Source organism: Rattus norvegicus, chromosome 14 (genome assembly GCF_036323735.1).
Source record: "Rattus norvegicus strain BN/NHsdMcwi chromosome 14, GRCr8, whole genome shotgun sequence".
Lineage (NCBI taxonomy): Eukaryota > Metazoa > Chordata > Mammalia > Rodentia > Muridae > Rattus > Rattus norvegicus.
Genome location: NC_086032.1, coordinates 5936847 through 6079140, shown reverse-complemented (window position 1 = coordinate 6079140; position 142294 = coordinate 5936847). Strand labels below are relative to the sequence as shown.

Sequence of the window (142294 nt, the reverse complement as noted above, 5' to 3'; positions counted from 1 at the left end):
AGTTCTTTTAATTTGTAGACCTCCATGGTAATAATTATTAATAGATTGAAGTGACCCTCGGCCGGCCACCTTTCTTTTCTATTTTACATGTTTCCAAGTTCCAAATTTAGTTTGACTTTTTGTAAAAAAAAAAAAATGGCTGTTCTTATGTAAATATCCTGAATAAACAAACAGCTTGGTGGGCACCTGGGCGAGATTGTTGGCATCTGTATTAGACAGGTAGCTAGGTTCCAACCCAGGGAACTCTGGTGTTTTCCAGATATTTTCTGTAGGATTTTAAAGTGTCAGGCTTTCCTCAATGAAAATGGAAGCAGCCTAGGATATTAGCTGTGAAACAACCTTCCTTCTCAGCTGGTCTATGCCACAGTCAACCTATATATCTCTTGACTTATATATTTCTTGACCTACATATCTCTTGGCCTACATATCTCTTGACCTATATATCCATTGACCTATATATCCCTTGACCAGTGTTTCCTCTTTTCTATACATAGTAAGACTACCACAGAGCAGGGACAAAAAAAAAATTTAGAATTTTTCTACTTAAGTTTAGTCAAATTGTAATAATCTGTTGGTCTTCATTTTTGTTTTAACCTGTTTTCTGTCTCTCAGAGGCAGAAGCACAAGGATTACTGTAAGTCTGAGGACAGTCTCAGTTCTATGGTGGGTTCCAGGCCAACCAGGGCTACAACAAAACAAATAAACAAATTAGAGTATATAGCGAGAAAGGAACCTGAGGACTTGGTCGCAGATGCCCACTTGAGCTGCTCTGGGGGAAGGAGGATGAAGCTCTTTTATATTTTACTCCTCATATTTAAACTTTCATTGCATCAAGACAGAGATTTTAAAAACTACAGGCAGAAGTGTTATTCAAAAGATTACAATTCTATATGGAAAAATTAGCAGTTTTTATTGTTTCATTTTTTTTTTTTTAGTTCAAAACTGGGTCTGGTGGCGCACCCTCACAATCCCAGTTACCTGTGGAGGCTGAGGTAGGAGAAGGCAAACTCAGAGATCACCCTGGGCTACAGGCTGAGTTGAGAACAGTCTGGGTAACTTACAGAGACTCTCATCACAAAGTGCATAGAAATGAGCCCCAGCTGGACTGTAGGATTTCTGGAGGTTGGACAAAAGCCAGCATTTCTTGGGGGAACTGGTCAAATAGATTTTTCCATCCCTAAAGGGCCTCCACTCCTCCGCCCCTGGTACTCATCCCCCTTATAATCTGTATAATGTCCATCCCAAGTTCTCTTGCTTCTCTCTGCTGTAGACACTTCTAGAAGCTTTTAGATCTTTTCTCTCTCTTACCCACAATAAAACCCTTCCCCCTAATGGAGCAGTCATGTTGGCCATTTATTTACCGAGCACCCTTGAATACAGGGAAGAGGATATCCTTGAAGAGGATAGCTCAATGGTAGAGCCCAAACCTTTTTTTATGTCTGGAAAACTTTCAGAGTTTAGAAAACATGGGAAACATGGGAAAATAGTACAAGCACATTCTTCAATGGTTTTCTTTAAATGGCAACTGTTGCAGTAAAAGTAAAAAAGGTGCAGGTCTCAACCGGTTCCTGAGCATACTGTACTTTCTCTCCCAGTCTCCTGGGTGGCCTGAGAGCCATTCACTGTTTCCTCGGCGAATTGTTACCATGCAGGGCATACATATCCCAATTCTGTGGCCTGCCCTGTGTGTCCCACCACCACACACTCTCTTGAACTCAATTAAGTTGTCACATGAGTGAACACACCACACAATAACCTCTGACCCAATTGATAAGGTATAATTTGCCCATCTAAACAGCACACAATCCTGTACGCACCCATCCTTTAAAACTAGTCATAACAACCTGTTCCATGAGCAAGGAAGATTCTTAACACATGCCGCCACGTTCTCCCAGCTCCTCCTCCTCGCTCTGGCCCCTCTCTTTCTAAAACTTTTCTCCTGGCCATCCTTCCTTCTCTTCCAAAGACATCAACCTTCAGGCAACATGTTCAAAAACACCTACATTATTAGTGCTTAAAACCAGTACCTCAACACTGTGAATTCAGTGAACAGCTTAAAGATCTTCGTAAAGTTTTCCATTTCTCCACTTACTTAAAATCTGGTTTTACAGTCATGTGTTATTTGTAATATAGTTTTTAATTTAAAGAGATTTCGTCCCATGTCTACGAGTCCTCAGAATGGCGGGCCATGTCAAAGCAAACACAGATGCTGTTGAGAAGCCATAATTGCAACAGGCAGGACATATCTCCAAGATCATCCAGTGTTAGTCCCTGAATGGAGAAATCTTTCCATTTAGCCAATAAAAGATAAATTGGCTTTTTTAAAAATTGATTTAGTGTTGCTATTCTATCTAAATTCATGTACTGAGATCTTATCTCCCAGTGGGACGCCACCCGGAGGTGGAATATATGGGAGGTAATTGGGTTGTGAGGGTGCAGCCCACAGGATGGGGTTAAAGTCCATTTTTCTCTGGCGAGAAAGCATAGTTCCCTCCTGGATCTGCAGGCCATTGGCAAGCGGGGCTTTGGCACGATGGGGCTTTGGCACGATGTGAGGGAGATGCTAAGAGATAACAGGGGTAGAGCTTACCACCCTGAGCTGCCTCTTGTCTCTTCCCTTCAAACACTGAAGAATGTGTTGCCGTTGAGAGTTGAGATCGGGCCATGCCTGTCTCTCTGTGCTCAAAACACTGGTTTTCCCGGGCCTTGTCTTGCCCCGAGGGACTCTGTTTTACAAACATTTTGATACCGTATTGAGTGCCCAGAGGCAGGATGACTCTGTTCTTTGGTGGGCACATGGTTCAGTCTGTTTGGCTCCGCTCGTAAGGCAGAGGGGAGGGGGGGGATGACTTGTTCCTAAAAGTAAAAAAAAAAAAAAAAAAAAAAAGACCAAAAATCAAAACATAATATTCCATTCTAGAAACATCACACCAAACTGCTATTTTGTAAGCATGTGGGTTTATTAAAATCCTGTCATGAAAACCAGGCCTAAGATCTTCTCAGACACAACAGCCCCAAGAAAGGGTGCAACATACCCAGAAACCAGAACCCCTGGCATCACGATGACAAGGGCCCGGATATCCGTCATCTGATTACCCTGTGTGTATGTCAACATCGTGACCACAAGCAGAGGACACCAGCTCTCTCAGGGGCTTCAGCTCTGCTTGTCCCCAGAGCAGATATAGCCCACTGCCCTCACTTGTCCATCTGGGCTTGCTATCCATCTGCTCACGAATCTATCTGAGCCCAGGCCTGTCCCTTTCCTGTACAGTTCCCATGCTTCTCCAACTGGCTTCTGCAGTGCAAATCAACCCTGAGGCTCAGTACAACTCTGCCGTGCCCCGGGCTCCAGTACATCCAGTAGATCTCATCTCCCACAGAGAGCCCTTGGCAACCCTACCAGCTTCCTCCTCTGCCTCTCAGCCCTCTTTAAGAGTCCACTGGACTCTGCTGAGCACCCTTTAGCCTTTTGTAGCCATTAGGTAACCTGTGTCCCCTCCCTCTCTCCCTCCCTCCCCTTCCACTTCTCTCTCTCTCTCTCTCTCTCTCTCTCTCTCTCTCTCTCTCTCTCCCCCCTCACCCTCCCAGAGACTTGCGTTGTGTGATCTGAGTTTTTTTCCCCCCGCATTGAAGAGCTTGACTGGCTATCAGGGGGAAAAAATGGGACTCCTTGGCAAATTGTTGTCAATGAAGGTGGTTTGTGAATTTATAGACGTTCAACGAATTCTAACCTCGTGGGAAAACACAGATGTGTCGTCTGTTTCTGACAGTTGCCCACAATGGGCACAGTTTACCTTGACTCCCAGCCAGCAAAACTGTGCGGTGCTCCATCAGCCTCGCCCAAGGGAGGGCCCTGCTTCCTTCAGAATGGATTAAGTTTTTCAGAACAGATAAAATATGTGCTTACGAGGCAGAGTTCATAAACTTGGGGAAAAGGCTTTGGGGTGTGTCTGGTATGACAAGTGACTGTCCGCGGTCACACTCTAATGCCAAGCAGTGCTGAACCATCTACTTCAATGTGGCCTGAGGTCTAGTGACTGGCTTTCCTAGATCCTCATACCTCAGCAGAGAGACTGGGTGTGCCACTGGCTTCCCTCCACACGCCTGCTCTTCCTGCCCAGCCAAGTAGAAACCAAAATGAAATACATCCTCTAAGTCATTGGGAAACTTGCCTTTTAGATTTCAGCCTTTTGGGGAATCGATCAACATGTAGTGATATATCAATCAGCCTGTGGTAATATTTCAATCAGCATGTAGTAATATTTTCTTATGGAGAAAAACATCTATGGGTATGAATAGTCTTCCTAAACTACACAAATATTTATAAAATATTTATAAGTATTTCTTTTCAGTTGGGTACTATGGCACACGCCTGTAATCAGCACTTGGGAGCTGAGACAGGAGGATTCGATCTCAAGATTCGTTTGGATTCCATATGGAGGTAGTGGCCAGTATAGGGCAATAGTTAAGATTCTGACTCAAGGAAAGCAAAACAAAACATTTTCTTAAAACTTCTCGCTCTCTCTCACACACACAATTTTAATTTTTCAAAACCTATTTTTAATGATGGTTCTTAAATGCTTCAACCTTTTAGCCCATCACCCACCAGGGGTTTGAAAAGAAAGGATACAGGGGAAGTGGACCTGAGTAGAAAGGTTGTCTGGAGCAACCCCCATCTGCGTTGACTGGAAATCTGCAGTTCCGTTCACAGGTCAGCAATGGCAGCTCGATCCACTCGCAAACACTTCACGGATACACCAGCAGTCCAGTTCAGCAGAGTCAGGTTAGCAACAGGGTGGCTTGACGTAGCAGAGGCAGTCAGGCCTCAGCCTTGGCACGAGTCAGCAGGAGGGACCAGGGAGGAACGCCAGGAGAAGTTCTGATCTGCCTCTCTCAGTTGAAACGAGGACCAGTGAAGACGAGAGACCAGTAAATGAGCTCTGTGAGCAAGGCAAGCTCAGCCCTCATCATCACGTTCCAAGCATCCCGTGCCTTCCATGGGTCTTGTCTCACCATGTCTTGCCTCAGAGTTGTGAGCTTTTGGGGGCACTTCTAGGAATTTGGCATTTGTCACTGGGCCCGGACAAGGAAGTAGGCTCGGATAAGAATATCAGAAACAGTGACCATGGGGCTGTGTTTGCGGATTTGCTGAGTTTCTACCTCACGTGATCTCTTTGCTTTCTACTTTACTTAATTACTATCTCGTGTGACCTCCTTGATTACCACTTTGCTTTACTTTGCCTTTGATCTAAGAACTGACCATGTGTTTTGGATGAACCTAGAATGATATAAAAGCAGGCTGGGAAAGACTAAAGCTGCTTCAGCCTTAGTGAGAGCTGGAGTCATTTTATAGTTTTGTCTAATTCTTCTTTTCTTCCTTTTTCAATCCTCACTCCCTCCCTTGAGACCCGGTTGACTGACTGAGCTGGCTTGGTCACCTTAGCATGTGCATCTGTTTCAGCTGACATCACTCTGCCAATCAGCCAGAGCCCACAGAAGAGGCCACAAACTGCAGCACGCCACCAGTGCATTTCTCTCTATGGAGTCCTGACAAATGGAGCTCAATTACGTAATTTAAGGCGGACCAATACAGGCGCACTGTCAGCGAAGGATCCTTTATTTTCTGTCCTTCTATGTGTTTGCTTTAGCCGAACATGCTTTCTCCTGTGTCTGCTTCAGTGAAATCTTCCTTCACGAGTCTGCCTTAGCCTTTCACCCGTGTCCATTTCAAGAGAACATTCCTTCACGTGTTTGCCCCAGCAAAACACTACCCAACACAACTGACTTTCCAAAGAGAGTCACACACACACACACACACACACACACACACACACACACACACACACACACACACACGTATAGATGCTCATACACCAGGCATGGGTACAATGATTAGAGGACACTTTCCCTGAATCCCATCTCTCTTTTTATAATGTGGATTCTGTAGGTTGACTTCAGGTCCTTAGGCTTGGCAGGAAGTGTTTGCCCACTGAGCCAACTCACAGGCCAGAGAAAACATTTTTATCTGAGAGGATACAATTGCCTCATATATTTTATGCTTTTAAAAAAATAGGCTTTTATTTCTTAAGTACTGTAAATGCTTTGGGAAAAGGAGGTGAAGTGAAATCCGCTTGGGTTTATTCAGTCAGTGGTGCAGCTAGCGTGATGATGTCACACACCAATATTTTATTGCTGTTAAGAAAATCACATACTTTATTGTCTTAAAACATTGGTATTAGCTCATTTATAATATGCACTTTTTCTCTTTTAAGTGTCTGAGTGTTTGCCTGAATGATGTATGGGTACCCCATGGATGCCTGGTGTTGGAGAAGGTCAGAAGAGTGTCAAATCCCCTGGACCTGGAGCAGCGGACTGTTGTAAATCACCATGTGGGCGTTTTGAACTGAATCCAGCTCCTCTGGAAGACTGAGGAGTTCTCTTAGCAACTGAGCTCTCTCCTCAACCCGCAGCTCATAGCCTTCTGGAATAAAGTACACTCTTGTTCAGCAGTGTATGGAGGAAAATAAAGTGTCAGCAGGTTGGGGAGCGATGTTGTTGTGACCTCTGGTCCTCTGCTGGCCCTGGACTATTGAAGATGCGCTCTTCACTCCATCCATGCATCCAGTTCCATTGGCTATGTCTGAACGTGGTGCCGTTTTTAGTCTATAACGTCCAAGAGTTGCACAGTGATGTCAGATGCTCATGGGCTCCTTACTACTGGCAGTCAGTGTGGCCATGAGATTGGTTGAGAATGGTTCATTTGAGAATAAAGAAGATAACGGTTCAGGACCAAACAAGAGGAGATACTGTCTGCTTACCAAAAAGGGTGTTTCCATGAACCGGGTGGACGATAAACAAATACTTACACCATTCCGAAATACTCATCAATAAATCAAGACATCATGCTCGCAGGGACCTAAGAATTCTATGACGGGTCTCTAACTAGAAGGAGTCTTACTTGGGGAATCTGTCCTTCCCGGGGGTAGCCTAAGGAGCTGTGATGTTGGCAGAAGTGAGAATTGTGAACGTGAAGATTATCATAGAAAAATATTTAGAAATGAACCTGGTACTTGTGAGGAAGATATCTACACTCAGAATCTGCAGAAGTGGATAAAAGAGATCATTGCTGCATGCCCAGGCATTCCTCTGGGCTTCCTTTAAAAATCACTAAAGCGACACGTGGAAATAACTCTGCAGGTTTATCGACAGGAGGGCAATGCAGACTGTCTGTTTAACCTGTGCTAGTCCGTGGGATCGGTCAATACAGAAGCCAAATGAAAACCCAGGAAGGTTTCCTGCTTCCTGATGGGATCTGTGTGGGAGGTCATGTTGCTGTTCATATGTATACGGTTGCATATTTTCAGTTATTGCCTCATAGAGCAAAAAAGAAAAACAAATGTGTTCAAGGTCTTTCCAAAGCAAAGAACAAGGTGTTTGAGATTTCACAGTTGCAAATCTGTGTCAATATTTGCTTCACCGAGTTGGGTAAATAAAACGGCCTCATTACCCATTCACGCGATGTGAAGAAAACTGCACACTGAGAAAAAAAAATGTGGAACAAAAATATTCCTTCCTAATTCATACGTCAAGGAGACAAGGCAGCGTTTTCATCCTGTCTACAAAGAGCAACCTTAAAACACCGACTTCTCCATCAAAACAGAAATCACTACAGCGTGCCAGCATTTGTCCAAGATTTTATTGTCTTACCCTTTCTCCCACATTTCTGTTTAGTAAAAACACACCAAATGACTTTTCACTCGGCTGTGCGACAGGCATTGTCTTACTACAGCTCCATTTCCAGAACCCAATACCAGGGGCTGAGAGTTTAAGTATAAGAAACCAGAAGGACAGTTGACCACTCTCGTTTGCTCGATGGCTACTAGGGCCAAACCTACATTTTAAACACAAGGAACACTTCTAAAACGGGCGAAAGAAAGCCTCGCGTCCGCTCTAAACTTGGCTTCGCGTCATTGGCGTCCACACGTCTCTGCACGCAAGATGTTACTTCCTCTTGGTTCTGTGGCCCACAATCGCTTCAAACTGAATATTCTGTATACGGTTTATAGCTTTTAAGACACGTTCAGGAAAAAACCTGCATTAAAAGAGAGAGAGAGAGAGAGAACTTTTTAACTTGAAGTTTCGCTGCCAGTGTTTTTTTTCTGTTGTCAATTTAAAAGGCTCCCTGACACTCGCTTACCTGGCCCGCGTCCAGGTTCCCTCTACTCTCTGCTTCTTCCTTAGTCTCCCCTCCCTCGCCCCCATCTGCGGTGATCTATATATAACACAGCACCACTCTCGAAATAACAAAATCGGATGAGATCTTCTACCAATGATAGCCTAGAACTGACACCAAGCTCACTTCTGAAAATGGCAGCGTGTTCTGGAGGGGCAGAGAACTCAGAGTCCACCGCACACCGCCTTCCCCCTCTGCCTGTGTCCGGACCGATTACTTTAGGGAAAGAAAAACTAAAGAGCCTATTCAAAAGCTACTGCCTCTTGGCATATTGCGCTGCCCGTCAGTTAAACACGGCCAACTGGAAATGAATACAGAAAACCATCAGCTGTCTATAATAAGACGCGGAAGGGTTTACACGGGCTGAAAACCTTGACATGTCAGAGGGCTAAGTCCGAGAGGACAGAATAAGGAAGGGCATGCGTGGAGTGGAGGGCAGGACGAGCGCTTTCTGCACAGTATTTCCTATCATGTTGGTGTTGTTTACTAATGCAACATCTCCTCCTTTGTGAGCCCCTGGGTAGAGGGCAGATGGGAGAAGAGACGGAGGTGGGGGGTGATCCAGCTGTGGAGGGTAAGAAGGGAGCTGATGCAGGCCCTTGAACAACAAGCCCAAAGACTAGTGTCTGCTTCTGATCACAGAACCAAGTCTCTCTCTAAGAGGAGTCAAATGCAAAGGGAGCAAAAGCCCTGTTACCAGGGTAACACATCGCCCTAAGCTGCTGTGCAGGAGGCAAGGGCTTAGAGACAGGTAACTGTTCTCACCCTAGGCACAGAAGCCAATCATTTTTGCATCTTGGTCACATACATGAGACCTGTTTTGAGCTACGCAGAGGACATTAGTTTCAGGGCGTTTTGCCGTCTTTGAGGCTCACAAGCCTGGGGGCAGGGGAAAAAAAAAGAAACGATTCCACTGTAAGACTCTCGGATTGTAAATGAAGTGATATAAAATCGTACGGAGTGGATTGTAAGACGTTTGAGATGTGCACTGTCACCAAGTGAGCACCCGAGGGTTTAGAGAGAGTCACACAAGCATGGGGGACCGGAGTCCAATCCTCAGAACACACACACATAAACTCCTGGGCATAGTGGTTCTGGATTTGTAACCCTAGTGTTGGGGGCTATAGGCCCTGGCATATTCCCGGTGCTGAACATCTATCCTAACCAAACTGCTGAGTCCAGGTCTCAGTGAGAGACTGTATCGAAAGAAACAGGGGTGGGGGGAGGGAGGGAAGTAAGGAGGGAGGTAAGTAGGGCAGTAACAAGAAAAAGTAATTTTCACTGGGGAGGTGGGGAGTTTCCATAGCAACATTTCTATTTGTGCTCCAGTGTCTCAGGGTTCTGTGCTGTACTTACATTTCCACTATTAGAGAGATATTGATATAGGACGGAACGAAGATCATTTTCTTGTTGGTAAGTATCCCATCGATCAGACTCCTTGCAACTTCATCCGGCTCTAACACAGGCCATAACCTGATGGAAAGGGGTTGGGGGGGGAGGGAGAGCTTATGTCCATTTATATCTTACTTCTTCCCTTGGATGCTGGAATTGAACCCAGAACTTCACAAATATTAAGCATGTATTCCATCGTTGAGGTAAAACCAAGCCTCTCGATTTATATTGTTTTTAATTAATTAATTTAGTTAATTAATGAATGAAGGAAATTATCTTGTCTCCTCACCAAATTCAGAATTAGGATTTAAAGTGTCCCAGGCTTCCCCGCATGAACGTCACCCCTCCCCCTTCCACCTCCCACACTGACATCTTGTTAGCACATCCTTATGCTCATGGGTCCAGTAGGTCTGACTGTTACCTCACCAGGTCAAAATAATTAAATCACAACAAGGTACAAGATGGGAGGGGTGGGGCAGCCAGGGAACAAAATGGAGGGCATAGCATCACTCAGGGCCAGGAAGGAAACACTGGATTTCCAATGCCTGCTGGACGTAAACAGAGTATTCTATGTCTGAGTACACTTCCTGTTGTGTGTGGGTATCCACAGAGCTGAATTGTTTTGAGGTGTTTAGTCCTTGAGATTTGCTTCTCCTGTAGTTTTCTGGGGATTTAAGATCTGCGTAAGGAGCGTTCTGTTAGAGCTGCCGGCGTGGCATTTCTTGATTCAAAGGTTACACACGTGTATCAGCGAGAAGTGCTTATAACCTATATCCAGTGTTGGAGTCGTCCATTAATGAAGACGAGAGAAAAACCAAAGCATAAAAATGGATTTTAGAGTTGGGGATTTAGCTCAGTGGTAGAGCGCTTGCCTAGCAAGCACAAGGCCCTGGGTTTGGTCCCCAGCTCTGAAAAAAAAAAAAGAAAAAGAAAAAAAATGGATTTTAGGTGTTACCCCAAGGTTAGCATGCCTAGGCATGGCTGTTGTGGGTGCTGGAACTGAATCCCATGAGACAGTCTGTGGTTTCCGCAGACTCACGTGTGATTGAGATGTCTGTGGTGAGGACCGGCAAACCCTCACACAGCAGCGCAAGTCAATACTTTTTACATTATCCTGGCTCTGTGTCTCCCCTTCCTAGTTTTGCAATGGAGTTTTCAGTCCAGCCTCAGAACCACATCTGACATGAGCACCTCAATGTCAGCCTCAGCGGGGAGGGGAGATCCAGGGTCCAGAGCCTGAGTGGGAACACTCCTGGGCCCTGGGCACTGCTGTGTCTGCAGCTAAGGTTGCTCCAGGCTCATGGCCAACCTAAACGTGTTCTTGGTTTCCTCCTTCATTGCATCTTCCCCTGGAGAGGTAGGATACTCCTGACCAAACGCATCGGATTCCACACTGAGCACCTGCCAGGATTTTAATGGCCCCCACTGTCCCACATAAGAAAGCAACTATGGGTTGAGATCGTGCCACAGGATTAACTAAAACGTGCGTGTGACATACTTGTTAAGTACCTATGGCCTTCTCAAGAGTCCAGCGTCTGGGAGGGCTCCAGCTTAAAGGTCTGCGTAACTCATTCCCCTCTCACCTGGTACTTGGGTTTTTGGTGAAGCCAGTATTCACGAACACAGGGCAGAGACAGGAGGTTTTGATACCGGTTTTCCCCAAGGTGTCCAGTTCTGCAGTCAGTGCTCTGTGGAAGCCCACAGCAGCGAACTTGCTGGAGCTGTGAGAAAAGCAGCCATTGGCAAAGGTGGCAGGGCGGGGGTGGGGGGGAGCGGGCACTCTCGGCTACCATTGAGAAGATAGCATCATTGGTCCCAACCTGCTACTCTAGTTTTTCTGAGAGGGCAAATGATCATTTGGTTTTCTTTTCTTAGGCATTACACAGAATTCTGAACAAGCACAATACCTGTTTTTTTCCCTTGGGGTGATGGGGATCGAACTCAAGGATCGATACATGGCAAGCATGTATTCATTCGACCATTGCTAACCCCCAGGCCTCTGTTTCTAATTTCTAAGTAGCAGTGTTAGCAAAAGGGTCACTTTGCAGATGGGTTTAATGTTTTTCACTGTACATGTGACCTTTTCTATGGTCCAGTCAATGCTTCTTACTCAGGTTTTATTAGTTTTTAACCTTTTAAAATGTAAGTCAGAAAAGGGTACTTAAAACATTGTGAAGTTAACATTGACAAACTTTTGCGGGCGGAGCTCATTTCTCCTCCCTTGATTAGTGAGCTGATGTTTTCTCTCTTGTTGCTGGTAGCCTCATTGGTCTCCTAATTGTGTGCATTTGGAGTAAAGGGGCTCTTGATGGTGTTGGTAGGGTTGTGTTTGTATGTGCAACCTTTAGCCTTTTGTTCTTTCTGATTATAAAATGTAGGTAGCAAAACTCAACAGATCAGCATATGCATAGTGACTTATTATCTACAAGGCTCTATGTAAGTTTTAACTATAGTTTTTGTCCATGTGAAAAAAAATCAGTGTTAGAAGTTATCTCTGTCTCCCTCTACTCTCTCTCTCTCTTTGTCTCTCTCTGTCTCTGTCTGTCTCTCTGTCTGTCTCTGTCTGTCTCTGTCTCCCTCTATTCTCTCTCTGTCTGTCTCTGTCTGTCTCTGTCTCCCTCTATTCTCTCTCTCTGTCTCTGTCTGTCTCTCTCTCTGTCATGTCTCTGTCTGTCTCTCTCTGTCTCTGTCTGTCTCTCTCTCTGTCATGTCTCTGTCTGTCTCTGTCTGTCTCTGTCTGTCTCTCTCTGTCTCTGTCTGTCTCTGTCTGTCTCTGTCTGTCTCTGTCTCTCTCTGTCTCTCTCTCTGTCTCTGTCTCCCTCTACTCTCTCTGTCTCTGTCTCTGTCTGTCTCTGTCTGTCTCTGTCTGTCTGTCTCTGTCTCTGTCTCCCTCTACTCTCTCTCTCTGTCTCTCTGTCTCTCTCTCTGTCTCTGTCTCTCTCTCTGTCTGTCTCTCTCTCTGTCTCTCTCTATCTGTCTCTGTCTCTGTCTCTGTGTGTGTGTGTGTGTGTGTGTGTGTAATGGAAACCTGAACTACATTGAAATTTAACTCATCTGTGGCCATGTTTAGTGTGTGAGGGATTGTTTAGTCCATGATCAAGTTTAGCTTTGAATATGCCTCTAAAGAAATAACACATGCATCTGCTACATCCACATATCCTGGTAAAATTGTTCCTGAGACCATCGTATAGCAGTAGGGAAACAAGATGCCAATAGCAGAGGTCGCAGGGATGTGCTGCAGATGGCGAGTGTGTCTGTGTCCCCGGGACATGGTGTGCACTGTCTGCATCTCCTGGGAAAGTGAGTGCTCCATTTCCTTCCCTCACACACGCATGCACATAGGCCACGCTCTACCTCTGTGCTCCTGTTAGCTTCTGGGTGCTTTGCTTCCTACTCTGCTGTGTTTCTTCTCTCAACAGCTCCTCATTCTAGGACATAATGGAAACATACTCCATGGGGCAGTTTTCAGAACCCTAAGATAATTTAAATAATATTAAATCAAGTTTCCTTGCTTTAGAAGTCATTTGAAAATTTACCCAATATACTAGGTAAATTCCCTATGTCCAAATTACCAAGCTGTGAGCACTGAGGAAACTATGTTAATTAACCCCTGTAATAATTCCCTATAAATAATCCCTAAGCTAATAAGCACAAGTGCACAGCGCTGTTAGCATTCTATACCTACCAATATGGGATGAGATAAGGAATCACTCTGTGGCCACACACTGAAGCCACTGTGACAATGTGGCCAGAGTTTCTTCTCAGCATCGATGGAAGGAGTGCTTTTATGATCTTAAGGTCCACATGAAAAGGAAAGAAACCGCACGGGGATTAGAGAGATTCCAGGCCAGGTGGTTTCATTTCCAGTGCCTGCACTGAAGCGGAGGAGGGGGCATTGGAAATCACACACTTGCAAGACTCTGAGGTTAGGGCAGTACTCAGAATGCCCTCTAGATCATGCCCAGGACCTGTGGAGCGAGCATGCCCCCTCTTCCCTTGAGGAGTTGAGTAGTTCCCTCCGTATTTGCTACATAAGCAACACTGTTATTTTTCTCAGTGCTAGGGATTAACCCAAGGGTTTTGTGCATGCTAGGCTGAGCTCTGCGCCACATTGTCAAGGGGGACATCCACAGATGCAGGAACTGAAGGCTGATTTACCGTTTTACAAGTTCTTGGCTCCAGTTTGAGGAAAGGGAACCTGTACTCACATCAAAGCAGCTGAAGTTCTATCCTGGCCCATAGCCACCATGCATAGGGAGGAGACGCAAATCTCTTTCTTGTAACAGTATTATTATAGGATACATTCTTGGGAAACAAAAGATTTTTTGTTTCCAAAACAAAAAAAACAAAAACAAAAACAAACAAACAAAACAAAAACGCCTCACTGTACAGTGGGAAACATCAGGACATTTTATGAGAATTTTACAGACCCACTCTTCAAATTCTATGGAAATTCCTAGAGCCCAGATTGCCAGGCCAAACCCCTACCAGCCCTGCCTGCAGATCTATATGGAGGCGATGAGAGCTCCTGTCTTTCTAAACCTCTACCTTTTGATATACCTTGTGACATAGCTATAATTTCCTATTAATTATTTGATAACTAATCTGCAAGCTCTCTCTGCCATGTGACTGGGATGTTAGTGGAGTCATGAGGGGCTGATGAAGGATGCTTTTCAAATCCAGGTTTGCTCCAGTTGCCATAGTAATATCGGGGCCCCACAACATTAATTCCTATAAACGCTCCCTCCAAAGGGTTGAGAAGCATACTTCAGCTTCTCACAAACCACCAATAGTAAGAAATCTTCTGACTCATCTCTCTACGCTCCAGAATTCCACAGATCTACCAGGCTTATTCATCTCACAGCCCGTAGGCTGCTTATGACCGAGATGTGAATACAGACCACTGCAAACTTGTTAACTGACATAAAACATTTTGAGATTTTTTTTTCCCTTTTGGTAGCCGATGGTGAAGTTCTCAGGCAGGAAGTTTGTAGATGATAATGCTAGGTCAAAATGTCTACTTGTCTCAGAACCTAACTCAAAGTGTCCCCAACTCCTGCACGCATCTGAATAGTTGTTTTCTGTCTTTTCAGCTCTAAACACCTATGAAAGGAAGACACAGAAAGATGTAGGCAGCACGCATCTCCTCTAAAATATTGGAAAGATATATATATATATATATATAACCTTGCTGACACACGCCAAGCCATATGTTAGATTTTGTTTGACAAAATAAACCAAATGGCTCTCTCTTTTGGGTGTGCTGTGTTCACTTGAACTCTAAACTCTGCTGCCAGAAACCTGTGACCCTTCTACTCAAACACACTATAAGATTCCTGACTTACAAAACAAAAAAATGGGGCTAGGGAGATTGCTCAGTGGTTAAGAGCACTGGCTGCTCTTCCAGAGGTCCTGAGTTCAATTCCCAGCAACCACATGGTGGCTCACAACCATCTGTAATGGTGTCTGATGCCCCTCTTCTGGTGTGTCTGAAGACAGCTACAGTGTGCTCATATACATAAAAGAAATAATTAAAATTTAAAAAGACAAAGCAAAACAAAAAAACCTAACCCCCCCAATATTGTGAACTCAATGACTTCCTTGTACTGAAGAGATGTCAGATACACACACTCATAAGTCTTTCTGACTTACTCACCCAAAAATGTCCTAGGATGTTGACCTCGAAGGTCTTGGTGATCTCCTCATCCTTGGTGCTAAGAAGGTCGGCTGGATAAATTGCCCCAGCGTTGTTTACCACAATCTCTATGTCACCAACTTCTTTCTTTACCTTTTAAAGTGCAGAGAATGCACACACAGGGTAAGTCATTCTCACAGAGCCCATACTGATAGGGAGACAGACAGAGGCATTTTTATATTCTATATTATAAGGATATACATTTCCCCATGTCAAACAGAACCAGAACATACACACTATTTATAGCTCAGCAGTTACACACTGGGTGTTCTGAGTTAACCACTCCACACCCTACCCCTAGCCATCCAAGGAGTCCAAGGTTGATACCAGCAGAAACTAGGCCAACTCAACATCCACTGCCCCTATAATCAGACAGCCTTTGTCCACACCCACTGCCATCCGCTGGCTGGATGACATGGAAGACAGATATCTAAGATATCAATCCGTCTCCCAAGAATAAAGAACAGCTTTAAGATGTCATTTCTGTCTGTGCTCACTGGCTTGGTGACAGCTAGCCTGGTCACATGGCCATCTAGGCTTTTGTTATTCCAGTGCATGAGGTCTCAGAGTTCAGACGTGAAAGAACCAGGTCAGCAACACGAAGGGAACCCATCGTGAGGTAGGGCTGAACTGTTTTGGTTACAACCTTAAATTGTGTGTCCAATATATAATAGGTAGTGTGAAAGCTTATGAACTTAAATAATCAAGAATTGATGTTTGTGAGCTGGAGAGATGGCTCAGTGGTTAAGAGCACTGACTGCTCTTCCAGAGGTCCTGAGTTCAAATCCCAGAAACCACATGGTGGCTCACAGCCATCTGTAATGGGATCTGATGTCCTCTTCTGGTGTGTCTGAAGACAGCTACACATACCTCACATACATTAAATAAGTAAATAAATCACACACACACACACACACACACACACACACACACATATATATATATATAGAATTGTTGTTTGTGCTGGTAAATGATACTTAAGTGTTACGTATTTACACTTAAGGTATTAAGTAATTAATCTTTTTTTTTTTTTTTTGGTTCTTTTTTTTTTTTTCGGAGCTGGGGACCGAACCCAGGGCCTTGCGCTTCCTAGGCAAGCGCTCTACCACTGAGCTAAATCCCCAACCCCCTAAGTAATTAATCTTGGTTCTACTTCACACTGGCCACAGGATCTTTTTCTGGGCCATACCATCTAAGCTTTTATTTGCCTATCTATAGTGAGGCTAATGGGATTTAAAAATTAAATCAGATTAGAAAAGGCAGTAGCTTATTGGAGAGTTTGGTTTATCATAAGCACTCGATGTTTGCTTTTTAAAAGAGTAGGTATGGATGGAGAGATGGCTCAGTGGGTAAAAGCATTTATTTTTGTTTTTCTTTTCCAGACCTGATAACCCCAAGATCCACATCATGGATGGAGAGACCTACTTTCAAAAGTTGTCATCTGAATCCCACATACACACTGTGGGGTATGTGTGCAGCGCTCCATACACACACACACACACACACACACACACACACACAGAGCAAATAAATAAATAAAATGCTTAAAAAGCCATTAACTGTGTTTTCCATAAAAGACTAGATTATACACAAACCAATAAAATCTCAGAGAGGAAATAAGTTAAAGAAAAAGTAAAACAAAATCTAATTTTAAAAAAGTTAGAAAAGATAACAAATTTTCTGCTGATAAATCATCTTTCGTTTCCTCTGGGCCAAATTTTTGGTCACAGCAGATTAGATTCAAACTATGAAACAATGAGAGCTGAGTGGCTATTAATACCAAGAAAGTTCTATATTTGTCCTCCTTCGGTCACAGCAACTTGACCGAGCAGCTGACGTCTACCGGAAGCCAAGCAGCCCTAGACAAAGACAACCTTTTCATTTCCCCGCTCAGTATCAGCTGATGCGGAGGGTTATATGTAGACACATGCATCCCGGTTCTCACCTGATCCACAGACTTGTAAATCTCTGCCCGGTTGCTGCAGTCCACCACAAACACGTGCACGACAGCCCCCAGTTTCCTGCATTTGGCTGCGGTTTCCTCAACACCGTGCTGGGGCCCGCAGTGGGGGTGGAGTAAGGGGGGGGGGAGAGACAAATTTGAGAAAAGATCAGGCTCTTTAAAATACTTTAAAATCCTTGTCCAATTAATCTGCTTATGTGAACTCATTATTTAATTACATTGACTAATTAACTGCCAAAGTAGCAGCGGAGCCTGGAGCCAAAGAAAAACAAACCCTTCCCGTTAAGGCTTTTGCAGCTTTTCATCTTGGCCTGGGCTGCCTGTCTAGAGTGATGATGTCATAGCATGAGGGGCATCCCATAAGTGCTTGAAGACGCTGCGCCTCACAGTGTAGGGAAGATGTCTGAGCATGGAGGACAGAAGACTGGTCCACTCGATCAGCACACGGTTGTGGAGCAGCACCCACTGCTGACAGTAAAGTGCTGAGCCACCATCTAGCGGCCACTCTAGATGGCTTCTACTGACAACTTGGATTCATCCCCCTGGTGCCAGGAGAGAGTCTTATCCAATAAAAGCTTCCATGGGGAAACTGTTACTACACGTGCCAATCTTAACTGGGTATTTATTCTTCTGGAGCTTTGGAGGGGAAAAGGCCAAGAGCCAATGGTTGAATTCTCACTAGGGTGAGAATTGCACACAAGTCCTCTAAGACACGGAGACAGCTTATTTTTAGCCTAGATTCAGAAGCCTTTTACCTGAGATTGTCCTACCATAGTGTGTGTGTGTGTGTGTGTGTGTGTGTGTGTGTGTGTGCGCGCGCACGTGCGCGCACGTGTGTGTGCATGTTTTCTCTCTTGTTGTTTTAGACCAGCTGTCACTCTCAATCCCTTGCTTACTATGTGCACCCCAAGTGGGGTTTCCAACTCAGGCCAATCCTCCTGCCTCAATCTTCTGAATATTGCAATTACAGGTATGAATCATCACCCTTGGCTTTTTGTTTTGTTTTTTCAACTTACATTTCAGGAAAATTTGAATTCATTTTAAGTTTTGACACCTATTGATTTCATAGTGAACAGTATGGGGTTCAAATTCTTTTTTAAAACCACACTTTTCGGGGTTGGGGATTTAGCTCAGTGGTAGAGCACTTGCCTAGCAAGCGCAAGGCCCTGGGTTCGGTCCCCAGCTCCGAAAAAAAGAGAAAAAAACCCCCACACTTTTCCCTCTAATGTTTGTCCCCATTTCTCTGTGATGGAGAGTGAAGATGCCCAGGAAGCTCTCTCTTGTGCATGCTGGGATGGCAATAGTGTAGCCATCATGTGGGCTGTCACTGAGTGGATGGTGGTTTTGGCTATGCTGGTTGCCTCCCTCTGGCCCCTTTGTATTTCCCCATCTTGGCTAAACCACAAAGCAACAATAAGAGTCTCAAAGAACAAACTTTAAGGAGGATTAGGATGTTGCTACAAAACCAACTGTACCTTCACATAGACTTGGGATAGGCTGCCACATAGGGCATAGGTCTGCATGGGGCTGTGGAATAGAGCTGTGGTCTGGGTAGGAACCTTTTCCACTAATGCTGGCTTCATTTCCACTAATGACGGCTGCCTACTGCTACATGGCCCAGCTGTTCTCACTAGTCTCATACAGCTGCAAGGAGAGGCAGTAACCAGAGGGTCAAGCAAAGATTTGACTGAAGAAGAAACAATGTATTAGTGTTACTTTCTTCAGTAGCACAAGCAAAGATTAGACTGAAGAAGAAACAATGTATCAGTGTTACTTTCTTCCGTAGCTCCAGCGATTTGATTGAAGAAGAAACAATGTATCAGTGTTACTTTCTTTAGTAGCATAAGCAAAGATTAGACTGAAGAAGAAACTATGTATCAGTGTTACTTTAATAGCTAAGCAAATGATTGAACTGAAGGAGAAACAATGTATCAGTGTTACTTTCTTCAGTAGCTCAAGCAAAGATTAGACTGAAAAAGAAACAATGTATTGGTGTTACTTCAATAGCTAAGCAAATGATTGAACTGAAGCAGAAACAATGTATCAGTGTTACTTTCTTCAGTAGCACAGCCTTCAGCAAGCTGTCCCTACTTCTGTAATAAGCCCTCATGCAAGCTCAAGTTAGCAATCCTAACTAAATTCATTAGCTCATGCACATATGGAAGACATGAAAGACCAAGGAGACGGTTAGAGAGGGGATCAGCAAGAGTGTGAGGGGACCAGAGATAATGATGGGCTGAACAGTGAATATGATCAGAATACACATGTCTAGAAAGCTTAAGGTGAAGCCCGGTATCCTGTATGAGCAATAGTTGCTAATAACTTGCAAATTATCCAGCCTTATAACTAATCTGGAGCATGGCAGAATGCAGCTCTTTGTCACTTTTGCACAGGAAACATCTGGGGTGTCAATGCTAATCCCCACGTCCTTTTTAATAGTGTACAAATTAGTGTGATCCATGCTGGCATTCCCACACACAAGGCATGACAGCCCATGCTTATTGTCTTCTCCTACACTCTTTTGTCTCTTGCTATAGCTCCACCTGTAACCAGGGCTGGGTTCTAACTTGCAGCAACCCTCTTGCCTTGGATCCTCCAGTGCTAGGGCCAGAGCAGAGTGACCATGAGCACCCTGCCTCCCATCCCTTGTTTTGTGAGCCTGGCTCCTTTTTCACCTAATGTTTTAGTGACCTCCAGTTTCATCCAATGTCCTTCAGAGTGATCTCATTCTTCCAAAAGACTGAACTATGTTCTATGTGTGAAAAGCACATCTATGGATGGGCACCTAGGCTGGTCCTACGATTTTACTATTGAGTCCTTTTGTGCTTCTTAGATTTGCCCTTCATTCCTTGAATACATAAATGCTTTCATCCCCGGTTATCTTCCTGCAGCCCCTCCCCCCTGCTGGCCTCCCTTGTTTCAAGTCTCTGTGTCACTGTTTTTTAAAGTCGGGGGCTTCTCTGTGGCCTTGCATCTCACCGTTTATGGGAAAGGAGCCAGCATCAATGGAAGGCTGGCCCCTCAGTGAACAGGGGAGCCAGAGTTACGCTTGCAGCTTTGTGGCCAAATCATTTGATGTCTTAAATGTTTAATCATGACATTCAAGAATTCAAAGAGAGTTTACAAGGTAGTCAGTTTTCAGGAACAGAAAAAAACTGGAAGTCCTCTTTGATGTGACCTCTTGCTAGTTTTACTCTTTCTGTGTCTGAAAAATTTCAAATTAAAGGAAATGTACTAAGTTAAGTATTGATGTCTTCCCAGCAGGCACACTTGGGAGGTGATCTGAAAGATTCATGAAGCTTCTTCATGACATATTCTTGTTTATATATATATTTTTTTACAAGGGTCTAAGATCAGGTTTTTCAACTCCAAGAAGACTGCCTGGGATCTCTGCAGGATTTGCTAATCTCAGAATCATCTCCATGTACCCCGTTAGCCCATCTTGCCCACAGATGCCTGTGTCTGCTAAACAAAGATGCACAGTGCATCTCGGGATTCTTCACTGCTCAAAATGAACCAAAGAGCATTCGAAGGCTGGGGAAAGTGTGTGCTAACTGCAGATGGCAAAGAACATAAAAACAGGGTTGCCTGAAGCCAAGCAAAATCTCAAGGAAACCTTTGGAAACTGTTTCTCAACAAACAAACAAACAAACACCCCGAGTTTCTCCAGTCTGAGCCATTGTATTTCGTATGTGTCAGCCCAGACGTTTGGTTTTGATTTCCTTGTAGTGCTGGGGCTCAAACCCAGACACAGGTGGATCTACTATCTAGCTTGTATATGCTAGATAACTGCTGTGTCCCTAGTCCAGTTCTTCAAAGATTACAGTCCCAGAGACAGTTTCTTGTGGCGCATGTTTTTATGGCTGTGTGGGAGAATGTGCATGTTTAGGAGAAAGTGACACAAGATGTCAAACACCTTCAGACTTAAGGGTAGTTAAGAGCATTTATAAATAAACAAGAGGTTAACAACTTCTCAGAGATGTCCAAACGAAAGCCTGGTGGCAATGTAGACATTACCATATGTGGTGCTGCGCACGCGCCAGGCCACCTTAAGTACTTAAAGTGTTACTCTCTTCATGGACTCTTCTTGCTCAGGACCTGGCAATTCCTTTTTTCCCTGCTAAAGGTCAGATGTAAGTGTTTTAGGGTTGCTTGTGTGTGAGTGGAGGCACCATGGGTTTCTGCTGTAAGTCCTTTGTGTACTTTTTGTTTTGAGAACCCCTCAAATGTGTAAAAACCTTGAGTGGCAGCTGTGACTCAATGGTGAGTGCTCTCCTGGCACGTAATAAGTCCCGGCCTCGGCCTATCACAGAAAGGAACAAATGAATAACCGAATAAATGAAAATTTAAAAATACAGAAGTTATTCCTAGCTTCAATAAACTGCCTATTGGCCAGTTTGGTTGTTGACAATAATCACGTGTGGGTTTTGTTTCCCTCCGAGGTTTTATTCCAATTGTAGAGATTTTTTTAAAAAATTAAAGTTGAGGTAAGTTATGTGGCTTGCCTAAGTTCAGCAGCTGGGAGGCTTCCTGACCCCTTCGTCTCGTTATCATATTGTACACCATGATAGAAACAAACAAACAAACAAAACGCCCCAGGCTTAGTTCTCCAGTGCATTGGTTCCACCTAGCTCTTACGGCCCAGGGATCTAGAAAGGCTCCAGTGATTTATTAAAACTTTGAAAACGGAAAGCACAAAGAAAAGCCGACACTAAGTCAAGTGAGCAGAGAAACCTACGCCTTATTATTTTTGTGACTTTAAAAGGCTGGCAGAAACATGCTTCCTTACCTTACTAATATCCCACAGGACCAATCTGCTTTTCTGCTTTGCAAATTCATAAGCCGTCAGCCTGCCTATTCCGTGTCCAGCTCCTGTGATGAGAACAGTCTGTCCGGCCACAGACTTTCTTCTCTGGGGAATGAAGAACTTTACCAGTGACTCCAGGTAGGAGTAGATGATGATGCCCACCAGCAAGAGAAGCTCCAGGATGAGGTTCATGGCTCTGAGCTGCTCTCTCCCTTGGACTCTGTTCTCCTAGCAGATGCCCCCGCACGGAGCTCCACAGAGAGCCCTGTCAGGTATTGTGGACTGCCAGAGAAGAGACAGACTTTGACTGTGTCCCCTGACGAATCAGATACACCATTGGTTTTTGAAATAATGCCAGTCTCTAACATAAGCACAGCATAGGTCAGGGAGCCCAGTGGGTTGTGCCCTTTGGACCCGCTTATCTGAAAAGCAGTTGTGTTCCATGTTTCAACACAAAACTTCACTCCTCAAAGTTATTCTGGAAGGATTGCATCAGCTAATGGTCTGTTATCGTGTGTGTGTGTGTGTGTGTGTGTGTGTGTGTGTGTGTGTGTGTGCATATTAATGAAACTTTAAGGGATTAGTGAGAGGACTTAGCAGTCAAAAGTGCTTGTCATGTAAGCCTCACCTGAGTCTGATCCCCAAATCCAAAGTGGAGGGAGACAACCAACTCTACACACACACAGCGAGACAGAGAGAGAGAGAGAGAGAGAGAGAGAGAGAGACATACACATACATACACACACATATACACCCACACACATCCACAGACACACAAACACATACACAGACACATACACACAGACATGCACACATACATACACACACACACACACTCACACACACATACACATACACACACATACACATACACACACATACACATACACACACATACACAGACACACACACATACACAGACATACACACATACACAGACACACACACATACACACACATACACAGACACACACATACATAGACACACACACATACACAGACACACACATACATAGACACACACACATACACAGACACACACATACACAGACACACACACATACACAGACACACACATACACAGACACACACACATACACAGACACACACACATACACAGACACACACAAACACACACAGAGAGACAGAGACAGAAAGATATACACATACACATACATACACACACATATACACAGACACACACATACACAAATACACACACATACACACACAAATACACACACATACACACACACAGAGACACACACACATATACACACAGAGAGAAAGAGATACACACATATACATACATACACGCATACACACAGGGAGAGATACATATAGACACATACATACTCACATACACACATATACACACATACATACACCTAAAACACACGTACATAGACACATATACATACTCACATACACACACAGACATACACACATGCAGACACATAGGCACACATACATACTCACACATACACATACATACACAGACACATACATACTCACATACCCACACAAACACACAGACATAGACACTCACATACAAACACATTCAGACACACACACATACACATATACACATAACACAAATGCACATAGACCCACACAGTCACACACCTACACAGACACATATATAATAAAAAAGAGGAAGCTAAAATATGAGTCAAGGAAGCTTAACTAGTCAAGTCATGTATTCACAGAAGTTCAGCATTAAAGTCATGACCTTCCTCTGAAACCCCTGAGGTTGAGGAGAATTTAGGTTATAGGAAACAGTTCTCTCCACAACACTGGGAAAATCACAAGAGCAGATGTCATAAACCTCAACTTAAAAGTGCTGGCACTGTCTTAGCCTCGGCAGTGGTAACAAATACCATGGGCGAGATGTCTTACTGTACACAGTCCTAGTGTTTGTGTAGCCCAAGCTGTAAGTACTTGGGTTGTTTCCTTGGTTTGTAGACAGCTGTCTTTCACAGTCACTGCACTCTGCAGAATGATGAGGGGATTCTCTGTGGTCAACCATAGATGGCCAGCATGGCATAATCACCTCCCAAAATTCCATCATCCGGATTTGATCATAATAGAAGCTAGATTCTAGCGTAAGAAATTAAGGGGACACATTCTGGCTAGAGTCATTTCTAAAAATCAAAAAGTAGAAATAACTCCTATCAATCAATAGATAGGTAAAGTATCAGCCATAGATAGATACAATGGAATAGTATTCTTCCTGTTAAGGAAAAAACTCAGGGGGCTGGAGAGATGGCTCAACAGTTAAGAGCACTGACTGCTCTTATAGGGGTTCTGAGTTCAATTCCCAGCAACCACATGATGACTCACAATCATCTGTAATGGGATCTGATGCTCTCTTCTGGTGTGTCTGAAGACAGTGGCAATGTATTCAAAAATGTAAAAATAAATAAATTTCGAAAAAGGAAGAGATTCAGATACGTGCTACAATATGGTGGTCCTCAGTTATGATATGCAAAATGAAATAAGCCAGACACCATAAGGTCTGAATTCATTTATATGAGGAAAAGAAAACAAAAAGAAAGTCTGAGACTTTATCTACAACAGACCAGAGTTGCACCCATGTACCAGGAAGGACCCCACAGCTTGTCCTTGGCTGGAGTTAGCAACTTCTTAGCAACAGTTTAAAGATTAGTCTGATTGTTTGAGATGTCCTTTCAGAGTGTTTGTGGTTGTATAGGGTCTTGCTTCAGAGCACCCACCTGTTGATGGCTTACCATAGTTGTTCAGTTAGATGGTTGCCAGGTTACCCCCCCCCCCATTTACTTTCTATCAATCTTTGTTCAGCTGAGAGTTCGAGGCTGCTCTGCCTTCCCTTCCTGTCCTGCTGTGTTGGGGTTGGGTTAGGGGAGAGCCCAAGCCTGAGCTTGTAATAAAGAGACCCTGTAGTTGATGTCATTATGCAGGTGAAGGCAGGTACAGGATAGAACGAGGTCTGTTATTGGACAAGAAGGAAGAATGGGCAGGAGAAAAATTTTAGAGAGGCTGAGGAAGCCAGAGCGAGGGGGAGGGAGCTGAGAGAATATGGCAGTGGATGTTAAGATTCCTCTCAGCACATATTATAGGTTGTTAAGACTATTCTTAAGGGATGGGTGTGTGCAGGATTTGGTATTGTCTAGATGGGCAAATTATATCTTATCAATTGGGTCAGAGATTATTGTGTGATGTGTTCTTTCATGTGGCGACTTAATTGAGTTCAAGATAGTGTACGGTGGGAGCTGGGGATTTAGCTCAGTGGTAGAGCGCTTACCTAGGAAGCACAAGGCCCTGGGTTCGGTCCCCAGCTCCGAAAAAAAAGAACAAAAAAAAAAAAAAAGATAGTGTACGGTGGCTGGAGGCACAGGGCCAGCCACGGAATTGGGCTGTGTATGCCTAGCATGGTGGCAACCAGCCAAGAGAGCTGTAAGGGTTGGGCAGCTTGACAGCGTGCCGCGATGGAATGGCTCTCGGATAGCAGGTCAGAAAGTAGAAGGGGGCAGCGTGAAGCTGCTGAGATAAATTAGAGTTAGTTCCAATGGCCCTCCAGAGCCAGGACTAGCAAGAGAGTGCAACTGCCAGGGTAGCATGGGAACTGGTTCTGCAGTTTTTTATTTTTTTTACCAAAACAAGACCCTCAAGCTATCACATTGGAACTGGTTCCAAACTGTGTTCTTTTGGGGTTGATGAACGCTTCCTAGCATAATAGTAGCCAGATAAACCACACGTGTTCTGACTTCCTTTATATGAGGTACCTAAGGTAGTCAGATATATAGAGACAGCCACCACCCCCACAACCACAGCTCTGTCTGCTGTATGAAGCTGGTTGCCTTGGCACTCGCCTGTAATTGCAGCCTTCAGGATGTGCAACAGGCCTGGTTGCACAATGAGATTCTGTACCTTGGCACACAAACTTGCCAGCAAAGTCAGTTATAAACGAAGCAAAAAGGAACGAAATGAAAAAGCGCGCGCGCGCGCGCACACACACACACACACATGCATGTAGACACAAGAAAATTTGCAAGTAGTCAAAGGTTATAGAAATCAAATAGTGATGGTTTGAATTTATTAAGCACATGGTGAGCTGATTTAAGGGGATTTTTACACATACATTTATTTACTCCTCACAATGTGTTTGGTGAGATACTATTAAAATCTGTACTGGGGTCTGGGGAGATGGATCAGGGGTCAAGAGTGTATACGGTTCTTGAAGAGGAACTGAGTTCAGTTGCCAGCACCCATGTCTGGCAGCTCATAGCTACCTCTGACTCAAGCGCCAGGGTGAGCCGATGTCTCTGTCCTCCTTAGGCGCCTGTCCGTACTCATAAGTGAACACAAGTTTACACAACTTAAAGACTGTTAAAAAAATCTTTAAATTTTTCAGGAATAGGCAGGTGTGGTGGTATACATCTCTAATCCCAGCACTAGAGATGCGGAAAGAGCAGATTGTGAGTTCAAGGACAGCCTGGTTTACCTACTGAGTGCCAGGCTACCTGGAATAACACAGAGAGATCCTGTTTCAAATAAAGCACCACCACTGCCTTCTACTATATACTTCGGGGCTGGAGGGCTGGCTCGGATACTGAGTACCTGCTGCTCTTCCAGTGGACCTGAGTTCAGTCCTCCAGTAGACCTGAGTTTCTAGCACCCACCTTTGACAACTTACAACTCCAGCTGGAACTGGAACTCCAGCTCCAGGGCATCTGACACCTTCTCTTGTCCCTGCTACGAGCACATGAACACACATGGCATAAACACACACAAACACATAAGCAAAAAGAATAAGTCTTTTTAAAAAAATCTGCAGTCGCTACACAGATGGCCCAGGGGCTAAGTGTTTATTGCCCTTGCAAATGACCTGGATTCAGCTTCCAGCACCCATATCGGGCAGCTCAAAAACTTCTTTAATTACCGCTCCAGGGAATTCGGTGTCCTTCTCCAGCCTCCTTAGACACCTGCACACACAAGTTGCTCACAAACTCACACAGCACACACATAAGTAATCCTCGTTTGGAAACAATGAAACTGAAGTTGGCTTGGGAGGCAGCTGGCTGGAAGCAAGCTCCTAAGCCAAGAGAGTTTGAATGCAGGAGCTGGTTCCAAGGCTCCAATTTTACCTTAACCTGTGCCTCTGGATTAGAGTTACTTTTGTTCCTCAGGGAATGCTTTGAGATATTTTTGGTTGCCACAGAGCAGGTATGCTACCAACATGAAATCAGCCTTTTGACACTGGAAAATGGCACTGGCCATCTACAGATCACACCCTTGAGAACCACTTGAGCAAGCTATTAAGCAGATCACAAAGATCTCACCATGTGTGAAGTTTAGGGTTTTGTGTTGGTCAGACGAGGTCTAAAGGTGGAGGGTGAGCTAGGCTGGGCATGTGCCTGAACACCCAGCAGTGCACAGCACCGGAATGAAGCTAAGACCTATATGCAGGTCAGCATGGAGGTTTACAGAGTTCACAGAACGCTCAAACATTAACGCAGTTTAGGGCAGACCCTGGACTGAGCTTCTGTGCTCAGTCTGCCTCGGGCTTCGTGTGTAACAGATACCGTCCAAGTTCACACATTCTCACCGGCTACAGAAAGGCAGCCTTAGGTCTACAGCAGGACCCGTATGTGACTTCTAGAGGACACTCGATACCCAAGAATCGAGAAACACCAAGAAGAGTGCAAAGCAGTAGTGTTTTTCTCAAATAGCTGGGATGTTAGTCAGTTTGTGAGAGAAATCAGAGACATCGGCAGGTCAACTTTTTTCTCTGGACCAGAACATTCATGTTCTTCAGGCACAGGATTTCTACCCGATAGAAACAGACCTATCTCCTGATTAAAAAAACTATCCTTTTGTGTGTGTGTGTGTGTGTGTGTGTGTGTGTGTGTGTGTATGTGTGTGTGTGTGTGTGTGTGTGATGTGTGTTTTGTGTGTGTTTGTGTGTTTTGTGTGTGTGTACGTATTTTGTGTGTTTTGTGTGTGTTTGTGCGTGTGTGTTCTGTGTGTGTTTGTGTGTGTTTTGTGTGTGTATATGTGTTTTGTGTGTGTGTTTTGTGTGTATATGTTTTGTGTGTGTTTTGTGTGTATGTGTTTTGTGTGTATGTGTTTTGTGTGTTTTGTGTGTATGTGTTTTGTGTGTGTTGTGTGTATGTGTTTTGTGTGTGTGTATGTGTGTATGTGTTTTGTGTGTGTGTATGTGTGTGTGTATGTGTGTGTGTTTTGTGTATGTGTGTTTTGTGTATGTGTGTATGTGTTTTGTGTGTGTGTGTGTGTGTTTTGTGTGTGTATGTGTGTTTTGTGTGTATGTTGTGTGTGTTTTGTGCATGTGTATGTGTTTTGTGTGTGTGTTTTGTGTGTGTGTATGTGTGTTTTGTGTGTGTTGTGTGTGTTTTGTGCGTGTGTGTTTTGTGCGTGTGTGTGTGTATATGTGTGTGTGTTTTGTGTGTGTGTGTGTGTATGTGTGTTTTGTTTGTTTGGAGATAGAATCTAGCTCTGTAGCTCATTCCGGCCCCAAACTCATGATTTTTCTGCTCCAGTCTTCCTGGGATTGAGGGCACACACCTTTGTTACTGTATCAGTAACAAATGTTCATTGCAAGTTTAGTCTGTCCGTGACTTAGATCAATTGTTTGCTTCTGACATGAGTTTGGAAACTTACACGCCAATTTTTTCATAGCACATCTCAGGGCAAGTTATCCTCTGTAAAATTTCCAAACTAAGCTAGAACCATTTCCATAGTTGGAATCTTATTCAATGGAAATACTCGCTAGTATCCGGACTTGTCTTGGGCACTTGTTCAAAGTCTCATTCTGGTAGGAAACACCACGGAGGCCGAGAAAGTGCTACCTCTCACTTGCTTTCTCCCTGGTTGACTAGGAAGACTAAGTCAGTACTTTATAGGTAGACACTGAAGCTCATGCCCATCCAGTTTGTGCTGGGCTGTGCACTGTTCTCAGAAATGCTGGCCCCTAACACTGTACAGGAGGAGACCTCTAAGTGAACGGCTCACCTCCCTAACTCTGCAAGGGTGGCAGAGTAAAACAAGCCAAAACCAACTCCCTCACTGAGCGGCTGTGGTAGCTGTAAGGAAAATAAGCATTCTTATCTATTCTGAGGAAGAATTTGTCATCCGAGAGGATGAAGAGCGCTCCCTTGCTAGCCTGTGCTTCTTTTCGTTTCGGGATATCTCAAGTCACGGCAAAGAGATCAGGCAGTACTCTTCAGGTGGGGGAGCTCAGCGCCTTTCGCCTGAAGGCATTCTAGGGAAGGCAATTTTCTTCCCATCCTCAACTTCTAGTTGCTGAGATTTCAAATATCTTTTTGAATTCCTAAGAATCTTTGAATCGCAGTGGAGATAGAGGACGTTTAAGGCAATAAGCTGGTTCTTGGTTCACTGAGGTTATGTGGTTGAAGATCGGCAAACTTGAGATCAAATCCTGAGAATTTGGGCTTTTAGGTAAGCTGTTCCCTGGGCTATACCGTTGGCTCATCTATAATGGAGACGAGGGTATCTACTACACTGCTTTGCTCATTGTCACCTCCCCCGGGAAAGCAAGGGCTCTACTGAGTCATCCCCCCAAGAAGAGGCTGTTTATAACTCTTGTCATGATTGTTGCACATGTGCACACACAGAGACACACACAGGCACAGACAGACACACAGGCACAGACAGACACACCGACAGACACAAAGACAGACACACAGACACACACACACTCGTCGTCGTCGTCGTCGTCGTCGTCGTCATCATCATCATCATCATCATCATCATCTTTAGCCATTAGCTAAATCAGTGCTTAGGGTCCATTTTAAAGCTTTTCCTTGGCCTGCCTTCCCAGTCTTTTTAATCCAAGACCAGCTCATCTACTGTTTCTGACCCGTGGTGAGATTAAACACGAAGGCAGAGGGCTGGTTGGTAGAGCTGTTCTCCTTGTGATGGTCACGAAACAGGACACCTTGGCCCTTCAGTACCCCTTTCTGCCCCATCTTAGGCTATCAGGGTGGGCATTCCTTTCACAGTTACTGCCTGGAAGGAACGACCTCACTGGCACACCCAGTACTGTGCATTGCTAACTCTCCAGGCGTTCCTTAGTCCATGTAGACTGACAGTCGGGTTATTCAGCACACATCAAAGGTTGCCCAGTGCAGAGCCACAAGCTCCCAAGACAGTTGTCTCTCAGCCTTTCTCAGTTCTTGGATAGGGGGTAATCCTTAGAGGTGGATGTTCCCATCCAACCAGTGAGAGGTAGCTAGCTTTCAGGTGAGGATTAACTTCAAACAGCATTCAATAAGCGGCAGGCTGAAACCCACTGTTCCTGAGTTAGAGCAAGCCTTTTTAAAAACGCAGAGGGAAACCATCGGAAGCCCCGCCCATCCTGGATACATTTATCATCCCTGCAGAGTGGGGCTCTAGGCTCAGAACTGCTCTTCTGGGTTCTTGGGGCTGCTGCTGTATCCTCAGATAGTCCTGTCAGTTCTACTGCACAGGCGTGCTGCGAGATTAGCAGTGATTCTCTCTCTCTCTCTCTCTCTCTCTCTCTCTCTCTCTCTGTGTGTGTGTGTGTGTGTGTCTGTGTGTCTAAACATTCAGTAAACAAGATGAGTTCCCATTTTCCTGGTTTCATATGCAAACAAACAGTGCTCATTTTGTATACTGGTCACTGCTAAAACTCACCCTTGTGTTAATTTCCGATGAGTGTTTTGGAAGCCGAAAGCATGCTGAGTGGGAACAGGGAAATGTTGTTTGTATACTGAGTGACCTAGGGAGTTCTCTTACCAAAGTTTCTGGAGGCTTTCACCAGACCTGCTACACTGGCAACCGAGGTTAGCAGGCTGGTACGCGTATGCGTAAGCCAAATGCACAAAGCTGCCGGAAGGCGACAGAAGCTATGTACCAGGCTCTTCACCTCCAAGCATCATTTCCTTTTAAAAACAGGGTCCCAGGTATCCTGGGCTCCAACCACTACATAGCTGAGTGTGACCTTGAACTGTCCCCTGTCCCCAGCTCCATCCAGATTGAGGAGTAGCTTGAGCTTCTCAGGTTAGCACGCTACCAACTGAGCTCTATGCCTACGTCGTCTTCTGAGGTAGTCTCACTTTCAACATGAAGTCCCGCCTCACTGAACCTCACATCCAAGAAATTTCTGGAAGGAGGTAGAGATAGAGAGAGGGAGGAAGGGAGGGAAGGAGGAAGGGGAGAGAGAGAGAGAGAGAGAGAGAGAGAGAGAGAGACTTTATCAAGTTAATGATTTTCCTTTTATTTAGAGGTCAAGCCATGGTCTCTTTGCAGCAGATAGAGACACTGAGCATGAGTTTTGGTCCATTTATTATTTCCACCTGTCCACCTGTCCATCTGTCCCCAGCCCGAAATCTCACAGACACTTTTACTTCAAGCTACCTTGGGCCGGCGTCTCAGGAAACAGCGCTGATACATGGGACGGAATGTTTCAGAGCACATGACACCGCTGTGAAATGACACTAGACTCAGTCCTTCATTCTACCCGGGGAGGTTAAGGTTTCTAACGTTATACGGGACGGAGCGGAGAGTGTGAATCGAACAAACTAAAGTACAGTTACAGATACCATAAGTAAAAAGTGACAGTTCAAGTTCTGATAACCCGGTGGTGAGCTACAGTATCTGGGGAAATCGCTATCACGAGGCCAATCGTCCCTGCCCCTTCTTCATAGGAGCAACTTCCTTAGGGCTGTTTGGGTCCATGACAGGAAACTGGCTTTCATGGAAATGGTCACAGCTTCAAGGGGAGGCAATGAAGAGACAAGATAAAGAGAAAACATTAAAAACATCAGAATTTGGATTAATATTTGGTGAGATCAACTTGAATCCAGTGATTCAGCTTTCAGGAAAACCAGGCGGTCTGCGTCATTTATCTTTGTAGCCAACAACAGCATCGAACTTAACGTTGATCCTGCGCTTTAGAACGTCCAGGAATCTCTCAGGAAACACCCTAGAGGAGACAGGTAAGCAGACCAGGGAAAGGGACACTAAGTACATCTGCAAAGCACGTTCATTTACGATGCTTAATATTTAATCTCTGATGTGTCAGATTCATTACGGACATGAGTATGAATCTTAACTTGCACTTAATTTTTTCCATTTAAATTTACTTCTTTGTAAATGAGGAACGGGGGGGGGGGTTTAACCTTCTCTAGGGTAGGACCAGTATCTTTTAAATATACAAATATCTTTCTTTAGGTCCCAAGTACCTTTTAAATATACACACATGTGCATTTATTTATTTTTGTGAAATAAAAATACTTCATTCTTTTTTCCCAAAAGATCTCAGAGTGGAGTTATACAAAACTGAATAGTCGAGACACTAAAGGATTAAAAAAAAACCTGGGAAGAAAGTAAAATTCAGAGCTAATGTGTTGCTTTCTCTTTCCAGAGAAGGGGAACCATTAATTAAAATGCAGGCAGTGTCCTCTGGTGTTTGATCATAATGTTGAACCAATTAATTGACCTTTGCATTCAAATTTCTCGCATATATATGAAAAGGTTTATGCCCAGCCACTCTTGCGAACAATCTCCAAGTTAGTATAAAAAGTTTCTGAACAGTGACAGGCATGAAGCCACCTCATTTTTCTTTCCCTGTGGACTAACGTTCAAAAGCCTTTCACAGTCCAGGGAGAGAGAGAGAGAGAGAGAGAGAGAGAGAGAGAGAGAGAGAGAGAGAGAGAGAGAGAGAGAGAGATAGATACAGATAGAACATGGAATACTAGGTTAGTGTGACAACACACAGCGATCTACTAGGCCGTATTCAGGGTGGGTTTGGAAACTCCTCACCCATCAACGTAAGAGCAGTTACAACGGCAATGGTGGCTTACAACGGCTCAAGGCTCCCAGGGAGCCTAGGGAGCACTTTAGATTTTTTAATAAAAGATTTCTTTATTTTTCTTTTATGATGAGTGTTTTATACGTGTTTAAGTGCACTGCGTGTGCGCATGGTGTCGTCTGAGGCCAGAAGAAGATGCCAGACCCCCCTGGAACTGGAGCTATAGACATTAGTGAGCCTCCATGTTGGGGACTGAGCTGTAAGAGCAGTCAGTACTCTTAACCACTGAGCCATTTCTCTAGCCCTTCCCTTGAGCTTTTTTTACCTAAACCCTAGGGCTTTTGAGCAGAAGGTGATAAAATGCTTGTTATAACTTAAATCTCTCAAGTTTTATTTTTTAATTAATTTTTAGTTCCATGATTCTTAAAATACGATTGTTTTGGAACAGATGTTGGTAGTAGTTACCTGTTAAAATACAAATTTCTGAGTCAGGATTCAAATGTCCTGTATTAAAATCTACGACGATAACCTTGGTCTCCTCCCAAATCTTACCATGATTCTACTATCAAAATACTTTAAAGACATTCTTGTTCACGGATAAGGCACATAAATTTCTTTGGAAACAAAACCAACAAACCTTAAAAACTCGTGGGTATGTTCCAGTGGCTATTCTAATGGTCCTTAATGATCGGTACCTTCAGTTTTAAAATCTGATAGACTCTCGGCCTATTATTTTTCGCTGGCTTGCTCCATACAACCACACGTTATGAACTGAGGTCAAGTCTAATACGAGCATGTTGACTCCCGGTGCAGACGAACCCACCGTTACCTTTCCAATACTGTCAAAAGCGCTATAGAGCCCGGGACGAAGATCATCTTCTGGTTAGTGAGGATCCCGTGCATGAGATGCTCTACCACCTCCTCAGGTTCCAGGGTGGGCCCTAAACTGAAACAGACACAGGCTTTAGACGCCAGGTATCTCGCTGAAGCGGGACCTCCGTGTTGAACACACAGGATTACTGTGCGGCTTGAGCCTTAACTCATCAAGGCAGCTGACCCCAACCCAGGCTCTCAGTAAGGCACACGGTCCCACTAACACCAGCCACCCTATTTAATGCATGTTATGCACCACACGCACATTAAGCCCTCCACAAAGGTGCTCTCGCTGAAGCTTTACAAGGACCTAATGCCAGAGAGAACAGAATCCTGAAGCTGACGGTTAGGAGATGGCTAGTTAAAACAGAGCTGACAAGTTCACTTTTAAAACTTCAGGCGTCTTGGGGATTAGTAGAATTTTGACATGCGATCGTATATTAAGTAGCTTTACTGGACGATGTCTAGCGTGTCAGGGGGATGGGCATGTGGCCTGTGTGCCTGGCTCCAGGTCCTCAATGTCCATACAGAAGCTCTGTTTCTCAATGGCTCTTGATTTCCCTTCCAGCCGCCTTCTCTGATCTGTGCCCATCTTCCCTGTGAGGCAACACGACAAGCAAGGGGCCTCTCAACGCGGCTTTTAACAATGTAGGCACGGTAGTGAGTCCACCTAGGAGAGGCTGTGTGAGAGCTGGTCTTCGGTTTTATAAAGGGCTGTATAACCACAGACTCACTAAGTATGCTCATACCCCCAACGAGTGAAGATGGAATTGACATGGGATCGGTGCAAAGAAATGAGAATAATGGAAGGAGTTACGAATAGTTCATTCGGAAAGAACAATTATTTCACTGTGAAATAAAACTGAGAAGAATGTAGCATTCTACTTAAAAGTGAGCACAATAATAGGACACAGAAAGGAGATTTTAGTCTAGCCATACACTACGTAATTCTTCATTCTTAGCATATATAAGCATGTGTTAGAACACTGTGAACACCGTGGGACTCTGAAACAATTACATACGACACCATAGCTTGGTAGAGCACACTGTGACCCGGCACCCACCCCAGGAAGTGCACACACTAGGCTGCTACCCGCCACCAGGGGGTGCTGTAGTGACTGACTGAGCACTCCTTGATGTCCCTAAGATCAGACAACTCTGAATGAAGTGCAGTGATTCTCGAGCCTTGTGGTTTGAAAGGCTGAAAGAAAGGACTTTCAGAAAAAGTTCAGCCTCCCAAAATCCTCACGTCGATAGGAAATGCAGTCGAATTTTTAAAATGCTCACAATGGTTTTTGTACAAAGTATACATCAGTACTATGAGCCAATCATTCGGGGTCAGGAAGGAGGGTATTATGGACAAAGAGGACGACTGAGAAGGATTCCCAGGCCAAAGGATTGGGTTTGATTGGCTTATCACTCAAGCAGCTCGATCAATGGCTGGGAGCACAAATTCAACTGTTATGACCAAAACTTGAGTTTTCACTTTTGCTGTTTCTTAGCCTATGGGCACAAGGCAGCGTGTAGTGGCTCTCCCAAGGACAGACTTTCCAGTTTTGCAGAACTTTATGGTTTCCATGGTGCTAATGCTCCCTCCCATGGCAGGTTTCAGTGACCCACGGGGCATCATTTGGTGAGTACGGATGAGCACCGATACTCCTGGAATGTGACCATGGTGAAATGGGCACTCGCTCTTAGCACTTTGTACAGCTCTGCTGCAAAATCCTTGGAGCATAGCATCCATCTACCTATGCACCAGGTGAGGTAAAATAGTATGACACACACACACACACACACACACACACACGCACGCACGCACATGCACGCATGCACATGCACGTGGGCAACACATGCACTCGCACACACGCACACATGCACATGTGTGCACACACACGCACACATGCATGCACGCGTGCACACGCACACATGCACGCGCACACACGCACACAACTTCCAAGTATCAAAAGTAAAATTAAAGCTATATTTGCGTAAAAGCGAAATGTTTCAAGAGTTGGCTATGGAAAACCTAAGCGTTATCAATTACACCGAGTCTAAAAATTTAGACTAGGCTGCATTGTTTATAACACTAATGGGGCAAAGGGAGATAAATCGTTTCCAGAAGACTTTTAATGAAAACAGCTTGTTCTTGAAACACCAGGGTCTCTATGGGGGTCCCTGTGACCACCAGGACCGGCAGAATATTGATCAGCGTAAGGCAAAGAGGGAAATTCGGTTCAATACCACTTAGTTAGCCAGTGTTGGTTCAAACTCGCAGTCTGACCCCAAGTAGTTTATTGCAAGCAAATTTAAGCTCAGTGCAATTTGGAGGACTTTCCTGGTGTAATACTCTCTCTGTCCACAAGGAGGCACAATTACATCAAAGATCAATTTAGGTCCATGTCACTTCTTCCAAGATGGGCTTTAGGGGTAGACTACGGTATATTAGCGTAAGGTCCTAGGGAAGAATTGGATGTGGTCCCAGTCATAAAGATAGTATACCCATCTTTTTCCTTGAAGTCTCTGTGCTGGGCTCACAGCCATGTGTCTCTATGCCTGGTTTTATGTGGTGCCGGGGGTCAGGGTTCATGCATGTTAGGAAAGTCCTCCTCACACTCAGTCAGGTCCCTGGCCCCTGAGTACTGGCAGGGTACTTTCCTCTTTTGTCTCCAGGTTGAGAAAAAGTAAGCCTTTTGCTATGTAATAAACAGTTGGAAAAAAATCTGTGTTTTAAGTAGTAATAATTTGGCTTTTCTATTTCCCTAGTAGCAGATTTAGGGGGAAAAACGTTGTTAAGATATGAATTAGGGGCTGGGGATTTAGCTCAGTGGTAGAGCGCTTATCTAGGAAGCGCAAGGCCCTGGGTTCGGTCCCCAGCTCCGAAAAAAAGAACCAAAAAAAAAAAAAGATATGAATTAAATATAATCGCACAGAGTTTTTAAAGCTAAAAAAAATCAATAAAAGAGAGGAAGAAGAAACAAACGGCTTCAGGGTGTGTTCTGTGTACCAGGGACACCCCGGGACTGTGTCTGTAATAACTGACTCTTGGCAGCATGGGTGACATCACCGCTTTATGTTGGCTAAGATTCGGACAGACTGGGCTTGGTTTAGTTGGAGGAAATTCAGCATTCTGTAGAACGTGGCGGTCTTTTTTATTTTTGAAATGTTTTGATTTTTTTTTTTTTTGAGACAGGGTTTCTCTCTGTAGCCCTGGCTGTCCTGGAGCTAGTTCTGTAAACCAGGTTGGCCCCAAACTCAGAGATTCTTCTGCCTCTGTCTCCCAGGTGTTGAGATTACAGGCATGTACCTCCTTTTTTCTTTTCTTTTCTTTTTTAAAAAAGGATTTATTTATTTATTATATGTGAGTACATTGTAGCTGTCTTCAGACACACCAGAAGAGGGCATCAGATCCCATTACAGATGGTTGTGAACCACCATGTGGTTGCTGGGATTTGAACTCAGGACCTCTGGGAGAGCAGTCAGAGCTCTAACCACTGAGCCGTCCCTCCAGCCCTTGCGCCTCCCTTTTGTGTGGGGAGTGCGTGGCTGTGATCCCAGCACCTGAAGGAGATCCAGGAGGATCAAAGGTTAAGGTCACTGTGGGGTCCATAGAGGGTTGGAGGCTAGCCTGGGCTACACGGAACCTCTCTCAGAACAACAACGAAAAGCAGTCAGCGGGCTTCTGACCGTCTTCTGATGATGGCTGCTGCACCGAGTTTCTGTTCTCAAGTTCTAGGGAAGTGCAGAGGCTTTTCTCTTGCACTGTGTTTCTCCTGAGAGGACATGTCTTCCTCCTTGGTCTCCTAGAGCAGGGCTGGCCGACCCTGAGCCGTGGTTCAAGTCTAAAAGCTGCCTGTCTTTATGTAATTTAAGAATAGGTTTTGTATTTTAAATGGCTTAACAGTTCAGGTGGGATTATAGTACATTCTAATTTCAGTGTACGTAAGTAAAGTTTTATTCACACACATGCACACACACACACACGCGCGCACACACATGCAAACACACAGGCGCACAGACACACACGCACACACGCACACGCACACACACACACACACACACACACACACACACACACGCGTACACACACATACACGGGAACTTGAGATATAGCACTCCTGGTTTTCCTAGTGGTGTCTGTAAGTGCTGGGACTTTTTTTTTTTCTTTCTCCTAATAGGTCTCAAACTATATGAAGCTAAAACAGTCAGACTGAGAGGAGAATACACAGTTTTGACAACATGGTTGGAGAGTTTATTCCCCACTTTCAACAGTGTGTGAAACCACAAGACAGAAGACTTCACAAGTACCTGAAGTCAGCTAGACTGGCCCAGTATGGACAACGCACTCCCCTAACAGTAGCAGACAAGCTTTGCTTTCCAAGAGCATATAGAAAAATCTTCTTTACGGTGGGCCATGTTAAGGCACAAGACAAATCTTGGTAAGAACAAAAAGACTGAAATGGGAACCTAATATGTTCTGTATATGATGATATGTATAACGGAGGAAACCTAGAATGGGGCGCAGTTAGAAATCAGTAACAACGGGAAGTGGAAAGTTCACAGTCACAGGGAAGTGAGCACCATACACAGGTCACCCCTGCAATAGAGAAGAAGCCACTGGAAACCAGAAAGGCTTTGAGATGAAAAGAAGCTACACCCTAGAAAAATGTGTGACACACGGTGCTCAGAGGGGAACCCAAGGCTGGGAACATCTGCACTCAAAAGAAGAAAAATACCAGATCAAGTGATGTGAAAATCCACGTCAAGAAGCCCCAATAGTCCTCTCTTGCCATAAGGCCTACAAGCTACAACGACAGGCAGCGGGACAAGATAGCCTAAGGTGCAGTGCTGTACACTCACTTGGAGTAACCACCCACTCTCTACTCGGACTTAGGCTCGTTCAACAGGAGGGGAGTTGGGCTGGTACTGGAAACCTGGCCATCTACTGAGGGCTGGTAAAGTCATGTATCTCAGAGAACTTATAACTGCCACTTTACTAACCCATCATAGTTTGTAACTATATTCTAAATAGCTACCCTTATACCCACAGGTAAGTGTGGTCTTCACCCCTCATCAAGGAAACGTCTGTTTGTAACAGTTGCTGACCATTACAGAGATTTCAATCCATCAAGATGCAGTTAGCAAGTGAATGTTCAGAAATAACTCTATTTCTACCCAAGTTTATTTGATAAGAATAATCCTTAGATCTCAAGAACTTAATTAGGATGAATGATGATACTTATTCCCCATATACTCAGACTACAGTGACCTCTGACTTTATGGAAAGCCTGTATCCTTGCAGTGTGTTACATGTATAAACACAAGTGATAAATGATACACGAGTGACCTCAGGAGTGGATTTAAACACCAACACTAGTCTGGGACACATCATTTCAAATTCGGCCATTTAGAAGCCGTTCCAGTTTCTTCGGTGAGAAATCTGGCTCTATGTAACTGGGTCTGAGGTACCGTTCTGCTGCTCATGGGGATTAACTCTAAGCCTTAAGACGACTCATCTACGTGATTGCTAGACAGCATCTGCCCCAGCACTCTGGGTGTAAGAAAAAGACTGTACCTCAGGCTGGCCTCGAACTCATGATCCTCCTGCCTCTGCCTCCTTCAGCAAATCCTACCCCAGTGTGCTTCCCATGCTCATGGATTGGCAGGATTAATGTAGTAAAAATGGCCATTTTTGCCAAAAGCAAGCTACAGATTCAATGCAATCCCCATCAAAATTCCAACTCAATTCTTCATAGAGTTAGAAAGAGCAATTTGCAAATGCATTTGGAAGAACAAAACACCCAGGATGGCTAAAACTATCCTCAACAATAAAAGGACTTCTGGTGGAATCACTATCCCTGAACTCAAGCAGTATTACAGAGCAATAGTGATAAAAACTGCATGGTATTGGTACAAAGACAGGCAGGTAGATTAGTGGAATAGAGGACCCAGAAATGAATCCACACACCTATGGGCACTTGATCTTTGATAAAGTAGTTAAAACCATCCAGTGGAAAAAAGATAGCATTTTCAGCAAATGGTGCTAGTTCAACTGGAGGTCAGCATGTGGAAGAATGCAGATTGATCCATCCTTATCACCCTGTACAAAGCTTAACTCCAAATGGATCAATGACCTCCACATAAAACCAGATACACTCAAACTAATAGAAGAAAAAGTAGGAAAGAATCTCGAACACATGGGCACTGGGGAAAATTTCCTGAACAAAACACCAATGGCTTATGCTCAAGAATCAACAAATGGGGCCTCATAAAACTGCAAAGCTTCTGTAAGGCAAAGGACACTGTCATTAGGACAACAAACAGATTGGTAAAAGATCTTTACCAATACTACATCTGGTAGAGGGCTAATATCCAATATATACAAAGAACTCAAGAAGTCAGACCCAGAGAGCCAAATAATCCTATTAGAAATGGGGTACAGAGCTAAACAAAGAATTCACAGCTGAGGAATATCAAATGACTGAGAAGCACCTAAAGAAATGTTCAGCATCCTTAGTCATCAGGGAAATGCAAATCAAAACAACCCTGAGATTTTACCTCACACTAGTCAGAATGGCTAGGATAAAAAACTCAGGTGACAGCAGATGCTGGCAAGGATGTGGTGAATGATGAACCCTCCCCATTGTTGGTGGGATTGCAAGCTGGTACAACCACTCTGAAAATCAGCCTGGAGGTTCCTCAGAAAATTGGACATTGTACTACTTGAGGACCCAGCTATACCACTCCTGGGCATATACCCAAATGATGCTCTAACATACAACAAAGACACAAGCTCCACTATGTTCATAACAGCCTTATTTATAATAGCCAGAAGCTAGAAAGAACCCAGATGCCCTTCAACAGAGGAATGGATACAGAAAATGTGGTACATCTACACAATGGAATATTACTCAGCTATCAAAAACAATGACTTTATGAAATTCATAGGCAAATGGATGGAACTAGAAAATATCATCCTGAGTGAGGTAACCCAGGCACAAAAAAACACACTTGGTATGCACTCACTGATAAGTGGATATTAGCCCAAAAGCTCAGAATACCCAAGATACAATCCACAAACCACATGAAGCTCAAGAAGAAGGATGACCAAAGTGTGAATGCTTTAGTCCTTCTTAAAAGGGGGAACAAAAATATTCATAGGAGGGGATATGGAGACAAAGTTTGGAGCAGAGACTGAAGGAATGGCCATTCAGAGCCTGCCCCACCTGGGGATTCAGCATATATATATATCTCCACCAAACCTAGACAATATTGATGAAGCCAAGAAGTGCATGCTGACAGGAGCCTAATATAGCTGTCTCCTGAGAGGCTCAGCCAGAGCTTAACAAATACAGAGGTGGATGCTCGTAGCCAACCATTGAACTGAGAATGGGGTCCCCATTGGAGGAGTTAGAAAAAGGATTGAAAGAGCTGAAGGGGCTTACAATCCCATAAGGACAACAATACCAACCACTACCCAAAGAGTACACATGGACAGACCCATGGCTCCAGCTGCCTATGTAGTAGAGGATGGCCTTGTTGGGCACCAATGGGAGGAGAAGCCCTTAGTCCTGCCAAGGCTGGACCCCCAGTGTAGGGGAATGTCAGGGCGGGGAGGCAGGAAGGGGCGGTGGTTGGGAAGGGGGAACACTCTTATAGAAGAAGGGGGAGGGGAGGGGATAGAGGGCTTATGGAAGGGAAACCAGGAAAGGTAATAACATTTGAAATATAAATAAAAAAATCCAAATTTTAAAAAAGAAAAGAGAAGAAAAGAAAAAGACTGTACTGTGCTCAAAACAAGCAGCTCATCTCTATTTCTCCTGTGGACAATACATTTGTTCCAGCAGAGGGCGCTATTTCCCTGTTCAGCCATGTCCTGGGGCAGGGTTAAAACAGCAATCGCTTTAAAATGTGATACCTGGTTTCAAAAACTGAAAGATAACCTGTTTTTTTATTTTATTTTTTTAAAAATGACAATATGTCATTTCAGCATCTCGATCCTGAGATGGAGAGGAAGCACTAAGGAATATTTTGGCATGCCTGCTCTTGGGTTTAATGAACAAGGCTGTTCCCCAGCCCCAGACTGACCTGTCCTTTCTTCGGGGTCAAGTTAGGGCTTTCCAGCTGACACAGAAGGAGTTAAGAACTAGCTTTCTGACCAGAGAGAGTCTTGCTTTTGGGCTTCTTGTATGCTTCTGTTTCTATAGTTGATGGAGACCTGACTCTGTTGCCTGTACTGTTGTGAAACTTAGCTGAAGACCCAGGTTTTGTCTTTTATTTTCTAACAAAATTGTAGCTTAACATAGATAATTTTGGGGCGAGGTCTCTCAACACTAAAAAGTTTTGCACAGAAAAGTTAACAACCAAGTAAAGACAGATCTGTGGCTGCAGAATGGGGCAGAAGCCTAGCTTTGCTGTCCATCCATCCAAAAGATTAATATCTAGGGTGTAAAAAGAACTAAAAAGATTAAATTTCAAGATACCAAACCCACGCAATAAATGGGTTAAAGAAGAGATATTTCTCAAAAGACAGAAGTCAAATGGTCAATAAACGTGAAAAAGGTGCTCCATTTCAGCAGCCACCGGAGAGATGAACATACACCACACTGTTATTAGTATAAACTGTGTAAGTATACACATTTTTGTAGTATGTTACAAGCTCACTGTCACTTGCATATTGCTCTGTAAAAACAGTGCTTTCAAAATGATTAATTAAAGAAACAAAACAGAAGTTTCTAGGATTAAAAAATTTAAAGAAAAACCGAAAGAGAGAACTCTTACACTACAGACGGACTTAAGACGGTTCGTGGTTTAAGCCATGGTCTTGAATCTTTACAATGGCTCTACATTCTGCACACACCGTATTTCAAATGTTGTGTGGTCTTTTCCTGGCTGATATGGGTAGATTCAGTGTGGCACGAGAGAGACCTTTCTAATACCTCACGGAACCTAAAGGCCATGGGGGAGCACTTGGGAAAACTGTATGCAGCCAATATGGAGCTCAGGGACAGGAAGGGCTATTAGATATTCGCTTTAAAATTCTGAAGCTCCCTAGAAAAGTGAGCAGATACCACGAGACAGACAAGCGCCCAAAGCAGTTGTGTGAGCTGTTAATATTATATCCAAAGACTCTGCACCCACGGAGTTGGCAGTGATTAACAGGTAAGCAGCAAGGAACTGATGAAGATGCCCCCTGCCCTGTGGTAAACCGTAAGCTGGTGCCTGGTCCGGCATTTGTCCCAAGCACTGCGGGAGACAAAGATGTGTGTACAGAGTTTGAAACCTGCTGGTCCAGGGTTGAAAAAACAAAGGAAAGATTAACCAGTCCCCTGCGACATTCAGGTCTGCATTTACAGCCATGACCCCCCTCCCCCCTCCCACCCCCTTCCCCCTCTTACCCCCTTCCCAGTCTTTCTTTCTTTGTTTCCCCACCTGTTTTCCCACAAGCATCACAAACTGAAAGCAAGGTGAACAGCATCAGGTATCAGGAGTTTCAGGGATTAATCCGTTTAGGAAGTCCACAGAGCCAGATCCACAGCAAGCACCTGCGCTGCGGTGGCGGGTGGCGTGGCGCGCTCCCAGCTCCCAGCTCCCAGCTCCCAGCTCCCAGCTCCCAGCTCCCAGCTCCCAGCTTACTCTGACCTCGCCCTGTCCCAGCTTACTTGGTGCTCGGGTTCTTGATGAAGCCGGTATTTATGAAGTTAGGGCAGAGGCAGGATGTTCGGACTCCAGTGCATCCCAAGGCAGCCAGTTCATCAGTCAAGGCTCTGTGGAAGCCAACAGCAGCAAACTTGCTAGAACTGAAAGGAAGCAGCTCACAGTGACTTCAAAAATAGTGGGGTGCGGCAGTTAGGTGAGCTCCTCCGACCAGCAGCAGGGGCGCCCCTAATCACATGCCCGGTGTAGATTTAGTGGGTCAGAGCTTAATTCCTAAGCACACGAAAGCCTCCGGCACGTGACTACGTGTTGTGTCCCTAGCCGGGTGGATTTCAGTGCACTGAAGTGAAGAACCCTGTGGAGTGTCTGCTTTGACTGTTGCTGTTGCCATAACGTCGCAGTAATCTGTTTACTATTTATTCTAAAATGGTCATGGAACTCAGGGGGAAGTTCTTTTGTAAACGTCCATTCTTCTTTAAGTCATAGCTTAATTCCTCAGAGCCCTTTCTTACCCCCACCTTCATTATATAAGGCTCTTAAGTTTTCTCGGATAGAATATTTCAGATTTGTAATGCATGCCGTGTGCCTGTGGGTGTGTGTGTGTGCACGCGCGTGTGCGTGCATGGTGGGGGTATAGTATGTGTGTATTTGGGTAAAGGCAAGACCTTAAGATTGGTGTTTTCCGTTAATGGACTTCACTTTAATTTTGGAGGCAGGGTCTCTCACTGAGCCTGTAGCTTGCCCACTGGCTACACTGCCGGGCCAGCAAGCCCCAGGGCTGCTCTTCTCTGCCACTAGAGTGCTGGGTTATAGGCATGCATTGCTGTGTTTGGGGGATCTGACCTCAGTCCCTATGTTTGTGTGGTCAGCCCAGCACTTTACTGACTGACTCATCCTGAGGTCTTTGCTTACATTTTTACTGTAGCTGGCATGACTATCCTGGTCACAAATGAGTATCCAGGGCCTTGCCTATCTCTTGCCACTTGATAGGCACCCAGTAAATACTTGTCATAAATGAATCACAGTGCAAAGCAATTCTTACAAAAACTCAGAAGTATTCTGAAACTAACTCAAATGAACTTTATTTTTCTGGGTAGCTAAATTAAAAAAGAGCTTTCCTGAAACATTAGGTCATATAGGACTCAATTCAACTACGGAAGGTATATAGTTCAGTCATTTGTTGGTATCTTATATTACTAATTTTAAAAATGTCATAAGCTACGTGTAACATAAAATTTGTCACTCCCGTGTACAGTCAAATGACATTAATTACCAGGTACTTTTATGCTTCTAAAGCTTTATGAATTAGAAATCAGATAAAGTATCTATACATTTTTGCCAATTAAGTTGTACTCTGAAAACCAGAAAGTTGCAGAAGGTTTTCTTTTGTTTTTAATATATAGATATGTTTGTTTGAGGCAGGGTTTCTCTGTGTAGCTCTGGCTGTCTGGAGCTCACTCTGCAGACCAGAGACCTTCCTGCTTCTGACTCATGGGTGCCGGGATTAAAGATGGGAGCCACGCCCTGCCCTTTTTCATTTTTTAAGCTTAGAAATATATTGAAGCTGTAAATGAAATATTGTTGGTGCAGTAGTAAGGTAGAGAGCTTCCGTCCATGAAAAACATCAGGACTGAGAGCGACGGCATCTGACGTAGGACAGAACCTGCTCACGGTTGGTCAGAGGCTTTATTTTTATTTAAGTCTCACGACTCCACCATGGAGGTATTTTTAATGAGTGTTGTTTACCGAACAGGAATCAAGGTTCGAGACATGAATTAAAGTTTGGTAGACTAAAGGAAACTAGAAGAAACCCTACAAGATAAACTGCCAACAGAGACAGACATACAGACATACTCATTTGTTAACACACAGGGTAGCATTTTCCTCCAGTATGTAATGGTCAAGTAATGTGAACATTCGTATTTTTTTCAGTTTGCCTTTCAACACACAGGCAGATTTCATCATATATAACTAAGGCTAGCAACCTTTTAAAGTCTGGATCTGAGCTTCTTTTTAAAAGTGAGATAAAATAAAACAAAATAACTACGGCTTTCTGGTTTCCAAAGCATGGTTATGCCGGCCTTTTCTGGAAGGCAGTTTGACAAGAGCACGAAGTTGAGTCAAATTCACCATGACCTACTCTTTGACTCGGTGTCATGTACAAGTGTTTACACTGAGAAATCATCAGCTGAGCTTCCAAAGATTAATGCTGGGGAAAGCTCATGAAAGTAAATAGTTGACAGCATTTAAAATGGCTGTGACGGGCAGCATTCAGATCCCCCTGCTTTGGTCACATCACGGTCATCAAGCTGCCAAATCTATACGATGATCCAAGTTGGTCTAGATCCCAGAGTCTAGAACTTGCTTGTGTGAAGGCACTTTGGGGAAATGATAGTCTTGTGACCTTGAGGTTTAAAGAGGTCAGTTGACCTGCTGGTGGCTAATCCTTACCAAGAGAGGAAAGAAGGCAGCCTGAGATTCACTCTGCACCCTTCCTGGATCTGGAGGTTTGCCCTCCCATTAACTGAGATTGTGCAAAAGTCTGAATAATTGCGTAGTGACGTGCACAGTATCGTGTCACAGGAACTGAAAGGGATGCTGGCATAAATTATTAATATGTATCGCTTAATAGCTTTAGATTCAAAAGACAGGATCATAATGCAGTTGGTCTTTCTAGGTTTTCTGTTTTAAGACAAAGTCTCACTATATCCTGAATGGTCTTGAACTTGTGACACAGCCCAGGCTGGTCTTGAACTGGCGATTTTCCTGCCTCAGTGTCCTCTCTGTAAACTTAGGACCTTGTACAGACTAGGCAAGTGCTCTGTCACTCTAGCCCTTGCTTTTGAAAGCCATCTCTCTGTACAGCTCAGACTGGCCCTGGGCTCACACAGCCTGAAACTCTCACTTGTAGCTCCCAAGTCCTGAGGTTGCAGGTGTGTACCACCAACAGTAACGACTCACGGTGGATTATTTCTCACATGTTTGTCTCTGTTTAAAGTGTCCAAAAGTTGTACCAAGTGCCTAACATGGTAATCTCTGCTTGGGGAGATTATCAATATATATATATATATATATATATATATATATATATATATATATATATTTTTTACTAAATTCTATTTTCTGATTTTTTTAAAGATTTATTTATTTATTATATATAAGTACACTGTAGCTGTCTTCAGATACTCCAGAAGAGGGCATCAGATCTCTTTACAGATGGTTGTGAGCCACCATGTGATTGCTGGGAATTGAACTCAGGACCTCTGGAAGAGTAGTCGGGCGCTCTTAACCGCTGAGCCATCTCTCCAGCCCTCTGATTTTTTTTCTTAAGTGAATCAAAAAATGCAGAAACAGCCCAGAGTTTACAGTCTCAAGTGTCTGAGGGAGGAAGGGCATGATTACATGCATCAGGGATTAGCTGAGTCACGGATAATGCCTTGGTGTGGCCTTAAGGACGCTGCTTCCCCTTGGAGTCGGTCAGGACTGAGCTCAGGTTTGGATTTTCTACTTCATGTTCCTTCTGTCTTCCAAATCCTCCATCTGTTGAAAGAGTCTGTGCCTGCCTGAACACTGAGAACTGTCCTTGTTTCTGTCTTCTGACTGTGTGTGTGTGTGTGTGTGTGTGTGTGTGTGTGTGTCTAACAAAGGACTTTGTTCTGTATTTATTGAACCACACAGAAAGCACCCCATGGGGAAGGGAATAGAGACGTTACAGAAATCTTTAAGAGTTTTACAAGGGATCAGGTCACTGGCTCCAACTGACCCAGATAACAAACATCACCGTTAATCAACCAGTGTCCGTAAGTGGATGCTTTCAACCTTTATGGTAGGTTTTAGGACGTTGGCAGCTTTCAAGAAATGCATTAGTCTGGGTCAAGGCACGGAAGAGTGAGTTAAGACCGCAGCTGTGCATTAGCTTTGGCTGCCTGAGTTGATTCCACGGGAGAGCCAAGGCAAGTAAGGCTGGTTGTTACACTGTTCTGCTAAAGGCGGGTTCAACACCTTGAGTGCACAGTAGGATAGCAGTCTTAAGTGACTGAAAGGGGTGTTATTAACTCTGGCTGTGAGGTCCAGCAAAAGGTCCAGTCTCTTAGGATGTAAGAGATTTTCAGAAGAGTTCATGGCTGTAGAGTAGGGTTGAGCTTCAGGGCCAACCTACATGTTAATGTAGGAAACCTAGGCGAGCAGACCCCCCTTTGCAATTTCACCTCAGTTCTTCATGACAGTCAGAATCGCTGTTTCTTTTGAAGTCTTCTTAAAGCAGCGTTCCGTTGTAAGCTGATGTCAATGTGCACTTTCTCTAAGTTTTCCTACACTATTTGTGACAAGATGAAATTTCTAGCTCATTGTTTTCTTTTCGAATCAACTTTGAAGTTGGGGGCGGGTGAGGAGGGTGGTAGATGTGGGAGGAGTGAGGGGGAGAAATGGGAGACTGTTCTATAATCAAAATATGTGAAATTCTCAAAAACTTAATAAAATATTACATTAAAAAAACAATGATACCTTAAAAAAAACTGAGCAAACATCCCAACTGGTCTTAAGAATTAATTTAAAAAAGTGCCACTCTTCCCCACTATGAATTCGGCTTGTCACTGTGTACTCTTCCTGTTAGTCACTGAAACTGTTCAGCTGTAACTCCGAAAGCATGATTGCTTTTTCCTGAGACAGATGATCAGTTACAGGCGATTCCACTGCTCTGACAGCTCAGGACAGTGATAGGTGGGGACTTGGTCTTCCCTTCCCTCCATCCCACAAAAAGCAACAAGAGAACATGGAGTCAGTTTCCAAGCATACTCTGGAAGCTGAGAGGTGAGGCCCTCGTGCTCTGTGTGTGTAGGGCACTGAGGGAAACTGCAGCGGTGCCCTTCTGCTACTAAACGTTCACAGGATCCGAGAATCAGTGCTGCATTCATTCATTATGATTAAGTTAGTTACTGCTATTAAACTGCTTATGTGTGAGGGAAATTAAACACACAATGCTGAGTACTTAGCCTAAGGGCTCGAGAGTCTAGCTAACGTAGTAAATGACTAGGTCAATATTTGTGCATTGTCTGGAAACATTCCTGACGTTCATAAAAAGCAGAGCGGGCACACAGGTTGTTGTAGAGTCACATGCTACAAGAGTTATGTGTGACCAAACAATATCTGCAAATGGCATTATGGGTAGATCTGGCAAATACAGAGAGATTCCATGTGTATAAAGATCAAAAGTAGGCATATTTAACCTGTGCTGTTACAAGCCAGTGTGTGGTTACCTCTGAGTGGTAACTAAGGAAATCATTAAGAGGGTTCCTGAGGTAATGTCTTTTTTTTTTTAATGGATGCATCTACTTTGAAGTAATTAATTTTCATTGTTATAAATGTGTGTTATGCTTCTAAAAACTTTACAATTAAAGGAAAGTGTCAGGGCCAGGATGTGGCTCAGGGTAGCACACTCACCTAGCATGGCCAAGGCCATAGTTGTAATTTGCAGTGCTGTGTAGACTAGGCACATTGGTACACACTTGCAGAGACTTGGGAGGTAAAAACAAAGGGTCAGGAGTTCAAGATCATCCCTGACTTGGCTATAGGAGACCCTGTCTCAAAAATAAAAAAAAAAAATGGGGAGGAATGGAGGAAGGGAGGGAGGGAGAAAAAGAGGGAGAGGGGGGCACGAAGAAAGAAGAAAAAGAAAGTAGTGTTTGCCTAGAAGCATCTAGGCTCAGGAGCTCGCTTGTCAACAATACCTGAAGGGCAGGCTTTCTGCTGGGAGACACCATAGTGTTTCTGGGAGAACTCTAGCACTGAGTAGACGCTGAGCAAAATCGGAACCAATGAAGACGCTGTGATAGGTGAGGCTCACAAATGCAGCTGGCAGCTGAGAACCAATGGGTGCCCTGCACAGCTCGGAAGTCACAGGGCTGGAGCTCAGATGGGGGTGTACCCACTGCTCTGTGCTCAGAGCTGCCTCAGATGACAGCCTCTGTCAATTTTAAAAGCCCATTCCTCTTTATAAGACACGTCACTGCCATCTTCATTGTGCACAAACATTGCTGTTGTGCTTCCTTATGGCTAGAAGGTATGGGAGACGTTTTAAGTGATTGTCTTACAAGTGATTGTTCTAGAGGGAGACTTCTAGAACAGCCCTTGACGTGAACTGAAGAGGGCTTAAGAGTTGATGATACTGCTAATCCCAGAATTTTGTGGAGGCTCTTCCTACTTGGCAACTTCAAGTATATGATCATGATGAAGAGAGTCCTCACTAGATAGGGTAAGAAAAATTAAGCACCCAAACTCAAATTATGTACATATCTGCACAGGTAACTAGAGATGTGTGTAAATATGCAGACATGTATATAGGTAGAAAGTAATTTATTTTTATGTAAGATATGTGTGCATATGATATAAAAGTTTACAAGGATATAAATTAAACTAATGAGAGATAAAGGCATACAAGTGTCAGAGTCAATGAAGGAAAAGTACTCACGTACCAGTAAGCCAGCAGGAAGGGAACGACGGTGTGCCCTGCTGCCGACGCCACGGTGACAACATGACCATGATTATTCTTCATCATGGCTGGGAGAAATGCCTTGGTGGTCTAGAAATAATTTTTATTATGAGAAATCGTGTGTTACTTCTGGTTTATAGCTCGTGAAGAATACTTTAAAAGCAAGACATACTTTCCAGACATTGTTCCTGATACAAATGAAAACCTCTGATTGCCAAGGCTGGCTTAAGACAAGGGGACAGCAAGTCACATCGGATTAACTGCAACAGACACTGGAAGTGGTGAGAACTCATCTCATTTGAATGGCTAACTACTTATATCCCTAGCCAGCTACCTCTTGCCATTGATATCTCAACCATTTTATAAATGGAACAGAAATGATACATGCGAGCACAAGAAGAAGTAACACTTAACATTAAATGACTACACAATAATCTGGTCATGATTGCAAAATACCATGAGGAGCAGTCTTCTAATGGCTACTAATCATTTCATACATTAAACATTTATTGAGTACCCACTGTGTACTGGGGATATACAGAAACAAAAAAGATAACACACTGGATGGTACCAAACACAAACGTAGGAAGATAGGTATCCATGGCTTGGGAAAGGCAGGGTAAAAGCAGGCTGCATTTTCAGCAGCTCCAATCACCCCCAAGCTCCCACCTAAGAAAATACCAAGCGGTGGTTTATAAACTAGCTCTCTGGGAAATACTTGGCATCTTCAGAAACATACAACTAATGTCTTTGAATGGTGAGTTCCATTACAAAGTCTGAAGCGTTTGAGGCCAGGATATAATCTGGGTCTGAGTCTCATGAGAATTTGAAAGCACGTCCCACTCAGCTTGTTACATTATCATAGACAATGACTGGGTGGTCTCTGTCTCCTTTCTGTGTTCTCTGTATTATCAAAGAGAACTGTGCAAATCTAGTTTAGAATCAAAACCCACAAGGAAGGCATGGTGATGCATGCTTGCAAACCCAGAACTTTGAACGCAGAGGCAGGAGTTCAAAGCCAGCCTCAGCTATATATTGAGTTTAAGGCCAGTCTGCAATAACTGAGGCCTTGATGCCAGAAGCCAGAAGAATGGGAGCACTCACCACACCTGAAACTTACAGTGATTTACCTCATTATTAATTTTGAAAGTGCAATTGTTGGTAAAACACAGTCATAACGCTAGAAATAAACTCAATCTTTGAGTCTTCAAAAAGGAATATTTTGTGAAAGAAATCACACTCACCCAAAAGTGTGCAAGCACATTGACTTCGAAAGTCTTTTCAATCTGAGGGTCCTGCGTAGCAAATAGATCTGCAGTGTAGACAACGCCGGCATTATTTACCAGAATGCTAACATCTCCAACTTCTTCCTTTACCTTAAACATCAAAGAAGAAAACCATATCCGTTAAGTGGTTTGGCTGTAGGTTTGCATATTCTGACTATTAAAAAAGCACATATTTCTTTTTTGAAGATTTATTTATTTATTTATTTATTTATTTATTTATTTATTTTATGTTTGTGAGCATACTATAGCTGTCTTCAGACACACCAAAAGAGGGCATTGGAGGCCATGTAGTTGTTAGAAATCGAACTCTGGAAGAGCAGCCAGTGCTCTCAATGGCTGAAACATCTCTCCCGCCCCCAAGAGGATAGATACATTTTTATCTAGTAGGCATGGGGAGAAAAAGCAATTTTGTTACCAATATCCCAACATAATATAAGAGACACTATCTATCTTAATGCTTATGCTCAAAGTGGCTCTGTTTTGTAATTTAGTCTCTTGACCCTACTCTATTGATTATGGCTAAATAGCATTGACTTTAAAACGTTTCTTCAGAAGCAGGAATTAACTAAATCTACTAGCAGATTCTAGGACAGTTGTGAGAAATTACGTGAAACTGACTACGTTATTAAGAGGGTCACCTCTTATGCTCCTCTAGTTTCGAGATCGCTTTCCTCAGTTGCTCACCAGCCACTCTCCATCAGGTGGCAAAGGCTTAGGAGTGTCAGGTAGGGGCTCTTTGGTCAGCCTTGAGTAGAGTTTTGACTTTGCTCTCTTTGAACTATCTGGTACAAATGAGCTATTGGTGGAAATGTCCTATTAATATTATGTCATTGATACACATCCACTTATACCTAAGTCCAAGGGATACGTTTGTAGATTCTTTTGGGAGGGGGCCTTATGGGGCAGCTGAGAAGGTCTTTATATGGAAATAGATATGAGATAAATAATATAAATGTCATACATAGCTGGGAAAGGTGGTATACATCTTTAATTTCAGAACTCTGAAGGCAGAGACAGGCAGATCTCTGTGAGTTTGCGGTCAATCCGATTTACAGAGTTAGTTCTAGGTCAGCCAAGAGCTACATAGTCTCAAAACAAAAGAAAAGCACAAACAAAAAAAAAATCACATGTCTGGTTCCTACCAGGTAAGTGTTTCTTCTTGATAATTAACTACTCCCTTTGTATTAGTTCAGAAGGAAGAACATTTGAGAAACCAAAGGGATTGTAGTGGAGTGTCATATAAGCCACTGCAGTTCTCAAAGGTTGCAGCTCTGGGTAAAATGATTTTAGTTGAGGAAATATAAGCAAGATAACAGGGCTGCCTGCCAAGGGCTGTACAAGGCATCCTTGAGCAGTGAAGCCTATTCACATTCAGGAAGGAAGAACTTAGGGTGATGCATTTTCCCCAAGTTACTGCTGCATCTTCTGGATTCTACTGTAATCGCTAACAGCACCTGTAAATAAGAAAGTTCCCAGACTCCCAAAGCCTAAAGTCCTTTTCAGAAGACCAGAGCTGCATAGCTCCCAGGAGTACACAGGAGAGTCAGACAGGAGAGTCAGACAGTACTCTGCTATCTATTGGGCTCTAAATAAAAGCTAAGCTTCTCTTAAGACAGTTGCCGTTGTTTAGAGCTCAGGCTTTGGTGTGCTGGGAATTGAAGGGAAAGTGACAAAGACCCCGGGGATCATTTGCTTCCTTGCATGTTTTGTAGATGGCTTCATCTTTTTTGTATTTAATGTTCACCACAATACTTAAGGCGATGCTCTTGTTTGCCCAGTTGAGAAACAGGGACCCATAGAATGGTTTAGGCTTTTAAAAGTGGAACCTGAACTGTTCCAGATCTCCACAAAGGACCTCACACAGAACGGCTGCCAGGGAACAAAGGTTCAGTAGAGCCTGGGGAAGCTTCGTTTGACATGCCGAGGTCTCATTAACCAGGGCTGAATCACATCGGGGTGTAATTAAGGTGGTGAGGGCCGCTGTGCAGTATTTATCCTTCATCCATGGTCAACTCTCACGTCTTTAGCACAGAATGAAAATTGTTAATAATGTCCTCAGACTGCTGTCTCTTGTTACTAAAGAATGTCCCCAATACCATCAACTTTTTCTCCCTTAAAAATAGTTATTTATTTAGAGGATGTGTGCTTAGTATATTTATCTAGGAAAGCATTACAGCTTTGTGCCTGTACAAAAGGTTTTTAACGTTTAATAACCCAATTCGTTATTTAGGGACATATGGGTTTTAATCTATAATCTTACATTCATATAATTTATTTACAGATGCTTTAAAACAAAACAAACCCTTTTTCTTTTTCATTATCTATTCTCTCTTCAGGTGGGAATGCTGCTAATTTTGCATGTTCCTTAGCAGAGAAAGCATGCTGACCATTGAATTGTCAGGTAGTTCATGTAGCTAACGAATTTGATTATCACCAACAGCCCCGTGGCATAGGTCTACAGCCCAGTACACTCGGTAGACACAGAGAGGTTATACTATAATCTGACAAAGGAAACTTCAAACTGAAACTCGTCAGAAGAGATAAAGAGGGACGCACCAGTCTAATCAAGGGGACAGTTAGCCGAGAAGACGTTGCTATCCTAAACATTTATGTGCCAAACTCTGGGACACCTAATTTCATTAAAAACAAACAAACAAACAAACAAACAAACAAACCAACAACAGCTGCTGCTGGATTTAAAGACACAGTTTAGTAGCCGTCCAGCATTACTAGGAGATTTCAATACCCATAGGCTCATACTCTCCATGAGCCTTTGAACCAGAGAAACACCAGAATTAACTACATCATTCATCAAATGGACTTAATGGACACAGAACATTCCAATCGAGCACCAAAGAACGTACAATCCACTCAGTAGCACATGGAAGCCTTTCTAAGTTGGACCACATCTGTGGACACAAAACAAATCTTTAAAAATTCAAAAGGATTGAAATCACTTCTGGTTTCTTATCTGACCACAAAGCAATGAACCTTAAAACTGACAGCAAAAGAATCTTTAGCAAACACACAAACTCATGGAGATTAAAAGGCACATTACTGAATGATGAATTGGGCCTTAGGAAAAAAATTCAAAAACAAACTAAAAATGTCCTAGAACTGAATGAGAATGAACACACAACATAGCCAAGCCTCGGGTACAATGTGAACGCAGCGACTCATGAGATAAACGCACAGCTCTAAGTTGGTGCATTAAAAATCAAAAAGAGCATAAATAAATGACTTAAAGATACAACCAAGAAATGTAGAACAAGTACAAACCAAATGCAGACCCAATTAATGGGAAGAAAAAAAGAAATCAGAGTAGACACCAAGGAAATGGGAGCAACGATAACAGATAACCCAAAGATCCAGTGTTTTGAGACAATAAACAGGACAGACAGCTCTTGGCCCAAGTAGCCAAAACAGGGCAAGAAAGACCCAAATGAACAAAATGAGAAACAAACACGGAAATCTTACAACAGAGACCAAAGAAGCTCAGAGTAACATAAGGGAATATTTTTAGAAGCCTGTAAACCATTAAGCTATTTTCGAAAACATAAACAAAAAAATGATGAATTCTTATATTCAGCCAAACCACCAAAATTAAATCAGAAGAACTCAACAATCTAAGCTGACCCACAGTGAAGAAGGAGACCCAATAATAATGAAAAGCCTTTCAGCTAAAGTAAGTAAATAAATAAAAATAATGCAACACACACACACACACACACACACACACACCCCTAAAACAAAAATCGCTAGGGCCAGATGAATTCACAGCAGAGTTCTCCCAAACTTTCAAAGATCAACAGCCAACTCTTCATAATCTTTCTTAATCTACTCAAGCAAGCGGAGACATTACAGAGTGTCCCCAAACTCAATCTAGGAAGCCAGTATCACTGAAACACCACTACCAGGAAACACTGCAAAAGAAAACTACATGCTAGCATACTTGAAGAACACAGACCCAAAAATGCTCAGTAAAATACTGCCATGCAGAGTACAGACAGACACCAAACCAAGCTGGCTTTATTCCCGAAACATTTATAAGTCAATAAGTGTAACCAATCACATAAATAGACTTACCAACAAGAACTATAGGATCATCTCAACAGATGCAAACACAAGCCTTTCACAAGATCCAATATACCTTCATAATAAAAGTCCTGGAGAATGCAGGGCTGGAGGGATCATACCTCAACATAGTAAGAGCTTTACATGAGAGGCCCACAGACAACACTATCATACATGGAGAAAAGGTTGAAGCAATCCCACTGAAGTCAGGAATGAGACAGGGATGTCTACTCTCCCCACTCCTTTTCAATACTGTGCTTGAAGTACTAGCCACAGCAATAAGGCAAGAGAGGGAAACTAAAGGGATACAAGTAGGGGGAAATGGAACCATTCTTACTGCAGATGGCATGGTACTGTATATTACAGATCCCCAAAACTCTGCCAGAAAACTAGAAATGATAAATGAACTCAGCAACACAGCAGGACACAGAATCAAGTTGTACAAATTAATAGCTTTCCTATACACCAAGAACAAACATACATAAGAGATTATGGACATGTGAATTCCCATTCACAATAGCCTCAAAGAAAGTAAAATATCCAGGAGTAAACTCAACTGAGGAGGTGAAGGACCACAAAAACGAAAACTTCAAGCCTCTGAAGAGAGAGCTTGAAAAAGACAGTAGAAAATGGACAGACAGCCCACGCTCAGGGATTGGGAGAATTAACAATGGAAAATGATTGTTTTAGCAAAGGCTAGTTACAGATTCAGTGCAATCCCAATCAAAGCCCCCATCTCTTTCTTCAGAGAAAGAAAAAAAAAATCCTAAACTCATATGGAACCACGAAAGACCCCTGTTAGCAAAAACAATTCCGAACCATGCTAGAAAGAATTATCATTCCAGATCGTATGATACATTGCAGAGCTATATACAATACGCAGACAAGAAGAAATGGGACAAAATCAAAGACCCAAACATGAATACATGTCCCCGCAGGCACTTTATGTTTGGCAAAGAGGCAAAAAGCATATACTGGAAAGAAGAAAGCATCTTGAACATGCTGGGAAAACTGGGTGTCAACATGCAGAAGAATGACGCGTATCTATTTTAGCTGCATGAAACTAACTCCACATGGATCGAAAACCTAAACCTGAAACCCTGAAACCAGTAGACAAAATCCACAGGCGGCACCCAGACTTTCTGAATCGGATTCCATTTGCCCAAGAACTAAGGCCAACGCTTGGCAAATGGGGCTTCAGAAAACTAAAAAACTTCTGCACAGTTAAAGAAATAATCAGTGAAGAAGCCCCCAGAATGGGAGAACCTTTGCCAGGTACAAGTCTGACAGAGGATTCATGGGCAAAATATATAAAGAACTCAAAAAAAAAAAAAAAAAAAAGCAAAGAATCAAGAAGACGACTCGTTTTAGTCATGGTTCTACTGTGAAGAGACCTAATAGGTAAGCCCTCATTGCTGAAGATACCATGCATTTCAGACACAGGCCCTAGACACACCTGAACAGGAACTGACCTGAGTGTCCTGTCCTGAAGCCTAGCTTCTATGCTACCAGATGGCACCAAGCAAGCTTCCAAAGGAGGGAGGCGACCTACAGTCCTACCCGGCTGTGATGCTCGTGACCCATAACAATGACCAGTAAGGCATGGGAACTATAAGGTATAGCGGAGGTACACATCCTTGGTGGTAACCATGCCAGCTAGTTTTATGTCAACCTGACACAAGCCAGAGCCTCAACTGAGAAAATGCCTCTATAAGATCCAGCTGAAAGGCATTTTATTAATTTGTGATCACTGGGGAGGCCCAGCCTACTGTGGTTCTGGGCTCTGTAAGAAGCAGGCTGAGCCAGCCATGGGGTGTAAGCCAGTGAGCAGCACCCTCCATGGCCTCTGCATCAGCTCCTGCCTCCAGGTTCCTGCCCCTTGTGAGTTCCTGTCCTCACTGCTTTTGATGAGGAACTGTTATGTGGAACTGGGAGTGAAATAAACCCTTTCCTCCCCAAGTTGTTTTTGGTCATGGTGTTTCTTCACAGCAGTCGTAACTCTAACTGTGACAGTAACCAACACCTCTCTAATTGGACTAAAGACTTGTTCAACAAGAGGAATCATGTTTCCTACTGGAAACCTAGCTAAATACCCAGGGGTGGTAAAGCCATGGATCTTGGAGGGGAACCCACACACTTTACTACACTAGCATAATCCCTAGGGAAGCTCTAAATATTTGTCCTTATCCCACAGATAGCTGTGGGCCTTACCCCTCATTAAGGAAACTTTGCAACAGACCAGACCTCTGTAGAAAACCACAACCAATCAGAATGCAGAATTGCAAAGCCAAGACCCAACAGACACATTGTATAAACTGTCTGGACTCTAAGACTCAGGGAACGCTGCAGACAGACTGTGAGAGCCAGAGGGTCTGCGAGTTTGCTGTGAGCCTGTGCCTCCTAATCTTAGAAGCCACGTCCATAGAGTCTCAACAACCAACTGCCTAAACGTGAACTGAAAGAGACCAAGGAGGAGTGTATGGGAGGTTTCTGGAGGGAGAAAAGAGAAGGGAGAAATGATGCAATCGTATTACAATGTCAAAAAATTTTAAATTAAAAAAAATCCAAAATAACCAAACTATTTAAAAATAGGAGGAAAAAGTTGAATCATATCTGGGTCTGAACAGAGCGGCTCTCAGTTGGGTTGAATCAGGGTCTTTGTGTGCACTTGGCTGAAGGAGAGGTCTGGAAAGCAGACTTTAAGGAAATGTGCCTGTTACTCTGATGGCCCTCCTCCACTGGCTCAAATGAGAGCACATTTCGTACAGACAGCATTTCAAGTGTAGGTAGAGGACAGCCATGCCTTGTGGGACTAGATCAACCTTCGAGTCAAACAAGACCCGAACACTGTAAGTTTCACACCCATATCCTTGACTGGGCTTCAGAAGACACTGTCAGTGCTGGGAAGTGGCTGGAGACAGTCAAGGGCGTACAACAGTATCAGACCACGGCAGAGGGAGGGAGTCGCACAGGGAGTGCTAACAGTTTAGACTCTGTTATGATTCCTGGACTCTGCTCTACTCCTGCTGAAAGAAAACCGCTGGAGGGGAGGCTGACGCGTGTGCATATTCTACACAGGCACGCCCTGGTGGTTTTTTTCTCCAGTTTGATGCCCAGGTCTCGTACTTGCTAAAGTTTGCTACATAGTGTTCCCCCAAATGTGTGTGTGTATGTTGTGTATAGCATGTGTGGTGTGTGTGTGTTGTATATAGTGTATGTGATGTATATGTTGTATACAGTATATGTGATGTGTGTGTTGTGTATAGTGTATATGATATATGTGTAGTATATGTGTATATGTGATGTGTGCGTTGTATATAGGTGTGTGTTGTGTGTGTTGTATACAGTATATGTGATGTGTGCATTGTGTATAGTGTATGTGATGTGTGTGTAGTATACATGTAGGTGCATGTGCCTATATACACACACATAGAGGCTAGAGGAGGATGAAGGGGTCCTGTTCTCCTGTCCTTTACCTTATTCCCTTGATAGTCTATCCCTGAGCTCCAAGCCAGGCTGGCAGCCAGCACCCACAGGCTCATGTATGTGGCTGTCTTACACACATTGTCATGCTTGTGCAGCAGGCATGCTTAACCATTGAGCCTCTATCTTACCTACAGAGCCAGTTCTCCATCCCATTCAGTCCGTAAGCTCCCTGGGAGGCTGCAGAGCACACTGGAGTCTGAGGCTCTTACTTCCAGGTCTGTCACTTACCAGACACAAAGCCTTGAGAAACACGAGCCACAGTGTTTTTCAGTGACCGTGTAATGGACAAATACGACCATCTCCACCACACTTCCTAGCTCCCCTCCTGACACACTCCTAAGTACACGTGGAATCTTACCTTTCTCACAGCGCTGTAAATCTCTTCCCGCTGGCTGCAGTCCACCACAAAGGGATGGACCTGGGCACCTAGCTTCCTGCACTTCGCCGCTGTTTCCTCGATGCCATTCTAGAAAAGACCACGAGGAGACCAGAAGGAGAATGTAAATGATGGGGGTGCATACCGAAAGCTGGGGACCAAGTAGGAAGACATACTATTAAAACGCAAGGTGGATTATTTAAACCAAGCTAACCAGGCGTCCACACTCCCTTGCATGACCATGGCTGTCAGTGTCTTAACCGTTTTCCTTTCCCTCTCCTTCCATGTTTCCTCTCCAGTCCCCTCTACTTGGTGGCCAGAGGATCCCTCCTCAGTAGAAATCGGCTCCCAATACTTCTCCAGGAGTCAAAACCAAAGTACCCTGAACAGGGGCTCCTGGCCTTGGGTCTCCAAAAGGGTAATGAGGGTCACATTCCTCTTTTTAATTTTCCTTGTAGCATATTACAAAAATAAAGTTTAACCTGGCAGAATATTCTTTTTGACTAGTGGAACAGTTTGTTTCTCTGGTGCATTCAATTAAAGACATTTCCCCCAAATATTTGTAGCAAAATACAGCACAGCCAAAAGCCAGAATGGGACAGTGCTCTGACAAGCATAGTATTGGCATCAGATCAATCAAGTCACAGTGATTAGTTATAATATTAGGATAGTAAAGGGGACTAGAAGTGTCATTTCCCAATCAATGGCAGAACACAATTCTGCTGACAAACAAAGACCAGGTCCTTTGTATGTGTGTGCACATGTGCACATGCATGTGCCCCTGTCCCTGTGAGCACATGCATTACATGTGTTGCATCGATGTGTGTGGTCTATGTATGTATTCATGTTCATGTGTACACACTTGTGTGAGTGGTGTACATGCACATAGAAACTGAAGGTCAACAATTTCTTTTACAACCACTTTCCATTTGATTGATTGATTAATTGATTGATTGAAACGGTTTCTCACTGAGCCTGGAATTCTCCCTCCTAGGCTGGCTTGGCCACAAGGTCCACAGATCTTCCAGGCTCCCCACTCAGTGACAGTCCTTACAGGCCCTGGTCCCCTTGCCCTTGGCTCTCTAAGTGGACACTGTGGTTCCAAACTTGGGCCCTCATGCACATTATCACCCAAGCTGTCTCCCCGGCCCCTCTCCTACTACTCTTCCCCCAAGGCCCCTCCCCAGTGCTCCTCCCTCAGTGTCCTCCCTCAGGGCTCCTGTGGCCTTCTGCTTATCTCTGCACTGTTCCCACAGGACTCCATGTTTTGGTTGTATTCAACACAGACATTTGTAATGTTACAATTAGCCTAAATATGTTAGAAGGCAAGGAGAGCCTGAATTAAAACATTATATGCAGCCCACAAATCAGAGTGAATTAACAGAAACAGATAAAACAGGTAAGGAAGTTCAGGCAGAACCATTACTCTATCTAGGCTGACAACTGCTGTCCGATGGCAGTTTCTCTGAGTCTGTGCACTTGACTCAGAGAACTGCTGTTCACTCCACCCCTTTATCTAACCCAGTCTCCCCACCAAAGTCTTACTACTTCAACATTTCTAATATAATATTCTGCATCCCTCTCTTCACGATATGTGTTTGAAATCAAGTGGGTTATCCACAACGAACAGCCATGAGGGATGAGTGGCATCTACCTACATTCTCAGCTCAGACCTTGATCCAGATCTTAGACTTCTCTTCAGTCTGATCCAGGCTTTGAGTTTGCTGTCCCTGTGTTTGTGTTGGTGCCTTGCCATGCTGGGGTAGCGCTGTACCACTGTTCTAAAACCCCAGCCTCTCTTGACTCCAAACTCGTCCGCCTCCCCTGGCCACTTAGACAACCTGCCGTCTGCCTTTCCCATCCCACGGTCCCCTGCTCCTTTCATGCTTCTTTTTGCGATGTCACCCGATCGTGTGTTCTATTGTACAGGTTGCCTGCTGATGGTCTTTAGCTCACGAAGGCTGTTTGCATCACTGGTATCTGTACTTCTGTATTCTAGCACTGTCCAGAAGACAGTAATGGTCACCAAATGTTCGCTGGCTTAACACACATTAGAGAAAATTGTGTGGATCAGAAACCATCAACCCGAATCACTCTTGTTAAAGAATAGAATTTCAGACTAGTTTCATGCCAACTGCTAGACTCCTGGCTAATTACTTCACGAATTAACCTACCATCTCTCTGGCCTTCTGAAACCTAAAGGCCTGGGAAGCCTAGAGTTTCTCTGGTAAGAAGTGGAGCCCATTTTGTGCCTGACTATATGATTTGCTGAGCCTTGGCCAGCTGACCTATGCTGGCCAGGTTGCACCTTTCGTTTATTGTATAAATACCTAATTATCTGTTTTCTCCACCAAACCGAGGGACCCCCATCTCTTGCTTGCACCAGGTCTTCACGTCTAGGCTGTGGATACGGTGGAACACTGGTTACTTGCTGCCTCGACCACTCTAGAGTTAGCTCCTATTTAACCTCATGAACCCTGACCCCTTGTTTACAGAGTGGATGCACACAGTGAGTGCAGTGAGGGGCAGGCTAAGCCAACAGGTGCCTCCCTTTGTCATCCACCAAAAGCCAGATCAACATGTCACTGCTGGGTCCTTCTGACTTGCCTTGCACCTCGACCTGCAGGTACAGGAGACCACACTGAAGTGATTTCACTTTTAATTATTTTTTCTACAAGCGGACTTAAATGACTCTTGTAGGCAATGTGACAGTGCAACGGTGATTCCTGTAGGGTGTCATTCTGTACCCATCTCGGTAGCTGCAAATGAGACCTGACAGCTGCATACCTCTAACTCCTGGGATAGCACCTAAAACTGCTGCGTTTTCCAAAGGTTCATGAGGGTCAGTAGGAGGAGGTCACTGGCCATCTTCAGGATGGAATTACAGTGCTATTGTAGAGAAGGGAGGCAACCAAGATTCTCATCGTCCGCTCATCATGTGGTCTTAACAGATATCAATCTGAAAAATGTCAATAGTACTAAACGCTCTATGGACTCTACAGAGAACTGTGAAGGGTGGTTGTTTCCCAAGCGTGGACCACAAAGGAAAGGACGAAGCGCGGTTACCTTATTGATATCCCACAGAACCAGTTTGGTGTTTAGTTTGGCAAATTCGTAGGCGGTCAGTCTTCCAATCCCATGACCAGCTCCGGTGATCAGAACGATCTCTCCAGCGACGGATTTTTTCTTCTTGGGAATCAAACGCTTGATGAAAGACTCAATGCAGAAGACAATAAGCAGAGGCAGCAGCAGGATCAGGTCAAGAAGGTACTTCATCCTTTCTGTAGCCCGGCGTTCTTGTTCCGGGTCCTAAACTGCCTCTCGAGTCCGTCAAGCACAAAGTAAAAGCGTGGGCAAGGCAGAGTTCCCCTATTAAAGAGAAACAAACAACTCAAAAACCATTCCTTCCGCGGGGCCGGGCTTCAGAAGGGTTTTTGCCATTGGCTCGGATTGCAGTCAGAGCAAAGGCTCGCTGGCTTGGCAATCTGGGAGGGACGAAGTTCAGAGGCAAGCCCTTGGGCGGTGCGACCCTGATAGAGTTCACGGACTTCCTCCTAGGAAGGCTAGTTACTGCGCGCTTGGAGAAATCTCCTCCCTCCCTGCCGCAGACCTCGGGAGAGGTCGTTATGCCCGCGCAGTAAAGAGCGAATGGCCGTGCTAGCAGCTCTCAGGATGTGGTGGACAGTCGCCTGTTTCTGCATAAGGGTTGCAAAAATGTGGAGCCACTCCTCAAACGACCAGGAAGCAAGGAAGGGGATTCTTGGGGAAAGGAAGAGTAGCAAGAGGGGGATGGGAGGACGGCTATGGGGGAGGGGCGGGTTAGAACAAATCATGGCACGTTTGTGTGTAAAAGTCACAAGCCCATTTCTTTGCACGCTAGCCAAAAATTAACAACAAAACAAACAACACTTCAGACAAAACAGCACAAGGGGGAAAAGCAAGTCATTCTGTTCCTGGTTTAGAAATGACTCTACATCGCGATTTAATTTGAATTGATCACGATTTCTGGAGGGCAGAGGAGATTGTATCCTCCCTAGGCAGCATCAAGTTTTAGGAAAGGGAGTAAACCCATTTCTCCAGGGAGGAGCCGTGTAGTCAGGCAACCCGTTCCTACTTGGCCTCAGAGAATCTGGAAATAAGAAGCAAAACATATATTCAAGGATGGTGGGCGGTTTGCCCGCAGGTAAGCCCACCACTTTTGCTCGTGGTGAACGTGGAAGGCAGATGAGGATTCTGGGTTTCCTAGAACTGAAGTTACTGTGAACCTATCTCTACATCATCTCCCCCGCCACTCCCCCCGCCCCCCCCCCCCCCCCCCCCACTTTTTGAGACAGAGTATCTCTCTTGTAGCTCTGGCTGGTCTGGAACACTCTCTTCCCCAAGTTGTTTTGAGGCAGTGTCTCATTTAGCGGCAGGAACAAGCTAACAGCCTGTCTGTTGAGTGGGTGACTCTTTCACGCTTAATAAAGGTTCCCAACAGCTAGTTCTCAGTTTATGAACAGTAAATGTTAGCTGTTGACTTTTCTCCTGTGACACTGGGGATGTGGCTTGCTTGCTTGTCATCTTACTGTCACCTGTTATTCCAATATAATTATTTCTCTCTTTGCTACTTCCGTTAGGTGTTACTTGTAACTTTAGGGAGCAAACTTCTAATGTTTCCTTCTTGTTCTAACAACTATAGGCTACAGATGTTGGAGGAGAAAGTAAACGTCCCAGTCCTCCCCTGGAGTACAATAGATTATTTCTCTGCAGCTGGTGAAAGGAGCCAATTTAAACCAGATTAAATTATAGTAAAGGCAAGCTTACTGGGGACCAAGGCCAGGGAAGTCACCATGAGAAAAGGGTAGGGGGGGAGGGAGGGAGGAAAAGGGGGGGGGGTGCCCAAAGAGAGAAGAGGAAAAGAAGAGAGAGACCAAAATGTCTGGATTATATAGAGAGGAGCCTCTGGGGGAAGGGCAGTCAGGCCTCTGAGCTGGAAAATTCAAGAGTGGGGAAAGGGAGTGCTGGAGAACCTGGAGGTTCTAATTCCCAGTTTCTGCCATGGGTAGGCTTACTTCCCCACCGGTAGGACTGGTCAGATTTACTTCCTGTCTTGATGCCATTGCTTTTGTTTCCTCCACCAGTTCATTTTGAAAACTGAAAGTCAACAAGCCACGTTTACATTCTCGTGAATCAAAAGTGGCTGTCCTCATCGGGGCTGCGTTTAGAGGGTTGGCTGCCTGGGACAGAGCACAGCAGAGGAAAGGTGTGCCACCCTGAAGTGATGAACTGTGTAGACCCACTGGACTTTAGATCTGAAGCAGCCTGGTGTTGAGTCAATCTCCTTATCATGGGTTAGGATTTGGGCTTTCGCAGGACACAGTGGCACTCACATATGATCCCAATATCTATCTGGAGGTGGAGGTGAAGGTGGATCCAAAGTTCAATGCTCACCTGTATATGTGAGCGCGATATGTAATAGACCTTGTTAGCAGGGCACAGTGGCCTGCCTCTTTAAGCCCAACACTTGGGAGGCAGAGGCAGGAGCATCTCTGTGAGTTTGAAGCCAGCCTGGTCTATATAGTGAGTTCTAAGACAGCCAGGGCTATGTAGAGAGAATTTGTCTCCAAACAAACAAACGAACAAGCAAAACAAAAGCAGAAATATCCAAATAAATAAAATACAACTAAAGGACATTGTGTCACTTTCTTGGTGGATGAATTTGAATTTGACAAAGCATTGTGTCTCGTTTCTTCACTCTTAAAAATGAGGGTATTAACAGCTACCTTATAGGGCTTCAGGAAGATTAAAAGGCATTAATAAAACATTTAGAATAATGATAAATTTTAAGTGCCTTTTAAATTTCGAGAGGATAGAAACTACAATCCCCTGAGGAGTAAATGAGGTAAGATTAGGAATATTTCAAATACTATACGTCACAGAGACAGCCATTGAGTGTTGTCTTTTTTTTAAGCCATTTTATGATTTGATGTGTATAAGCATTTTGCTTACGTGGATGTATGAGCACCACATGCATGCCTGACACCCGCTAAAGTCAGAAGAGGGTGTAACCCTGGAACCAGAGTTCCGAGGTGACTGTGAACCACCATGTGGGTGCTGGGGACAGAGCTGGAGGTTCTCTGTCAGAGCAGCAAATGCTCTTAACCAACTCCCTCACTCCCCGAATTCATCCTAGGAGGTTTAATTAAGTTAGGACAAGAGGGTCTGGTTTCTCAGCTTCACTCACCATTAGTCCTAAGGCTTTCTTGTAAGGAGCCCACCCAGAGCCCAGCCGGCAATCTCAGGCTCCCCAAAGAGGTGGATAAATGCTAACATTATCAAGGCACATTTTCCAGACTTCCAGTTCCTCCTCCTCCATAAGTCAGGGCAGCGCCTCAGACGCTAACTATTGACACCTTTTGGTGAGCCACCCTTGGTGGCTTGGAAGCACTCACGCACTGAGTTTGAGGTCCAGAGAGGCTCAGGGATTGCTTCAGTCTTGGAGAACTGCCCTGCCTAAAACAAAGCAAACTGACCATTGGAATAGGAGCAGAGGGACAGAGGGGAAAATACAGGGCAGGAATTTCTTATCATACCCTAGGGCTAGGGATGGCTGTAGAAACCGCACACAGGAGCAAACACCAGCCTCCTCCGAGAGGTCCTGCGGGCCATGCTGCAGGGGCACTGCCCTTTGCTTCCCCTTGGGATTTTCCCAGCTCTCCTATAGAGAGAATCAACAATTGTCCTTTTGGAGGGGCTGTAGGAAGGATAAAAACACTGAACATTTTTTGTTTGTGAGATCTCAGTTCCAGGAGATCTGACATCATCTGGCCCCTACAGACACTGTGCACACGGTGCACAGACAAACAGGCAGGCAAAATATTCATAAAGAATTTTTAAAAAATTACTTGTTTTAGCTATAACAAAGCTAACTAAAGAAACTCCAGCCAATGAAACTATACTAATATTTCAACCTAGCATTTTAAAATTTGTGCACCAACCTCTACTAAGTTGGAGAATCAGTTTTATTGCCAAATTATTTTATAAGGTTATACTGATATTTAAAAATCAAATATGCTGATAGAATCCTTGTAGCAAGTACCCCAGGGTATTGATTGGTAAGTTCTACTGCAACCTGTATCTTAGTTTTTATAAAGAGAGGTGGGGGTCTAAGATAGAACTTACATATACACCTGTTACGGTGTTACTGAGAATAGTTTCTGGGGCTAGATAGCTGTAGGTTCAATCTTTGTTCAACTAACTACTATCTGTGGCCCAAGGCAAGTTTTATTACTATTTTGTTTTTGCTTCCTCGTAAATGAAAGGAGGATAATTATAGTATTATCTTAATTGTCATGAATAAATGAGACATTTACACAATGCTCAGAGTAGGGCTTGTTTCAAGACAAACTGTGCTCATGTAACCAACAGCCTCCTTCCAGCTGGCTCTGTGTGAGTTACCCCAGGACTTGTACCTAGTACAACAGCCACTTGATAGTTCAGTAATCATTTTAGGGTGAGGATCTAGCTGAGGTACAGCCTGGCTGTATAGTTTCCCTTTCAGGAGAGTAGTAGTCTGCTTCCCTGAGCATTGTAGGGTCTCAGCTGTTCGTGGTATGAGCAGTTTTCCCTATAATCTATATACAGTGCATTTCCACTCTGGGAAACTCTTTGAGAATCATACTCTGGCAAATCTGAGGAAAACTCCCCAGTCTTTGTCTTCACACCTGATCACACCTTAGCTCTTGGTGTGGTGACAACCGCAGAGAAGGAGGCTACAGAGCACACCTTTTCACTCCTCTTCAGCTGTTTTAATTTTACAGCGTAATTACGGGATTGTATTCAATGTGTTTGAGTGTGTGTGTATACATGTGTGTATGCTCATGTGTGCACTGGTACATGCATATGTGCAAGGATACAAATATGTGTGCACTCAGGTGAAGGCCAGAGGTCAACTAACCTCAAATGTTCCTGAGAAGTGTTGTCCATCTTGGTTTTTGACATAGTCTCTGGGACTGGGCCCAGGAAGCCTCCTGTCCCTGCTTCCTCAGCACTGAGATTCAAACATGCACCACCAGCTTTTTATGTTAATTTTGGGGATTGAATTCTGGTCCTCACACTGAATGTGGTGAGCGCTTTGAAGGGTGACTGTACATCTTGACAGCTAGGCAATGGATAAGTTGTGGTAGCTCTTAAAGAAGAGTCAAGTTGTCATTCCCCAGGTTCTTTTAAAATGCAGAACACTGTCATTAACCTGGACTATGAGTCCTGACACGGTGTTCTATGTTCTAAAGATGAAATCTGAGAAAGGATGGTCACATAACTTTACATGTCAATCATTTTGAAGACTAACTCAGCCACAGAGTAATTTCAGAAAGCTATGATAGTCAGTTCCTAAGTATGGGAATACTTCAGAAGGACATTCATTGAGAAAAGTAAACTCCTGACCGATTCTAAAGTAGTGAGGCCAGCACTGGATTAGATAAAGATCAAGTGTGATGTGGATTTAGATCTAGATGTCTTATTTGAGAATGTCACAACTCCTGGTGTCCGAAGTATACATTTTTATTCTTATCTTTATTATTTTCAGTACTGGGTCAAACTATGAACCTGAGCACGTTAGGGAAGCACTCCACTACTAAGACCACCATCTAGCCAAAATGAAACCATTCTTAACTAAGAACATTGGAAGGGATGAGCATCTATGCTTCTTAGTAAGTCAACTTCTTACTTAACAAGATAATAAGGGGACCAAGGGCTTTTAGATCTAGATGTCTACCTTCCCAGCGTAGTGTGGGATGGTGTCCTTTATTAACTATACATAGCATTAGTCACTGTGCTTCATACACTTCCTCTTTCCTGCTCCTATTGTCATCTCAGCACTGAGCTACCTGAGGTTCACTAGTCCTTACATTTTCAAAGATCATCTTTGTTTTTTTTTGTAGCCTTCTAAGCCCCTAAAGACTTATCTGCTTGATTTCCCTGAGGGCTTTAGGAAACTGTGAGAACCCTTGATCCCCTTATTATCATCACTGTTAAGTAAGAAGTTGACTTACTGGTGTTAGCTATCTACCAGTGATAACCTGTAATAACTCTTGGGAGTTCACTGTTCTTTGATACATTGGGGGAGAAGGAAGCTCACTCTCTGGGTGAAAACTAATGAAAACATTACATAGTATTATGCATTAGAGGCCAATCTATGCTGGAAAGTGTAAATAAGAAAAAAATTAGAGCCTTCCTCCCCTTCCTCTTATCTGGTTTTATTATCCATGCTTTTATTCATGACCTTGAGTCTCCCAACTACTGTACTGATCTCTAGTTCAGCTTGGAGTCCTCCATGCTCAGCACCCCAAGCCCTCTACCTTATCCACTTGACTGAACGTACTAAATTCTCTTGCTTGTCTGTCTTTCTCTAATGAAGACTCGCTTCCACTTTTCTGACTCCTGACTTCTTCCTCTCTGATCTCCTGAGTCTGCCCAGGTTGGTTGTTCTAACGTGTTTTGAGGTTCCTGCCATTCTGTCATATGCCATGCCTGCAGCAAGCTGAACCCTCTGCAAACAAACCCCTCAATCACTGCTGATGGGAGATCCCCAGGCTTCTGGAGGAACTGCTGTCAGTCTTTAAACTGTCTATGCTACTTTTCCCACCCTCCTTTCATCTTATGACATCATGGCCTATGATGAAAGTAGGACCGATCACATGAAGCATTCCCATTCCATCACCACACCTGAGTCATAAGAACTGTCTCTTCCTTTGTTGCCATGGAGAGGTGATCTGGCTTCACCCCCCACCCCCAATAGGCATCTCTCATCTCTTCCAGCCTTCTGCAGTTGTTCCCTCTTCCTGATAGAGTTGGGTTTTAAACAGCAAGGAGAGACAGTCTTCCTTCAGAGCCCAAGGGTTCAGTTGTCAGAGAGGAAACACTTTATGTTCCAGTATCTGGCATTTGAGGGCCTGAGAACTGGTAAAAGATTGTTTAGGGAAAAAGAAAGATTTTTTTTTTTTATAATAGAAAAATGTGACTCTTAGAGGCAGGACTGAAGGTACACACACAACTGTTGTATGGGAGAGAGGGTTGGGTCCTAGTTTGCCTTTCTGCTGCTATGATAAAACATTGAGCAAAAAGCACTGGGGGAGGAAATATTTACTGATTTTACAGAATTTGGAAGAACATTTGTAGACTCCTTCATTGGGTAATAAATGTTATTTTTGGAACTTCATGGACCACGGTCACTTGAGTTCCCATGGTTGGGGACTGGTAATCCACTAGGGCTATGTAATAGGCCTGGAGTGGGGTTTCCAAATAGTGAGTCCAGGCTATAAAATTCATAGTTGTGCTGCAGAGCCTCAGGGCCTCCTACTATTTTTTTTTTCTTTTTTCGGAGCTGGGGACGGAACCCAGGGTCTTGCGCTTGCTAGGCAAGCGCTCTACCACTGAGTTAAATCCCCAACCCCTAGGGCCTCCTACTCTTACTCTTCACTGGAAGATGCCACTTTTTTGAAAAAAAAAAACAATTACGTTATTTATGTAATGTATATAAGTACACTGTAGCTGTCTTCAGACACACCAGAAGAGGGTATCAGATCTCATTACAGATGGTTGTGAGCCACCATGTGGTTGCTGGGATTTGAACTCAGGACCTCTGGAAAAGCAGTCAGTGCTTTTAACCACTGAACCATCTCTCCAGTCCCACCATTCTGTCTCTTATCCCCTTCATAGATAAGTTCTGGGGCAAAACCACATCCTTCAGCACAGGCTGGATTAATTTAGAACACTGTGTTCCTCTGGGTTTTATTCAAAAGTAAAATTATTTTGAGATAATAAATGTGCCAAAGCCATTTTCCCAATCATTGTCTCTCTATGTATGATATTCAAAACCCAAAGAGGCCATGATGTCACCTATTCTCAGTAGGACACGACAGAAATAGCATCAACATGCATCTTACCTTCAAGGGACACCTCGGATTGTTGGGCATCTATACACTTCATAGATGTCACAGATGTTTGGATTCCAGTGGGGTTTAATGTCTCATTAATGCATCCAGATCACAAGCTGTTTGCTATACCACTGAGCCCATGCACTCTGATGCTATCACCATAATGATCCAGAAGCGTGCTCTGCAGAATGTCACTTGATGTAAGGTCCCTGTGAGCTCTACTGGTGGAAGAGTTGAAAGGGTCACAGAGAATGTGTCCCTGCCCTGTTTCCTTTGAAAGGAAACCACTTGCTACTCTTTAAAATGATTAAGATTGGAGGGAAAATGTGAACCAGGTCAGCAATTATACAGAGTGCCGCAGCTGTAGTAAGACTGGTATCACAGTGGAAGAGCTCCTAAGATTGAGGCAGCTGTCTGATTAATTCTCTGTGAGTCTGTCTACTAGCACCCACAATATGCCTCTGATCTGGCAAGTGGGACCGGATACAATGAGAGTTTGATGAAGAAGACTTCCCTATGCTACAGAATCCCTTGATAGTGGTGCTGCTCTTGGCAGCACTGTAAGAATACCTTTGACTCACTTGGCCCTCCTCTCCCCAGTGGCCCTTCCGAGCTTGGGTGTGGAAGTATTCCTATCCCCAATTTCTATTGGTGATCAAGGAAATATCTATAGGATGGGCTCAAAGAGCCAAAAGATCCACTGTGCCTTGAATGTAGCCAAGATTCCATGTATCACCTAGTGTGGGTGAATTTCTAGCAGAGAGGTCATTATAGCAATTCACTTTTCCTGATATGAGTATCAGAGCAAATATTGCATCAAAGAGCCCTAGTAAAGTCTGGCTGTTACCTTTGCCTTGTATACAGTTGCTCTGTTGAATAGTCATAAACAGGTTTGAAAAAGGGCTGGAGGAATGTGTTATCTGTATTTCTGTGCTGTCAGTTTAGTACTCTCCTTTGATCAGTGACTCTGGATCAAAGTTCATAGTGACAAACTGGGCAAAAGATCATGATTATCTACTATGACTACTGATGGCAAGTCTCTCCTTCCCTTCTCTCTGCCTCTCCTTCTCTCTTTAATTCAAGTTATACCCACACATGTCTTAGGAATCTTTAGTGTCATGGTCAAGGTTCTCTGTGGGTTGGTAATCATTCTCCTTTAGGCTTGTTGTCCTTTGTGGCATTTATGCTCACCTTGCCTCTGTGGTGCTGGCCATTTTAAGTCTTTTTTGCTCCTCTAGCAGAAGAAAGCACAATTCCATTGCAGCATCTCAGCAGGATCTTGGCTATCAAGCTGTAGAAGACACTAGGGTCTTCCTAACTTTTTGCTTCACAGGAAGAGTCTTAGATCCTCTGGACCTTCTTAGAGGACACAGTGGACTCTTTCATCTCAAATACAAACTCACTCTAATGTCCCCATGTCCCCAAGCATTCTGACAAATTTTCCAAATGCTAAGACAAGGCTAACATTTTAATATCATTTCTGCAGGCTCTCATGGCAAAGTTTAACAGAGGCCTTCCAGCAATATTCTGAAGACAACTCCAAGGGTTTGTAGAACCTAGAGTCACAAGGGGATGCTGCCAGGTCAATAGCATCTCCCTATCTATCATATCTATCTCCCTATCTACATTTTGCTTCTACTTTTATTTTTGCCTACTCGGGTGATGTGATGTGCGTGGTATGTATGCTTGTGTGATATGTGTGCATGCATACGTGTGTGTGTGTGTGTGTGTAGAGGCCAATAGTGTCTTCCTTGACTGATCCCTCTCTATTTACTAAGGTAGGTTCTCTCAGTGTACCTGAGCTTCCCTATTCAGCTAGTTAGATAACCAGTCTGCCTGTCTCTGCTCCATAAGCACGGTGATTATAGGTGGCCTGCTTTATGCAGGAGTTGAGGACTTGAACTCCTGTTTGAAGCTTGTGCAACAAGCCACCTGCCCACCCTTACATTTCCTTTCTGGATTCCGTTCCTTGTTTTTATGCCTCCTCCTGACTTATCGCTTTTTCATTCCAAAGCCACCCTTCTCTACCTGATTCATAAAATCTCCTGATTCCTTTACATCTTTTTTTTTTTTCCTCTGCTAGCTACGCTCACGGTTAAGTTATGAGAGGAACAACACCAACAATGAAAGCCCAACCAACCAACCAGAAAAAGAAAAGAGAAAGAAAAAAGAATTCCTGATCCTGACTTCTCTGTGCAGGTGTGTGAGGCTACCTGTTTTCTGCAGTGTACAGCAGCCAGCAGCCAGAAGCTAGTGACATTTACTGTTAACTCTGGGGAAGAAGTCACTCTCTGAACAGATTTTTCTGGCAACTTAGATGTATAGTCTCCATAAGACACAGGTGGGTAATCTTGAGACATTTCAGTGAGTGGACAAAGATGATTGGTCTGTCATTCAGTAAACCATGGCCACGCCCTCTTCAAGCAGGCCTCTATCTCAGCCTGTAAAGAAAGGCTCTTCAAGACTTGGGCATTCTGTCCCTGTCCTATCAGACTCTGTACAAGCCTGCTGTGCCTCTCTTCTTAAAAACCTCCATTTCTCAGTAGCCAATTCTGCATCTTGCTAGTTCTCTTTTGGAATTAGTAATTCATTTTGTTGGACTTGACCTGTCCTGGAAGTTCTAGGTTCTTTTCTTCTACCCTAAACATACCCATCCCAGCCCTTGAGATCTTGCCCTTTTTTTTACTCGGACCCACTTTGACACTTAGGAAAAGTGCATTCATTTTTGAACTTCAACTACCTTTAGAACTAAACATTAGGCCTGCACTTTAGTTCAATGTACTACATGTTGAGTATATAAGGTGTTTAAATGGTGATAAAAACCTCAAAAATTTGGTATATTTTGGGGTTGTTGATTGGCTGAACCATTTCTAAGCCAGTCAACTTTACTCCTTAGCCTAATGACTTCTCCGATCATTGGAGAGCCAATGCCACCCACAGAAGTGGGGTTTGGTAGGGATTTTACTACTGCACTCTCTCCGTTATCATTTCTCCATTTAATCATCTGCCACGAAGTCTACACGGCTGAGTCAGAATCCTACCCCGGACAGCTCATTGTCAGGCAATTCTCATATCAAGGTCACAGCTCAGATGTCAGAAAAGCAGACCCCAAGACACTTGTGGGGGTCTTTTGAGGTGATTCTAGGTTTGAATGGTTCTAGGGCGATGAAAGCAGGAGCTGTGAAACAGGGAAAGCCAAAGCCAAGGACTGCAGAGTTGTGCTGATCACGCATGATGATGTAGGAGGTTGAGACTTGTGATTCTGATGAGTCATTCATACTATGTCACTTCGTACTTTCCAGAAGGGCAGAAGGTCTCTAGTATAATCATACTGGGTCCTTGTAGGGTGTATCTTACAACCCTGGCATCAGAAAATCCCTATGGCAGATAGAGATGGTATCCAGGTGAGTTTGGTGTGTTGTAAGTTTAGACACGAGCAGAACTGATTATGGCAGCAATTACTGGATGTAATTGATAAGAGAACATGTGATAAGAGAACATGGTTGACATAGCAATCAAGGAGGAGAGTGTCGTAAAATGAAGTTTTAAAACTAAGCCAAGGCCAGAGTATGCAAGATCTTACAAGCTATAGTAATTTGATTTCATTTTAAAAAATTGTATGTATATTGCTGTGTGCATGTGGAGGACAACTCTGTGCAGCTGGTTTTCCTTCCACCTTTACATAGGTTCTGGAGATTGAAATCCGATTATCAGGGTCATGTGGCAAGCACTTTTCCAGCTCTTATGTGAATTCTAAGTACATCTGAAATCATTAAGGGGGCGGGTGTGGGGGTCGGAAAGATGGTTCAGCTGTTTCTCAGATCCCTTATGGTGACTCACAGCTCTAGTTCCAGGGGATTTGCTGTCCTCTTCTGGCTTCCATGGGCACTGCATGTACCTGGTGCACTTACATACATGGAAGAAATGATCACAGGAGAGCAAGGAAAAGCTGTTGGTGGGTTTGAATAGAGTGACTGAGGTTTGAAAGAGTGAAAATGAATCTAAGCAATAGGATTTGCTAATGTCTTACAAGTGGAAATTAGACAATAGGAGTCTTCCAGGATAATTCTTGGGTATTCACATAGGTTATATACTACACGTGGCTTGTGGCTTCATTTAACTGTACATACTCAAAATAACTGAAGTGGTCCCAGTCTTTTTTGAAATACGTCTTGCTGTTTAGACCCAGCTGCCCTCAATATCATGATCTTCTTGCTTCAGACTTGTGGTTGCTGGAAACACAGGCACATGTTCCAAGCCTGGCTTCATCACTTAGTTTTTAGTTGATCTTAATGTATTGATGGGAGTTTCCTTATGGAGCACACACTACAGGGAACACTATTATAAACAAAATTCATGCATATTTGTTTCCAACTAGCTGCTTAAATAAGTTTATTTCATGTAAAAATGTTGATGAAAAACCTTGAAAAGTACTTATTTTCAATGACAAAAGCACATTTCCTGAAATCTCTTTCTTGCAACACATAGCAACACACTGTAAACATGAACAAGTCTGTCTTGTTGAACAGTAACTCTGAGATAAACCAAAGCTGTTTGTTTAGTTGCAGAGTGTTTCTTGGGCTCTCTGAACATCCTTGATGTGTCCCATCTTAGAATGCTGTGTAACTGAGAAAATGCTTGTTTCTTGGCATGGTAGACTAAGGATTTGCTTTTTGGTTTCTGCATTGCTTAAGTATATACAAATAGAATATACTTATTAAAATTTATTCTACTCAACTATGAATGCTGGAGACAATGTTGTATGATATGCTGCAGTGCAAGTTAGAAAAACTGAGGGGGAGAGTACTCTACAGGCACACACTATTGGTTAGGAAGACTCTGGGGGAGGGTACTTTACAGGCACACACTATTGGTTAGGAAGACTCTGGGGGAGGGTACCCTACAGACACACACTATTGGTTAGGAAGACTCTGGGGGTGGGTACCCTACAGGCACACACTATTGGTTAGGAAGACTCTGGGGGAGGGTACCCTACAGGCACACACTATTGGTTAGGAAGACTCTGGGGGTGGGTACCCTACAGGCACACACTATTGGTTAGGAAGACTCTGGGGGAGGGTACCCTACAGGCACACACTATTGGTTAGGAAGACTCTGGGGGTGGGTACCCTACAGGCACACACTATTGGTTAGGAAGACTCTGAGGAAAGGGGTATTGTATAGCCACATTGTACTTGCAATGTACTGACAAGAATAATCTTGCAGCTGCCCTACTAGATTATTTTTTTATTAGTAGCACTTTTATTATTTATTTTTATGTATGGATGTTTTGCCTGTATGCATGTCTGTGCACCATGTACCTATCTGGTGCCCTAGGAGGTCAGAAGGTGGCTTTGGATCCCTCCAGACTGGAGTTACAGATAGCTGTCTGTGACTATGGGGTGCTGGGGAATAGAACTCAGCTCCTCCAGAAAAGGAACCAGTTCTCTTAACCTCAGCCCTCTCTCCGGCAATGTCCTAGCAGATTCTTTAAGGAACAGAGGGAAAGAGGGAACTCATTTTCTGAGCACTTAATGTGCTGCATCTTTTGCAGCACAAGCGGTTCAAGGCTTTTTTCTATATCATGTCTAGTGATCGTTACTCTTCCTTAAGGTCTCACATCAAGTGTTGCTTCTTAGAGCCAACCTTCCCAGCCATGACGGCTCTCTCATCATCACCCCCATCCCCACCAGAGCAGCACGACTCTTTAGTTAGGACACACGTCATACTTGAGGCTTGGTATTTATTCGTGTGACTAAGATTTTCTTTTTAAACCACTGTCTATCCCCTCACTAACCCACTGGTTTGTAAGGACAGCCTGATTACTAATGTGACTGATTTTGCTCCATTTATATCTATAATCTGCTATAGTGCTTATAGAAACAAAGTATTTCATAGTGAACACACACATATTTAGTTAGGAATCGAAGCTTATAGTTATTCAGATCTAAATTTGAATCATGGTATAGTAAGCGCAAACACTATCCCCCAATGTATTAGGCTTAAATTCCACGAACCTGTAAATATTAACTGATGGAAGTCACAGCTTTCACGAGTGTGATTAAGGATGTTGATTTGGGGCTCGTGAGATGGCTCAGTGGTTAAGAGCACTGACTGCTCTTTCAGAGGTCCTGAGTTCAATTCCCAGCAACCACATGATGGCTCACAACCATCTGTAATGAGATCTGAGGCCCCCTTCTGGTATGTCTAAAGACAGTAACAGTGTACTTATATATAATAAATCTAAAAAAAAAAAAAAAAAAGGATGTTGAGGTTGAGATGGGCTTGTTACCCTGGATTGCAGGATGGAAAAGGCAGAAGAAGCAGGGTCTGGAGTCATGTGACCACAAGCCATGGAATGCTAGTAGCTACAAGGACCTAGAGACTTTCCTGAAGAGCCTCCTGAGAATGAGGGCCTGCTGCCATCTTGAATTTGGAATGATGAAACTGATTACTGAGTTTTAGAATTGTGAGAGAATACATATCACACTCAGATTACCGATTTGTTACGGCTACGAAAGAAAATGAACACTCCGGCCCTTTTCAAACTATTAGACATGCTGAACGAACCTGGACAAGTTACCTAAGTACAACTTGGTGCTGAGTCTGTATCCTTCCCTCCTGCTCCCCACATCCTCCACAGGGAAAACCACAGCCGAAGCCCTAGAGAATGAATGAGGTAGCATGGACGTGGCATGGTCGATTGTAGACATGATATTGGAAGTGCTTGAAAGGCAAAGTTACTGGGACTTTCATCAGGCATTTTATGAACTGTCAGGCTTGGTTCTCAGAGCTCCACTGTGTGGACTGTCACAGCTCCTCACTTCACAGGTGGAGAAGCAGACACAGGGAGGTTAAACAGTTTGCTCAAATTGTGTAATCAAATGAATAATACCACGGGAGTAATTTTTTGAAATATTCTAGATGAGTTTTTAAAATATTCTCATATCCCACTGCCTGATGCACTCTCTCCATTGAAATAATAGTTTCAGTGTTTCAGAGGGGAAGAAAGATATGAATTAGAACAAAGGCTTGACTGTCAAATGGGATTTTCAAATTTCTAGCACAGGATTAATCTTGAAAGCCAAGCTTTGTTAATTGAGAGTTTAAAAAAATTCTTTCATCTCCCATTAACTTACCAAAAAGCAGAACCTGTGGGCTGAAGCTAAAAGAACACAGGAGCAAGAGGAAAGTTTTCACTAGTGGGGGTGAAGGGGGAAGCGTCTGACCTGGTTGATGATGCTAGATGGAAGTGAGAGTGAGTGACGCATCAAGAAAGCAGTCATCGTTCCCAGGAGGACCATGTTTAAGTCTGGCTCCCAGAATGCGGTGCTACCGAGAGCTGGTGGAACCTCTGGGAGGCAGGCCTGTTGGAAGATGGTTTGGACACTGCCCTTCAAGGGGTATTAGGACCTTGGCCCCGGTCCCTTCTTGTTTCACATCCTGGCCACAAAGTGACCAGTTTGTTTGTACTCTGCAAACAGCGTGCTGCTTGGGTACAAGCCCAAGAGCAACAGGGCCAACCAGCCATGGGAAACCATGTCCCCAACTAGACCGTCCTGCATGTTCATGTATCTCATCGAGATCATGGAAAACTGACTACCAGGTACTCAGCCCCACCATGATAATTTCTGTTTATCCAGTTTCAATTTCTGTTTTTCTTGACTGCACCTACTATGAAGCTCTAACTGGCCTAGACCCAGCTGGCCTTGAACTCAGATCGCCTGCCTCTGCTTCTGGCTCTTCTTGGATTAAAAGCAACACTGCCACTCCCAGCCACTTCTCTAGTTTGTGAAGACTAAATCTGTGGGTCTTAGTGGCTTTTACAGCATGGGCATCTAGAAAAACCTTACCAGATGTTTCACTCTCATGTGACACGTCTGCCATACATACATACATACATACATACATACATACATACATACATACATACATACATATGATCTCCAACCATAATTTAGCCAAGTAGAAATTTGTAATTTGTTTTCCTCTGTTCTTCTTGAAGGTTGTCCAGGCTTGAGATTTCCTTCTTATTATACCTTACTCGGCACAGCTTCTGACAGGATAGAGCTGCCCCTTTCCCAGCAGGGATAAAGAAAGTACTTGTGAAGCAAGTCAGGCCCCCTCTCTCACCATGGAAACCTCAAGTTTTCACAAGATCCACACAGCAAATTTACACCTTAATCTCACTGACCACAAAGGGCCACGGGGCAGCAGGGAGTGTAGGAAAGATGATGTTTTACTGTAGGTATTTTCCACGGGAACCACAGCTGGGAAGTCGTTGGTGTCCACCCAGGTTTCCCTCTCAGCCTCTCTGCAGCTTAACCCCTGCTTACCATGCTTCACTGTGCCCACCTTCCTCTTGTTAACAGGCAAGCTCTTTCCTAGCCCAGAGCGGATGGCTCTTAGATGGCCTGTTCTTCTCCCAGCTTGTCCAGTGGCTAGCCACTTCATATCCTTCCATCTCTGCTAACCGTTTCGGTCTCAGGAAAGCTTCAGACATGTCTTTTATAATGGACAGTGATCCTTTCTCAATCAGTAACTTCCACCCACAGGAGAGTATCTATTCCTTTGTAGGGCCTCCCTTAGCTCACCCCTTCTCCTCTGGCTGGTCTTTCTCTTCTCTTCTCCTTTCTCGAGGCAGCATAGCCTCTGGATTGTGCTATGTGGTTCAAGGATGATCTTGGGTTTCTGATCTCCTGCTTGAGGATTATAAGATGATCACCGGGCATCTCCAGGGCTTTGTGCACTCTAATAACTTAGCTACATGTCCAGCCGCTGAGCACTTCCCCTAGTCTGATGTTACTACTAGTTATTGTTCATTCCCCTCTAGGAGAGGGCTTTGTGATACAGGGACTCTCTATGTAGCCCTGGCTGTTCTGGAACTCCCCATGTAGGCCAGGCTGGCCTCGAACTTGCAGAGGTACATCTGTCTCTGCCTCTGGAGTGCTGGAGTGCCACCATGCTCGGCTTGGTATTTATTTTTTAAATACAGTTTTTTCTTTTTATGGATAAAGTTTTCTATGTGGCCAGGCTGGCTTTGAACTTCTGATCCCTCTGCCCCAGCTTCCTGAGAGCTGGAATTTACATTCATAAGCTACTAGGATCTGCTTTCAATTGCACATTGAACTGATGTTCCTAGAAAAAGTCACGACTACATTAATATTCTATAGGGCTGGTTAACTGCTTAGGAATCAATCACTGTGAAGAGTTGAAATTACAGGTCCAGAGTCAAATTGTCTTGGGTTATCTATCTAAAGAGCTATTTATTGCCTTCTGTGTGACTATTACATAAACCCCATTTTAATGCATAAACAGACTCTATTCCAAAGATCAGATAACATATGATGTCTTAATTAGAGGATTTCACTGATTTGCTGTAACCTGTTTCCATTCATGTATTTAAAATGTCTTAATTTATGACTCTGTTCTTTTGCTACTGAAACTTAAACTTGTTACCGCTAGGAACATGATATTTGGGGTAATCTAAATCTGTGTTCCTGGGGCCAGAGGAATTCATATTTTGCTCCAGAAGAAACTAAGACCCTTTGCAGTGAGAACTATGCTTTTTTTTTTTAACGTCAACAATTCGTTAAGAAAAATGCTATCTGAAAGAGCGGCCAACGATAAATAATGCCTGAGTTACAGAGATGGCTCAGCAGTTAAGAGCACTGGCTTGCTTCTCTTCCAGAGGACCTGGGTTCAAATCCTAGCACCTATACAATGGTGCACAGCTAGCTGCCTGTAGCTCCAGTCCTCCTCTGGACTATGTGGGAACTAACGACCTGGGGTGCACAGATATTCAGGCAAACCCCCTATACACTTAAAAGTAAATACATCTTGGAAAAAAAAAGCTTGTATAAGATATTAGTAAAAGTCACAAGGAAATTGTTTACTGGATACACTGCTTTAAGAAAGCCTACATTATGGACTGGACTCAGAAAAGTAGAAGGCCAGGGGATAATGCTGAAGGATCTACGGTGTTCATGGGTGTGCTGACGGCTAGGACTGGGACATATGGGTTCTTAATTGTTATTTGTTCAGAGGAGAAATAAACTCGTCTCTCAGGACAGGAGCAGTGGAGCAAGCTGAAGACATCCATCTCTGGAAGGGGCTGGAGCCCGAGGTGATTTATCTTCCTGAGTGCTCTTACCTCAAAGAACACCTGTCATATCTCTAGGAAACTGTGGGGTGGTAGGCTTGCGCCCCAAAGTGCAGAGAAATAAAAGGTATAATATTTACTTTGTAGGTAGTTACCTATAAGTAACCAGGTTTGGGTTAGGGGTGGGAGAAAATTTAGGTTTTTCTAAACGGGTATTTTAAGGGGTGTAGCATAGTCTGGAAAGCAATGCCCTAAAGTATTGTAAACCGTTACGGCAGAGTCGTTTCTTCTTTGTTTCTTCTTGTTGTCCCATCCCAAGATGGATTTCAGAATACAGTTAGTATTTGATTGATCTGGCTTTAAGAGCCAGTGCCTTACCGTGTGTTTTGAAAGGCCAAAGTTGACGATAGACTTAAAACTTAGAATTTGTGTCACCGACAAATAAAAATTTGTGTCACCGACAAATAAACCAACGAAAGCTGGAGTGCAAGCCGCCTTTACCACTTTCAACCTGATTAACTTCAGTCCTTCGTTATTATCCAGACCGCGTGCTAATTTCACAGCTCGTCTAGAAGTTTTGGCTTTGGGGTTCAAGAGTGGGACACTGAGGCCAGCTGTCCTTTTGGACAAGAGGCTTATCAGAGATACACCACGGACAGCAGCGTGATGAAGGGGACTCTGGGGAGCTCAGAGTGCGTTCCAGGGTTGGGGTCCCTCCTTATGGGTTCCGGGGGGAGCGGTCACATGACTGACCGGATCACCTGACTGATGGGAAGCCCACAGTTATTGCTCACAGGCGGTCTCTGAATCCGCTATGTGGGCAAGTTTCAAAAAGCAAGCCAACATTACTTCTGGAAACCAAACCACCGTGTTTCATGAATCGCCCAAACCACCTTGTTTCACCGACCGCCACTGACTCATTCTACGTCTTCTCAAACTTCGCACCGCTCACGTGACTCCGTACCGCCTTCCTCTCCTGGAAACACGTGGTCGCAGCGTCCGTCACATCACACCCCTGACCCTCCTTCCGCTCCGCCTCAGTGTTCTCGGTCTCCGCGTCCAGCCGCGCGCCTCAGCATTTCCGTGCGCCTGCGCAGACGGAGAGGCTGGGCACACAGGTTGGTTTGCGGCGTCGCCGTAAAGCGCTGTCGCGCGCCGGGTACGTCGTGGGGCTGCGGGCGCCGCTGGCTGTCGGCGTCCGGCGCTGGGGGGAAGCGCGGCGGGGTCCTAGTGCCCGCTGGTTGCTGGTGTGAGGCTCGCGGCGGGGCTCCCGGCGAGGTCGGACACCTCAGACCCCTCGCCGGCCGCTCGCCTGGCGCCGATGGCTGGCCGCTCCCTGGGGAAGGCGGTAGCCACCGTGTCGCTCTCGGTGGCCCTCGCGTCCGTAACTGTCCGGTCCTCAGGCTGCCGCGCCATCCCCGCACCCAGGTACCCCGTTTCTAGGATGGGCTGCGGCTCCCAGATCTCGGGTGGACCTGCGATCCCCTCCTTCCTTTCCCAAAGGTTATGTAGGCTGTGCTGGCGTAGTCAATTTTGGAAAACCCAATAGCAAGGACCCTCCTCGATCTCTGAGTTTCGAATTTGTCCTTCTAGATAAAGGCGCCAACGTTAATTCAGAGATCGCCAGAGTTTAAAGAGCATTTGTGGCGTGTCGCCCTGTGCTAGGGGTGATACTGAATCCATATAATGGAAACATGTATACTGTTAATCTGCGTAGCAGACAGTGCTTTCTGTGCGCTGTCTATTGGCTTTTGGATAGACTGGAAATTGTGTGTGCCAGTGCCTGGGGACTGGGAACCTCGCTCTTTCCCTTCTCTCCTGAGCAAGGTGGCCACAACTTTATTTCCTAGTGACTTGGAAAGTTTGTAAGCCTGGTTCTGTTAAGTTCTCTGACACCAGTGTCTGTTTTCCTTAAAACTCGTACACCCACGCCTCAAACTTGACTTTATCCAGGAGGCAAAACTCACCAAGCTTCAGTTCGAAGGGGAAAGAGGTCAGTTCCCTGGTTCTTTGGTCGGTGTGTGAGACCGAATTTGAAATTTCTGTGGGCTCTCCTAACAGGAGTGACATCTTCCTTCATTTTTTTGATAGTAGAATTACTTTTCCTTTGGTTTGTAGGCCCCACGGTTCCATCCGTTTTCTGCCTTCCTGACAATGCTTAAAAACCCCTTAATCAGAGTGTCCTCTCTCTGATGGTGTGAGTTAACTTCCTTTTATACATCTTCAGTGGGGTTTGTGGAGGGAAGAACTTCCAGCTCTCTGGAAATCACCAATGGCATTCCCCCCCCCCACCCCACCTCCGATTGTTACCAGAACAGTGTAAAGCTGTTTGGAGTTTATTCTTTAGTAAGACAGGGAAAGAAACTCTTAAAGTAGTATATCAAGAACCGAAACTGCATATTCCAAAGAACAGCCCAAAGCTGAGTCAACAAGTACGAGTTGAGTGCTTGCTGATCTAATATTGTAAAACATCTGGGGAGAAACTAGAGACATGTAATTTCAAGAGTTTTGTGACTACCGTTTCCTTTAGGGGTGTGGCCCCTCATGGATTGGCCACATTCCACACCCAGGACTATGTAGGTAGCACTAATTAGACTGTCTAAAAAGGCTATCTAAAAAGAAACAGAAGGAGCCACTAGAGGGCTGGAGAAATAGCTCATCAGTTAAGAGCTCTGGTGGACTTGTGGGTGGTCCCCGTTCATTCTCAGCTCTCAAGTTAGGTATAAACTCCTGCTCCATTGCTATCCCCTTGCCCTCCTGCAGGGCCCCATGCACGAACACATACATAAAGTCAAAAATAAAATATAAAAATGTAGGAGAACATGACTGCTGGGTGGGAATCTGGGAGGAGTTGGGTGTATGATCAAAATACAATTATGTGTACACACACACACACATACACACACATGTCTCCAGTGTGAGGCATCTATATGTATAGAATTCTCTAAGAATAAGTGAATAAAAATATATTAAAAACAATTTTGTGACTAACAGTGAAGGGAAACCCAGGGCAGTACAATAGTTTTGCGGTGAGAATTTGTGATTTACCTAGTTTCAAAAATCTTTATTAGTAAAAACTGGAAAGTCAGGTTACCTACCGGCTCTCAACAGGTTTTATCAGTGGCATAAGCTTGTTCATGCGCTCACATGTACGTGTTACCTAAACATTAAGCAGAGGTGCAACAGGAAATACTAGACATTTCCAGAGCAAGGATTTGTGTGGGTCAGATGAGTATTTCCAGCGCTTCGAAAAGTGCTTTGCAGGTGTACACTTATCTCTTATGAATTATAGTATTGAAGATTTTCTTCAGTTCGTAGCAGCATGCAGATATTGGATCTCTTTCTATCTATCTTTCTTTTCCTTTTTTTCTTTCTTTTTCTTTTTTTCTTTCTTTCTTTTTCTTTTGCCAGTCTTAGGGAACTGGTATTTGCTTCGTAAGATGCATGTTATTAATTTCCTAACTCCTATCTGTTGATTGCACAGTCCTGTAATACAATAAAAAATATTTAGGCTCTGTATATGTGCACAGTAAGTATTCTTGTTCCAATAGCCAGCACTGTCTCATATTAGAGAGCAGATGTAAATGGATTAGCACGTCTCTGTGGGGAAGACGCATAGTCTGCATATATTTTACTGTTTATTTTTTAAATATTTATGGGTGGTGTGTGTGTGTGTGTGTGTGTGTGTGTGTGTGTAGCAGCTGGAGGTTGATGTTGGACAAGGTCTTAGTCCCTTGTCATGATGGGGTCTCCTCCTGAACCTAGAGCTCACCTATGGGCTAGGCTGGCTGGTTATTGATCTTTCTCTGCCTACTCTATCTCCAGTGTTGTGGTGACAGATGTGTGCTTGCAGTTCCAGTGTCTGTGTTGGTGCTGGGGCCCCAACCTCAGTCCCTCACACTTGCGTGGCAAGCATTTTTCGGAGTTAGCTCTCCAGTCGAGAGTTAGCTAATTTTAAAAATCTTCATATTTGAAAAACCTTTTGTGGATATTACATGTTCTTAACTTGAACTTTTTGATTTGAAGAAAAAAAAAGTGTTTGTCTTGTATTTTAGAGCTTGTTTGGAGGTTCTAGTAGGGGAGCGCAGCTACTCGTATACCCTTGACCGAAGACTGGTCCTCCTCTATTCGGGGAAGGTCATCCTCTTCGACCGAGCGCGCAGCTTCGGGAGGGACGCACATGGAGCGGTGAGGGAGGAAGGGGACACCCGCCTAGCCAGCCAGATCAGCCGAATCGACCCTGGCGATCAATGGGGTGACAGATGTCGCAGCCAGATCGCCCTCACATCCTGTCTTGTATTTTAATGCTCCTGTGCCTGGTGTATAGGAGTGCAGGTGTCCTCAGAGGTCAGAGGCCTTAGATACACTGGAGTTGAGTTATAGGTGGTTGGAAATCACACTTGAGTCCTCTGGAAGAACAATTACACACATGTAATCATCTATTATTTTCCTCTTTTTACAAGTTTTTGAGATTGAAAAATGTCCTGCTTCTAGGATATTTGAACTTGGCTCTTTAATTCATATATTTTTGGAATGTCTATAAGATGTCTTTTTTTCTTTCCCTTTCCTTAGAAACCCATTTCCATCCTGTGGGTTTCACCTTAAAGCCAACATCATGTCTGGTTCTAATGGTGTCAAAGACAATTCCCACAACAAGGCCCGGACATCTCCTTACCCAGGTTCAAAAGTCGAGCGAAGCAAGGTTCCCAATGAGAAGGTGGGCTGGCTTGTTGAGTGGCAGGACTACAACCCAGTGGAGTACACCGCGGTCTCTGTGTTGGCTGGACCCCAGTGGGCAGACCCTCAGATCAGGTGAGCAGATAAGTGGGTGGCTGGTTCTAAGACTGATGGAAAGTCAGGGTTTTAAGTTATCATTTGATATTTGAAAAAATCGCTTTGTTCCATGCTGGGTGTTTTTCCAAGTCCATTTCTACATTTGCTTGAATTTTCCCAAACCGACCAGTCCATGCTTGTTTAATCTTCGCCATGTTTTGTGAGGACTTCCCCTAATGGGCGAATCTATTTTGGTTTGAAATCGCTGCTGTTGTTTCGGAGTGATGACAAGTGGCGGCCTCTGATTTTACATGTTCTAGTTGGGTTAACAGTGCCCCTCTGTTGTTTCTGACAGAGCTGGGCTGACATCTGAGGTTGTGAAAACACTTGTCAGATTCTCTTCCAGATTACCAGAACCCGATGACGGGCACGGGAGCGTGGAGAGATAGGAGAGAGAGTGAGAGCTGGGTGTCCCTGCGAGAGCCGGACTGCTTCATAGTTTAGGATTACATTCCCTTTTATTCTCTTTCCAGCTTTGCCGAGCTACGGTGTACAAAAGTTATATGGATATGACATACAGCCCAGAGGTTTGGTTCACGCATCACTGTGAAATGATTACCACAGTAAAACACTTAACACAGCCATCTCTAGCCCGTAGGCTTCTCCTGCAGTGAGGACATTCGAGCTCTGTCTTCAGCAAGCTTCAGGTGCTACCCTCAGTACCAGCTGTGGTCACTGCCGGGGCAGCAGCCCTCCCACGGAACCAAAACCCTATGCCTTTTCAGAAGTGTCATCCCATTTCCCCTGCCTTTATGTCTCGTGTAAGCGACAAATATAACACCATAGTAGAATTATTTTCTTTTAGAGCTGGAGAGTGAGCTCAGTAGTCGGGAGGACTTGCCGCTCCTGTGGAGGACCAGTTTTGGTTCCCGGCTCTCACATGGTGGTGTTCAGTTATTCATAATGCCAGCTTCAGGGCTCTAACTCCCTCTTCCGACCTCCATGGGCACCAGACACCCACATGGTGCACATAATAAATGCAGGCAAAGCGCTCAGCCTGAAATCAGCCTAAACGTCATTCTTTTTTTTTTTTTTTTTTGGTTCTTTTTTTTCGGAGCTGGGGACCGAACCCAGGGCCTTGTGCTTCCTAGGTAAGCGCTCTACCACTGAGCTAAATCCCCAGCCCTGCCTAAACGTCATTCTTAAAAGTTATCTATTCACTCGAATTATTTGAATTATTTTAGTTTACTTTTTTTTTGTGCCAGGCATTGATAGGCATCTACCACTAAGGTAAATTCTCAGCCTACGTTTGTATTTAGCTCACGTGTAAAGACATAAGACTGCACGTATTGATGTTCTGATGCACGTACACATTTGAATCGGCGTAAACAACCATAGCCTTCTCCTCAGACATCCTTTCTTTAAGTTGGAAGCATTCCGCATCATTTCTTCTAGCCTTTTGCAATAGTCCATGGCTGCTCTGATGTCACTCTAGTGTATAATTTCTTCTAGCCTTTTGCAATAGTCCATGGCTGCTCTGACGTCACTCTAGTGTATAGTACTGCTGGGACCCTAAACCTTGTGTAAGTAAGTATTCCTCAGTGCCCATTGAGTAGGCTGCCTCCACGCTGCCCTCAGCCTCCATGAGATCAGATTTGTAGGTTCTACAATATTGAGACCACACGATGATAACATTTTCTTTTTTGATGCACTCACTATGAGCCAGTCACTATATAACATTTTTAGAACATCGTTTCTATTTTCATAATCTGGGAGGCAGACCGTCTGTTGGTCTGACATGTTAGGCTGGGGAGATTGCTCAGTGGGTAAAGTGTTTGCTGTGAAAGCAGCTGGGCTCTAGCACCAATGGAAGAAGCCAGGAGGGATGGCATGGGCTTGCAGCCCTAGTGCTGGAGAAGCAGGGTTGTGGGATTCCAGAGCTTGGCCAGCAGCCCAGCATGTTTGGCCAGTTCCAAGCCAGTAAGAGGCTCTTCAATGAGTAGATGAGAATCCTGAGACTGAACTCCTTCGAGGTTGACCCCCTACGGCCCCACACTTACAATAAGAATCAAAGCAGTTGAGTGAGGTAGATGTTAGGAGGGTGCTAACTACTGGCCAGGAAGAGGAAGTGATTGAGGTAGGTGTTGGGAGGGTGTTAACTACTGGCCAGGAAGAGGAAATGATTGAGGTAGGTGTTAGGAGGGTGCTAACTACTGACCAGGAAGAGGAAGTGATTGAGGTAGGTGTTAGGAGGGTGCTAACTACTGGCCAGGAAGCGGAAGTAGACGACTGGATAACCAGCAGCTCCCTACATAGAGTCCATAGGGAGAGTGAGTTCTGCTGTCTTGTGGCATAGAGGGCGTTACTGTTCACAGTGCTTTGTTATATATGCTGCAAAGAGCTAGAGAAGAGAAAAGAGAGAAAGCTCTCCATGTAAAGAAATGGCAACTGTGAAGGAGATGTAAGTGCTCATGGCTAATGTGGACAGCACATCAAAATCACACTTTTATGTGTATCGGATCACCCCTCTGTACCCATAGTATTCACAGTGATTGTGTATCAATTAAAAAGTCAGAAAGCAAGCAGCACTGTTTTCTGTGCTGACGGTTGGGGTGTATAACTCCTCGGAGCAGAGCCCCAGGCCTCCCTCATACAGTCTATCAAGAACTGTATGTACATATGTAAACGTGTCCGTGTCGGGGTGGTCAGAGTGAGGGCTGAGTGCAGGTGATGGACAGGAGTCACAAAAGAGCATATGCAGCTACTCTTTGCACGTTTGTTCTAATTCTCATGGATTTTTTTATTTTTTATTTTTTGGCTTGGGTGGTAGATAAGTACATAAAATATATTTGATACAGAAAGTGTAAATGTAATATAAAAATTCACAGCTTCGGGATTGGGGATTTGGCTCAGTGGTAGAGCGCTTGCCTAGCAAGCGCAAGGCCCTGGGTTTGGTCCCCAGCTCCAAAAAAAAAGAATAGAAAAAAAAAATTCACAGCTTCTGTTCTGAGTGCCTCTGCCAACTATATAGAGATTCATTGAGTTGTGTGGGTTCTGGGTCTATTTGCAAGGGTGGTTTTGTTTTGTTTTGTTTTGTTGTTTGGGTTTTTGGGTTTTTTGTTCTTTTTTTTAAACTCTGTGGTTTTTTTTTAAAGATTTATTTATCATTATACTGTAATTACATTCATATTATTATATGAGTCCATTGTAGCTGTCTTCAGCCACAGCAGAAGAGGGCATTACAGATGGTTGTGAGCCACCTTGTGGTTACTGGGATTTGAACACAGGACCTCTGGAAGAGCAGTCAGTGCTCTTAACCACTGAGTCATCTCTCCAGCCCTGTTTGTTTATTTTTCAAGGCAGGGTTTCTGAGTGTGTATCCCTGGGTGCCCTGGAACTCACTCTGTAGACCAGGCTGGCCTCAAAGTCAGAGATCCCCTTGTCTCTGCCTCCCAAGCAGAGACTAAAGGTGTGTGCCGTGCCTGGCCTCTTTGCAAGTTTGTTAATACTGTTTATTAACAAAGTGTTCCTGCTGAGGCAACATAAGTGCTCATTCTGAAGTGTGCAGGTGCAGCCTAGGAAACATGCAGTTCAGGCCAGCATCTCCAGCATTTCCAGAGGATCATGTCTGTTTACGTATCATATTTCTTTTACAATTGATGGGATAAAGTCACTTCTTATGAATTTTGATAATATGGATGTTTGACAGCATTAACCAATATGCACTAAATTAAAGTGATTAATGTTGCTTTGGAACAGTAGAGATACCACAGTGTTCAGAGAAGTCTTGAGTTTGGAACTGTGTGGGGGCCAGCAGTGGCCACAGTGTGCCCACAGATGGGTCTGTGTTGGTGACATTTTTGCTTGTGTGGGAGGGGCTTCCATTCTTCTTTCAAGAGGCACAACACGGCTCATAACACTGCATCTTTTTCTGCTTGGGTCTTTTCTGATTGAGTAAGGTGATTTGAAATCAGACCTCAGTGCTATGAGCTTTTGCTATTTCTATGTTTGTGATGAAGAGCGGTGAGCTGTTGCTGAGCTGTGGCTGATCTTTAACCGTTGCTCTATCGAATTGTCATTCTCATTGCAGCGAGAGTAGCTTCTCTCCCAGATTTAATGAGAAGGACGGGCATGTGGAGAGGAAGAGCCAGAACGGCCTGTACGAGATTGAGAACGGGAGGCCCAGGTAGGCGCTGGGCGGAGGGACGGCGGCTCTGAGGGAAGGAAGGTGCTGGGCAGAGGGACGGTGGCTCTGAGGGAAGGAAGGTGCCGGCCTTCAGAGCATGGCTGTAAGGGCCAGGCGCGGCCCGGAACTTACACATGTGAAGTAATCGCATGTGCACTGAGCTTGGACTGGGAAGGAATGTTAGCAGTCTGCATACAACTAGTAAGTGCTAGACACAGGAATTAAAGAGGTTTCACAATTTTACCTTGAAGGTTGAAGTAATTAATTTAATAAATTATAAAAAGGATTGAAATGTATGTTTTCATTGGTTATTTATTATATGAACTCATGGGTAAAGGAAGAATTTATGCAAACATGAGCCATGGAAGACTAAAATTAAAGCTTTGTTGAGTGGGGTGAGATTGCCCAGTAGGTAAGGTCTGGGACAAGGCTGCCTGCCCGCCCGCCCGCCTGCCCATCCGCCTATAGAGGATCCCTGGGCTCACATGGTTGAGGGAGATGTGGACTCCTATAGCTTGTTCTCCAATAGACACAGACACAGACACACACAGACACACACAGACACACAGACACACGCACACACAGACACACACAGACACACACGCACACACAGACACACACACACATACACACGTAATTCAAAAGACAAGTAAAACCCAGTAATGTTAACATCAAGGCTCCTGTGGCTCACCTCCCATTCCTGTCCTGTGATTTTGAAAGAAAAAAATTATTGTCAGTTATCCTGGTGACTTAAAAGAAATGCTTGAGATTTTAGTACAAAACATACAAGAAGTCACTCAGTTTTATCAGCAGTAAAAATCATGGGTGTGAGCGCCTTGTGGACTAGATTAAGAAGTTAGTTGCAGGCTGGGAAGATGGCCTGTTGGATAAAGCTCTCAGACAGGCTTAGAGACAGGAGTTTGGGCACCCAGAGCCCATAGGGGAGCTGGGCAGGCATGCTGGCTCCTGTAGTCTTAGGACTCAAGAAAGGAGCAGAGATGGGTAAGCTGGCTGGCTAGCTAGGGTGCTGGAGACGGGCTGATGGCCCCTCCCTCACTAAGCTGGAGAGCTGTTGATACGGACACTGCAGGCCAAATGTCATACTCTTGCCTACACATGTGTACACTCACACCTGCCCACACACATTCACATGCGTGTACACAGGTACAGGCTGTGTCAAGCTAGACTTTTAAAAGTGAATGTATTATTTCATTGATTGCATGGTGGTCTTTTGTCCTTTTCTACCCTAGAAATCCTGCAGGGAGGACAGGACTAGTTGGCCGGGGTCTTCTGGGGAGATGGGGCCCAAATCATGCAGCAGATCCTATTATAACCAGGTAAACACTGGGTGAGACGTTTCAGTAGCAAAGAGCTGAGTGATCAAAAAAATGCAGACGTCAGCGCTCGCTCTCTCTCTCTCTCCCCCTCTCCCTCTCCTTGTGTGTATGTGTGTGTGTGTGTGTATGTATGTCTCTCTCTTTCTCTCTCTCTGTGTCTTTCTCTGTCTTTCTCTCTGTCTCTCTCTCTCTCTCTGTCTCTGTGTGTGTGTGTATGTGTCTGTCTGTCTCTGTGTGTGTGTGTGTGTGTGTGTGTGTGTAGAACTATATGTTTGTTCTATAAGAACACAGGACTCTATGTGAAACCATAATGCTGTGCTATACGGACAACCTGTAGTTGCGGCTCAGTGTTGTGGCTTACGCTTGTAGTTCCCGTATTGAGACAGGAGAATTGCTATGAATTTGAGGCCTGTCTGAAACCTTCAAACTCAGTCCTCAGCAGTCAGTTAATCAAGCTGTGGTTTTGTGTTGCGGGTGTACACCAAGCATTGTCTCCCAAGCGTGTCCAGCTTGGTGTGCAGAAGCTACATGGTGTGGCCCAGCATAACACGGTACCCTCGCTTAAAACATGGGGTGATTGGGGCAGGGGTGGAGTTACCGAGAGCCCGTTTCTCAGACATGAGTTTGTGAATGACAAAGCCGTGTTGCGGTGTCAATGTTTGAACACACCCGGCAGACGTTTATTAAAGCATCTGGGCTTTCTCAGCTCCGAGGAGGTACATTAGAGTATAAACAGTATAAGAATCAAGACTTTGGCCACTGAACAGCTGTGGCTTCCTGTAGAAGGTTGCAAACTTGGTATATGGAACATGCAGTGTGACTAAGTACAGTCATGCATTGCTCAGCACTGGAGACTAGTTCCAAGAACTGAATCATTGGGCAATTTCCTCACTGTCTGCCTGTCACACTGTGTACTTATACTAGATGACACAGGCCCATCAGTCAGTGCGTCTCTCGATGAGAGAGACTTACTGAATGAACAGCCTGTGAGTCCGCTGGAGTAACGTGCTTGGTGTTCTCTAGAAAACCTGTTTGTTGATAATGGCAGTTGGGAAGGCATGACTGGCTGTTCTGTGTTCCTGCCCACAGGTGGAAGAGGGACGAGAGCGGGAACAAGATCACACACCCTGTCTCTGGGAAATGCATCTTGCAGTTCGTCGCCATCAAAAGGAAAGACTGCGGAGAGTGGGCGATCCCAGGGGTGAGCATGGCGCCCCCTGCTGGTGCTGCTGGTGCTGTCAGTGCTCGCTGCTTGCTGCTTGCTGGGAGGCTCCCTCATGAGGAGCCTGCTCCCTCCAGCTCCCCGACACCAACCTTAGGATGATAGTCTAAGGCTCGCAGGATTCCAGGACAATTCTGGTGTCTTTGGAAGGAGCAGGAGGTTTGGCTAGACTGAGGCCCGTGTTCTGTCCTGTGTACTTGCTGCTGGGTGAGCCCAGGTGCTCATCCTTCATATGAAGGTAGCCATGGAGAGCGAGCCCTCGAATATTTGGCCTATGGTTGGCTTCATTGTGTCAGGTCCATCTACTACTCTGAACTCAGTTTTATGCTTTTAGTATTACTTGTTGAATTCTCACAGTTTTCAAACATAATGAAATGATGACGCTTTTTACCCTGCTGTGGGCAAGGATGTGTTTCTCTTTGTGGTGTAAAACCAGGATGAGTTACAGGCTGTAGCTGGCTGATCCAGTGTAGGCTGGTTTCCATGAGCTGGGTCAGCCAGCTTCGCTCACACGACCATGATTGCATGGCTTTTATTTCCATTCAAAATTCCGGTCACGGGAGCAGCTACAGTAGCTGCTGTATCCCGAGACCTGTTGGTCTCCTTGACTGACTCTGCCTTCATGGGTTAATGCTGTAGGCCGTGAGGTATGGCAGCCACATGAACACGCAGCCCTGCCTTCGGGCACGTTTCAGTGGGAAAGGCAGACAGTGTGGTGAGATGAGTGAACAGTGCTGGTAGCTGGTAAAAGAAAACTGAAGGGAAGTAAAAGATGATTTAGGGGACGTGACATTTAAGTGACATCCCAAAGGAAGTGAAGGAGTTGTTTCTATGGAGAGTCGCATGGGTTCTGGGCAGAAACATTTTGGATAAACCTAACAGCAGTGAGGCAGCCCTCAGAAGGGAGTGCATTCTGCTGAAGGGGCCATTGGCTGCAATGAACTACAAGAGCCGTTGTGCTGTTTCCTTGCTCCCAGGCCTTGTACTTTGAGTTTGGAAAGCATCAGGAAGTGACATTGCCTGGCCCAGTTTGCCATAGGCTAACCCTGGACCAATTACTGTGGCCCAGTGTATGAGTTGCCTTTCTTGGCTGCTTCAGCTGGAAACTGAGGTTTTAAGCAGTGCTTCTCAGAAGGGTAAGGGTAACTGTTGTGTGCAAATACAATAAGACATGTTTGTTGTACCACTCAGTAAATATGTGTGGAGTGGGCCAAAGCTCACCACTTCTCAAAAATGTGACTGCAGGGGATGGTGGACCCCGGAGAGAAGATCAGTGCCACACTGAAAAGGGAGTTTGGTGAGGAAGCCCTGAACTCGTTACAGAAGTCCAGTGCGGAGAAGAGGGAGATCGAGGAGAAGCTGCACGCACTCTTCAGCCAGGAGCATCTTGTGGTAAGGAGCGCCTGCTCAGTCAGGCTCAGTCAGGCTCAGTCAGGCTCAGTCAGGCTCAGTCAGGCTCAGTCAGGCTCAGTCAGTCAGGCTCAGTCAGGCTCAGTCAGGCTCAGTCAGGCTCAGTCGGGCTCAGTCGGGCTCAGTCGGGCTCAGTCAGGCTCAGTCGGGCTCACTCAGGCTCAGTCGGGCTCAGTCAGGCTCAGTCAGTCAGGCTCAGTCAGGCTCTGTTAGGCTCAGTCAGGCTCAGTCAGGCTCAGTCAGGCTCTGTCAGGCTCAGTCAGGCTCAGTCAGGCTCAGTCAGGCTCAGTCAGGCTCAGTCGGGCTCAGTCAGGCTCAGTCAGGCTCAGTCAGTCAGGCTCAGTCAGGCTCAGTCAGTCAGGCTCAGTCGGGCTCAGTCGGGCTCAGTCGAGTGGGGCCTTGGGATCTGCTCACAGCACCTTTGCTGAAGGGTTATAGCCTGGCCTTAGCCCACGTGGTCATTTACTGCTGCCCTCCCCACCCTCTTTTTCTTAGCTGAGGGCTGACCTTGCCGTGATAGACACACAGGCTATTTTCTTACACACTGAGAATCCATTAAACAGACCTCATTGTTTACAAAAGTCCAGCTTGCTGTGAAAAGCCCTTTACATTATAGGTTTATTTGTTTTTATTGCTAATCATTTAAGGTTTATGTCTATATGCCTATATTGTTTATATACTCTGTGTCAGTAAAAGGAAACACCACAGAAAGCCTGGGGCGTCAATAATGAAATGACAGAGTCTCTCTTCTTTTTGACTGTCATTTGGTTTGCTTTGTTTTTCTCCCAAAATAGGGATCTCTTACCTTTGTTGTGTTTTTAGGGTTGTACACAAAGCTCAGCTTGGTTAAGTATTTGCTGTGTGCCTAGATTGTCTTTGTGTGTGTGTGTGTGTGTGTGTGTGTGTGTGTGTGTGTGTCTGTCTGTCTGTCTGTCTGTCTGTCTGTCTATGTAAGGTTGAGGAGAAAGACTAAAGCTTTTGTTCTCGGGTGCCATTTTCTTTGCTTTTGAGACAGAGATCTCATTGGTTAGGCCTGGTTGACAGATGGTCGAAGCCCCAGGGATCCATGGTCTCCCTGGGCTTGCCCAGCATTTGCCCTGAGCTCTCTGTGACCCAGTACTGGGTCTCCTAATCCATTCCTCAGCCTCCCAAGGGGACCTTGTGTTTTCATGTCTTCCCACGTTTGTGTTGAATGACTAGATCTAGTTTTTTTTTTCCGGTATCAATAAGCTTTAAATTTAAATTTTTAGATTTATCTATATATTATCTAGGGTTTTCAAGAACAATGTACCTTTCAGTATATGAAGTCATAATCACAGGAATTATTAAAATACAAAAATGTTTATCTTATGGAACCTTTACAGAAAGTATGGCTCAGATTGACTCCTCAGTTGCCCTTGGTGTTGTCGGACGTGGGCCTCCAGTACACTGTGAATGCTCCACCACTGAGCTACGCCCCAGGGCCTCACAAACTGTGTGTTCCTGAGGACTCTGTGAATTTTAAAACTGCCTCAAAAGAGAACATTGCACCCTGAGAAATATAAACATGTCTATGAAACTATGTTATGGATTCTGTGCCATATATATTAAGGTTTATTTATGTATGTGTGTACACTGTCCCTGTCTTCAGACACACCAGAAGAGGGCATCGGATCCCATTACAGATGGTTGTGAGCCACCATGTGGTTGCTGGGATTTGAACTCAGGACCTCTGGAAGAGCAGTCGGTGCTCTTAACCACTGAGCCATCTCTCCAGCACCCATTTATATTAATCTATAAGCATTTTTTTTTTTTGTGGTAAAAACATGTGATATAGCAGAAACTCTTAGCCATTTAACTGTCAGTTCAGTAGTGTGATGTGTGCAGCAGAGTATTTACAAGTGTCACCCAGGGAAGGAAGCTCGTCCGTCTCCCCTCACTCTGGCCTCCCCTCTTGCAAACAGATATATAAGGGCTATGTCGACGACCCTCGGAACACTGACAACGCATGGATGGAGACTGAGGCAGTGAACTACCATGATGAGACAGGTAATTTTATACTTAACTATGACTGGACCTCGAGGACCAGCTGAAGCCGAGACGTCTGTTAGGACAGCATCAGATCTAGAGTTTAACATATATATTTATGGCAGGTTTATTGAAAAGCTGCTTTTAGGCCCCAAGGATTGAGGCTAGGGAAGTCACTGCAGGGAGAGGGGACAAGAGAAAAAGAGGGAAAAGACAGCGTGCAGAGAGAGAAGAAGGGGGAGAGAGAAAAAACAAATACAGCTTTTTAAATCGATCACCTGTTGAGCTTAAGGTCGCATCTGCAGGTGAAGTTGTTGGTATTAAGAGTCCTTGGGACGAAGCTGTCAGCGTTTATCAGCAGTGACTAAAGTCTTCCATGCATTGGTAGCATGTGAAGTTAAGGCCGGGTTAGCCTGAGTAACGCAGTGTAAGCCCAGCAGTTAGTTAGAGCAGTCACTGCAAAAGCAGGTGAGACTCTGCGTGGGGCAGTTGGTGATGGGGAAGAAACGGCCTTTGCATTTACCTTGCTGTACGACCCTCCCTGTGCTGTGGCCTTGGGCTTGCCATGCATGTAATAAGTGTGTGTGTTGAGTGCACGCTTTTCCTGATCTCTAGGTTTAAGAATTATCAGGAGACTGTCACTATGGGAGAGAAGGAGCCACTGTCTTCAGAATGATTAAGATCTTCACACATCAGCCGATGCACAGAAGGTCCTTTCTTGCTAGGCTGAGTGTCTGAAGCATTTGGCACTCCTTTGTAGAGGAGTGAAACAAGACCGACTGCAGAGGACTCCCAGCTCCTCTGGCTCTTTGCGGAGTTGCCCAATCTTATGCTAATCACTTGTCCTCATTGGGCAGCCAGCACTTGGGAGGTCTCCTTTCTCTCGGCCTTTCCTCGGCCTTGGGAAACTCCAGCACCATCTCCTTTCTCTCTGCAGCAGTTCCAAGAAGATACTGAGTTCATTCCTTAGTACAAGAACATAGAAGATGTGTGCAATGGAGTTTAGAATGGGGCCTTCCCAGCTTTACTGGGCACAATCCATTATTTAACTGTGAGGCTCAAAACAGATGACCTTTCCCCCGAGATGAAGGTGCACTATGTATCCGATGCATGGTTGACCTTTCTTTCTCTGTAAGAAGAAAATTCTTTGCTCATAAGTTTTAATGTGTTTGCTTTGCCTGTGTAGATTGGTCATGGTTTATCTAACAAAAGGAATTAGGGCAAGTAGCGTAGAGCTGTACAAGTTTTTCTGCCTGGTGGTATGCTCCGCTGACTTAGCTCTCGGCCATAGCTGTAGGCGCTAGGCCTGTCCCTCATCTCACTGATCTGTCCTCCCCGCACCTCTGGGCATCTGTAAGAGACCCCTTGGTAAGAGCTAAGGTGTGTTCCTCCTTCGGTCCAATCCCTGTTGGTAAAAGAATTGCTCACGAGGGCATCGAACGTATGTTTCAGATTGGTTGCTGTCCCCTCTCCCTGCTGTAGGGGATTTTCTGCCTGAGGGGTGGGTATGTCCAGTGACTCATGTTCTCTGCTGGATCTGAGAACTCTGTTTTCAGTTCAGCTTTCTTCTTGTGAGAGACGCGGCTGTTGAACTCTGCGTCTCAGATATTAAACAGTTTTGTTTTGAGTGGTAGGTCAAGTGGTCGGAGGAGTAAAAGGAAGTCCAGATATCATTGGTTCAGATAGAACACGGGATGCTGGGGCTGCCCTGAGGTAACAGCTTCGTAATGGCTGTGGAGGGCCGGGGGCGGGTGGTGGTGCTGGGGACTGCAGTGCGGATAGACGTAGAGCATGGATGCCAGCCTGGCACTCAGTGCCTGTTGCCAAAACTTTATCTTCTAAGGAGGGCTTTTGCCGTCTTACTGCAATGGTGATTTTTACTTAGGTAGAGTAATTGAAACTGACTTAGAGAATAGATGTAAAGACACAGTAAACTACCAGCTTTAACTAGCATCTCTCTCCTTGGCGTCTTCAGGCGCTGTGGATTTACAGTGAATAGATAAGAAAGTGCTAAACTGCATGTTCTGTTTCTTGTTTGACGTTTCACTTAAAAACACATCCTGGGCACTGTTTGCTGACAGCGTCCCTGAGCTCCAGCACTGTTTGTTTCTTTGTTCTTGTTCTTGTTTTGAGATAGTCTTGTCACATAGCCCAGGCTGTCCTGAGCTCACTGTATAGCCCAGGCTGGCCATGAACTCATGGGCAGTCCTGCCTTTGACTCCCAAACACTGGGATTACAGTTCTGGACGATGATGTGAGCTCAGTCATCTCCATGCTAATGAGTGTGGCACCCCATTGCACATCACGGCCATGTCCTTAACCTGTTTCATAAAGGTGAAAAGTTTGATTCTGCTCATTTTAAAGAATGAAAGATGTAATGGCCCTGCCGTAAGAGCACGGGCTGCTTGTCCTGAGGACCCAGGTTCAATTCCCAGTGCCTTCTTCTAGCCTCTTCCAGCACCTGGTACACATGTGGTACACAAACATACATGCAGGCAAAACACCCATACACATAAAAATAAATAAAAATTACAGAAGGCAGTATATGATACTAAATGTTTATATACACACATAAAGCACACACATGTTTATATGCACACATAAAGCAACACATGTTTATATAAACACTTAAAGCACACACATGTTTATATACATACACACATATGTTTATATGCACACATAAAGCCACACATGATTATATACATACACACATAAAGCACACACGTGTGCTGCCTTGAATACTTTTCTCTCTGTCTCCTCTGGTTAAGTTTTTGAGACAGAGTGTCATTATGTAGCCTAGGCTGGCTCGGAGCTGACATCAGTACTTCTGCCTCAGTCCTTGGGCCGCTGGCATTGCTGCTGTAAGCTGCCACTCCCTGTTCACTGGGACTCATTTCCAGTGTTTGGGATGTTACCCAGAGCTTCATGTTTGGTAGGCAGGCACTGGCCACTGAGCTGAGTCCTAGACCTGTAAACCCCCCATCTATCAGGGCCTGCAGCAGAGTCTGGTGCATAGGGCATCCTGACACCTATTGAGTAAGTGGGAGAATTCATTCTCTAAAACACTGGGTAAACACCACCATCTGACCTGCAGGGATAGCCATTTACATTTCTAGCAATGGTGACATTTATAAACAGTAAATTCAATTGTAGATATATTATATTTTATAGTTTGCTGTTTGCCATCCAATTACATAGCATAAGACCTCAAAGTGAGTTAGAAATTTGCTTTTAGGCTTTTTATATTTAACTCTGTAATCCTGGAGGTTAGTGAGTTTCATATAAAATGGTAGCTCACTCACTCTCTCTCTTTCTCTCTCTCTCTCTCTCTCTCTCTCTCTCTCTCCTGTCTAAGGAGAAACACTTTTGTATTGGTACACTTTCATCAAATATTTAGTTATAGTTCAGGCATTTTGGAATATTCCATTTTTTAATTCTTTGGCCACTAATAATGATGATTTAATCTTATTTTTAGTAAGACTATTTGAAGATTCAGAATTACATTAAAAATGGAATAAACAGTCCTGCCTTATCTTTATTTATTATTTATTCATTTACTTACTTTTTATTTTTGGTGCTGTGTCTTTGGAACCTAGGGGAGACGATGGACAACCTCACGCTGGAGGCTGGAGATGATGCGGGGAAGGTGAAGTGGGTGGACATCAGCGACCAGCTCAAGCTGTATGCCAGTCACTCACAGTTCATCAAACTCGTGGCAGAGAAGCGAGATGCCCACTGGAGCGAGGACTGTGCTGCTGACAGCCACGGGCTATAGCCTGTCCCCGCGAGCCAGCCGGCAGGGGCTGCGCTGCAGAAGCAGTGCTGCAGAACTGACACTCAAAGGCCGCCTGGAAATGCTTGCAACAAGGCGAGGTGCCTGAACCGATGAGGAACACTGAAGTTCCGCCTTCTCCTCAAGAGATTAGAGACTGTCGTTTTGTATATATTTAAGCATGTCTGAACAAAATTTAAATAACTAACGTTCTTTGAAAAGTTGTAGTTGCAATAAATATAAAACCCCACTGCTGGTGACTTGTGTTTCTGGTTCTTATGGTTAGCTTTTCCCACTGTCCTTAGAGGCAGTGACGTCCTGCTGAACTGGGCTTCCCTTGGAGGGTGCCCCCTTACGAGCAGTTAATGGCCCACCTGATTCCCTTAAACTTTGCTTCATGATGTTCCGTGTGCATGCAGTGCCTGAAGAGGCCAGAAGAGGGCACTGGATCCCCTGGAACTAGATCTGCAGATGCTTGTGGGCCTCCGTGCATGTGAGCCTTCACGCTTGTGCTGGGAGCCAAACCCCTGTCCTGGAAGAACAGCCAGTGTTCTTCCCTGCTCAGCCGTCCCTCTATCCTGAGGTACCAGTTTTTACCATGGAATTTCAGCTATCCCATTGATTGATTTATAGGCAGAATCTCACCGCGTCTCAGTTATTCTTGTAGTCAGAGATCAAAATCAATGAATAGAAATTCATACTTTCATTTTTAGGATATCTAGAACTTAAAAATTTGCCTAGGTAACTTAGTAATTTATAGGGATTTCACCTGATCATACCTATCATAAGACAAAGAATAAACACAGCAAACAACCAGAGTGTACAGGGAGCCTTTGTGATTTCAGGTGGTCTTTGACAGGAAGTTAAGGACTCATTTTTTTTGAGACAACTGCGGCTAATAACATAAATCTTGGATAAAGTGGAGAATGTGTTGTTCGGGTCCCTTCAAAAGAAAGAGAAGTAGTTACCGTGAAATACTGTGAACCCAGTGTTCACAGCTACCCTGTGAACCCAGGTGTCCGTGCTGGCCAGGGCTGTCCCTTGGCAAGTCCAGTCAGCTTGAAGTGGGGACTCATACTTGCTTTATTCTGTCTGTACTGCAGTGGGACCTCTGAAGACTCAGGTGTAGGGACACAGATACGGTGCTTCTGTCTTCTCAGGATTGGACAATACCGACCACTCCGTAGCTAGACAGTAACACAAAGTGTGTGTTGTTAGGACCGGTCTGTGGTAACCTAGAGCTGAGCTGAGCCGGTAGGAAGCCTTTCTGTAGTGCGACGATGCTTTTGGAGGAGCTGTGAGATGTTTGATTTCAAAGTAAGCTTTTTAATGGGTTATTTTTCAAAGGCCAGAAGTGCCTGGCATTAGGGCATATCATGGGCTCTTGGGCTTGGTGAGGATGGCTGCTCAGGAGGGCCTGGGTGAACCCGGCTTGGGGGGATGCTGTTTCCAAACACCGAGACAGAACTGCTTTCAGAAGCTCGCAAGAAACTGAACAGTCACTACAACACTGAACTGGAGTCCACACAGGCGTTTTAGTGAGAATTTTATTTAGAGCGTATGGCTGTAGATAGTAGATTTGCCTGTGGTATTTGGTGTTTCACAGAACGTTCTATAGAGTCTACAAGACGTTAAGACCATTCCAAGCTGCAGATAACAGGGCAGGGAACCTGGACAGCTGCCCCATCTGCAATAGAGGAAACATTGAAGCTGTTAGCTTCCTGCCTTCCTGTCAGGAGTGTCTACTCCTGGTCGCTGGGGGGTCTGTCCTTTTACTCCTTGGACTCGATCGTGTTCAGCGTGAAGAGTGCTCTCTCCTCCTAGAGGCACTGGTAGAACACTAGGAAAGCTAGGTGACTCTTATTAAATGCTATTCCAGCCTCAGACATTTCGCTGGTGAGGCAGCTGACTTCAGAATGGTTGCTCAAGATCTCCCGCAAGGGACAGAACTAAGATCTGGTCTCCACTTCCCCAGTCCCAGAGCCCACTCTTGTCTGCTGTATTCTACACCAAGGTTCTGACACCATTGTGAGTTGATCCTCGAGGAGGCTGCTAGATGGACGATGTGTCGTGATGTAAATTCTGTTGCGTAAGCTGGACTTCATGAGCCAAGGTGGTGCACAGAGTGCAAAGGCTCGTCTGATTGGCCAGTGCTATTGAATGTAAAGACTTGTCTGATTGGCTAATACTATTGAAATTGTGCGTAATTTTAGGCCAGAGACAGTTTATTTCACAATTTCTTAATCCGAAGATAGTGACCAGAGCCAGCATTTGTGTGACGCAGGCACTCCTGAGCTTTTGAAAACATTTCAAACACAAATATATCCTCATTTTACTTAATGTCATAATTGTCTTAAAAGTTAAAGGTGTGGTTATAGAGGGAACTTGAAAATTCCAGCTATTTTTCAAGACCACTCTGGCTTGAAAGGATAAGTTTTAAATATTCAGAACTTCTGTGATATATATATTCTATTTCTGGAGTCTTGCCAAATAAATTCATATTTTATTATATTGTGGTGCTATGAGTGTACCCCAGTGCCTTCCACGTGAGGGGCAAGCAGTCCTCCTACTGAGCCACAGCCCAGCCCACTCAAATACAGTTACAAAACATGCTTGGAGAAACACACCCTGTGGCGTTACGTTGGTCTTCCGAATTGTTTTTATCTTGGTGTTAAATTACTAACAGAGATGCCATCTGTGGTGGCAAAACTCTTACGATAAAAAAAAATGGGAATATTTACTTAACATATTAGTTCATGAAAGAGTTTTGGAGACTGTACTCACCGTGCGCGTCTTCAGATGTAGCCGGGAAGATTATCTCTGTTGGAATAGAGAGCATTTACTGTCAGTATCTGAGACATTTTCAGGATTCCCCTCCTGCCTCCGCCGGCCTGTCCGGTCTTATGTTTACTTTGATGTTGCTGTGTTAATACTGGTGTGACTGGGAGACTGGCATAGAAAACCATGTGCTTTGGTAATCTGCAAACGCTGAGAAACTGAAACCTTAAGTATCTTGGGTTAAGTAGAGGGTAATTTCTTCCACATGGTGTGTGGAGGTCTGACGGAGGGGAATCTTCACGGTGGTGAAAGGGACTAGTAATATTCCAGGGCAGTAAAACTTAATGCAAGGAAGGCTGGTGGCTGAAAACACATCCCCCCACCCCCACCCCCTTAAAATTGGGATTGGGCACTGCCTTGAGGTCAGGCCATGATTGCATTCGGTAATTTTACAATGGGCTTTTCTCAGTCTGTTACTGTGAATTGTCTGTTAGAGGGAAGTAAGCCTAAAGCAAAATGTAAGTACTTGAGAGTTCATGACCTAATGTTGTGTTGACTTCCATAATCTTAACTTTGTGAAACTGCCTTGTGAGAGGGTACTTACTGTTAGAGATGCAGAGACCCAGGCCTAAAGGTCTGGGAACTGAATTCATAACACCATGGGCTATGACTGGCTTAATGCATTGGGTTGGTTTAGAGGGGTTTTCCCCCCCCTTCCCTGACAATGGACGTCACCTTTATCAATATAACCAGAAATAAAATCTTACCCCAAGGAAGCCCTAAAAAAAATAAGAAAAAAAAAGTTAAACACTCACCACAGTTCACTTAGTGACTTCGTAGTTTATGAAAATAAGATTTACCTGCAGTTGGTTCAAAATAGAAGTGATTAACTGTAAAAGAAGAAAAGGGTTAGTCCTCTCAGTGGGTTTGCATTTTAACTTACATTCACCTCAGTACTCGGGTCTGTCGAAATGTTTTGTACGTGGATGTTTGAATTGGAAACTATACTTGGTTTGTACAGGATTGAGGATGATTCGAATTCCTTTAATTTACATAAATACTCTACCTTCTAACTATATTTGCTGTACCTCAAAGGTAGAAAGCTGAGGAAACTCTGGTCCACTTTGAGCAAGTGGCATTTCGGTCATGGATGTGAACGCCCTGTTGAATGACTTATTGTGGCAAAGCTATGAAGGGGAGCTCTGTCTTGCAGATCTGCTTACACAGCCGTTTCACTGGAGATGTGTTGCTCTGTCGCTTCCTCAAGAGCTCAGCGGCTTCTTCAAGAGCTTGAATTGGTCTCATTGGTGAATCCCTTTATGTATAAAGCTGCCTGCCCCAGAACATATAGGAATAGTGAAGCCAACCTCGGCATTCTTCTGTATAAGCAGTGTTCTGGGTACTGAGTTTTGGGGGAGGGTGAGAAAGGGGTAGAGGGAGATTGGGGGAGGGGGAAGGGAGGAGAAGGGTGGGCAGCTCTGTAAGTGTTGTTGGGGTTCTCTAAGAAGGCCCCTGGTAACTTGAATAAGATTCTCTGAAGAGAGAACACGCTCAGAAGTCAGGCAGGACATTGCTTTCCATGCAGGTAGATGGGCAAAGCCACAGAGCTGGGTCAAGTCTACAGGTGACACCGGGACCTAGTTTCCCAGCACTGGATGCTGGGTGCTCCTGCAGCTGGGCTGGGACTGGAAGGCCCAATTGGGGGATGTAATAATCACCAGTAATCAGTCACCAAAGGAGGCCCTGAAAGCACCTTTAGTAAGAGTGCTTGGGGGGCTGGGGATTTAGCTCAGTGGTAGAGCGCTTACCTAGGAAGCGCAAGGCCCTGGGTTCGGTCCCCAGCTCCGAAAAAAAGAACCAAAAAAAAAAAAAAAAAAAAAAAGAGTGCTTGGAGTTTTATGATTCGATCTTTGGAAATGGGTTATAACATAAACAGAGTATACTGTGGGGAGAGCACCAGTTTCTTGAACCGAAGTTGACTTCCTGGTACGTTTATATATCCAAGACGACTTGAGCCGGTCTGAATTTTAAAATCCTGGGAAATTTTATCTCACACACATGAGCTATTGTGGCTCGACTTTCTGACTTTAAAAGAATACTGCGTGCCCGTGTTTCTAAGACACCAGCAACTATAAAAATACTTGTTTTATTAATAGCATTTAAAGGAATAACATGTTATTTTATTCATTGTGAAATGTGCTTCTGCTTCAGAAAGGTTTGTCTGTTTTAGACAGAACTGGAATCTTCTAGTTTTATATCTTGTAATTATATTCAAAGTATCCCTCTGACAGTTTCATAAAGTGATATTCTAAGGAACTTACTAGCCAGTAAACAATTCATTCAACAGTTGAATTATGTGCAGTTAATTAAAAAAAATCTTGTGGGTCAGACATGGCAGTGCATGTCTTTAATCTCAGCCCTGGGAGGTAGGCAGAGGCAGAGGCAGAGGCAGAGGCAGAGGCAGAGGCAGAGGCAGAGGCAGAGGCAGAGGCAGAGGCAGAGGCAGAGGCAGAGGCAGAGGCAGAGGCAGAGGCAGAGGCAGAGGCAGAGGCAGAGGCAGAGGCAGAGGCAGAGGCAGAGGCAGAGGCAGAGGCAGAGGCAGAGGCAGAGGCAGAGGCAGAGGCAGAGGCAGAGGCAGAGGCAGAGGAGGCAGAGGCAGAGGCAGAGGCGTTATCTCAGAAGTTGAGACCAGCCTGGTCTATACACTGAGTTCCAGACCACCAAGGACTATATAGAGCTTGTCTCAAAAACAAGCAAGCCTCCTTTGGGGTTTAGATTTGATAAGGCCTCACATATTACATGCTGTGGCAATTCATTAGTGGTGGAATCTATCTTCTCTTCCTAAAGCACTTTATCCTGTTCCTCTAGGTTTTCCGACTCCTCCACTATGTCACTTAACTCATATCAGTAATAAAGACATAATCTCGTCACGTTATGGATGGATGAATTGAATGAATGAAAAGAGCTCTTCTCCTGTACTGGGTTGGTTTTGGCCTTTGGATTTAACAGGTGTCCTTACTGTGTGCCAGGATGAACTGGATAAGTGCAGTGGTTTCCAGAATAAACTGGCTCATTTTTATGCTATTGGGTGCTGTATTCTTAAAGACCCCATAGATCCACAGAACAGAATATATTTACCGCCAGAAGTTGGTTAGGTGTCAGAACCTTGAAGAAAGGAAACAGAACAAACCAAGAGTTACAATGTAGCATTACAATGTGGAGTTACAACTTTGAATTACCCTGGTAAGTGGAAACAGTTTTAAGAACACCCAGCAGTTCTAAAACTCCATCATTAAATCATATCACTGGTAGTTTACAACCCCTCCCACACCTCTTAAAAAACTCTCTCTGGAAATGTGCACTCCACAGTTTGCCTTGTGGGGGTCTCAGCACAGTAGGGACATTTTGTGATAAGTGATAACTCACATGTGCTCACTGTGTTGTAGGTAGGGCAAACTGGCCATGGAAGAAAGCCAATGGTTTCCTCTCACAATTCCAATAGTATTTACATTTTGGATGATATAATATAAAACACATAGCTTAGACAAATAAGCTCAGAGATATGTGGGAACTGTGGATTAATTCTTTAAATCAAACAAAACAGGTTTTAAGTTTTAGTCATTTAAGTATCTTCTTAAGGGAGGTTTTAAGTACACTTACCTGATTAGGATCAAAAGGGAAGGGAAAAGGAATCGGGATCTACACAAAGGAAAGAACGGGTGAATTGTGGGTGAGACCAGCCAAGCCTCCCACCCCACCCCGCCCCCTCGCTGTTTTCTGTTCTTAATTCCCTTTAAGCTCTCCGTGTGCACTGAGTGTGGGGCAGCCATAACCAAGACCACTGCCCTCACGAAGCTCTGGATCAGATATGTTATTTTCCTTTTAGGAGTTATATTTTGCGTAATTAGTTAAACTAAGTGCCCAGGCATCTGCCGTGTGTCCAGTGTTGATTTTCTTGCAAGCCCTTCAATTTCTCCTCCACACGTGCACCTTCCGCTTGCTTTAACACACAGGGTGCCCTCTGCTGGCCGGAAGGAGGTTTCCACCTTACACCATGGATTTCTTTTCCTTGCCCAGGGCCTGTTTCTTTGGGAAGGATTTGAGTTAAAGCCTAGGCAGTGTTGACTTTTGTCTGGGAACATATCTAAAAGCATTTGCTTTGACTTTTAACAAAAACTTATAGAAACCCGAGGACATTTTTATGGGAGAAAAGAAAGCGGCAAAGTGATTTAGTAACAGCCAAAGAATGGCTGTCACAGGGGTTGGGGATTTAGCTCAGTGGTAGAGCGCTTGCCTAGGAAGCGCAAGGCCCTGGGTTCGGTCCCCAGCTCTGAAAAAAAGAACCAAAAAAAAAAAAAAAAAAGAATGGCTGTCACAGCGGCCACTGTTTTACCTCAGGAAGAGTGAGGCTCTTCACAGTCAGCGTCATTAGCCCAAGCACGTGTTGACTAAGGAGGAACATGGGGAGAGGCCACAGTGCCAGAGGCAAGTCACAGTGCTGAACACAGGTTGACCAGTTGACTGTCACTGTCCAATACAAGTTGTGCTGGGAGAGGACTGTGAACAGCCAGAGCCGGTAGCTTTCTTTTTTTAACGTGTCATATTTCTGGGACACAGTTTGGAAAGTTTAATAACCATGATAGGCCTGAGAGGTCCCACACCCTACTTACCAGAGGAGCCTGCGGAAGGGGAAACTGAGGAAAGAACGGCAGGATTTGTGGTGGGTACAAGTTAAATCTCTGTAAACAGAAACACAGTGTGAACGGTCCCGATTGTGAACTTGACAACTTTTAAGTGGCCAAGGTGCCGTTTGAAGTGCGGTGTACCTGTTCACTGGAACTCCCTCCAGATTGTCCAAGCTTGAAAACAAGAAAAGCAGCAAGGTGAAGCAGCTGTATACGTTACCCATCAAGACATTTCATTATATATGAGAACAGCCCAAAAGCGTCCCGTGAGCATTCTGCCCGACAGCCTTGCATATCCACTGAAGTAAGTTTCATTTTTTAACAGGGAAACGCTGAATTGATTTTTGTCCAATGACAGACCACCAGGCGTTTTTTTTCTTTTTTTTTCTTTTCTTTTCTTTCTTTCTTTTTTTTTTCTTTAAAATTTTACTCCCAAAAGTTCTTTTTAAGATTATACACCTCATATTGGTGAGGTATGTATGCTTTATACTGGTATGTTTAGCATTAGTATGGCTCTAGACTTGTTTTAAATCTAGAAGTTCAAGGTGAAGGGAGTGCAAGTCTTAGCCTAAATTCTGTAACCTCCCCACAACTTCTGAATAACCTATCATTCCTTTGAAAGCCCCCTTGTTGCAGAAATGTGCATGGGAGAGGGTTTCATGCTTAACTGGTGCTGGACACTCTCTACAATAAACATGTTGTTCCTACAGGTCTCACTTCTTATGGATGTGGAGAGTGTGGCTGTCGTCAGTGCACAACAAAAAGTTCAGCTGGTGTTGTGTTTTGTCGCTGTGTCTTATGTGTTCAGTATGGTGTCATAAAACGCACCACTATTTCACAGAACAGAGCAAGTGTTGCTGGCAAGTGGGCAGGGTGCCTTAGCACAGCGTGGGTGAGACAATACTCGTTTCCAGAGAGGCTCACAGATGAAGAAAAGGCGTGCTGACCATAGTTAACCGTGCATGCTGCAACAGTTCTATTAGCTCGGCGTTCCCACAGAGACAAGCAGTGTCTCTCATTTGGTACGGAGGACCGTCCTGGGCTGGAGATGGGTGAAAGAGCATACACACCCTGAACGTGCAGTGCCCCAGGTTCGATCCCCAGCTCTACCGCGAGTGCATTCCACCAACAGTTCTTGTTAAAGGTGCAAGGAGAGGTGCAGATCTAATACAAGAGACTGATTTGTTATCTGGGCACATCGCACATGGGCATGGGTTGTTATCTGAACTTCTTTCCCCAAGATGGTACAGGAGAGACATTCATGTGTAATATTTTAATGGTTTGCCACACTCCTGCGATGTATGTTTCAGACGTAAGCTTTTTAATATTAGTCTTTGTGTCAGGGCACCTTTGAGAGAAGCCTTTCCCCGGATGATGTAGGGCAGTATAAATGACACTCAGTTCAATGGCTATCTTCCCACATGGGTCCCTGTAGAGTGCCTGTTTTACACTGCTAAGAGCTTTCTGTTGCAAGTAGGATTTTTAAGCGTTTTAGAGCCATTTTCGATTATTTATACACTGTGGAATCATCCTAACTCATTTGACAGGGAAAGCATAACTTAGTTCCTGTCCAAGGTCCACCCATCTAGCAACTGTCTGCAGAAGCTGAGCTTTGATACACGAGTGGTAGACCCAGGGAGATTACAGGCCCCAGTACATTCCTGAACTGAACTCACTTTCCCCTTCCATGAACAAGATACTTCCTAGCCCGGACATCTGAAGCCTCTCACCGTGCAGTTGAGGGAAGAGCAGAGTACTTACAGGGATTGGCAGAGCGGCTGCAGCACTCAGCAGGGAGGCCAGGAGCAAAAGCTTCATTCTGAAGGGAGAGCTTGGAGGTAAAGAACTAGGTGATGGAGTCTAGTTTCCTTCCTTGTCCTGTTTCCAACAGACGATTTGAGGTAGACACGCTGACAGTGGTCAGGAGAAATCCCGACTCTAGACCTGCATTTCTTATTTTTAAGCTTGGAAAAACTTTAAGAAGCGTTCGGATGAGACATCCTCTGGCTCATTACATTACCTGCAGCACCAGCTCCCCTCCCTTACACCTTACAGTTCTGCCTACATCCAGCTGTGCTGCCCTCGAAGTGACTTGAGACAGTGATGTTTCTACAAATGTTTTTGTCTTTAATGTTATAGTGAGGATGTGGCTGTCACAGCTAAAAGGCAAGAACAGTCTCTGGGGAGTGCACAAATTTTGTGCCTTCATGAGACTGACCAGTCCGTAGGCCCTGGATGTCGCTGACAATTAGAGTCCTCTAGGAAGGAAATGATATGAGAAACATTTGCAAGGCAAGAAAGGTTGATAAGAAAAAGTGTAACGTTAGCAACCTCGATAAAGCAACTGAAGAAGGCCTGCGCCGCCCTTGGGAACCCACATTTCTGAAGTAAACCTTCACGTTTGTAAAATCAGACTTATTTAGAATTAACTTACCCACTGCATTTTGAAATAAATCATTGTACTATGGAGTTTGGTTATAAAAGAACAGCTTCACCATATTTTAATGAAGCCTGGTCCCCAACATTCGAGGCAAGTTCCATCTACCTATGGATTATCTGCCAGCTTCTGCGACATACTGAAGCTTAACTCAGGCTGAGTTTGTATCATTTTGTGTGAACTCAGGCTCCCTTTTCACCCTTTCTGTCTCGTGTTTTCCTCTGGTATATTTTCAGGATCCAAACTCTAAAATCTCCTTATCTTAGTACGTAGACACGGTATAAATCATTGAGCTAGTCCACCCAAGACTGTCCCACATACTTTAAACGGTAATAGATGATATCGCTTTAATTACCTTTGCTTCAAATGGTCCTTGGAGCCACAGATTCGGAAGCAGTGTGGACTGGCATCCCTACACCTGGCTAGTATTTAAGCTGTATCACTAATGCCTACATGGTCATGGGTAACATGACTCACCAGGTCAACGCTAAACTGAGCAATTGGCTTCAGACGAGAAACTCAGCTTTCTGAAAGATTACAATTACAGAGACAGACTTAAAGACTGATTACTAGGAAAACGGCTTCAGCTCCCTGGCTGGGATCAGAGCAGTTCTTTATCATAACCAACTTGTTATTAAAAACCAACCACCGAGAACATGAATGTGCTTCTGAGACCTGTCCTCTAGGTCTGATTTGTGTAAGATTTGAATATCTCCATTCTTAGGATTTTCATTTCAAAGTGAAAGTGATCTTTTTCCACATAAAAAATTTTAAGTAACCGTTTGACGGCATCCTTAATAATATGAAATCAGTTTTCCTTACTTTTAAAGAGTTTTTATAAAGTTGAGTGAAATAAAATTTAAGCCTAAGTGACATATGCCAGTATAATTATAAAGTGTGGTTTCTAAAACAGCTTCTAAAATGGGCTTCTAATTAAGAAACTTTAGTATCCATAAATGTGGTATGAAGTTTAGAATAATTTCTAAAATTAATTTCCTATTCGATAAAAATAATTAGACTTTGGCTAGTCAAATTGAACCCAACTATCTAGAAAGGTCAATGGTTTAATGCAGTTTTAGTTAAAGAACAAGTGACTTATTGATCTCATAAAGTATAAAAACAATTGAAGATATTTGTATTGATATCTTTTGATTGATTTCAATAGAAAAACTACATAACCTCCCACTTTCTTACAGACATTATAAAAGTGGGAAAAATGGGTCTGAGGAACTTTTGGGGCCTCACTTCAGATATTGGAAAACTATATGGTGCTTATATAACTATACACTATAAATATATACATGGGTATATATAATATACTATTTGTAATATATACATATTACACATAAATAATATATAAGTATGTTGTTTTAAGAATATAATAGTACTTTTATGCCCACACTTTTAGCATAACAGGAAAGCCCAACTGGAAACATACATTTCTAAGACATAATCAAACCCCAGAAGAAGTGCTGTTCTCTCACAGTGTTGGCTATCACAGCAACCCCACGGCTCTTTGTCTCTCCCTTTCATTTTGAGATTTGAAACACAGAAAGTTTTCAGACCCCTGTCTTTCCGATGCACATGCCCCACTGCACAGAGTTTGAATTGTTTGGATAAAGCAGTGTAGAAACACCCACATTTTAAGCTGAAGCCCCCCGCCATCACACCTCACATAATGACGAGGGCATTCACAATTAGTTTGTAACAGTTTGTTTGCCACAGAAAACAACTCCATCTTTCCTTTAAGGGCACCTCTTTATTTCAGGCACCGTTCTGTTTTATTCTCTAACGTAAGCCCTGGGTCGGTCTTTTACATTTGATTGTTTAAGAGCTGGAAATAATCTTGAGCAGACATCTGAGGTTTCATAGACTTTTTATTAGGACATCAGGATACTGACAATAAGGTATATTAATCTCGAAAGAACAATATCCCACTTCCTTAGCATGCATCAGGTGTCATGGACAGTACAAACGCTGTTTTTAATAGTTTGTAATTATCAATTACAAACGCAGATGCACAGGGTGACATTACCATGGGTAACTGTCCCCAGGCAGGACAGTCTTTTAGACATCGACTCTACTTAATTTTAAAGTTTTATTTACTAAGTTAATATATATATATTTCTAAGAAGCAATTACTATCATTGTCTTCTCTTACATGCAAACACGTTTTGCTACATAGGAATGTAGAGTGTCATGGCGGCTCCTACGCGGAAGTGGTTAAAGCAAGCAGGGCTGATGGAAAGTTTCGATTCTCTCGAGTCTTAATTCAAAAGAGGAGGTTTTCATCTATGTCTTCTGCAAAAACAAATAAACAAATGGTTAGACAGACAGACAGACAGACAGAGTTTTAGGAAGTCATCTGAGAAGCCAAGGAAGGGTAGAGCCACGAGTGAGCAAAACCATCTAAGAAGGCGGTAGGATAGTGATTCTCAGTCATAATTCGAACTTTTGAAAATGTGTCCAGGTCTTGCCCCTGGCCTCTGGAATAAGAATCCCCGGGGCAGACAGCTGTCACATGGATCTTGAGGCAGCTCTGAAAGTCTTTGTACCACTGAGAACCATCAAAGGAGGAAGGGCAGGCGACCAGGAGGATCAGACCGAGAAGTACCAGGTAAGGAGGGTGGCTGAAGTGTGGCAGAGAGAATCTAGGTGCAGCTTAGTTGGGGTCTGAACAGAGTCACCTGCAGATATGCCTGTTGCTGCTTGGATAGCAGACACAGCCTTACCCTCCCAGCCCCACCAGTGGACACATGTACTGTTCCATGGCTGCCTGGGCACTGCTATTTCTCCATCACCAGACCTGTGAACATTTTCTGCTTTTGATAATCTTACAACCAGCACGGTCTCTTCCTCTCTTTGCACCGCCTTCACACAGAACTCTCCTGTAGTTCTTCATTTTGGGGGCGACTGCTCATTCTCCTTTCTGAACCCCTTCTCTACTGTCTGCCATCCGCACTTTATAGTTCCTTGGTGTTGGATTATAGAGCGTTCCCTGATCACTTAATAAAGTCTCTTCAGTATAATAATCCCCTTCCTTAGTTTCAATCACTTCCCGTGTGCTTAGATCCCTCTCTTTCTCTTGCTGGGAATAAACCTAGGGCCATGGACATGAGAGGTGAGAATCCTACCACTGAATTATATCCATAACTCCCCAAGTGTGTATTCCAATCTCTAAACTCTCCTTGAAACCCAGACTCAACGTTGAGCTATGGGTTGTACTGGTCTTGCCAGTAATTAAAATTTCACCCGGTCCAAATGGTATTTGTCATTGCCCCAAATCTGCTCCTGGCCTTCTGTTCCCTACCTCAGAGCAAAGCGCCTCTAGCTATCTTGCTGGGCCTAAGGTAGGAACGGGACACTGTGGGCCTTCTCCGGATTCCCTCAGTTGTCTGCTTCCTGCCTGAGCTTTCCTTCCAGCCTTTGCCTCCTTATAGCCCAAGGCTGCACAGGCTGGGTATGTGCCTGTTTTTACAATGTCTTGACCATACTGCTTTCTTCCCCACAGACACTTCTGAGTCCGATTCTTATCAACTCCTGGTTTTACCACAAGATCCTCAGCGGTTCTTTACTCTCTCCACGATGTGACCACAGGACTCTCCTGTTTGGTGATGCACCCCATGTGGCCTGACTTATTGCCCTAGTAGTTACTTTGGAAGTTTTCCCCTAAGAATAATGGGAGTAGATGTCAATAGGTGGATTATTGGTGTTTTGTTTTTTTTTTTTTCTTCTTTTTGTTGTTGTTGTTTTTCAACTTGACCCAGACTGGAGTCATCCAGAAAGAGGGAACATCAGTTGGGAAAATGTTCCCACCTGATTGGCCTGCAGACAAGCCTGTGTAGACAACCATCTTCTTGATTGATGATTGATGTAGAAGGACCCCACCCAGTGTAGTGGGACCAGCAGGAGGTTCTGGGTTCTGGAGAGCCAGCCAGTAAGCAGCACCCTCCATGGCCTCTGTGTCAGCTCCTCCTCCAGCTTCCTGTCCTGCTTGACTTCCCTCAGGGATCGTGTGACCCGAGAGTTGTAAGCTGGAAGGAGCCCTTTTTCCTAATGTTGGTTTGGTCATGTTGTTGATCCTCTCAGTTGAAACCCTAACTAAGACACGGGACATCAGCAGTGCTAAATAAATGAAGACCCTCCCACAACTTTTCTGAACTTCGTTTCTACAGCTGAAGATGAGACCGACTTAGGTCAGGCGGCCTGATGCGCATAGCTGGCCAAAGGTGGAGCTGTGCTATTGGGCATGGCTAGTTTAGAGGACGGGCAGCTGAAATTCAGGAAAATGCTGGCTAAAGTTTTTCTTCCCTTTCTGTGCTCGTATTAGCTTCCGCAGGCAAGGAAGTACAGTTCTAAAAAGATGCCATTCTCTCTCTGTCCCGCCCTGCTGTATCTGATGTGATAACTTGTTTACTTACTCTAATGGAACATTTAATGACCATCTTATTGGTTTGGTATGCGATAATCTTCTCCCGACTTCAAAATAGCACCACACCAGCCAGACCACAGTGACAAACAAGACAATTAGTAGTTTTGCAAGTCACTGGGCTTTGACCTCTCTGACTCCTCCCAGACAACCTCCCATTGCAGAGCCTGGCAGGCTGACATGTGGAAGGATTTGCAGGCATTTTTTTGCAAAGGATCCAAAGAAGAAAAACTCTTTCCTTCAGTAAATGGCCTTTATGCAAAATTGCCTTTTTAAAAATCAGGACTTTAAAATCCCAAGTCCTGTAAGAAGACGTATAAAAATGTCTGGGCCCAGCCTAGTTCATGTTGATTTGCATTGTCTCTCCCAAAAGGAGTTGCACAGACTAAACCATTGGGGAAGGGGGGATATATTGGAATATATAAATATTCTCTTTGAAGTAGATATATTTGAGTATATAAATATCTGACTTGAAGAATAGGCATTGGAAAGGAAACTGATATTTTCATTTCGGTCTGAGTCTAATAAGCTATTAAAATATTAATTTCTTATCAGTACCAAGAAGGTCCAGTGTCCAAAGTGGCTTCCGATGATCCCTCATGGCCCATATTCCCCTACATGAGAGAGCAGGGTTGTCCTGTGTGACTGTGTACATGGTGCGGTAACATGGACTTCAGCCACAGGTTACTAAGGGAGAAACCAGGTCCCATGCTGCAGGTGGCTACCATGTGGTAGGGGCCTGAAGCCAGCCCAGGGAGCTACCTTTGAAACTCTGATCCTGCAGACAGCCACTAGATTAGCTCACAGATTGATCACATGACCCTAAGCTAGACCAGTCCAGGCCAGTGACTTCCAGACTCCTGACCCTACTCTGGGGATGACCTGTTATGAAGCAAATCAAGGTGCTCACGGAGACAGGCTCCTCGCCGTGTTCAGAGAGAACCGTTTATAGCAGCAGGATCTCACAGCAGCTGAGCTCTAAACAACTCAGTTCTGACATTATCAGGTCTCACTTTTAGGGTGAGGGTCACACAGATAACCTCTTCAAGGGAAATTCTGACGTTCGATGGTCTTGCTTTTCTTACTGCTTGAATGTATATTCATCCATACATGTTTTTAAACACATCCATAAAGCATGTCTGTGTGTGCACTGAGGTGGGAGAGTGGTGTACAAATGGGTAGGTGTGCATGGAAGCCAGAGGGCAACCTCAGCGCTGTCACTCAGTATTTTCCTAGTTACTGTTATTGTTATTTTGAGGCAAGGTTTTTCAATGCAGCTCTGGCTGACCTGGAACTCACTATGTCCGGAACACAGAGAGATCTACCTATCCCTGCTTCCTGAGTTCTGGGATTAAAGGCCTCTACACACAGACACATAGACACACAGACACACAGAGCAAATACTATTTTATTTACTTTTTCACAAGTATGTGTCTGTGTGTTGCTGAGTGTAGATGTGTGTATCATGTGCATGAAAGAGGCCCTTGGAGGTCAGAACCATCAGGTCCCTAAGAACTGCAGCTGCAGGCAGTTGGGAGGCTCTACTGAGTGCTGGGAATTGAACCTGGGTCCTCTTCCAGAACGGCAAGTGCTCTTAACCAATGAGCTGTTTCTCCAGTCCCTTAACCCATCTTGGATGTGGCCTCTCCCCATCTGGAACTTTGTAAGGAGACCAGACGTGCTCTCTGGTCAGCACCGTGATGACAAATCCTTGCCAACATGGCCTGGTGTTCTTACAAGGGTGCTGGGGATCTAACCAGGTCTTCATGCTCACAGGACAAATAGTGTACTGAAGGAACCATCTTCTGTGTCCAACAGTTTCTCTTTCTGTCTCTGTCTGTCTGCTTGTCTGTAGTCTGTCTGTCTGTCTCTGTCTTTTTCTCTCCCATGTTCACTATTGACTTGCATTCTATGAACAGTTTCAATGCACACAGTTGGGGCATATCTCATAACTGATTACTAAAAGTTACTCATGAATGTAAACTCCTAAGAAAAGGAAAGGACGCAGATTGAGATACAACACAGTCCAACAATGTGTAAATAAATTTAAATTTGCTATTGTAAGGGCAATAAAAACCCATCTTCGCCTTCACCTGTTTCTGAAGATGCAGCGATCGGCCACTCGAGAATAACCCCTAGGTAGTGCCTGTGATGTGAGAGTCTGTGTTGAGTTGGTGGGTTCTGAATTCCAAGGTATTGGTGGTAACGTCCCCCTGTGAGAAGCTTGCTATTTTATCCTCCTATGACTTTGAGATGTTTGTCCTAGACTTAGGCTAACGAAGATGTACAGTCTTTCCTTCTGAGATTCAGCACAGATCTCTGGTTTTGAGTGGCTTTCTTAGGCTTAACTGCTGGCTTCCCCATGGATACTCATTCTTGCTATGCACCAAGGCAGTGAGTGAGACATGACCTTGAGGTGGCTGCTTGACCTAGTTCACTGGGTAAGGTGCCTGCTCTGCAAACCTGGAGATCTGAGTTTGGTTTCCAGAACCCACATAAAAAAAGCCGATGTGGTGGTGCCTGCTTGTAATATCAGCACTGGGAAGAAAGTAGTGAATCTCTAGGACTTACTGGCCAGCTATTCCAGGCCAACGAGAGACTTTGCCTTAAAAAATGAAAACAAGGGGCTGGGGATTTAGCTCAGTGGTAGAGCGCTTACCTAGGAAGCGCAAGGCCCTGGGTTCGGTCCCCAGCTCCGAAAAAAAGAACCAAAAAAAAAAAAAAATGAAAACAAACAAACAAACAAACAAAAAAACAGAAAAGATAGACAGCACTGGAGGAAAGACAACGGAGGTTATCTCCTACCTCCATGTGCATGTATACACATATGCACCCCCATATATGAATACACACACACACACACACACACACACACACACACACACACACACACATCTTACATGTTAGGCCACTGTTTAGCTGAACGTTTATCTGAGAAGACACTTTTCTTTGATAATGAACTTACCTTCTTTAATTCCAAAGCAGTGGCCCCATTCCTTCAAGGTGATATGCTTGTCCTTGTTGGGGTCACACTCCTCAAAGAAGCGCGTTATGCAGTGCTCCATGGGCACCAGGGAAGCTCGCAGAGGCGCAAGTTCAGAATGTGTCAAGATCCTGTAAGAGGACAATGACAGTCAGCTAACTGCCTGGCTTGTGCATGAGGACTTAAGTCTCGGTCACCGAGATCATTTCCTTCTACAAGGTCACTGTGTATGCCAAACGAAAAGCTACAGGGGAGAACAGGTTGTGGCGCCCGAGGCTTGCCTCTTCACTGAGAATCCTCCAATCCCAGTCTCTGATTGCGCACCCGGAAGTTGTGCTTGTGTGAGCTGTCTCTGACTTCCTGGCCAGCCTGGGTTGTCCCAGAAGTGGCGCTTGACCCAAGTTGGGCCGATAGATGATTATATTGGGGATTTAGTTCAAGAATGAAAACTGAAGGCATCTCTCCAGAGATTTAATAAGGAAACTCAGTATGGTAATTCGGGAGCTGTGCTGTCGCCATGTTCAATTATTTTCTAGGTGATTTTTTAATTAGATTCCTAACATGGTGGTTTATATTTAGTATTTGAAATTGAAGCTGGAAACGTTCCCAACTGGGTCTCAAGTTCCGTTTCACATAGATATCATCACACCAGAAAATGTACGGGGTTTTACCTGTCCGCAGGATGCTGATCCAATTCGTTAAACTGCCAGTGCACAGGATACACATACATGTGGTAGTTTTTCTTGAAGTCCCTTAAGAGAAGTTCAATGGGGTGGTCTCCAGCCAAGAGTCTCTTTTCATCCAGGTAAATTTTCTTGACCTGAGATTAAGATGCGAGAAGGTTGTCAGACGCCAGGTGACTGTCATAGGACTGTCACCTGTCAATCTTACTTGAAGGGTAACAGACAGTGGAAAACCTTCCCAGGGCATGAAGTCTGGTTCAGATGAAATGGATTTTAATTGATACAGCCAGCCTGCCTTTATTTTTGTTTTAGAATAACTCAGCAGAATAAAATTTCAGTTTGTTGCTGGACACTGTACACAGAGGAACTTATTTTCTTATGGTAATCTGTCCTTTCACTTTGAATGTAAATGTCTTAAGGTGGAAATTTTATGTGTCCATTGCTGTATCTCCATTACTTAGGTCACTTCTGGCATCTAGGATGTATTCAATAACTACCTGATGAATGAATCTTCCCTCGAAACTTCTGGAGTCAATTACTACACTTTTAACCCTTAACCTGTTGCTAACACAATGAGCAATTAATTCTCTTTATAGCAGAATTTGTATCTGGCTTATGAGGGCAGAAATGCTAGATTTAAACATGTTGGGACTGAGAAAACAATGTCCCCCAATGGCCCATGACTAAAACCCCAAAGGCTTAGTCCCCAGCACACGGCATTACCATGGAGGAGGTAGAACCATTCAGAGATAGGGCCTAGTTGGATGTTTCCTGGTCATATGGGAGCACGCCCTTGACGGGGACATGGGAAGCCCAGCACCTCTTTTTCGTTTGCTCTCTGGTCCACCATGAAGTGAATACATGTTCCTGGCCACAAGATAACGCCATATCAAAGGCCCAAAGCAACACGGCCAGTCTCAGTCACAGACTAGAACTCCCAAAGGAGTGAGCCAAGGAACCTTTCTTTCTTTTTTTTCGGAGCTGGGGACTGAACCCAGGGCCTTTCGCTTGCTAGGCAAGCGCTCTACCACTGAGCTAAATCCCCAACCCCCGGAACCTTTCTTTAAGTTGTGTTATTACCAGTATTTATTCCAGTCATGGAAAACTGACCACGTAAATGCTGAATTTGTTAACTTTTCCCTATCGCCGCCTTCTGTAGATACAACTAAAGGGACACTTTCCAGGACACTGCCCTTGAGTGGAATGCGGGCACTTTGGCCATATCATGAAGGTAGTGACCTGAAAGGTGACCACTGCACAATGTTAATGCGTGCTGGCTAACCAGATGCAGAAAAGCAGAGAAGGCTTCTCTGCTGTGCGACACTCCTACCACACCCTTCCCCACTCAGGTCCTGAGGAGAGACACTTCCGGCAGCAGATTGCACATGCGCAGGTGGCTTACTTTGCTTCTTTGCTTTTCATTTAGGTAGCCGCCATGTTTGGGGTTTGGTTCGTAAAGCTGCATGAGGATGTTTTTGAGCCAGTCTCTCATCCGCAGCGGAAACTGAGCCACTTCGAAGTCCGTACAAGCAGGAATAGCTGTGGTAAGCAGAAAAGTCGTGACCATACTTCAAATAACACGTCACAGGAAGCTCCTTGCCTGCCTCCAGTTGTTGGGTATTTTTTGTGCCTGCATATCCGGATGTTTTAAGAGATCTCTAAATAATCTTGACATGCAGTAAAGGACTGAGGGCCACTGCTGTAAGATCAAGGACCAGGAATTTAGAAATGGAGGTTGATGAGCCTCAGAAGATAACGTTGGGCTCAGGTCTTGTAGCAAATCATGCTACATCTCCACATTTAAAGAGTCCCATGCCTGTTCCCAGACCACCCAAGTCTGTACCAGCCATCAAGAGGGCTCATTTCATCACGCTTATCCTGGGCCTCAACAATGTGGCTACTACCTCAACTCAAGGCTTTAGAGTGTGTGGTGACAAGCTGAGAGACCGCAGAGTAACATACCAGCCTCCATGGGCTTTTGCTTAGAATGTACATAGATGAATCTGTCCACATTAGTGGACAGAGCAAGTCAGAGGCTCACACTTAACATTGAGGGGGCCCAGTGGACTTAATCTTGTGTGTGTAGAAACTGAGGAGAAGCAGAAACATGAGTGAGCTGTGGAAGAGCCAAGGGGAGCCAGACGCAACTGAGAAAATCTTGGAAGATGGTGTTAAACAACTTCTGGAAGAACTTACTGTAATACAGTTCTCAACCAAGAGGTTAAATTGGGAGGAAGTATTCAGAAAACCCCCATCTTTCATGTCTATACCTGCTTATTACAATGGTGCCTCTGACCTGAGTGGGGTGGGGAGGATTGGAATTGTCTCGGTGTCTTGAGGAAACAAATAGTAAAACAAAACTATGTTTCCATTGTGGTCTCATGGAATCAGAGTCTCCTAAGATCAGGACCTGGGAACTCCTGACTCGGTCTTAGTTTCAGACTTCTCTCATAACTATATAAACTTTTTTTTTGATCAGTATATGTAGAATTCAGAGAGGCACAAAAATCACCCCAAATCCACCCACAAATGATGTTTGACAGTGGTAGTCAGTGTCTTACATTTGCAAGCTCCAAAGTAATCCAACTGCAGCTGGTGTCCCTTTTTGGTCCCTTCCAGCATGCACTTGGTAGCAAACAGGTGACAGGAGCTGGCGTAGGTCTGGTTGTCAGTGCCACAAGCCTAGGCAAGGAAAGCAAGGAGCAGTGAAGGAACAAGATACTCACTGGAGAACACTTCCCTGGAACTCGAAGAACACCTGGTACTGTACTATGCCAAAGGCGAGCTCTGGTAGAGTCCACCCAATTAGCAACTCAAGCCAGTGGTGGTAACTTAGCTCCAGATAGATCTGTCTCCATAGAACTGTAGTTGTGAGTGTCCCAAGGATAGAAGGAATTCAAAATTTCTCCTCCTCAAATGCTGGCACCATCTTTTGAAATCGACATAAAAATATTTTATGTGCTACGGGTGTAATACACACGCTAGACTCTGTGTTTCTGTATGAACCCGCGGGAGATGCACATACATGCATGGCAGTGTGTGTGTGTGTGTGTGTGTGTGTGTGTGTGTGTGTGTGTGTGTCTTAGGTTGGTGTTGGGAGAGCCTTAGCTGAAGATGGGCAGGGCTTAGGCTGATGCTGGCTGTTCTCTTTGATCTCTCCTCAAACCTTATTTGCTGAGGCAGACTCTCTCAGTTGAACCCAGAGCTCATCCATAGTCTTCTCAGCCATGTGGCTCCAGGGAGCCCCATCTCTGCATTCTGAGTGTCCCAGGGTTACCACTGCCACCTAGCAGTTATGTGGGTACTGGAGATTCCCAACTCCCATCCTTAGACCTACCTAGAAGACTAGGCCATCTCCTCAACCCCACTATTAATTTTTCATGGCACAGTTCAAATACTTTGATTTCCGAGGTGTCTGTTCCCACTCAATATTTCTTCAAACATTAATAACCTGTGCCCCTACTCATAAAATAGATTTAATTGCAAACTATTTCCACTCAAGAAACTCAAGAGTTTTGGTGTATCTTGGGGACTATTCTTTAGAATACTTACTTGGTCGAGGATTTTTGCAGGGGGACACGTCTCTGGATCTTGGCAAACACAGTGGGGTTTTCCGTGTTGATCCGTTTTGCAAGTGTGTCCCCTTTTACACTGGAAGTTCATGCAAGAATCTAACGGGAAAAATTGGAAAGGGAATTGTGTATTAAATAGGAAGTCAGTCAGATGGTCAACTTCATTTTAGCTAATGAGACAGGAAGTCAGATCCCTGAAAACGTGAGAGCGGGAAGATGCTGGGAACCACTTTAGTTGATGTGCTAATCTGCAGACGGACTCTCTGGCATCAGACTTGTGCACAAGAGTTTAGATATCTTCTTACAACAGACTGGATTGGAGCTGGAAGAGGACCCTAGCTTTTCTTGGCTTGCCTAAGACCCTTGGAATCTCAGGTGTAGAAAACGAGGTGCAGAGAGGTCTGAGGCTAAGCCAGGAGACTTTAATTTTTTTGAAATTAAAGATGTTTGTGGTTGGGGGAAAGATAGGTTTGAGAATAAGCAGCAGAAATCAATCCTTCTCAGAATTGAAAGCAGGGTGGAGTCTCTCTCTCTCTCTCTCTCTCTCTCTCTCTCTCTCTCTCTCTCTGTGTGTGTGTGTGTGTGTGTGTGTGTGTATGTGTAGTACAGATAGCTTTGTGTACAATCTCAACAGGTCTTTCTGTTTGTAAGCACGCTGACCCACAGTTTATCAAGCACACACATTAGAAATACCAACACTTTATGAACTATTTCCTTGGGGAGGTGGATTTCTGGGTCATAATGGAAGGGCTGCTGACCAAATGGTAGATGCCATCCCTCCTGGACCAGCTGCAGCTCACACAGCATCCACTCACCAGCACTGTGCCCCCTTGAGTTGCCCTCATCGGACGGTTCAGCATTTGGTGAGCTCTCAGCTTTCTTGGCCTTTGAAAAGAACAAGAGCAGACTTTCAGGGCTACCAAGAGAACAGTAATGTGCTTCTGTATTACTGTGCACTGTTCATACCTCCGAAGAGCCGTGCATACCTCTTCAGAGCGGCCTACCTTCACAGGGTTGGGCATACCTCCACGGGGTTTTGCATAGCTCTGTAGAACCGTGCATGCTCAGATCTGAGTTGGGAAACCCCTGCAACTGCGGAGCAAGACAGCAACCCTTGGAGAGCAAGAGTCACCCCATGTGAGGTAGGACCTTCCCTTCAGAGTTGGGAAAGCACTGTTCCTGTAAAATTACTTGGGATTCTGTCCTGAGAATGGGGGTCCATCAGTCACCTAGGTGGAGGTGCTGGTAAACTTTCTCATGGGCATGTGTTTGTGTAATAGAACAGTACTTTAATTTTACAAATACTGCTGGCTCTCTGGTTCTGTTGGGGGTGTTCTGACAGACACAGTGGCTCTGCAGGATCAGCATGATGCCAGCCTCATTCTTCAGGTCTGTCAACATTTCCAGCCAGCTCCAGGGACGGAGTTATTCATGTGCTTGTTTCACTCATTTATTTCAGACTCAGCATTTATCTGAGTCCTGAAACTCACTCTGTATCCCACACTGGCCTTGAACTCAGAGATCTACCTGCCTCCCCGTGTGGAGTGTTGGGATCAAAGGTGTGTGTCACCACCAGGTAGCTCCAGGGATTTTAAATTCTATCATCTACATTTCTGAGCACCCTCAACCACAGATATCTGCCTGACCTGTTCAAAAACTGAATGTGTTGGGGAATTATTACTTCTCCAGCAAGAACCAGACAAAATAAGTGTGCCAGCTCCCATTCTCCCAAACATAATAATCCTTGAAAGGTTTTTGTTTGCTATCTTATGAATTCAATAAGGGTATTGTTGTTAGGTTCTTTTCCTTCCCTATGTAATGTTTACATTTCTAACTGTCACTCAGATTTAAGGTCAGCTTCTAATGGGAGGCCAAATAAAACATGTTTTCAGTCTAATGATGGAGACAGGCAGAATATATAAATATAAATATATATGTATATTTCAAGGCGAGAATCCGTAATCTGAGTGCTTGAAATAAGTAATTCTCCAAAATCCAACTACTGTTTGAGTGCATGCTGACAGGGTCACAAAAGTAGAGACTTGACACGTGACCTCGTGCGACAGGTCACAGTTCAAAGAGTCACATAAGAAAATAGTGTACAAAATTACACTTAAGTTATCTACACGCACAGAGTGTGTAAAAAGAATAAATTTTGTGCTTAAACATGGATTCAATTTGCCAGATGTCTCGCCATCTATATGCAGTTTCCAAATTCAAAAAAAAAAAAAAAAAAAAAGCAATCGCAACTCCTTTGGTGACAGTCAGGTCAGATGAGGGATGCCCAGCCTGCCCTGTATTTTAGTAATGCACTGCTACAAAGGCCCACAACAGGGCAGGGGAATGTGCGGAGCAGCTGCGACTATTCTCGCTTAACTGATTGGACAAGCGTCAGCGTAAATAAGCTCACCCCTTGGTTGTCTCCAGCCTCACTTCGGTTCTCGCTCTCGTCCGGCGTCTCCTCTCCGTATTTGAGGTAATAGGAGAGGGAATGCATTCTTTCAGCCTCTAGGAATTCCTGGCTGGGGATGAAGTAGTCATCGCTTGCACCATGCTTAGAGTCATCCCCGCCCCCGTTATCACTGGCTCCGTGGTTCCTAGGCACGACGGCAGCATCGGTAGGTTCCGTGGAAACAGCCTTTTCTTCATCTGTGTCCTTCCGGTTGCCAATAGCGTCAAGGCCAGCTCTCCCTTCTTGGCCCTGCCACTCCGTATGCGGAAGGTGTTCCTTGCTGCCTGCTGCCTTGTCCTCCCCTTCTGCATTAGAGTCACCCTCTTGCCCTTGGCTTCCTTGCTCGAAATCATTCTTTGTCTTGCTTATCTGAGTTGGCTGACTGGACTCTTGTAAGATGTCTTCAGATTGGTCTCCGTTTCCTTCCCACTTGCTGGTAGGCTGCTCCTCGGGTGGTTCTTTTTCTTCCTCTTGGTTATCACTGGGTGCACCAACGTCTTCTGGATCTTCCTCTTCTTCCTTTTCTTCATTGGGAATACCCGGATCTTGTTTGTGGCTTTCTTCAGTCATCGAGTCTTGGGTCTGCTTGCCGCTCTCGTCCTGTTGCTGGTGCGAGTCACTTACAGGTTGCTCCTGACTCTCCTCTCCCTTTGTGATATTTGCAGGTTGGTCAGAATCCACAAAGGGAGTGGACACAGTAGCAGGGAAACCGGCGTTCTCCGGGAGCCTTTTCTGCTGCGGTTCGCTTGTCCCTTCCTGTAGATCTAGCGTTCTTTCCGTCGGATCTACACTTAAATCCCCATCCCCATCCTCCTCATCCTTCAGGTCCACCTCGAAGCTGTAGGTTTTGTCCTGCTCTGTCGACTGTTCATGGGCTTCCTCTTCTGAGTTCAGTGCTGAAGGTTTTTCAGCCTTAAATGAACAAAAGTTTGTGTTTTGAAACATATGACATGGTATTCTCATTTACCACTACGAAGCTAGCGTTAAACATTCCTCCTTCTGTCTCTTCAGAGTTAGCTTGTGAACATAGTCGTGTTGTTCTTTCCACTCTAGGGCACAGGTTTAGCCTGCATCTGAATTTTGTAAAATGAAATGGGTGTGTAGCCCTTCACTGCAGGGGGTACACTCTTAGTCACCATAACTTCTAGTGTTTGCAGATAGTTTGTATGATTATTGTACTTACAAGATTAAACTGAGAAATGAAACTGTTAAACTTGTAAGCATGCCTTGATACTGAACTCTCAGGGAAAATGAAAAGCATGATGACATTAATGTAATGATTATTTTTACCTTATCGTTGGGGTGCTTTTCTATGTCTGCTGCAGCTTCAGCTGGGACAGTGGGGACTGTAGCATCTTCCAGTGTCGGCAGTGTTGCGGAAGTTGGGTTGGAATGATCAGAGAGAAACGTTGTCTGAAAAAGTGAAGACTTTATGTTACTAATATATAGGTACCTACTGGAAAAAAAAACTGTGTTGTTCTTGTCATTATTACCAGTACTGGGATTTTTACTGATAACACTAACGAATGGTATTCTTTAGAATTTTCTAGTCTACAAGCAAATGCCTGAAACATACTGTTTATATATATATATATATATAGTCAAATTTATGAAAGGCTATATATATATAAAGACTGGTTGAAAAATATTTCAATAAACGATCATCCTTGAGTTTTGGAATTTTCTTTCTTTTTTTTTTTTAAGATTTATTTATTATATATAAGTACACTGTAGCTGTCTTCGGACACACCAGAAGAGGGCATTGGATCCCGTTACAGATGGTTGTGAGCCACCATGTGGTTGCTGGGATTTGAACTCAGGACCCCTGGAAGAGCAGTCAGTGCTCTTAACCACTAAGCCATCTCTCCGAGTTTTGGAATTTTCAAACGTTGACCAAAACAGTTATATTTTATAATCTTGAAGAATGTTATTTAACACACAGTTGAAGAAAAGCAAAATAGTGCTGTCCAGCCCCTTGACTGCTTTTAAGTTCTCATGGATAATTAGCAGAAAAGATTGTACGAGTTTTGCTAAATTGCTTACTTATTTTTCTGAGCCCCGCTGGTTTCAACATGCTCCAGGAAATCTTTGACTAAAAAGCGATTTAATTTAGAACTAACTTAAAGATTGTGTGGGACGGGGCGCGGAGCCTGTTAGGGAACAGCAGCGGTGAAGTCTGGCTTCGAAGAACAATGGCTTCCCTCAAGATTCCCATCAGGGAAGAGCTGGGCAGTGAAGCCGGGGAAGCCGAGGATTTAGACCTGGAGGGAAATCTCCCTTCAAGCCTTGACTGCTTGTTAGTCTCTTTTGGGGCTCCACAAGTGGCTGATTTGTATCAGCACTGGCGAGGTGTGCAGAAACACACAGAGTGAGCATGTAAACTATTTTGTAAAGCTCAGGGAGTTAGAATGACTCCCCGATAGTAGTGGTCCGCGATGGTAGCACGCATGCGCTGTCAGTGTCCCAGGCAGCGATCTGAGGTCTAGGAAGAGAGCCAGTGGGTGCAGGATCTGTGAGGATTTGGCTGCCCTTTTGCATCCCTCCTGCTTCTCAGCTAAGAGGAATAACACCGAAAACGTTTTGAAAGAAGGCCGAAGGGTGTTTTGGTAAGTCCTCTCATCCTCAGAGTGTCCTGGGAGACAGTGGAGGTAGCGGAGAGGTTAGGCTTGTTATTGAATGAACCTCCATGTTCCTCCTAGCCCCAAGAAGTGCACACTAGTACGGCAGGCAGCTCATTTCTTTCAGAAGTTTCCGGCGATTGAAATCTATTTCATTATCATGGTCACGTCTATATTACTCACGGCCTCTGGAGAAGTCTGCTTGGAATTCTGCCAGGCAGAAACTGAGTTGCTGAAGGATTCAAGCAGGCTTGGAAAACCCTACAGAGAGTTTAAACTGGCCAGGCTTGTGAAGTCACTTCGCTTCTCAGCCTCTGGCTGGGTCTGCTTATAATAAATTGTCCCGGAAAGGAAACATCTGGCTTGTGTCTACGTGTGGGCGTGTCACCAAACATTTGGTTCAAAGACTCTTGGTGCCTGTTTACAAAGACGAATCCATGACCGCTCCAAAGGGAAAACATATTTTCGGGAGAAAAACCGACGATTCTGTGGTAAACTCTGCTCTATGTTAGTGTGTCCCATATTTCTGACTTCAGAGTTCTGTTTGTAAATTCAACGGGACTACTCCACACGAGTTAAGCGTGGCTTCTTAGCGTCTGTCATAAATTCTTTCTATCGTTGAACTGCTTGATCAGGGTGGGATGGGGCTTGTTTTTGCTGATACAGCTGTCAGAAACCAGCTCCCGTTCTTCTAAAACCCAAGGACAGGGGTTGGGGATTTAGCTCAGTGGTAGAGCGCTTGCCTAGCAAGTGCAAGGCCCTGGGTTCGGTCCTCAGCTCCGGGGGAAAAAAACAAAACAAAACAAAACAAACAAACAAAAAAAACCCAAGGACAAAATTTTACACAAGAAATTCCTATTTAGAGGAGGTTGGCTCTTCCATTGGGTAAAGAAAAACAGACAAATGAAAGATGACACAGGCCATCTGTGGGACATCAGAAACGGTCACAAGGATGTACTTTAAAAGGAAACCTTCCTACGGTGCTCAGACTGAGACACGGTCCCCACGGGAATGACTTAGGTGCAGCAGGTTTCCTGCTTGTTGACCGTGGTGGGGCCAGTGTGCCTGACCATGAACTACAGGATGCTCTAGTCATACTACTGGGAGCGCACTTTCTAGGACAGCCCAGGGATGAAGTAGCAGCCATTCTATGATTACCACCACAGCATTTGTACTGTCCTAGTACGCCGATCCCTGTTTTTATTGTTATAGATGATCAGGAGAGAGTCTCAGTCTGAGAAATCAGATAGCATGCATTTGATCTTGGAGAAAATGCTGGAGGAGAATGGCTGTGTGACACATGTTAAATTTTTTATTTTCCCACAGATCCGTAAGTTAATTTGTTTCTCCCTGGCTGTTTGCTTGGGGTGCACCCTGTCTAATAAGATGACAGTCGGCATTTTCTGCTGCACATTTATTTTACCTAATTGGAAAAATATTTTTAAAGTGTATTATCTTGATTTTTTTTATCTTATACATTTACTTCTTGGGCAATCAAGTTTGAAATGGAAAAGAATCCAAAGCCATCCTAAAAGAACTGTGTGTGTGTGTGTGTGTGTGTGTGTGTGTGTGTGTGTGTGTGTGTGTGTTTGGGACTGGGTCTTTTTGGAGCCTCCTAATTCAGCATCTCCAAAACCCAGACAGAGAGGGAGAGACATAACACAGAAGAGAGGACCTGTACCGGGACTGCAGCAGCGATCCCCAAGGCATACAGGAGGAGAAGCACGGCCTTCATGCTGGCTAGACCTGCAAAGGAAGAAGACAGCGTCAGTGACTGTGGAGGTTTCCTTCAGGAAGATTCACAGATAATTTCACAAGTGCTAGTTGGACATTGTCCGCTCTAGAAGTGACTATCATTCTAGTAGTCTCATGCACCTGAAAGGGCAAATTTATTTCCGTTCTTACCTCATTTTATCCCCATAAAAACTGACCCTTTATGTTTCCCTGTACAGTGAGAAAATGGAGACCTCCAGCTCTTCTCCAACTGTAGTGTTTTATTAGGGAGACAATGGTAACCCCATACACTTCATAACCCCCAGACGATCTTTTCTCTGAAGTATGTTTTGACTATTGTATCAAAAGTAAATATTTTCCCAGGGGAAGGGGGACCCCCAAGAGGAAGGCGTAGAAACATTGTAATACATGCAAAAATGTATTACATTTAAATGACAATGTTTCATTTATGGAATCAAGAGCAAAAATAAGATAAATTTAGAGTAAATACTAAATTTAGAGGGGTCACAGAAGATGTCTGATGACTGATGATAGTTCAAAAATCCTTGATTCTCTCAGTGAGCGCTAATTGTAAAGAATCATCGGAAAAGGCAGTATCCTTTTTCTTTATTTCAAAAAGTAATTTTTAATATGATATAAAAACTATGGAAGATGACACACGACCAGTAAGCCATTGGTAAATACTTGCTTGTCTTTTATTAAAAAATGGGAGAGGGTTCTTGTGTGTTTCTTGCCCTTAAGGTAAGGGCATGCTGACTCGCCAAGGGCACTGTGTTTATCTCACACTGAGGGGAACAATTTCATGGTCTGTAGGTTCTGATTTGAATGTGCTGATTTGTATAAAGAAGCAGGCGGCCATACTAGGAAACACGAGATGCTTTGAAAACAACTGCCAGCCTGAAGACTCAGGAGGCTTAATTTTCTGATGCTTGCAGTGTACTTTGAGGATGAAAACCCACTATGTCCTTGCTCTGTCTGATGAATACCATTTATTCTGGGATAAGTGTAAAAATCCTTTGAGACATTTAGACTTGGTGTGCTGTTTCTACAGATGCAGACTTTGTTTTTAGACCCAGATGAAACTCTAGATGAGAGATGAAGAGAGAAACACAATTTTGCGTGTGGAATTACACTCGATGACTCTATTTTGTGCTGTGGGGGTAAAGACGATGGGAGTTCTCCTCCAGGTCTACCAGCCTCCTCAAAGCAGGACATTGGAAAGAGCATTGGGCAGAGAGATCTGAACTGCAGGCAGGAACTGCCTTCCAACAGCCCAAAGACCTTGCTCAAGACATTTCTTCATCTACAAAACAGGGAAAGAATTAGACTTTCCCATGAGATCCGAATGGGAACATCTAGCCATCTGGGACTCCCCACATCTGTGACAGGAAGTGAGAAGTTGTCTGTTTCTTGAAACACTCCAAGGCAGAAAACAGTTTAGTAACTCTGGCCATGAATAGTGCACAGATTTAAAATCCTTTTGACACTGCGTATTCTCATGGCCTTTCCTACACACCAGTGTTTATCGACGTAAACCCAGGGAGGCTGAAGTTGGAGGGAGGTAGGGAGCCTTTTTCTCTGGTACAGAAGAGGATGCCTCTTCCCAGACAGAGGACTTAAGCTGAAACTTTTAAGGGTGGCAGCTAGACTCATGCTATGGGTAAGGCTTTTCTAGGGAAACCCAGCATTGAGAGTCTGAACCGTCTAGAATTCTCCCACTGGCTACTCAATATGCACCATATTCAGATGAGGCATTCAGCAGCAGAAAGAGATTTCCTACTAGGATGTCAAAGCTGCACAGGTACCCGCTGTATCCCAAGAGATGCTGTTTAGCCGTCTGGACGTGTCACGTTTCTCTACATAAGGACACTATGGTGAGGAGGCGGTAAAGTCTGCTGCTCTTCTTATCAAATGCAGTCTTATTTCTGTCCTCAAACCTGGGCTGTCAGCAAGTTGGCGACTTGCTTGATGACGCGACCATGTTGGCAGCCATGTTCCAAACATCTGCATCCAGGTCTCGGAATTTAAATCTTTATCTCTTGGAACATTTGTTTCTGGAGCCCCGAGCCATACGTCAGAGGACGTGAAGCCACTCCTGATGATCTCGGGTTTTCATGTGTCCTTGGTAAAGCTCGCTGACACGGGAATGACACTCTCATCAGATCAGATTCCTGATCCATAAACTCTAGAGACGTTACAAGGGCTACTGTTTGGGTCGCTGTGGTAATCTGCAATAGATGACTGAAATAGAAATTGAGTCTCTTAGTGCTTCCTAAAGTGCAATTTCATTGAAAAAGTGCCTTCATTTCACACTTTTAACAGTAGCTACTTCTGCAGGCCAGAGCTCTCCCTGTGTGCCCCTCAGGTACTCTACCTGTGACCTCACCTCCATTCCTCAGCGCTGCCCACCGAGGAGAACTGTGCCAACATTTCACTTTGCTCCTATGCTGTTTTGCCAGTGTACCCATTCTGGTCATGGAAATCATATCTCCCCCAACAGGCGCTTTGCATGGGCATCCTCACGGCTCCCTTCTCTCACTCTGGGCCGTGTTATTGAGGGATTACCTTAACTATGTTTGGAGGATCCCACAGGCTTTTCAGGGTAAGGCTGCAATGAGCACTTTGGCAAACCTCTTTGCCATCCCCCTCAGAACTCCTCCTCTTATCACACCACATGCTAATCTCCCTCTGTCTCATTCCTGCCCTCCAGCGAGGTGGAGGTGCGGACCTGCAAAGCAGTTCTCAGTGTTTTTCCCCTCAGGAATTGGCCTTTAGCATGCCTCTGTCTTACTCCACCTCATAGTGCAATTAGGGAAGTCATTCTGGTCGTATTTATTCTTTGTCGATTTGGTTACAGCACTGGTCCTATTCTCCTTTCTCTGTGCATGCAGGGGGTCTTCATTTTTATGTTATTTACTGCTCAACAGTATTTTTGCATATCCTTTTAGATGTAAATATCTGAAATTATCTCTCTCTCTCTCTCTCTCTATCTATCTATCATCCATCTCTCTATCAATCATCTGTCTATGTCTTCATGTCTATCTATCTATCTATCTATCTATCATCCATCTATCAATCATCTATCTGTCTATGTCTTCATGTCTGTCTATCTATCTATCTATCTATCTATCTATCTATCTATCTATCTATCTATCTATCTATCATCCATCTCTCTATCAATCATCTATCTGTCTATGTCTTCATGTCTATCTATCTATCTATCTATCTATCTATCTATCTATCTATCTATCTATCTATCATCTAGTGTCTATGTCTCTACAAATCATCTATCTATCCATCTATCTATGTATCTATCTACCTATGTCTCTATCATCTATTGATCTATCAACATATCTATCTATATCCATCTATCATTAACTAGATGCTTGAGTGACAGACGTATCACAAACCAAGAGACTCAAGTTTCAGAGTCCTCATCTGCGTGTGAGCCACAGGGAGTTCAGAGCCTGATAGTGTTTCCTTTATTTTAACAAAGAAGGCTCCATACGGTACGCAAACTCTGGTTCCATGAATCCCGCACAACTCAGTGTGGCGCCTCTGGAGGCCCATTGCACCCGACACTAAGAACGATACAGTAGGGGCTTAATAATACAGCGATGTGCTCATGTTGCTTAAAGCAGGGCAGCTCCCATCTGCAGGCCGGCTCCTGCTGTGATCAGATATCTGATTCCTACCTTTAGATCTCTTTCCCCCCTACATGCCCGGTTCTGCCTTTCTCCTCTGACTGCTCTTTGAATTTCTCTTAGTAGTTTAACTCCATGAGTACAAAATCAAGCTGCCGGCCCCAGTGGAAATTGTCCCTTTCATTAAGGAAGTCAGTTGTCCGCTTCTAGTCAAGAGGCATTTCAAGTGCTTTCAACTGTGTGAATGGACCAGGACTTATTCACTGGGGGAGTTCTCTTTCAGGATTAAGAAAAACAGCAAATAATACCCAGACACAGTTCCAAGTAGCCTGATTCTCATGGTCTCAGGCGCCTTTGGGGAATAGTGGTGTGCTTTGAGGAGGTCTTGGCTCCTGTGTGAGCGGGAAATGAAAGCACTCCAAGTAGTCCCTCCAGGACTCAGCACATGGTAGGAGTGTCTCATGTTGCCTGGTGAAGGACAACACCTTTAGGAAGACAGCAGTTGCTTACCCAGTGGTGCAGCTTAGCTCACCACTCCCAGTTGCAACTAGTTCTAAAGAGTGTTGCCTCTGGAACTAGTTAGGAATTCTTGGGTAAAGGGTAGAGGCCGTAGTTTTATTTTTGCCTTTTGAGAGAAAGCCATAGGAGGACTCTCCCCAAGGAAGGCTAACACACAGTGGGTTGTGACTGTTCACAGTTTCCTTCCACTCTGGAAAGAGATTTCCCCCAAACCCCCATCTTCAGCTGTGTGGGGCCCACAGGATTGGGTTCAACAGGTTTCCTTATCCAGTTCCTGTTGGGTTCAGCCAACAGGGAGCCCCGAAAGTTATAGCTAAAGGAAAATGAGGCCAGGGTCTGCAGTTTGCAGCTCCCTGCAGGTGACTGCGCTCAGTCATGAAGGCCCTCCCTGACGGCTCTCTCACAGCATTTTCATCTGGGTTCGGAGAAGTTTCCCTCCTCTCTTATTTACAAACCTAGTTTTTAGTCCCCTGTTCCTAAAAGCCCACACTTGGGTAAACTCATAATCATATTCATAATCATAATCATATTCTCGGGTTCTCAAATTTGATTTTCTTGCCTGGAACCATTATTTCCTCTCTGGGTTTTTGATTGATAACAACCTTTGATCAAAAGATGCAGATGTCCTGGGTTTGAGTATCTCCTGACCTCACGTTCCAGGGGATGCCACATCCTGGGCCCTTTAGGTGCTGTGTAGCTCATTCCTTTTGTCGTGTTTTGTTCTGTTTACTTTTATTCCAGGGTCCTTCACACTGCACTTAGTCTTAGGACACGTACAATTTTATCTAATCAAGAGTAACACAGTCAGCCGAATGTAAATATAATTGTATTTTAGTTAATTAATAATGTACAGGAGAATCTTTCTTTCTTTCTTCCTCCTCTTTCTTTCTTTCTTTCTTTCTTTCTTTCTTTCTTTCTTTCTTTTTATGACAATTCTGGCTTTATAGTACACACAAAATAATGTGTCCATCAATTTCAAGAACTAGACTATGGATTCCTGGTTTTGTGTTTATACAAAGATAAAGAGAGAGGGAATATATTTTGGTGGATGTGTGGTAAGGTGTGGGAAAGGAGGGTGCCTTGGTAGGGCATGGGGAGGGGAGTTGAGAGGGTAATAGAGGCAGAAAAAGGGAGGGAGGGAGAGAGAGAAAGAGAGAGAGAGAGAGAGAGAGAGAGAGAGAAGAGGCAAGCATGAACACATGGAGAGAGAGGGGGGAAGGGAATGGGGAGAAAGGGGGAGTGGGAGGAAGAAAGCGAGAGAGCAAGAGCGCTGACGGGGTGGGGGGGGCAAGCAGCCCCTTTTATAGTGAGTCAGGAACACCTGGCTGTTGCCAGGTAACTGTGGGGCGGAGCTTAGACAAAATGCTAACACTTGGAGCCCTGTTTTGCTTGTGAGATGCCAGAGCCCTTTTTTGCAGTGGGGCAAATTAGACATTTTTCTTCAATGTGACCCAGTCTCAGACCTCACTACAGTCAGCCTTCAAACACATAGGGCTTGAGAAAAACACAATGACAGAGCCAGATACAACAGAAGCATATGTTGGCATCCTGTGTCCCTCGTGGGAAGAACAACAAAACCTACACCGTCTAGACTTCAGGCCACGGGTAATATATTCATTCTTGCCCAGAAAAAAAAAAATCAAGCGATAACAGAACAGCAGCTTCTCTTGACTTTCCATCACAAGGAGACGTCATTGAAGCCCTCCTGCATCTGTCTAGAAAACTACTGAATAAACGTGGTTGGTGGCACTGAGGTCTAAACGTTTTCCCTTCCTTTAAACAGGTTTCTAGTGTTTTATTCTCCCCATGTTTTAGAAAATTATAAGTTTTTGCATAGCGATTATGCCTCACTCTAGTATAAGGTCTTCAGATGTAGTGGTGTAGAGCTGGGGTTGGAAGAAAGGAAGGAAGACGGACACTTGGGTTTTCCTTCTTCCGAATGCTCTCGGAGTGCTGCATTCATTCAGAGAGAGGTCTCTCAACGTCGTTTTTGGTAGCCAATAAAAGGTTGGTGGAGTGGCTTGCTCCGGAAGTACAAATGGCTCCAGTGTTACAGCATAGCATGGTGGTGTGTGACACCATCCACTGCCATAAAGAAGGTAAATTCTTGTGATTTTTTTTTTTCAGCCTCTGAACATCGGATGACCTCCCGGAAAATTCCTGTCAGTAGCTTGACAGCTCAAGTTGGATCAATACAGAAACACTGCTTTGACTTTAGAGCTACGTTGCACACGCGTGTGTGAGTGCGTGTTCCTGTGTGCACACATGCGGGTGTGTGTGTGTGTGTGTGTGTGTGTGTGTGTGTGTGTGTGTGTAGCATTCTGTTAGGGTACTTTACTCAGGGGGAAGTTTATGCTATTATAAAAAGCCAGTACTTCTCAACCTGCGTTCCATTTGCTTTTTGTTTAAAACCCAGAAGTGAGATGGATGTTCGTAGGCAAACCAAAAATCTGTGTACTCTTCTCATTGAAAGTTACAAATCTGGACGCGTTCCAGTGGTTAGGTTGTAGTGTGTGACAGAGATTCCGATGGAATGTACAATTTCATTATTCTACCCAATTTATAAATATTTATCCCAAATATTTATAAAATGCATATTTCTGTAAACAAACTTGTCTCCACTCACTTAGGCTGGGTTTGAAGAAGTCAGGGAGACGGCTCTCCAGACCACATCAACTGTTTCCGCACTATCTGCCAGCGGAGAGGTGCTGTTACAGTGTTAGCACATAGTGTGGCAACATATAGTGTGGTCGCAAACAGAATGCGGCCTAGGTAGCTTATTCTATTGACTTACTTAACTTTGCCTTCCAGGTTCAACAAGGGGAAAGCCATCTTTTAAAAACACTCAGATGTATTTGTCTTTCTCTGTGTCTGTGTGTCTAAGTGCAAGCTGAGGTTAGAGAAAGTGTTGAATCCCAGGAGGTGGAGTTACACACAGTCAGTTGTGAGCCAGTAGCTGTTGGTGTTAGCATCTGAACTCAGGGTCCCTTGGAAGAGCAGCTCGTAGTGGCTGAGCATCTCTTTAGCTCTGGAAAAGCCATCTTGCTTAACTCAAACAAACAAACAAACAAACAAACAAACAACAAGCAAACAAACAAAAAGCTGTGTGAAGGAAGTAGATGCTAGCTCAAAATTTACTTTGTCATAGCTAATAGATCTTTAGAAAATTCCCTTAAATTCCTGGTATCATATGTATTTTTTTTTTTCCCTCTTCAGGGGCAAAGGGATAGCAAATAGGTCATGACAATCCTAGCCAAGGTCCTTGCAACCTCTCTGCAGAGTCACCAGTGCTGAGAGTTATGCCATTGTAACAAGGATGAGCACACAGCCCCTCTGTTTGGCCTCTTCTTGTGTTAAGAGGATTGCCTTTCAACGATGGAGAATTGGGTTTCAGCATGAAAGGAAGTCGTAATTAGATTTCTTAGCAGCTCCTTCAAGCTCCATGCTTGGGAAAGCAATCCATAGAGCTGGAATGCTCTATTCTTCAGATGGAAATCCAGACTGACCTGGAGACACACACGCACAGGTCTGCAAGGCACAGGGAGGGGCTCTACCTGGGACAGCCGCCCCTCATCTCTGGGAGAGCAGGTCTAGCTTTGGCCGTTGGGAACAAGAGGAGGGTCCTCCAGCCTGAAGACCGGGATCTGGAACGGGACATTCCCCCTAACGGAAGCCTTTGGTTGACCTCTAACTCTGTCTAGAAGTGTCTGTCTCCTAGAGGGCGAGGTGTCTAAAGTTTGTCACACACTAGAACATAACTCTCCATGCAGATTAAATAGTCAGCTCACTTTGAGTTCTTCTGTGCTTGTAATCTTTTCCATTCCAGTCTCTGTAACATTTTGTAGACATTTACAAGTAAGGGTTCGGCAGAGTACACTTTTCTATTAATTTCTTTCTAGTTTGCATAACTTTTAAGAACATTAATTAAATCATCATATTAATTTAGAACATACGTACATTTAAAGTAAATTAAACTTTATTTCTTAAGTTCTAGACTACCTTAGCACTCAGGCCTTCTTAGCATGACCCTCACTGTCCGTTGCAGTCACTCTCACCTCTGAAAGATTCCTCTTTTCTGCGGGCCACATCGTGCTATGTGGAAACCTTGGTGCTGACAGTTTGGCCTCCTGCCTTAATTGGCCTCATTTTGCCTTGAGTCGCCAGACAGTTGAGCCCCTTCCCTTCCTGACCGTGGAGACTGGCTTCAGGATCTGGTCTCCACGATGGACAGCCATTGAGAGAGACCTACCAGGGGCCCTAAAGCAGGGAGACACTTGCCTTGACTATTCTCTCTGCTTTTCCCCATCTTATTACCGGTTTATTTCCTGGAACATGTACATCCACACTTCCAAATAAGGACAGGTATCCTCTGCTGAGGTTGTTTGTATCAGAGGAAGCCTGTAGGCCGCTATTTTTAGTAGTTACTGTCGCTATGAAAAATTTCCTTTCTGGGTTAGGTAGTAAACAAATGGCTATTTAGGCCCTTGGTAGTCAGACCCTTCGGGCTCCCCTCGTCTCACAGGAGACTCACAGGCTTTCCTATGCCAGAGCAAATCCTTTAGTCATGTTTCAGCTACCAAATGCATGTCGCTACCTGATCTGGAGTTAACACTGGCGCTCTGGGGCTTTTAAAGTATTAATGAGTCTCCAGGGAGAGGTCTACAGCTCGGCATTAAAATCCTCTGAAGGATCCCACAAAGCTCTCCTGTTTCCAGTTTTCTGCTGAATCACCGTCTGAGAGCAGTTCTGGGAGTGAGTGACATTGTTAGACTTTCCCCAGACCACAGCACCTCTGTCTTCCCCCACTGAATCTCCTTTCTTTTGGGGTAGACAAGGCTCATGGCCATCAAGGCTTTGAATCGCATCAGAAAGCCACCAGCATGTCGAGCTGCCCTTGCAACCCAAATCAGGGGGAGTCCCCATATTTAATGGCGAAGTGCTGCATTGTGGGTAACTGAAGATCTGCATCTCCTTCTCTGTTCTTTCTTCGATGATTTGATTGTCCATTAAACTGTCACTGTAGGCTGTGGTGCTTCCAGATCTAAGGTCTGTGCACAAGGCATTCACGATTACTCCCGCCACACACAATTAACCTCTGATTAGCCTTCAGGGGGCAGAGGTGGGGAGGGAGGAGCGGGGAGAAGCCACTTTTAACCTTGAGTAGAGGTTAAGCTCCATCAAACTCTCTGAGGACAAACATGTGTCACCCAATGCAACACAGGTCTCAGCTACCATCATATACAACGTGCGCTCAGATATAGGGTGAAATTTACCCTCAAAACCCATGCTGCATAAACGGACTGATTCATTGTCAGTGCTCCTGCAGTCTCTCTCCCTAACGCACATGGTCTGAATTACTTCATTTTGAGCAACAAGCCCAACCGTTCAGGAAACCAATCTGAGGTGGCCTCAAGTTTTGCCTGCTTTCGTTCCCCGCAACCTTGAAAAAAAATGGGCGAGAAAAGAAATATAGCAGATCTAATCACTGTGCTTAAGGGATGACTTCATCACTGCGGGCGTTGAAATGACACCAGTTCTGGAGTCTCAGTCGCAGACTTAGCTGGTTTTACATAAGCTTTAGCAAACACTGGAAGAGGCAGGGCGGTGAGTAATTAAAATGCAGATGAGAATTTGTGCCTGGGGCTACTCTCCCAGAGTCAGCAGGTTTTCAAAGGTAAATCATAATGGTGGGATAGAGGAGCTCACTGTCAGTCAGCTACAGGGTGGATCAGACAGACTCAGGGGAGGCTCTCCGCAGAACCCAGGGAGTGCGAGATAATAAAATACAGAAAATCTTTAAAATCTCCCTGGAGTTAGGATTCTTAAGGATGCATTACCGTACACCGCTCATTTGTACCTTTGGTTTGGCCAAAGGCACCAGAAAAATGAAGGTGGCCCTGTCCTCCTCGAGGTCACCTTATGCTTGCACTGGCAGCTTTCATTCCTGAGATGGTTTGATTAATGACCATTTTCCACACTCAGCCTGAGGAACCCTGTCCTGCGCCAGTTTTGTCCCTTGCTGCCTCCCCGGCATCTCACTGGGTGAGGGGCAGTGACTGCATCAGCGCCTTGAGGCATCAGATAAAAATAGCATCGTAAGCAATTGCCTGACCTAGAAGTCTCCAGAGAAACAGAAGCCTTGAAAGTTAACATTTCAGGGGAGACAAAGTGTCTTACACTTTCGTCTAAGTAGTACTAAGAAAAGACTTTGTCTCCTTTTTAAATGTAAAATAAACAAACAAACCCAATCAACTCCTACATGGATAATTATTCCCTTTCCTCTTTCTTTACAGATTCACTGGTCCACAATTGAGCGATGATTCCTCTGTGGCTGTTTCACTCTCTGGGAGGCTCCAAGTTCAAAAGGGCCATCCCTGTCAGCGCTGACCTCATGAAGAGCATGAGGTGCCGCGTGGGTGCTTAGCGGGATTTGTTTTATCATCCTCATCAATAACAGGGGAAACTGAGGCTTTTGACTCGCAGGTTAGATGCTGTGTGATAACGCTGTGTCAGCCACTGAGAGCGAGCGGGCTGACCGCCATTTCTCCTTTCCCCGCGGGGGAGGTTGCTTCTGCTCTAGCTGTTTGCTCAATGCCTCCTAGTCACCGAAGCCTTAAAGGAAACATTTAGTTACCGCTGCACTCAAGTTGGTTGCATAATAGGAAAGAAACAAGCCAGGACTGGAGACTTCATCCCCACAGAAGCATTTTAAGGCCAGCAAAGGGCTGTTTCACAGAGCCGGTCATGACTCGGGACTCCCTCTATACCCTTTCATCGCTATGACAACAGGCAGCCCCTACTTCACGCAGCCAGGAAAAGCAGCTGACATCTCAATGCTAGGAACACAGGGGAGAGGTTTACAAAAAACACAACCACCACCATCAAAAAAAAGCCTTTTTGTTTGCCTGTCAACAGAGAGAACACCCCCCAGAGCAAGTCAAAACCTCTATTCTTGCCTTCAAGAAAGATCTGAAAGGAAAGTGTTGGGGCCATTTCCCCTGGTCCAAAGAGACCCCTCCAGCAGGGCCCACTGCAGACTGGCATGGCTCCTCTGAGCCTCCGGAAGGAAGGGCTGGCGCCTAGGGCACTCCCTTCTGATAGACTTGGCCATTGCAGAAGCTGCTAAATGACAAAGCAGGGAGACTTAACAAACACCTTGTGCTGAGGTCCTATGATGGTTTCTTTTACGTTTCTTTGAATAAAGAAAAGATAACTTAGGAAATAATTCCTTCTTCCTTCCTGATTTTGGTACTAGAAGCCTCATCCCAAATTCATAATAGATAGCTTAGGATATGGGATTTCCAACGGTAGTTGGTAAATTTTTTGGTGAGTCCAGTGGGGCCATACTTGTATTTAATAAATACCGCATCTGATCCTTATAACAACCTCATCTGTGGGTATCATTTGCCAAAGAGATGGTTAGCTGAGCCCTGAGGTGTGATGTGACTGGCCAAACTCACACAACTTGCAGGGGTGGGGTCAGGGGGTAGGGGATGGGGGATAGGGTTGTGGATAGGGGATGGGGATGAGGTAGGGGGGTAGGGTTGGGAGATGGGGTTGGGGATGGAGCTGGGGGCTGGGGATGGAGATAGGGAATGGGGTGGGGTGGGGATGGGTGGATGGGGGATGGGAATGGGGTACGGGGTGGGGTTGGGGGATAGGGATGGAGATGGGAATGGGGATGGGGGATTGGGATGGAGATGGGGGTGGGGATGGGTGGATGGGGGATGGTGATGGGGGATGGGGGATGGGGATGGAGATGGGGTAGGGGGTGGGGATGGGTGGATGGGGATGGGGATGGGTGGATGGGGATGGGGATGGGGGTGGGGGTGAGGTGGGAATGGGTGGATGGGGGATGGGGATGGAGATGAGATGGGGGATGGGGATGGGGATGGGGATGGGATTGGTGCTCAGGTGTATCAGACTCGGCAGCCATGTTTGTCCACTCTCTATGCTGCCTTGGCGACTTCAGTCTGATTTCTGAAGATTGTTAGAGCAGACCATATAAGTACATGGGGGAGGCTAGAGTCCATGCCCTTTCAGAGTTTAAGCAGTGAAATAAAGCCAGACTAATACTTTCACATTTGCTATCATTAATATATACTAGGCATTCATCTGTTTTCCAGTTAGTCCTCCCATTCAATCTGTTCAGTATCTATTGTTTTCACGATTCTGATTCATGATTATGACAAAGGGTTCTTTTGGCACAAAAAGGCAAAGTCGTTTGTCCAGAGCCCCTGAGCTATCTCTTGTGACACTGTGCATACAAACCACATCTATGTAGTCTAAGTAAGTACGAACCGGAGCCCGTTTCATCATGTTAATTAGATTGGCTGTCTTTGAAGCAGCCACTTTCTTCCAGAGTTCTGTGCATCCTTTGATGTTCACGACAAAGAAGCAGGCTGTGGCGAGGTGGTGGTACGGCCCCAACTGGAGCTTCTGCAGAAGGCATCCTGGGAAACCTGTGAGAGCTCATCCTGGCTTTATGGCTTTTTGCTTCCACCCACTGAAGATTGTTCCAGGATGATAAGAAAATCTGACACACTTCAAACCTTTTGACAAGGTGTTTATGTCATCTGATATGTTTTGATTATGCTAAACCTAACCAAATCGGCTATGTCCGTGTCTGGCTGCAAGTCAGCTGAGAAGGAACATGAGTCCAGAGAGAATGAAAGGGACGTTCTGGAGTTTTCCAGATGCTCCACCTCATCGGTCGCCACTATCTGTCGTTTTACTGTGGGTCTGTGCCGTCACAGCCTGCTGGAGAGACACTGAAGGGCAAGGAAAACATCCCAGTATTCTAACCGCTCAATGGCTGTACAAAAACTCTTCGAAAAAAGTGGGGGTGGGGGCACGATCTGCCAACCACACACACATTCTTTCCCCAGATGTGGGAAGTCATGTCCTGTGATTGACAAGCAGAGGAAACAGACTGCTCTACCTGGCTGGACTCCACTAGATGATCCAAATCTTCCCTAAGAAAGGGAGGTCTTTAAGAAAAACAAAGGAAACCGGTCAGAAACAAAGACTTAGCTGACCGAGCTATAAACTAAAAACAGAAGAACCTGAGATCTAGGAGAAAAGAGAGGATAATCCTCCCCCCCCACCCCCACTGTGGTCACATGTCTATTCAGTGTGACTCGAGCCTGCCCCAGAGGAGTCTGCAATGTCAAGGTGGCGCGTTTAACCTCTGTGCAGACAAAAGGCACTGCAGAAGAGACTGTGCTGCAGGACTTCTCCGGGCACCTTTTCCACTGTATTGATCGGCAGCTGAAAGTGGGGTTATAGTTTTCTCCTGCAGGGTGATCTTGTTCCTGAAGGAACGAGACAGCAAGGCTCGCAGTAAATGCATGCATTTGAGGAGAGCCAGATGGGAGAATCTTCCCAGAGACAGCACAGTGGTTGTTAGCTCTAAATTCTCCTTTTTGCATTTTGTCTTTCAAAGAAGACATGTTCAGGAATTGGGCATAGTCCCTTGGGTACATCTTAACAAACGATGAATAGTAGGAGGCGAGAAAGAGCTGTTAACACTGTTAGGGAAGGGATAACTGGGAAATAACCGAGGATGAATATACTGGTACAGAGATTTAACTAAAAAAACCAAAGTGTTTCTACACTGCTATCAGGTCCATGACCATGACGGATAAGGCTAGGGAATTTAAACATGACAAACACGCATTTTCTGATTTTGATATCTACACTTCTCATTTGGTCATTACTAAAACTATGGTTTATTAGTGCTTGACATTTCATTTTGTAGAAGGAAAAGAGACATGACCACAAAAAGTAAAGTTTTCTCCCCCCCCCCATATGAGATCTTAAAAACAAACACACGCCTTTGAATTATTTAAGCAGAATCATCAAGCAGTCTTTTTTAGATCAGGGAAGTCAGTTTAACACATGCAGTTGGGCAATAGATGCAAATGTTAACATTTACCTGCTGAGAGGTGGCTGGATCCAGAGCCTGGGTAGCTTGAAGCTGAAGTTGAATCCCCTCTTTGCACACAGCCAGGAGGTAAAAGTTTGACAAACGCCCAAGAGGAGCTCTTCCACCCCCCTTCCTCGTTAGCTTGACTGCTTTGCCTGGAAGCCCATTCAAGTGTACTGGGGTTGAAATTCTGCCGCTCTGCCAGCCCGTCAGGGTCTAGAGTGACAGATGAGAGTTTGAAGGTTGGCACCACAGGGTGTCTCAGGATGTCATGGTTTCTGCTGCGGATTCCTGGATCTCCCTCCCTCGCTGGCTCCGTGCTGCAGAGCTTCGCAGGCAGCGCAGACCCAGAGGGAGAGAGCTAATTCTGCTGCATACAAGGAGCGAACAGCCCTCCCCTAGCCTCTCCTTCTCATAGGCTCCCAACTTGGCCAGAGCGTGAGCGCTTGGCTCTCCGTGCATTTTTTTTTTCTCTCTTTCTTCCAAACAACCCTGGGAGATCGTACGATCGGGATCCCTTGGGGGTGGTGATTCTAAGACGTCGAAAAGAGACTTCACACTATTGTTTATTCCTAGGGCGACTGCAAAGCCGGGGTTAAAGGGCAGAAGGCTAATTGCAGCTGTTGCATTTACTTTTACATCGCTCCATTGGAAACCATCCTCAGGGATGCAGCCTGAGCGTCAACAGAGGATCGTTCCGGACGCCTTGACAGTCCTACGCATAAGCAGCTCTGGAAATTGAAGTTGCTTGCTCTTCACAGAGCATAAGCGTGCGGGTGTAGAGAAGCTGTGGCTAGCAGCCTGCTCTTCTCCAGCGCAGCCACCCTCTGTGAGCCCAAGATGGTACCCTGCTGTGGGAGAGGATCCGGAATTCACAGAGACCCGTCTGCCTCTGCCTCCTGCGTGCTGAGTTTAAAGGAGCGGCAGCAGGCCGGGCTCTGCTTCTGCATGTATGTGTGTCATCATTTCAAAGGCTGTGCCTG

At 44.6% G+C, this 142294-nt stretch overlaps 5 protein-coding genes across 14 annotated transcripts; 1 reads left to right on the top strand and 4 right to left on the bottom strand.

Moving 5' to 3' along the window:
• Positions 1 to 7677: 7677 nt before the first annotated feature.
• Positions 7678 to 22433, bottom strand: Hsd17b13 (hydroxysteroid (17-beta) dehydrogenase 13). 2 transcript variants are annotated; one of them, NM_001009684.1, is made up of 7 exons: positions 22073 to 22352; positions 17266 to 17373; positions 15282 to 15413; positions 13311 to 13417; positions 11209 to 11346; positions 9590 to 9706; positions 7678 to 8092 (listed from the first exon to the last, which is right to left on the bottom strand). In NM_001009684.1, the coding sequence occupies exons 1-7, from the start codon at positions 22280 to 22282 to the stop codon at positions 8002 to 8004; spliced, it is 903 nt and encodes a 300-aa protein (NP_001009684.1). In that variant the 5' UTR covers positions 22283 to 22352; the 3' UTR covers positions 7678 to 8001. The 2 variants fall into 2 exon arrangements, 1 of the variants encoding a protein (NP_001009684.1); XR_005492928.2 differs by lacking the exon at positions 13311 to 13417 and having other exon boundaries at positions 8061 to 8092; positions 22073 to 22433.
• Positions 22434 to 31324: 8891 nt separating this feature from the next.
• Positions 31325 to 81248, bottom strand: Hsd17b11 (hydroxysteroid (17-beta) dehydrogenase 11). Of its 5 annotated transcripts, none has more exons than XM_006250629.5 (8): positions 81036 to 81248; positions 62188 to 62490; positions 59104 to 59211; positions 51144 to 51275; positions 49883 to 49989; positions 43418 to 43555; positions 33715 to 33831; positions 31325 to 32057 (listed from the first exon to the last, which is right to left on the bottom strand). In XM_006250629.5, exons 2-8 carry the CDS (start codon positions 62395 to 62397, stop codon positions 31973 to 31975), a joined length of 897 nt encoding a protein of 298 aa, XP_006250691.1. In that variant the 5' UTR covers positions 62398 to 62490; positions 81036 to 81248; the 3' UTR covers positions 31325 to 31972. The 5 variants fall into 5 exon arrangements, with proteins under 5 accessions (XP_006250691.1, XP_063128963.1, XP_063128964.1 ...); XM_063272893.1 differs by having other exon boundaries at positions 81107 to 81236; XM_063272894.1 differs by having other exon boundaries at positions 81088 to 81226.
• Nudt9 (nudix hydrolase 9) lies at positions 81143 to 99099 on the top strand. Of its 4 annotated transcripts, none has more exons than XM_006250630.4 (8): positions 81143 to 81260; positions 84715 to 84954; positions 89006 to 89101; positions 90352 to 90438; positions 91528 to 91639; positions 92906 to 93052; positions 95014 to 95098; positions 98674 to 99099. In XM_006250630.4, exons 2-8 carry the CDS (start codon positions 84758 to 84760, stop codon positions 98850 to 98852), a joined length of 903 nt encoding a protein of 300 aa, XP_006250692.1. In that variant the 5' UTR covers positions 81143 to 81260; positions 84715 to 84757; the 3' UTR covers positions 98853 to 99099. The 4 variants fall into 4 exon arrangements, with proteins under 4 accessions (XP_006250692.1, XP_006250693.1, XP_017454652.1 ...); XM_006250631.5 differs by having other exon boundaries at positions 81217 to 81301; NM_001006991.1 differs by lacking the exon at positions 81143 to 81260 and adding an exon at positions 81370 to 81570.
• Positions 99100 to 100378: 1279 nt separating this feature from the next.
• Positions 100379 to 110467, bottom strand: Scpppq1 (secretory calcium-binding phosphoprotein proline-glutamine rich 1). Of its 2 annotated transcripts, NM_001195414.1 has the most exons (10): positions 109105 to 109149; positions 108074 to 108190; positions 106454 to 106486; positions 106298 to 106366; positions 105288 to 105326; positions 104766 to 104792; positions 102488 to 102517; positions 102395 to 102406; positions 101634 to 101669; positions 100379 to 100536 (listed from the first exon to the last, which is right to left on the bottom strand). In NM_001195414.1, exons 2-9 carry the CDS (start codon positions 108128 to 108130, stop codon positions 101664 to 101666), a joined length of 273 nt encoding a protein of 90 aa, NP_001182343.1. In that variant the 5' UTR covers positions 108131 to 108190; positions 109105 to 109149; the 3' UTR covers positions 100379 to 100536; positions 101634 to 101663. The 2 variants fall into 2 exon arrangements, with proteins under 2 accessions (NP_001182343.1, XP_038947465.1); XM_039091537.2 differs by lacking the exon at positions 100379 to 100536 and having other exon boundaries at positions 101181 to 102517; positions 108074 to 110467.
• Positions 110468 to 110608: 141 nt separating this feature from the next.
• On the bottom strand, positions 110609 to 141657 carry Sparcl1 (SPARC like 1). The gene is made up of 11 exons (NM_012946.2): positions 141321 to 141657; positions 127168 to 127232; positions 124159 to 124281; positions 122827 to 123780; positions 121232 to 121301; positions 120397 to 120515; positions 119406 to 119526; positions 118247 to 118383; positions 116833 to 116981; positions 116144 to 116292; positions 110609 to 111050 (listed from the first exon to the last, which is right to left on the bottom strand). The coding sequence occupies exons 2-11, from the start codon at positions 127219 to 127221 to the stop codon at positions 111022 to 111024; spliced, it is 1905 nt and encodes a 634-aa protein (NP_037078.2). The 5' UTR covers positions 127222 to 127232; positions 141321 to 141657; the 3' UTR covers positions 110609 to 111021.
• Positions 141658 to 142294: the final 637 nt, after the last annotated feature.

Coding starts and splice junctions, on each gene's coding strand:
- Hsd17b13 (NM_001009684.1), bottom strand. CDS start 22,282: ATGAACCTCATCCTGGAGCTTCTCTTGCTGGTGGGCATCATCATCTAC. Junction 15,414..17,265: donor TTTACAAGTCTGTGGATCAG/GTGAGAACCGGG, acceptor GCACTTTAAAAG/GTAAAGAAAGAAGTTGGTGA. Junction 13,418..15,281: donor ACATCCTAGGACATTTTTGG/GTGAGTAAGTCA, acceptor GTGGACCTTAAG/ATCATAAAAGCACTCCTTCC.
- Sparcl1 (NM_012946.2), bottom strand. CDS start 127,221: ATGAAGGCCGTGCTTCTCCTCCTGTATGCCTTGGGGATCGCTGCTGCA. Junction 124,282..127,167: donor GGATCGCTGCTGCAGTCCCG/GTACAGGTCCTC, acceptor TCACTTTTTCAG/ACAACGTTTCTCTCTGATCA. Junction 116,982..118,246: donor ATGAAAAGCAAAGAAGCAAA/GTAAGCCACCTG, acceptor TCTTAATCTCAG/GTCAAGAAAATTTACCTGGA.
- Nudt9 (NM_001006991.1), top strand. CDS start 81,464: ATGGCTGGCCGCTCCCTGGGGAAGGCGGTAGCCACCGTGTCGCTCTCG. Junction 89,102..90,351: donor ATTGAGAACGGGAGGCCCAG/GTAGGCGCTGGG, acceptor TTTCTACCCTAG/AAATCCTGCAGGGAGGACAG. Junction 93,053..95,013: donor TCAGCCAGGAGCATCTTGTG/GTAAGGAGCGCC, acceptor TCTTGCAAACAG/ATATATAAGGGCTATGTCGA.
- Scpppq1 (XM_039091537.2), bottom strand. CDS start 108,130: ATGAAGCTTTTGCTCCTGGCCTCCCTGCTGAGTGCTGCAGCCGCTCTG. Junction 106,487..108,073: donor CAGCCGCTCTGCCAATCCCT/GTAAGTACTCTG, acceptor CTTGTTTTCAAG/CTTGGACAATCTGGAGGGAG. Junction 105,327..106,297: donor CCCTTCCGCAGGCTCCTCTG/GTAAGTAGGGTG, acceptor TCCTTTGTGTAG/ATCCCGATTCCTTTTCCCTT.
- Hsd17b11 (XM_006250629.5), bottom strand. CDS start 62,397: ATGAAGTACCTTCTTGACCTGATCCTGCTGCTGCCTCTGCTTATTGTC. Junction 43,556..49,882: donor CCCTTCCTGCTGGCTTACTG/GTACGTGAGTAC, acceptor GCTTCCTTTCAG/TTCTAGCAAGTTTGCTGCTG. Junction 32,058..33,714: donor CTTTTGACAGTATTGGAAAG/GTAACGGTGGGT, acceptor TGTCTCCTCTAG/GGTGTTTCCTGAGAGATTCC.